General features: G+C 43.2%; 4 protein-coding genes across 9 annotated transcripts; 2 read left to right on the top strand and 2 right to left on the bottom strand.

Moving 5' to 3' along the window:
• The first annotated feature begins 16436 nt into the window (after positions 1 to 16436).
• EIF1 (eukaryotic translation initiation factor 1) lies at positions 16437 to 19107 on the top strand. 2 transcript variants are annotated; one of them, XM_001364382.5, is made up of 4 exons: positions 16437 to 16668; positions 17320 to 17483; positions 17604 to 17705; positions 18214 to 19107. In XM_001364382.5, exons 1-4 carry the CDS (start codon positions 16638 to 16640, stop codon positions 18256 to 18258), a joined length of 342 nt encoding a protein of 113 aa, XP_001364419.3. In that variant the 5' UTR covers positions 16437 to 16637; the 3' UTR covers positions 18259 to 19107. The 2 variants fall into 2 exon arrangements, with proteins under 2 accessions (XP_001364419.3, XP_056672738.1); XM_056816760.1 differs by having other exon boundaries at positions 16481 to 16668; positions 17604 to 19107.
• A 26130-nt stretch (positions 19108 to 45237) lies between these two features.
• GAST (gastrin) lies at positions 45238 to 47423 on the top strand. Its single transcript, XM_007482211.2, has 3 exons — positions 45238 to 45311; positions 46295 to 46510; positions 47242 to 47423. Exons 2-3 carry the CDS (start codon positions 46300 to 46302, stop codon positions 47331 to 47333), a joined length of 303 nt encoding a protein of 100 aa, XP_007482273.2. The 5' UTR covers positions 45238 to 45311; positions 46295 to 46299; the 3' UTR covers positions 47334 to 47423.
• Positions 47424 to 48370: 947 nt separating this feature from the next.
• LOC100013008 (trafficking kinesin-binding protein 1) lies at positions 48371 to 74787 on the bottom strand (the record flags this gene model as incomplete). The annotated part of the gene is made up of 16 exons (XM_016429547.2): positions 48371 to 49508; positions 49677 to 49779; positions 50868 to 51095; positions 51691 to 51977; positions 52323 to 52493; positions 55726 to 55796; positions 56031 to 56168; positions 59108 to 59182; positions 59429 to 59559; positions 62682 to 62760; positions 62911 to 63019; positions 64980 to 65080; positions 65321 to 65437; positions 67307 to 67383; positions 73099 to 73287; positions 74655 to 74787. Coding segments are annotated over 16 exons (2388 nt in total), but the record flags the coding sequence as incomplete, so codon positions are not given.
• Positions 74788 to 109569: 34782 nt separating this feature from the next.
• On the bottom strand, positions 109570 to 143302 carry JUP (junction plakoglobin). Of its 5 annotated transcripts, none has more exons than XM_007482206.2 (15): positions 143136 to 143302; positions 126184 to 126402; positions 123456 to 123709; positions 123058 to 123296; positions 122378 to 122579; positions 121195 to 121339; positions 120961 to 121064; positions 119845 to 120183; positions 113452 to 113607; positions 113121 to 113240; positions 112553 to 112703; positions 112295 to 112416; positions 111694 to 111733; positions 111270 to 111439; positions 109570 to 110475 (listed from the first exon to the last, which is right to left on the bottom strand). In XM_007482206.2, the coding sequence occupies exons 2-14, from the start codon at positions 126389 to 126391 to the stop codon at positions 111288 to 111290; spliced, it is 2232 nt and encodes a 743-aa protein (XP_007482268.1). In that variant the 5' UTR covers positions 126392 to 126402; positions 143136 to 143302; the 3' UTR covers positions 109570 to 110475; positions 111270 to 111287. The 5 variants fall into 5 exon arrangements, with proteins under 5 accessions (XP_007482268.1, XP_007482269.1, XP_001367358.3 ...); XM_007482207.2 differs by having other exon boundaries at positions 126184 to 126399; XM_001367321.5 differs by lacking the exon at positions 143136 to 143302 and adding an exon at positions 126725 to 126851 and having other exon boundaries at positions 126184 to 126399.
• Between the last annotated feature and the right edge of the window lie 440 nt (positions 143303 to 143742).

The following is a 143742-nucleotide window of genomic DNA, read 5'->3' as shown; positions in this document are numbered from 1 at the left end:
CAGGGCCTATCTGTCTGAAGAATTGTCTGGCAAGGATGGCCACAGCAACTCATACGTGAAAATAACCTACCAAGACACAGAGGGATTGTGTGATGCTGTAGGAAAGCAAAATCAGTCAGGGCAGTAAACTCCCGATGGGGTGGGCCAGACTAGTTTTTCCCTTAAAAGGCAATGAAATCATCCTTGAAATGTAATTGGTCCAGGGGACTAAGGCTCCAACCACTGATATAACTTCCTGATCACCTGAGGAATAAAAAAATCCGGTGGCCAAGCAGTCAGCAGATATTGAGGCTGATGAGTGGGCAAGGGCCCCCATAGCAAATCTGGGGGCAAAGGGAACTGTACCAGCTCCCGAACCCCAAGTCACAAGCTTGCAGAAGATCCCTCCTATGCTATTGCTAAGTAAACTTCATTTCATAAAATATTTTCTGGTGTATTTTGTCTCATTCTGTTCCAGTCTAGATTTTAAACCACAGACTGGCCTACCCTATCTGCATTGATAGAGAAAACCACAGCAAAGCAGTAAATTTCAAAGAATGCTGGATTTGGACTCGAGAACTGGGTTCAAATCTTCCTGAAAACACTTACTAGCTTGCAATCTTGAGCAAAGTCATTAACTAAGTTCATTTCTCAGGCCCCCAAGTTTCTTCATCTATTAAATGGAGATAATAGCATTTACAATACTTACAATTCAGCAAAGTATCTATTGATTCTTGTCTCTTTGCTGGGTGCTGGGGCTACAAAGACAGAAATGATAACAGTCCCTGGCCTCAAAGGGCTTACCCTTATTACTATGGAAACATATACACCTATAAATAAATTTAAAATTTAAGCAGGGCAATGCAAAATAAGCTCAAAGTCTTTTCAGATTTTGCTTTCAGGATGTATATATAAGACAGCTGGAAATGTGGCTTCAAAGGTAGGAAAGGCAATGTCTCTTGGATCCCCCACCTCCACCTTGTCCCCATGTCTACTCATCCACAGAACAGAAATTGGAAAAACAAACAAACTGGGAAATCCCTAGGTTTTAGGATTGTTTGGCAAAAGAATCCTTGCATGATTAATGATTAATGCAATCCAGCCCTTCAGAGACTGCTTAGCAATCTATCAAGTAATTGACATGCATTTATTTATTAAGCACCTACTGTGTGCTAGATTAACAAATGCTTAGTTGATTGATTCTGGATATCACATCATAAAGTAGCTGACCGTAAAGTAGAACCCATTTTACCATAGAAAAATTGCATTCTTTTTTTTTTTTAAACCTTTACCTTCCATCTTGGAATTAATGCTGTGTAGTGGTTACAAGGCAGAAAAGCAGTAAAGGCTAGACAATGGGGGTCAAGTGACTTACCCAGAGTCACACAGCTGAGAAGAGTCTGAGGCCAGATCTAAACCCAGGATCTCCCATCTCTAGACCTGGCTCTCTATCCACTGAGCCACCTGAAAATTTGCATTCCTGACTAAGAACTTATGTGAAACTTCAAGCCAATCATAGCTATAAACAATTTATTATTAAAGCATAAATACTTTTCTTTTTTTAAAACTGTAAAAAATTCTGTGGGCTGCTAGAAGGTACAGCAAATAGAGTGACAGGCCTGGAATCAGGAAGACTCCTTTTCCTCAGTTCAAATCCAGCCTCAGACTCTTACTAGCTGTGTGATCCTGGGCAAATCACTCAACTCTGCTTGCCTCGGTTTCCTCATATGTAAAATGAGATGGAAAAAGAAATGATAAACCACCCCTGATACCAAGAAAACCCCAAATGAGAACAGAAACAGGCTCAACTGAGATGGACCAAACAATGGGTCAGGCAAGAAGATTAACTTCTCTCCCTCCTCTCTTTGCAGAAGTGGAAGGAATACATTAAAGTTACTCCATGGAGATCTCAAGCCCAGGCACCAAGTAGTTGAGTCCAAAGAAAGACCCACTTGAGCTTGGAATCTACTTAGCTAGAAATATGTGCCTGCCCTCTAAAACTTGCTTCTGCTGGAGAGAGAAGGCCAGGCAGGCAGACTGGTCACTCTCAGAGGGGGAAATAAAGCTTGGAAGGATTTTCCTAGGACACAGAGTAGTTGCTTATCCCCTTGTTGAGTCAAACTAAAGGTCCAGACCTTTCCAATTCATAAAGAGCTGAGAGAGAGAGGAAAGGAAGCCAGATACCAAAAGATTTGCTCTGTCTCCCTCCCATTAGCCCACCTTCTCGCCTCCCTCCCTGAGAGTTGGCTGCTGAGATTCAGGTTTCTGGCTCCTCTTTCCCAAAAATCTCCAACAATACAGTCCCAGAATTCCAAGTCCCAAACCATCAGCCACTGGTTGAACTCGAGGATGGCTTCTGTTTAGGAGCCTCCCAGCCATTGCTGGCCACTCAGAAGTTATCTTAACTCATTAAGATTGACTCTGCTAGGTGGCTTCCCAGAGGTTACACAAACAAAAAGGAAAGGAAAATCCCTGTCCTCAAGGAGTTCACATTCTGCTCAGTGGACAGTCACTAGTCAGTCAGCAAATATTTATGAAGCATTTTAAGATGTCCATCATTGTACTTCTATGTTGGGGACACATAGAAAGTCAAATGTATGGCCCCCTGACCAGGGATGTGTTGGTAAATATTTAACAACCAGCTCTCCGGAAAAAATGGGCACACTTTTACATTTACTCTGTATTAGCAATATTTTCTCCATTGTTAAAGTCTAGACAATCAATAAAATAAATCAAGCCCTGACGTATAGGTTTATAAATGTTCACAATGAGAAAAAAATTTTAAACTCACCTTCTGTCTTAGAATCAATACTGTGTATTGGTTCCAAGGCAGAAGAGTGGTAAGGGCTAGGCAATGGGGGTTAAGGGACTTGCCCAGGGTCACACAGCTAGGAAGTATCTGAGGCTAGATTTAAACCTAGGACCTCCAGACCTAGCTCTCCATACACTGAGCTACCCAGATGAACCCCCACAATGAAAATTTGGCAATCAGCAGCTCGACTGGCTGTAATACGACTCCCTGCCCTCAAGGAGCTCACATTCTGATGGATGAGACTATGTGCAAAAAAATTATATTCCAAAAATAGATACCATAGAGAGAGAGAGAGGGTAATGGGGGTAAGGAAGCACTCATAGTTAGAAGGAGTTGGGGAGAGAGGACTGGGAAAGACTTGTTGAAGGGGGAAGCTAGAGAGCACAGTGGATAGAGAGTCAGACCTGGAGAACAGAAATCCTGGGTTCAAATATGAACCTAGTTATGTATGTGACCCTGGACAAGTCACTTAACCCAAATTCCCCAGCCCTTGCTGCTCTTCTGTCTTAGAACTGATACTAAGACCAAAGGAAAGAGTTTAAAAACATGAAAGACTTCTTGAAGACAAAACATTGCATACATTATAGAAATGCCAAGTAATTTCAAGGTCTGAAAATAATAACTACTGGAGGGATAGTAAGAAAAAAGGTAAGAAAAGACCTGGAATCAAGGAGTTTTGAAGGAAGTAAAGGATCTCCAGTGTCCTCAGAGATAAGGAGGAAATGCATTTTAGACTGGGAGCCAGTCTGTGGGAAAGTTACAAGAAGCAGGAGGCCAGTTTGATTATAACAGAGGGCAGGTGAAGTAGAATAATGGGAAAAATCAATTTAGAAAGGTATCTCCTATTGTGGAGGGCTTGAAATACTGCTTGGCCAATGTAGGATTCCAGATATAAACGAATCATGAAAGTATTAAAGATGTATTCAAAAGCTGACTCTAATGAGCAAAGTGCTCAAGGGACCAGCTTATGGATATATTTCTAATATTTCATATGATTGATTTCTGGATCCTTGAATTGAATTGGGGCTCAAATTTTGTGGAACTCAAACCTCTCCCAAAACCTGCAGTCTGGAAGACTGGCATACAATTTCTATAGCTTCTTTGTAATGGCAAAGTGTGAAATTTGGATTATTCCACCCTACTTAGATCTTACTTTATGGTGAAGATAAAATTGTAATCTCCTGATTGAACAATGAAGGTACTTAGTTCTTACTTTATAGTAAAGCTAGAACTTTAAACTAAGTCTGTTTTTAGATCTTAATACCAAAAAGGTGTTAAGTAACTATAAAGGGTAAATTAATCACAAAAAGGTTAAGTAACTACCAAAAGGTGAACTTAACAAAGAAGTATTAAGTAACTCAAAAGATATAATCTAATCAAAGAAGATGAGAACTAAAGAATGGGCAGTCCTGGAGAAAAGCCTTTGATGTGATTGGTAGACATGAAAATTTAGAGAAGGGGACACAAGAATAAAAGGGCTATATATTTCACCTTACTTCCTCTCTCCGGTATCCTTTGGCAGCGGAGAGGTGGCTGATGGCAGCGTGCTGGGCCTTTCTGCATCTTGGCGTGGCTACAGCTATTGTCCAGTTCGGTGGTGAGTTTCTGGCTGAGTTTTCCTTCTTCACTTTCCAAACTTTATCCTCCTAGAAGCCTCTAATCTTCTTCAGAGACCTAGTGGTGGAGATCTTGAACTCCCTCTGGCACAGGCCAGGCAGGAGAAATCCTATACCCTCTTCCCTCTTTCTCCTTGAAATCTTTCCCTCTATATTAATTAAAATTACCATAAATTTCCAGACTGACTGGGGTATTTTATTTGGGATTTTTTCCCTGGAGACCAATTAATTTTAGATTTTAAGTCACAACCCTAAAATTATCTTTACAAAAGGCACACACTCAGCATTTGTTTGAGAGGGTGCCAGGGCTAAAGAGGAAGTAGGACTTCCAAATGAGCTTCTGGTCTGTGCCATTGTGTTGGGTCCCTTTCTTTCCTCTTTCGCCAATATGATCCTAATGTTTCTATCACACCACTGTTTGACTGACAATCCCACATCCTCCATTCCTTGAAACTTCAATAAAACTCAATTCACCTATCTGACTCCAGATTCTCTCACCATCAGAGAAGGAGCTGGCAGGCTGGACATGATGCTGATGAAATCCATGTGTCTTGGTCTGTTTTCTCTACCCAGGTCCTTTCTCCCTCTTAATCTTCAACCCTTCCACATGGATTCCCTCAGTCCCGGCTTCCTGTCCTCAATGCACGCAAGAAGATCTTGTAGCAACAGGCTGCTATAGCTAAAGATTTTATATTGTTGATAACATAAAATTAATATGTAAATATGTAATAAATAATATATAAAGTAAAATATAGTTAATTATATTTTAAAATCTAAAAGTAATTCAGTGTTTAATTCTTCTTTGGTAAGGGGAGCCTTGCTCCTTATATAAAAATATATGTGTGTATGTGTATACTGTAAACCTCAACATTTTTCAGACTTATGAATGTTAGGGGTTTCCCCCATTGGGGAATTTTCTACTTAAAAAAATTCCCTAGCAGATGGTGAGAACTCTACTTGAGTGTGGGGGCTCCTAGCTATCGGAGTGTCCCTGCTCCACCCTACTTAAGACTGCTTTAGGACAGAAAACTGCTTGCTAAACAATGAAAGTACTTTGATCCATGCTTATGGAAGGGACAGGAAGTTCTTTGAGTCATGACTGTTTTAGAATTGATATAATGGGATACTAAGTACCTATAAAGGTGGGGAAACTTGTAAACTACTTAAACCTAAAAGGGTGATAACTTATTCAGAGGTTTTTTCTTAATGAAATTTGTCGACACAGCAGCATTTTTTCCTGACTTACTAAAGAGATTAAAACTACTCAGCTGTGAATTCAAAATGGTCGGTCCTTTAGAAACATCTACAGTGATTGGTAGATGTAAGGACTTAGGGGAGGTGACAGAAGAGATTTTGCCCTTAAAAATAAGAGCTTAGAGAAGAGCAAAAGGATCTCGATTTCTGACTCTCATTCTGGAGGATCTCATTCTGAGAGACTCATTTCCTTGAGGACTGATGCTTGAGGGCTCTTTCCTTGGAGATAGATCTCTTTGAGGAGAAGTGCTCTTAGAGAAAATCTCATTCTGAAGGAGAGCTCCTTGAGGAGCTCCTCTGAGGGGCTCTGGCCCTCTGGGGTAGGAGCTCTGGAGGCTCTTGAGAGAGGCCCTTTGAAACAATCTCTGGCTGGAAGACTCTTTGAGGAAGGACACTGGCCTGGTGTCACTAGTATCCTTGTTTAGTCAGACCTTGTGGTGAGTGTTAAAAAAACTGACTGATTTCTCTTTTAAGACTCAGGTCTAGGCCATATTGGCTTGAGGCCCTTCATACTTATTCCTGTCTTACTCTCTCTCTCTTTCTTTGATTACTCATTGTATTGTTAATTAAAATCTCTATAAAACCCAATTGACTTGGGTATTTGAATAATTGGGAATATTTCCCTGGTGACCACCTTATATTTGATTTTAAAACCCAAGACACTGTAGTGAAACATATTTCTGCAGTCAAATTTACTCACCCTCTCTTATATCTATCACAATTTATATCTTTCACTATTTTAATCACTACAGTTTAAGACCTCAACCATTTTAAATCTCACAATACATATATATAAAATATGTATATATATACATATATATCTATATATTAATACACACACATTGACCAGCGAAGGATAAAGGGCTAGGCCTGAAATCATGAAGATCTCAGTTTAAATCTCACTTCAGATACTTACTAGCTGTATGACCCTGGGCAAATCATTTAACCCTACTTGTCTTAGTTTCCTCATCTGTAAAATGAGATGGACAAGGAAAATGAGAACCACTTCAGTATCTCTGCCAAGAAAATCCCAAAATGGGATCTTAAAGAGTGAGAGATAACCGAACAATAACAAATTATTTTTTAATAATTTTTTCTTTGTTTTATCCCAGTAATAAATTTACACATAAGTTTTCCAAGGTTAAATGATTCATGAATAACAAATTATTCTTAAGAATCATCTCAAGTGCCAAGAAAATTCTAAATGGGGTTGAAAGTCAGACATAATTGAAACAACTAAACAACAACAATATGATCATAGCTCCAAAAGTATTTTGAAAAATTAAAAAGCCTCACAACCCAGAGATCTCACTACTAAGTAATGACAACCAAAAGAGGGTTAAAAACAGGAGAGAAGGTTCCATTTATGCTAAAATGCCCATTGCAAGCCACTTTGTACAATAGAAGATACAATAACCACTGGGTTATACATATATCAACAAACATACTTTTAACACTGTTGATAAAGCTGCCCTTTGGTTTTGTGGATTGGCCTTGGGTTTGCTTTGTAGTAACAGTATTAAAGTAGAAGTTGTCACATGGAATCTAGAAACCCCCAAAGTTGTCTTACTAGGCTAAAAGTTTAAGGGTTTCTAGATTCCACATCAACAAAGCCATCACCCAGATAGATTTTTTCATTATAAGCTTCTCTCTGCCATCCTGGACAGTAGTATTAAAATGGATGCAATTGTCTTCATTTTTTTTGTTGTGTTCAATAATTCAATTCAATAAATATTTGTTAACCAGTGAAATTGCTTGTCAGCTTCGGGAGGGAGGACAAAAGGAGGGAGGAATCATGAATCATTTAACTATGGAAAAATATCCTAAATTTAAAAAAAAAATTTTTTTTAATTTGTTAATGTCCTATTATGTGCCAAGCACTGTACTAAGTGAAGGTGCAAAAAGAGGCAAAAGACTCTCTGCCCTCGGGGAATTTACATTCTAATAAGGGAAAACAAGTCTATACAAAGCAAGCTATTTACAGGATAAACAGGAAATAATTCACAAGGGGAAGGCAATAGAATTGGGTTAGGGAAGGCTTTCTGGAGGAAGTGAGATTTTAGTTGAAACTAAAAGGAAGCCAGGGAAGTCCTTTGTCCTAGTGAAGGAGGAGAGCCTTCAAGGCCTGACTTGGATAGCTAGAGGAAATGCCCAAGTTTCAGGACTAGTTTGTAGATTGGAGCCCCGAAAGTTTGTACTTGTTCCCTGTTCCCAGGGGAATCTATCTTGAAGGGAATCCCAGGATAGCAATTTCAGACTGAGTGAGGGACCCTCAGGGAAATGAGAATCCCAGCAGAGTGGGACTAAACATAAGCTAAGGACTCTCTTTGTTTTAGGTAGTCTCCCCTATTGTAGCTGACCCTTTCCCAAGAAGATCCACACCTGGGTAGGAACCATCCTTTAGTATCCATTATGAGCAGCCCCTTCTCTTACAGCTAGCCTCTACCTATGATCCCTGCAAGCTTGATTGCATCCTGTCAGTGTAGTTTGAACACTCCCATTCTTTGTAGCTACAGTGATGTCAATCATCTATTCCTGCCCCTTAAATGGTATATAGGTTCCCCAAATTCTTTTGTTCCCTGGAGTCATCGTCTAGCACGGTGGCACTCCCAGGGGTCAGTGACCAGAGTGGTCAGAGTTCAATCCTCGGACTCTGTGTAGTCATGTGTGTCACGCAGCTCTGTGTCCAGGTCTACTAGCGCTGAACCCCTTTTGCCCTTGATTAAAGAGTAATTTTGACTATTTAATAGTTCTGTGTTTTTTCCCAGTCAACAGGGACCAGTCAGGAGGTTAGTGTCACTAGGCTGGAAAGCATAACGTGTGAGAAGCCTGGCCAGAAAGACAGGCATAAAGATCTTCGAATGCCAAGCAAAGGATTTTTGTTAGCTCCAAGCCCCCAGTCAGAGAGACCAAATTTCTGGCAGGGAATATCTCAGTGTTAGATCGATCCTCTATCTTTGCTCTGGAAATCTTTCCCCACTCAGTTGTTTCCTCCCAACTGTATTTACCCCCAAAAGCACAACTCCAACTAGCAATTTGCTGGTGATTTCCTCTTCTAAAGACCAGAGAGTTAAATTGAGAAATCGACTTATGTAAAATCAAAAGGCATCAATAATAAAGGAGGGGCTGCTGGGTGGCTCAGTGGATAGAGAGGGGAGGTCCTGAGTTCAAATGTGACCTCAGACACTTCCAGCAAGTCACTTAACCCCCATTGCCTAGCCCTTACCGCTCTTCTGCCTTGGAGCCAATGTATAGCGTTCTATATAGTGTATAGTGTTCTATATAGTGTATAGTATTGATTCTAAGATGGAAAATAAGGGTTTAAAAAAGAAGGAAATGTGTGACCCTGAGCAAGTCACTTAACCCCACTGTCCAGCCCTTACCGCTCTTCTGCCTCAGAACTAATTTATAGTATTGATTCTAAGATGGAAAATAAGGGTTTAAAAATAATAATAATAATAATAATAATAATAATAATAATAATAATAACGGAGGTGGGAATGTCTACACAAAGGTACTATATTACTTAATTATTGTATAGAAATGCGTTGCCTCTTCGACCCCAATTTAATTCTCTTCCACTCCGGGAGGTAAGAAGCCCAGTTCGGTCGGGCTTATTGAGTAAATGCCTCCTGCTTGACCTCTGCCCCGCTTCCAGCAGCTTTCGGTCCCTCCCCGAGGGCGTTTGCAGCCATAACTATTTCCTGCGGATGAGCTCAACGCCGCGCACCTGTCCGGAGCTCATCGGTAGGGAAGCTGAGGAATGTGAGGGAGCTGCGCTCTCCCTTCCCGGGCTTCCTCTGCTGGGAGCCGGAAGCATCCAAAGCGATCCAGAGCGCCGCGAGGCTTCCTGCGGGGAAGCGTCCGGCCAGCCCGCGGGAGAAGAGCGCTGGGGGGCTTCCTGGGGAGACGCCGGTCGGTCGCCCATGTCCAATCAAGTCCATAACCCCGTGCTGCAGGGGGCTGCGGATATTCATTCTGGTCCCCAAAAGAGGTCCAGAATAGGAAGAAGAAAAAAAGGACACGCGCAGGCAAGCTTACTGTAGAAAAGAGGCAGTTACCCCCCCCAAAAAAACTGGGGACAGGGGGCAGCTGGGTGGCTCAGTGGATGGAGAGCCAGGCCCAGAGACGGGAGGTCCTGGGTTCAAATCTGACCTCAGACACTTCCCAGCTGGGTGACCCTGGGCAAGTCACTTCACCCCATTGCCTAGCCCTTACCACTCTTCTGCCTTAAAACCAATACACAGTATTGATTCTAAGACAGAAGGTGAGGGTTTAAAAGAAAAAAATTGGGACACCCATCACTATATATGGGTGTATAGATATGTGTCTATATACACACATACATGAATTTTTAATATTTTTATATTTTGTTACACATGTATTTAAATATTTATACACACATTTTAATATTATATACACTACATATTACATATATAGAATACATATAAACACAACATAAAATATATAAATAGATGTAATATATACATATGTATTATTGACTTAGAAAAACACACAACTATTAAATAGTCAGAAAAACCACTCTTTAATCAAGGGAAAGAGGTTCAATGTGATAGACACAGCTCGACACAGCTGTGGGCCACCCGACTATGCAGAGTCCAAGGATTGAGCTCTGGTCACTGGACACTGGGACCCCTGGGAAAGCCAACCGTGATAGATTGGACAATTCGGAGGAGCCATTAAAGTTGGGGAGCTTAAATACCTTTCTAGGTGAAACACGGGACTGTGGATGAGAGGGATAGTTGATTGACTTTACAATGGTAAAAAGGAAAAAGAGAAGTTCTAGACAGGAATTACAGTGAGGGGTGGATGCTTCACAATGGACACCTAAGGGAAGGATCCAGCCAAGGGCTGAGCCATCTTGGTAATGGTCTTTGGTCTAAGAAAGGGGAGAAACCATTGGGACAAAAGATATACTTAACATCTGATTGGATTAGCTATTCCCACTCAAACTACTTTAAAGTCTATTGTTAGTCTGAGACTGGTGAAGTAGGACTTTCCCTCAGGGAGGAACTCTCAGGCGACCAGGTGAAAGCCTCAGGTTTAAATCTTTCTAGGCCACAAGTTTGGGGATTTCTAGATTCCATGTTGACAGCATAAATATATGTGTATAAAATATATTTTTATATGTGTGTATCTATCTATCTATCTATCTATCTATATATATATATATATATATATATATATTCCTTTTGTAAACTCTCTTTAGGTTTGATTTCCTGAAAATCTCAATCTATAGAGTTTCTAAGAAAGAACTGTGGGGGTCGAAACAGAAGAAAAACAAATGACTTGTCATTTGTTTATATGGATATATTATTGGGGAGTTTGGGTTTTAAAAGATTGCTGTATTGCAAAAATAAATAATATGAAATAGGTATAAGTGATAACATTTGGGGTTTTTTGGTGTTTTTTTTAAAGCCTTACCTTCTGTCTTGGAGTCAATAGTCTGTATTGGCTCCAAGGCAGAAGAGTGGTAAGGGCTGGGCAATGGAGGTTAAGTGACTTGCCCAGGGTCACACAGCTAGGAAGTGTCTGAGGCTAAATTTGAACCCAGGACCTCCTGTCTCCAGACATGGCTCTCAATCCACTGAACTACCCAGCTACCCCCTAAGTGATAACATTTGTATAACCCAATGGAAGTGCTTATTGGATCCAGGAGGAGGAGGGAAGGAGGGGAGGGAAAGAAAATGAAATATGTAAACATAGAAAAATATTTTTTAAATAAAAAAAATTTTAATGAAAAAGTTTCCATACCTATGAAATAATAGGATAATGAGCAGGAAGTAGCAGCAGTCCCAAATTTAGGTGACTTCAGTCCTGCAGGAAGATGACCCGCCTTGTGATTAACCTCCCCTAAGGTTACTTCATGAAATCCAAACTCCAACCAAACCAGTGTACTAGCTGGCTGGTCCATAGAGGCTGGCCCTCCAGGGCATTGGCTCTGGAGTCAGAACTTCAATTGTGGTTACCTCAGATATCATACAGCCTGTGTGCCCTTGGGCAAATAAATCCCTCACCCTCCAAGGTTCCTCATCAATAAAAATGAAGGGTCATTTCACTGGGTCCCTTCAAGTTACAGGATCCTAATAATACTAGCACCCAGATGGTGCTGTGGATAGAGCACTGGGCATGGAGTCAGAAACACCTCAGTTTTAATCTAGCTTCTGACATTTAGTAGTTGTGTGACCCTGGGCAAGTCACTTCATCCTGTTGGCCCGTTTCTTCATTGATAAAAAGAACTGGTCAAGGAAATGGCAAAGTACTCCAGTATCTCTGCCAAGAAAACCCCAGATGGGGTCACAGAGTCAAACACAACTGAACAACCACAAATTATTTTTAAGAATCAGTTCAAGTGCCACCTCCTACAGGAAGCCTTCCTCCGGGTTCCAGTGTCCTCTACTCCACCAAATTACTTAATATTTAATATATATACACATACTTTAAATAAATGGATGCATTTCACCTTCCTTCCAAGAGTCTATAAATTCCCCTAAGGCAGGGAACTTTAATTTTTATTTTTTTAATCTTCTGCAACTTTATTTTCAATCCCTTATCTGCTATCTTAGAATCAACACTGTATATTGGTTCCAAGGTAGAAGAATAGCAAGGACTAGGCAAATGGGGGTAGGTGACTTACAGCTCGGGCCAGATTTGAACCAGGACCTCCCATCTCCAGGCCTGGCTCTCTATCCACTGAGCAACCCTTGGCTGCCTCCTCCCTACTACCTTTAACACTTATTTATGGTTAAGTGGGAGATATTGATGTTTGTTGAAAGCATTTGGGAGATGGCTGGCCAAGTGGAGGCACTGAGAATGATTGAGAAACTGCAATGCCTTTGGACCTGGCTCTTTGATCTCATCATTTCTCAAATTCTAATTGTTGTTCAGTCATTTCATCTATGTCTGGCTCTTGAGGACCCCATTTGGGGTTTTCTTGGCAAAAATACTGGCGTGTTTGCCCCTTCCTTCTCTAACTTATTTTACAAATGAGGAAACTGAGGCCAAAAGGGTGAAATGATTTGCCCAGGATCACAACTTGTGTCTGAAGTCATATTTGAACTCAGGTCTTCCTGACTCTAGCCGTCACTGTATCCACTCAGCCACCTAACTGCCCCGTTTCATATCAGCGACTGGGACTAAACCTGTGACTTCACAGATATCTGAACTCCTGAGCAGGGAAATTCCCTCTAGCGATGTAGATTAAGGCTTTCTGAGTGTAAAGAAAGTAAGATTCCATTATCTTTATTCATTAAAGAGCAGGGGCAGAGGTGTGACTGTAAGTCCTCACTATCTATACACTCCCTTCTTCCTAATTCTCCTGGTATCCTCCTTCCCTCAACTTGTTATCTGTAGCTGCCTGCAGCCACAAGTTAATATATTCGTGGATGGACACCAGAGAAGGAGATTGGAAACAGAGGGAAAATGGGTAAAGGGGAGTGAGAGAGAGAAAGGGGGTGGGAAGAGAGAGGGGGGGGAGAGGGGGAGGGAGAGAAGAGAGAGAGAGAGGGAGAGGGAAAGGGAGAGGGAGAGGGAGGGAGAGAGAGAGAGAGAGAGAGAGAGAGAGAGAGAGAGAGAGAGAGAGAGAGAGAGAGAGAGAGAGAGAGAGAGAGAGAGAGAGAGAGAGAGAGAGAGAGAAAGGGGTGGGAGAGAAGAGAGAGGGAGAGGGAAAGGGAGAGAGAGAGAGAGAGAGAGAGAGAGAGAGAGAGAGAGAGAGAGAGAGAGAGAGAGAGAGAGAGAGAAAGGGGGTGGGAGAGAAGAGAGAGGGAGAGGGAAAGGGAGAGAGAGAGAGAGAGAGAGAGAGAGAGAGAGAGAGAGAGAGAGAGAGAGAGAGAGAGAGAGAGAGAGAGACTCAGACAAGGAGTTAAAAAATAAAAAATGTGGGCTCCATCATGTGTGGCTCCTCTGATGTTATTGAGAGAGAGGGTGTTGTACATGTTCCCAAACTTTTATTGAAGAATAGTGGATAGTGGGAGGTAGCTAATGGACATGTGACATTAACGTTGGCTCAATTGACAATCATGTAATCATAGAAGAGGAGGTTAATCAAACATGTGACTTGGTAAGGAATGTGGTCTGACAATGAGGTAGCTAGTACCCAGTGGCAGCTAATGCCAGGTCTAGGAATTCTTTTGACCTTTGGACTGAAGATTTGGAAATACAACGATCAATAAGTAACATGACCATGTTTCTGGTATATGAGTACTTGGGTTACAATAGCAATACATCAATAAAACTTTCAACATGAGAATATACCAGGGATGCTACATTATCACCTAGTTTTCTCCCCTTGGTCAACACAGTTTCTCCTAACAGCCCATTTGCCTCAGTTTACTCATCTATAAAATGGGGATAATGATAGCACCTACCTCTCAGGGTTGTTGTTGAGGATCAAATGAAATAATAGTAGTAAAGTCCATAGTGCAGTATAATCACTAGGGAAATGTTAGCTATTATTATTAAAATTTAACTTACCACCTCCAATTAGGTGCCTAAGCATAGCCCTTCAAGGCAACTAGGTGTTGCCCTGAGTCCCTGTCTCTGTCATCAGAGGAGGAGAAGGAGGAGGAGGAGGATGTTGTTTGAATGCCCAGGTCCATGGGAGCTTGTTAGATACAGTCTATCTATAAATTGTTTTTGATCAGTCCCAACATTCTGTGAACATGTTAAATATTTGTTGACTTGATTAATTGGTGTGAATCTCTGGCCTATTATCTGTGGTGATTGACATTCCAATGAAGCTGGAGATGGGTCTTTAACAGATACAATAGAAGCTAAACTCCAGGAAGAAATTATAGCTAGGCTGAAGTTTGCATGGAAACTGTCCTCTTTTACAATTAGAACAACCCTAAAAGTTAAAAAGACTCATCTCTGTATTGAGAGATCTCTTTACCCCTGAAAATATCAAGAATGAGGTTGTAAAAGTGTCTTCAATGACACCATTTAAAAAAAACCAAACCTTTCTTTCCACCTTAGAATCAATACCATGTGTTTGGTTCCAATGCAGAAGAGTGGTAAAGATTAGGCAAGGGGGGATGGGGGGGAGTTAAGTGACTGACTTGCCCAGAGTTACACAACTAGGAAGTGTCTGAGGCAGAATTTGAACCTAGGACCTCCCCTCTCTAGGCCTGGCTCTCAATCCACTGAACTACCCAGCTGCCACCCAATGACATCATTATTAAGGAACATCATTCAGCAATTGTTTTGTTTTATTTTTTCTTTGTATTCCTATAACACATATACTTAATAAAAGCTTTTTGAATGAACTGGATGTATTCTTAGGGCAAATGCTACAGAAGCATGTAGCAGGGAGTCTTTAGCATTGATGTATTGAGAGCTCCACAAAATCTCAGAGATTACTTAATCTAATTCCCTTTATTGTATGTACATAGGAGGAAACTTGAATCCCAAGGGTAGAAACTATTTGTGTACAGTCACATAAATTCCAAGTGGTAAAGCTGTAATTCACATCCAGGATGGTTAGAAAAGTAGGGGAAGTAGATGATCCTAAAACTAATTCCCTAACCCATGTAAGACCCTATATTCCATTTTTTAAACTATAACAGAGTGGGATGAGATTTCATTTATCTATTTTAATAAAATTGCAAAAGCAGGAAACTATGAACTTAAAAAAATATTTTACTAACTATTTCGAGTTGGCTTCCTTAGTAACCTTACATATTTTATTTGATAAGTTTACAAATATATTCTGAGAAGGGGTTCATAGGCTTCCCCAGACAGCCAAAGGAGTCCATGACACCAGAAAGGTTAAAGAATCTTGATCTAACCTGCTTGAAGACCTCTTATAAAAGGGAACTACTCACTACTTCCCAAGGCAGACCAGTCGACTTTGAACTCTAACTTGGGAAATTTTTCATTTAGGATAGGCCTAAATTTGGCTTCTTTACAATTTTAACTTCTTTGGGTCCAGATTTTGACGTGTCCCCCCCCCCCCCTCCAAAAAAAAAAACAGTTCTAACCTCTCTTCTGGGATCCCTATGAATACTGGGACATAAGACATAATAATTATCACATATCCCCCTCCCACCCTACCCTCATTCCCCTAAATCTTCTCTTCTCCAGGCTCAAGCCTCCAACTAATCTTCAAAAGGTTTGAACTGAGAATCTTCACTAGACATGGGGCTTTTCTGGGGACACTCCAGTTTATCAATATCCAATCAGTAAGCTAAACTGGAACTCAGAACTGAATACAACCTCTAATGTGATTTGTAGAATCTTTTCAGGATTCAGAGAGCCTTTTTAAGGGAATAAAGTATATGCAGGCTGAGGGAGATTTTGAAAAATGTATCTTAAGATCCAGAGACCTCTTTTCTTTAGTTATGAGGGAGTACCCCTTGGGCACACTACAGGAGAATGCACTCAGCCTGGGCAGCAAAAAGATGGACTGCTTGAACTCGACGTTTGGCTGGTAATGCCTGGGCCGCCTTCCTAAGGTTCGGAGTTTCTCTAACCATGAAGGAGGCGTTTAGAAAGGAGAAAAAGAGCGGGCAAGATGACCTATACGCATGCGTCATGGATATCTCCACCCTTGTCGCTCCACACGGCGCAAGCGCCTAGGAGGTTGCTGCGGAAGGGGGGTTGGGGAGGAACCTCTCAAGCCAAGAGAACGCCCTCCCCCGCAGTGGCCTGTGACTGCGCAGCCTCATTCCCACCTTCCCCTCTTCCCGACCAATCAGAAGTGGCGCAGCCCCGGGAGCTCGGGGCAGGGCTCCGTGGGCGGGGCGGAGACGTGAGGGCAGCGTGCTGGCGTCACAGGGGCGGCTATATAAGTGAGTGCCGGCACCGCCCCCCCCGCCCCAGTCACTGAGCCGCCGCCGAGGACTCAGCAGCCTCCCCCTCGAGCCCCCTCGCTTCCCGACGCTCCGTCCCCCCCGCCCGCCTTCTCCCGCCACCGCCTTCCGCAGGCCGTTTCCACCGAGGAAAAGGAATCGTATCGTATGTCCGCTATCCAGAACCTCCACTCTTTCGGTGAGCGCTGGGCGGGGCCGTGGGTTGGGGCGGGCGAAGAGGGGGAAGGAAGGGTTTTGGGGCCTACTGGAGGCCCAAGTGTACCAATACTTAAGAGGTGGGGAAACGGGTGGTACAAAAAGGCTAATCATGCTGAATTTGAGTCCTGAACTGGCGCATTAGGCCTTGTTTTTTAGCGCGGTTTCGAAGCTGTGGGTATGAGGCCAATCCTTGGGCGGACCCCTCCGGAATCGAAGGTGGCGCATTTACTAATGGCTTCTCTCCTGCCTTGGCCACACCCGCCGTCGTGCGTCACGTCTGCTCACGTCACTGGCCGTTGCCGTGGAGGGTGTGGCCTGAGAAGAGGCGGGGTCTCTTTGAAAGACAGGGTGCAAGCCAGTGAGCTGCCCGATTGCATCAGAAGGGCGGAGCCGCTCTTAACTCAGGTTCCTCTTGCTCTCCTGATAAGTCTAAAGGGCGCTGGTTAGGGCCTTCAGGCCTGAACTGGGCTTCTCTTTGGCCCTGCCGCCTAATTTTTGTGTAAATTCTGGCTTCTGGAATTTAATCGAGTAAAAAAAAATTCTCAGTTCTACTACAAAGGCTTTTTTATGCCAGAAATAATAAAGCCACAGCTACAAAGCCACTGAGTGAGAATTTTGTTTTTTCTCCCAGACCCCTTTGCTGATGCAAGTAAGGGTGATGACCTGCTTCCTGCTGGGACTGAGGATTATATCCATATAAGAATTCAACAGAGAAACGGGAGGAAGACCCTCACTACTGTCCAGGGGATCGCTGATGATTACGATAAAAAGAAACTAGTGAAGGCATTCAAGAAGGTTGGTGGTGTCAAATTTGTCGCCTGCAGTTGTCAGATAAGATTGTAGGCAGTGTCTGTCTCCATCATACCCCCCTCCCCCCATTAATCCACCTAATTGGACTTGAACTTAATTTTGCAGAAATTTGCCTGCAATGGTACTGTAATTGAGCATCCAGAATATGGAGAAGTAATTCAGCTACAGGGTGACCAGCGCAAGAACATATGCCAGTTCCTCGTCGAGGTAAAAATTGTTTTTGTCCTAGTTGTGGGTATATGTGGAAAAACATACTTGTCAGTATTGAACCCCATGTTTTCATTAAAGCATTGTCAGTAAGAATTTAGAATTGAAAAACATTTGTATATTTCATTCATGGTCCAAAGAGCCTGTGGCTTTACCAGGATTCAAAGGAAAGGTTCCTCAAGTTTATTCTTTAGCCAAGAGTTTATTCTTTAGTTCCTTGCTTCAAATATGGAAATTAATGAGATTTTGATCCCAATTTTTCTTCCATTATCTCCTAGTACCTGCCAGTGTTGATGTAACGGATTAGAACCGCAAAGCCACTTCAATTGAATTAGGAGGAAATCCTGTTTTAATTTCAAAACTTAGAGATTAAATTTTGACCTAGGCAATGTATCCATTCTGTTGAGTTGTAGTTCTTCATGTGCTTTGTGAGTTCTGTATAATGGCAAACATAAAGACCTTGTGATCAGAATGTTTTGGTCCTAAAAATATACTTCTCTTTTTGCAGATTGGACTGGCTAAGGACGACCAGCTGAAGGTTCATGGGTTTTAAGTGCTTGTGGCTCACTGAAGCTTAAGTGAGGATTTCCTTGCAATGAGTAGAAAAATTCCCTTCTGTCCCTTGTCACAAGTTTAAAAACCTCACAGCTTGTATAATGTAACCATTTGGGGTCCGCTGTTTAACTTGGACTAGTGTAACTCATTCATGTAATAAACTGAAAAGAGCCATGCCGTCTAGTCTTGCAGTCCCTCATTTAAAAAGAGGTAAATTAGCCTGTCAGTGCTCAGCCTGAAACTCAAATAATCTGATGTTTCAGCCAAGTCCAAAACCCTAGTAGCATCTGAGACCATGTCTGTCCAGAGGTTCCTTGGGTGCTCCCTCTGCAGAGCTCCCTGTCTTCCATTTAAGAAAACTGATCCTCTGAGCTACTTTTAGTGATGCTCAGAAGAGTAAGGCCACCAATACCCAGTTGTACCATCAAGATAAAGATAGCCTTTGGTAGCAGAACAGGGATTCCCCTGGTGATTTGCACCACCTGATCCAGGGAAGGGTTTCATTTGGGGGCAATGGCAGGACATTTTCTTTCTTACATCACACCAAGGTCTAGTGTTTGACCAGACTTTTAGTAGTAGTGCCCTGCCTCTGGGGGATGCACAAGTGGAGAGAACACCATACTGTGAGGCCAACTTTACCTGAATTAAACTTTTGACAAGGGAACAAATTTTGAACTAATGTATCGAAACAGTCAGTGTAGTAACTGCGGAGCTTGCCTCTTAATAGCAACAGCTGCCCAATGCCATGTGAAGTTAACAGACTGGTTTGGTTTTGGTTTTTTTTTATTAGTTTAAATGTTATGTAATGTATTTAAGCTCTTATTTAAATAAAACTGGTTTTCAGAAATGTGACTTTGTATACTCCCTTTTTTGTAATGGGTTTCACAAACTAAGAATAGAAATAATCCGTGAAATGAGCCACAATTCACAATTGTCTGAGCTACATTTAGAATCCTTTTTTAATAGGATTCTTCATTCCTCCCAAACTGGTTTTAGTCCCCAGTGGACTTGGCTTGTAATCTTATCCAGTTGGTCAGGTTTCTGAATTGAGCAAGCAGTTGGATAAGGTTGTTATGGTGGATGTCATCGCCATTTTTAATAGGAGCAAAAAGGCAACTCAGGCAGCTGACTCATTTGAATTAGGGTTTGACCATTCCTAAATTACTCTGTACTTATTTCCCAAAGGAGCCCTTCTATAATAGTGTAAATGTTAAGTACAGTATTTTCTAATGTGGAAAATCTTAGCCTCCGGAATATGAGGTTACTGAGGTAAAAAAAGTTTGGATTCTGAAGAAGAATAAAGTAAAACTGTAGATACAAGATTGGTTGTATTAGATTTTTGCAAAGGTTCCAAAGGGATATTGTGGTTTGGGGAAGACACTGATTACTTTTGCCAGAAGCATCCCAATACTATAAAATCTTAAATGGCCCACCTCAATGTCCTGATAGGATTATTTAATTCCTTAGTGTGTATATATTTTATATATATGGTAGCAAAAGGTTTTAAGTAACAAAAAATGGAGAAAGATATATAAGAAGAAATGAAAGGTCTTTAGTTAAGTAATTTTCCCCCCAACAGACATATAAGAGAAAAGGAGGAATATAATAGCTTTAATAAATGGGAAATAGCTCAAACAAGGCATTTGAATCTTTTTAGTTTTTATCCTAGTCTTCCAAGTTGAATCCTCATTAGGAGGCATTGATAGTTATCACTTGTACAACTAGTTAAAACTGATGAGCAAAATACTTTTAACGTCTTTCAGAACCACTTTGAGACAAGTCATCCAATTTTAGAACTGAATCTTGTGTTTGATTTTCTACAAGGTCTGCCAGTAATTGCATTCTCAGTCCAAGATCAGGAAGCTAGTATTAGTCACAGTTACATTTTTACACAATTAGTATTTACTAAATTGAAAGTAAAATAATTCACACTTGCAGTTCATGTTATTTTCAACTTTGTTATGAAAATTTCTTTAGTGAGAATTTCTGTAGTTGGCTTGCACAACTAGTAGCCCTTATAAAAAGTTGTGCTAATGTGTTACCTGAGGTGCTAATTATCATGGTTAAATTTTTTTAAACCTTTACCTTCCATCTTCCAACTGTTAAAGTTAAATTTTATATTTGAGACAAATATAAATATTATTGGTTGCCAAGGATTTAATTCCTTAAATCCTAAAATGAAACACTCAAGTCAGAATGGAGTTTTATGGCAATTTAATTACAATAGGAGACCAAGCAAGATGGAGAAAATCTAAAAATCACAATCCCCCCATGATGATTGGGGGACTAGCCTCCCCAATTGATCACTGAACATAAGCATCCTGTACCCAAAAAATTTCTAACTGCAGATGTATACAAAATTTTACCCTCTAAGAGGAAAACTACAATAGTTAAGAGATAAAGGGGAAATAGAAGGAGAGACAGCAAAACCAATGTTTTTCCTGGGCACATTGACAAAAACCAATTAGGGGGCAGTCCCCTTTTGGCATAAGAGTGTACATTCAAAGTAAATGTTCAATCAACCTTAGTTCAACCAACCACATCCCAAAGTTTAGGTATCTCTGCAAACAGTTCATTCTCTGGAATTAGGAGTCAGCAAGCTTCTCTGAAGATCTTTCTCAAACAAAATTTTTAAATCTTGGATTTTATGAAAATACAATCCCCCCTGAAGAAGGTGTTGAAAAACACCCAGGTTTAGTTATGGGGGCGTATGAATAAATGAAAAAAAAAATAATGAAAGCAAAATTAAACCCTTTTATTATATATATATATATATTTTTTTTTTTTAAAAGAAGAATTCAAAATCAGTATCAAAAATCTATGTATACAAAATTTTGAGTAAGCGAGAATGCATTTCTAACAGGCCCTTGTATTAGGGTCCAATTAAGTAATTTCTAATCCCACAAGTCTGTAGGATAGAATGCAGTAATATTTCACTTACCCATTTGCAGCCAAGGCTACAGGAAGTTGCCATACTATAGGAGAGAAAAAAGGACTAGATTTTTATTTTGATATGGAAGTGTCATTCCCTGGTCTGATTTTACCTTCATTCTCAGGGATAGAGGGAGCTAGGATGATAGCCAAACTTTGGTACTTATCTGTAAGTATTTTCACAGAGTGTGGATACAAGGAAGGCCTATGTCTTAACGTATGTCAAGCGTCGAAACCTCGAGTCTTACACTAGGTTCAAGTCCTTTGTATTGGCTTAGAAGTACATCAATTCTACCTGGATTGGTTTTTTCTTTGTTGACCTGTGTGATCTTTTGGCACTATTCAGGTTATCTCTGTGCTCCTTTTTGATCCCATTTCCTAGAATCAGACACAATCACAGTCCCATAACAATTATCAATAAATGGCAGGTTCCCACAGTCTAAAGCTATTTGGGTATGTATTAATATTATAGCAAGTTTATATATATTTAAATGTATAGTGGAATAAAATTAATATTGATTATACGTACCTGAAGTACAAGAAATGAGAAAAAGAAAAATCAAATATTTTAATAAAAATAAAGGGAAAAAGTAATAAAATAAAGAAAAAAGAGAAGAAAAAAAAGGTTTTGTTCTCTTTTCCTCTTATCCTCAAATTATTGTAATTTCAAAGTTGGTATGTTTATAAGACCCATCGGAGAAACTAGTCTTCCTCAGGCCTCAGCGGGAGAATGTAAAATGGAGATTTGAACCCTAGACTTCAATCCCCAGAAGTCCTTGGTATTTCCCAGAATTCCCTATAATCTCTCCTGAGTCTCCACCTGGGCGAGATCACAATGAGTATTTAATTGGCTCTCTGCCTCACACTCTCCTCTCTCTACTCAACCATTGCAATGGTGTAGTAAGTAAGCTAAGTGCGGTCATTCTGAATTGGCTAATCAACCATGGGCATGTGGTGTATTTTCTTTATTCCTTGATTTTCTAGTAATCCTTAATAAACCTCACAAACTATATTTCTATTACTAGAGACTACATTTAATTTTTACACAATCAAAAACTGTTTTGATTCTAAGGCAGAAGAGCTGTAAGGGCTAGGCAATGTTAAGTGACTTGCCCAGGGTCATACAACTATGAAGTATAAATTTGAACTTGGGACATCCAATCTCCAGGCCTAACCCTCAATTCACTAAGCCACTTAGCTGACCCACCATTGTTAATTTTTTACAGAGATCCAATAAGCCCTGCTCTGCCCAAGCTAACCTCAAGAAGGAACTTAAAAAGTGGGCTTCTGAGGAAAGCTTGTAAAATGTGTCCAGTGCTTGGCAATGCACTTTTTATCATTTTTTTAAACAGTATTTTTTATTGTGAAAAAGGCATGAAAATTGTTCAGCTATAGTCCAAAGCAGGGAGAAAGGAGCATAGGAAGTAGCAAAGAAGCAAATTTTGGTTTTATCATTGGAAAAAAACATAGCAATTAGAATTATCTAAAAATAGATGGCTTCTAAATAGTGGGTTGCTGAATCTGGAAGTCATCAAGCCTAATAGTGAGTGAGCACTTTGGTGGGTGTGTTCTAAAATGCATTCAGGTATGGATTGGAATACTTCTGCACAATTGTTGCAGAAGTGATTGCATGTATTTGAATTTGCACTATTTGGAGTTAAATATGTAAAATGTAGTAATTTCCAGTCCAAGGGAAATATTCACTGTAAATTAGAATAATGTGGTCAGTTCATAAACTTTTAAAACTCTTACCTTCCAAGAGCAGCGGGGATTAAGTGACTAGCTCAGGATCATACTCGAGGAAGTTTCCCCACAGCTACCTCTCAGTAAGCATTTTTAAGTGCCTATTTACTGTGTGTCAGGTACTGTGCTAAGCCCAAGGCTGAAACAAGAGTCCCTGTCCTCAAGGAGCTTCCAGTGATCCAATGGGGAAGACAGAGAAAAAGAAGCTTAAAAGGGGGAGAGGGAGAGGTTAAAGGGATGAGGAGGAAACTGCCCCTTTAAGATAGAGACCCTGTCTTCCAGGCCTAACATCCCATCAGATGGGCAGTGGGTACTGATGAATGGACTAGGCAGATGCAGAGTCCATCTTAGAACATCAATGGGATTTCCCAGTGTTTCCTGGGGAAGGAAGATATTCTGGAGTTCCAGAGAAGTCCAAAAGCAGTTTAGCTGGCAGTATTATCCACACTAATTAGGACATAGTGTAGATGGGTTTCTGAGGTCCCTGCCAACTCTGAAATTCTGTGACTAAGGCAAGGTTTGGAAGATTTCAAAGGGACATATAAGAAAAAGAGTTGAACCCTGACAAAAAGATAATGAATTCAATGTGTGGATTATATACATTTTTGAACAGGGCCAATTTGGGGGTGCATATTTGATACAAGGGATTTGGGGGGAGGGTTGAGTGGTAGGGAGAGAAAAATATGCTTAACTGGAAAAACATTTTTTTTTTAAACCCTTACCTTCCATCTTGGAGTCAATACTGTGTATTGGCTCCAAGGCAGAAGAGTGGTAAGGGCTAGGCAATGGGGGTCAAGTGACTTGCTGGAAGTGTCTGAGGTCACATTTGAACTCATATCTCTACTAGACAGAAGGAAGAGGATGGTATATTTATTTATTTATTTTTAAACCCTTACCTTCCATCTTGGAGTCAATACTGTGTATTGTTTCCAAAGCAGAAGAGGAGTAAGGGCTAGGCAATAGGGTCGAGTGACTTGCCCAGGGTCACGCAGCTGGGAAGTGTTTGAGAGCAGATTTGAACCCAGGGCCTCCCATCTCTAGGCCTGGCTCTCAATCCACTGAGCTACCCAGCTGCCCCCAAAACAAATATTTTTTAAGGGTTGAATAAATGGATAGAAGAAGCTGGGGGAAATCTACCACATTACCAAGTCTGAAACCTAAGCCAGGTGGCAAAGTAAATAGAACACTAGGCCTAGAGTCAGGAAGATCTGAATTCAAATCAGCTGAGCAGGCCCAGGCAAGTCACTTAACCACTTTCAGCCTCAGTTTCCTCAACTGTACAATGGTGATGAATAATACACCTACCTCTCGAGATTATTATGAAGATGATGTGAGAGAGTAAATTTGTGAAATGCTCAGCACAGTGCCTGGCACATAGGAAGCCCTTCTATGCTTTTCTTCCCCCTAATTTCCAATAGGTAGAACTTTGGGGGGTTACATTAAGGTTCCCAAGTCTCTCCCTCCCTCCCTTCCCTCTCTGCACTAGAGAAGGCATCGTCTGACCAAAAAAGAGAGACAGAGACAGAGACAGAGAGACAAAGAGAGAGAGGGAGGGAGGGAGGGGGAGAGAGAGAGAGAGAGAGAGAGAGAGAGAGAGAGAGAGAGAGAGAGAGAGAGCGAGGGAGAGAGAGAGAGCGAGGGGGAGAGAGAGAGCGAGGGGGAGAGAGAGAGCGAGGGGGAGAGACAGAGAGACAGAGAGAGAGACACACAGAGAAAGAGAGAGAGACAGAGAGAGAGGGGAGAGAGGGAGAGAGACAGAGACAGAGAAACAGAGAGAGACAGAGAGAGAGGGGAGAGGGAGAGAGACAGACAGAGAGAAAGAGAGAGAGACAGAAAGGGAAGAAAGGAGGGAGGGAGGGAGAGTGGGAGAGGAAGGAAAGGGAGGGAGAGGGAGAGAGAGAGGGGGGAGAGACAGAGAGAGACAGACAGACAGAAAGAGAGAGAGAGACAGAAAGACAGAGAGAAAGAGGGAGAAACGGAGAAAAAGACAGAGAGAGAGGGGAGAGAGGGAGAGAGACAGAGAGAAAGAGAGAGAGACAGAAGGAGAGAGACAGAGAGAGAGAGAGACAGAGAGAGAGATGTATGTATATGTGCATAAAACTGTCTTGCTTGTTTCTATGCATCAGTTTCCCCCCTGGGGGTCATTCTTTCTTCAATATTTCTGTGGCTGTATATACGAATGGACTCGGTGCCCCACTGACTTCCACCCATACCCAGAACGTGTGAATCAGCTTCCTGTCTCGGAGCAGTTGGTCATAGTGTTGACAGGACGCATCCAATAGCGCAAACAGCTACCTCATACAGTCCCCCAAGCTGAGGTTGCCAAGGGCTGGATGATTGGCCAAGCAACAGGCATTCATAATTTTGTTCTCAATAACTGATTAGGAAGTTGCAGGACTGGTCGGGGCTGACAGGCATCACGTCCTGGGTGACAGTGGTTGCCGCTCAGTGATGGCAGCCCGTTTCTAGGAATGCCCTACTCTGTGGTCTCAGGGCCTGGAAGGATGCCCCATGGCTTCTGCCAGGAGTCTCACGAGGAGAGAAACGGGGCCAGACCTAGATTCAAATCCCACTGCTAGTCCTTCCCAACCTGCCTGGACGTCACAAGGTTTGCTCACCTGTAAAGCATAGGGATGAAAGGAGGCCTCTCTCCCAAGCGGGGAACTCAAATGGGGTAAAATGTATGGAAGGCACTTTCTAACCCTGTCACTGATATTCTACAGAATTACATTGTGTAAATAGAAATTTTATAGCCCTGAACTACATTACCCAGCATCCCTTTCCTTTACGGCCTGACTTTGCAGCCTTAATTTTGGGAAATAAGTTTGCTGCTGTTGGGGCTTCCCTGAGGGAAGCTTTCTCTTTACTGAAGTTATTCTTCCCTTTGCTTCAAGTTATTATTGTTAAATATTATAAAAATAATAATTGGAGTATTTGGAGTATTAATTGGAGTATTAATCTTACAACATCTTTCATGGATCTGCCTTACTTATAGCCTTACATAAAGGATTAACAGATACATCCACAATAAAATCTTGTACTGAAAACCCAAAACCATACAAGGAAAAACAGAACCTATTTCTAAGTCAGGTCTATAACAAAAAAAGAAAAGAACAAACCTGGCAGCGAAGTGACTTTCTCCAGTTATCATCCATGCTCTGTGAGGATTCAATTGGAAAGAACTGTCAGGGATATTTTAGTGTGGAGAAAAGAAGACTCAGAGTTGTGGCATGTTATAGATTGGCATATATACATGAAGTACTATTATTTTATTATTTTAAACCCTTACTGTGTGTGTATTGGCTCACACACAGCTGTGAAGTGTCTGAGGCTAAGATTTGAACCTAGGTCCTCCCGTCTCTAGGCCTAATTCTCAATCCACTGAGCCACCCAGCTGCCCCCTATGGAGTACTATTATTACATGAAAGGGGCAGGTAGGTGGAACAATAGATACAGCTTGGGGCCTGTTCATTTTCCTGAGTTCAAATCCTTCCTCAGACACTTCCTAGCTGTGTGACCCTGAGCAAATGACTTAACCTTGTTTGCCTCAATTTCCTCATCTGTAAATAAGCTGGAGAAGATTTTCCTGAGTTCAAATCCTTCCTCAGACACTTCCTAGTGTGAGATTTAAAATGGTTGAGGTCTTAAACTGTAGTGATTAAAATAGTGGAAGATATAAATTGTGATAGATATGAGAGAGGGTGAGTAAATTTGACCGCAGAAATATGTTTCACTACAGTGTCTTGGGTTTTAAAATCAAATATAAGGTGGTCACCAGGGAAATATTCCCAATTATTCAAATACCCAAGTCAATTGGGTTTTATAGAGATTTTAATTAACAATACAATGAGTAATCAAAGAAAGAGAGAGAGAGTAAGAAAGGAATAAGTATGAAGGGCCTCAAGCCAATATGGCCTAGACCTGAGTCTTAAAAGAGAAATAAGTCAGTTTTTTAACACTCACCACAAGGTCTGACTAAACAAGGATTCTAGTAACACCAGGCCAGTTCCATCTCAGCTGGCTTCACCAGACAGCCTTCCAGCCAGAGACTGTTCCAAAGGGCCTCTCTCCAGAGCCTCCAGAGGGACAGAGTCCCCTTAGAGGAGCTCCAGGGAGACTCCCTTAGAGATTGTCCTCCAAGAGTTTCCCTTCTCCAGGGCCTCTCTCAAGAGATTCTTTCCAAGTGGTCCTCATCAGAGATCCTCCAAAAGGAATTCTCCAAAAGGAATATATATCTATCAAGAGATCCTGCTTTTTCTTATATAGGGATTTTTCTCCCATGTCACCTCCCCTAAGTCCCTATATCTACCAATCACTGTAGATGTTTTCCAAAAGACAGCCCATTTTGAATTCACAGCTGAGTAGATTAATCTCTTTAGTAAGTCAGAAAAAAAATGCTGCTGTGTCGACTAATTTCATCAGTAAGTCTGAACCAGTGAAAACACAGCTGAGTCAACTAATCTCATTAAGACAAAACTTGCCCGACCCTTTTAGGTATCTAGCATCTCATTGTATCAATTCTAAAAACAGGCCTGGCTCAAAGAACTCCTTGCCCCACCATAAGCATGGATCCAAGTATTTTCTTTGTTTAGCAATGAGTTTTCTCCCCTAAAGCAGTCTTTAAGTACGGGTGGAGTAGAGGCCCTCCCATTTCTGATCCTGGCGAGTTCTCACATCAAAATGGGAAATGTTTCTCAGTAGGGAATTTGTTCTAATTAAGAATTCCCTGATGGGGAAATTTTTAACATTCACAAGTCTAAGAGATTTCAAGATTTACACTAGCTGTGTGACCCTGAGCAAATGACTTAACCTTATTTGCCTCAGTTTCCTCATCTGTAAATAAGCTGGAGAAGGACATGGCAAACCACTCCAGGATCTTTGCCAAGAAAGGCCCAAGTGCCATCACGAAGAGTCAGATACAACTCTACACCTGAAATAACTCAACCACAACCAAAATTATTACACAAAAGAGAAATGAGGCTAATAATGTTGCCTCCGCTGGCAGGACCTGTGTAAGTGCTAATTGCAGGGGGAGACCATTTGTCCAAAAAAGTAGTATAAAAGTCCAAAAAATGTTTCCAGAAAGGTTGGGAAGTTCAAAAGGATTCATGCTTCCAAAAAGGTTTGGAATAGATTCCTTCTGATGCTGAGATTCCATACATGTATAAGAAAGTCGATTTCACATGGCCAAGATGCTACAACTCAATGGGAAAGACTGGAATGGGATTTCCTTAAGAAAATAGCAGAATCACTGCCAGGTATCCTTTAACCATCCATTTGAGTGAATGCTCCCATTTTTTAAAAAATTGAACTTTTTATTTAATTAATTAACTTAGAATATTTTTTCATGGTTACAAGATTCATGTTCTTTCCCTTCCCTCCCCCCACCTGATGCACTGGGTTTTACATGTGTCATTGATCAAGACCTATTTCCATATTATTGATATTTTGAATGCCCCTATTTGGCAAAGATGCTCCTTTGCTGCCTACAGCAACTTCTCCAATGCAACGTGGCTCCCTGCACTCCCTTCTCACACAGATGGGTCTATGGAATACAGCTCATAGCCCAAGAATTCACCCAGGGCCATTTCATGAAACATTCCCTCCAGCAGAAGAAGGCAGCCCTAGAGAGGCCCCAAGTCCCCATGAACTGGCATCTGGCGGTGGCCACTCTTTGAAAAAGATCTCTCGAGTCCTTTCTCTTCCTGCCTCCACTGGCTCAAATTCAGCAAGTTCCCTCATCATCTCCCATTATTGACCGACATGATAGAAATCGAAACAAAAGACAAAAGTGAAAACAGTTCCCCCAGAAGCTCACATTCTACTGGGAGAAGCACATATACAAATAACGTTCAAAATAAATGCTGAGGGAGGAGGGAGGGGGCTTTGGTTTGCCCTTTGGATTTTTTGTTTGTTTTTGGTAGGGAGCAGGAAGAGTTGAGTGAGATCAGGAAAAGCTGGTACTATGAACTAGTTAAAAGAATAACTATTTATACTTGATTCCAACCTACCTTTTTATTTTAAAAAATGTTTTGTTTTGTTTTTTAATCTTTACTTTCTGTCTTAGAATCAATACTGAGTATCAGTTCTATGTCAGAAGAGCAGTAAGGGCTGAGCAAAGAGAATTAAGTGACTTGCTCAGGGTTGCACAAGAAGTGCCTGATGCCATACCTGAACCCAGGATCTCCCAATCTCCAGGCCTGCCAGCCTTCCTTTTTAGATTTATTTTACATTCCTTTTCTGGACTGTATAGTCCAACCATACAGTCCATTTTGCTTCTTCTTCTTCTTCTTTTTTTATATAACATTCCAGCTTCTACAGGATGTCCTCACTACTTGAAAAGCACACTGGGGGGGGCAACTGGGTAGCTCAGTGGATTGAAAGTCAGGCCCAGAGATGGGAGGTCCTAGGTTCAAATCTGGCCTCAGACACTTCCCAGCTGTGAGACCCTGGGCAAGTCACTTGACCCCCATTGCCTAGCCCTTACCACTCTTCTGCCTTGGAGCCAATACACAGTATTGACTCCAAGATGGAAGGTAAGGGTTTAATTAAAAAAAAAAAGCACACTCCCTATTCACCACCATATCTTAAAATTCTAAGTTTCCCTTAAATCTCAGAGCAATCTTCCCAATTCCCTGGCCCTTGGTGTTTAGTGCGTCTCCCCTAAAATTACTTGCATATTGTCTATATTTTCTTTTTGCTTATCTTTGTACAGGTCTTATCACTCTAGTAGAATGGAAGCTCATTAAGGGAGGGACTTTTGTATATATATATATATATATATATATATATATATATATATATATATATAAAGCATTCAATAAATGCCAATTTTTCATAGTATGGTTTTATACTCAGAATCCTGCATGAGCTAAGGAAAGGATTATAAGTACCATTTTAACATGGTTAAAAGAGAACAAGGAATCATATTATGCCTAAAGGCACCGTAGGGAATCAAATAGTACTAATACACATGTGCCCATGATGAAAAAATTCATCAAATTACCCAGAGGAAGAGATAGAAAAATGAAAACAGTTAAGGATCTTAGTGTTCTTCTTGCCAAGCTGAAGAAATCTAATGAAAAAAAAGTTAAGGATCTAAAATAGAATTTTAAAAAGAAACACATTCTTCAACTGCACATGGCATATTTGCAAAAAATTGACCATGTCCTATCCTAGGGTATAAAAGCATCATAAACAAATACAAAAGAGCATAAATATTTTTTTTAAATCCATTACTGGCCTCATCACAATAAAAATTATAATCAATATAGTGCCTTTGAAGAAAAGATTCCAGCTTAAATGAAGATGACAATGTAATCTTTTTTTAATAATATTTTATTTGATCATTTCCAAGCATTATTCATTAAAGACAAAGATCATTTTCTTCCCTACCCCCTACCCCCCATAGCCGACGCGTGATTCCACTGGGTGTCACATGTGTTCTTGATTCGAACCCATTTCCATGTTGTTAATATTTGCATTAGAGTGTTTGTTTAGAGTCTCTCCTCTGTCATGTCCCCTCAACCGCTGTAGTCAGGCAGTTGCTTTTCCTTGGAGTTTCTATTCCCACAGTTTATCCTTTGCTTATGAATAGTGTTTTTTCTCCTAGATCCCTGCAGATTGTTCAGGGACATTACACCGCCACTAATGGAGAAGTCCATTACATTCGATTATACCACAGTGTATCAGTCTCTGTGTACAATGTTCTCCTTGTTCTGCTCCTTTTGCTCTGCATCACTTCCTGGAGGTTGTTCCAGTCCCCATGGAATTCATCCACTTTCTTATTCCTTTGAGCACAATAGTACTCCATCACCAACATATACCACAATGTGTTCAGCCATTCCCCAATTGATGGGCATCCCCTCGTTTTCCAGTTTTTGGCCACCACAAAGAGCGCAGCTATGAATATTCTTGTACAACTTTTTTTTCCTTATTATCTCTTTGGGGGTACAAACCCAGCAGTGCTATGGCTGGATCAAAGGGCAGACATTCTTTTGTCGCCCTTTGGGCATAGTTCCAAATTGCCCTCCAGAATGGCTGGATCAGTTCACAACTCCACCAGCAATGAATTAATGTCCCTACTTTTCCACATCCCCTCCAGCATTCAGACAATGTAATCTTGAAGAACTATTGGATTAAAAATATAAACATGTATAAATAAAATAAAAATATAAACATAGATCATTTCACCAAAGGAAACTACAATAGTAAGATAATATAACAAGCCCTTAGGAGAAAATTCATTTCTCTAAACACTTTCATCAACAAAAGAAAAAAATTAACAAGTTAGAATGTACCCCCCAAGCCCAAAACAAAAATAGAAATTATGAAAATAAAAGTTAAGACAAAAGGAACTGTTTTTTTTTAAACATATGGTCCACTAACAAATTGTGAGAGAGAAAAATGGTAAACTAAATCACCAATATGAAAAGTGAAAAAGGAGAATTCACAACAAATAAAGAGAAAATAAATTACTATACATTATTATGCCTAATTATATGTCAATAAAACTGATAACTTAGTTGAAATGAGCAAATAGTTACAAAACCATGAAATAGACAGATTAGCAGAAAAAGAAAATAAAGATTTTAAATAACCATCTCAGAAGAGGAAATTGTGCATGTCATAAAGGAATTCCCAAAGAAAGGAGGAAAAAACAAATGGATTTTCAAGTGACTTTCATGAAACATTCAATATATTTATAAACTTGCTTCCAAAGAGAAAAAGGAAAAAAAAAGGAAGGGATCCTATATAATGACTACAACATTGTGAAGGTAAATTGCTGGGAAAGAATTTAAAAATTCTACTAAATGCAGAGGCCAATCAATTCTCCTGAAAACTAATGATGAATCTTGGGCTTCCACTTCTTTTTTTAAACCCTCAACATCCATCTTAAAATCAATACTGTTTCCAAGGCAGAAGAGTGGTAAGGGCTAGGCAATGGGGGTTAAGTGACTTGCCCAGGGTCACACAGCTAGGAAGTCTCTCCCATCTCTGGGCCTGGCTCCCAATCCACTCAGCCACCTAGCTGCCCCCAGGATTTCTACTTCTTGACAAAGATGAAATCTACATTTTTTTTTTGGTTGTGCAAAACTATTATATTTACAAAAATGGCACAAAAGTGAATTCAACAGTCTATGCACATGCACACTTCATTCACATCTTCAAAAGAAAAGCTATTCTTACACTACAGAGCTGAAGGGGGAAAAAACAGTTCCAATGGGCAACTGTTAATAAGCACTAAATTCACAAAAGGTCACATCAGTGTGGGCTGTTAAAGCTGAAACAGAAACCTACATTTTCATACACAACCAGTGTGTGGATTTGTACTCTATAACTATTTTTAATCACTTACAAGGGAGGTCTTTTGGGGGAGGAGGGAGAGAATACTGAAACATACTAAATTAAAAGATGAAAAGAATGTCAGTAAATCATTTAAAGGGTACACAGAAAAGAGCAGGAGGAAACTTAAAAGGGAATGCCAAGAAGAAGGGCAGTGTTGGAGCTACCATATTAAAACTGAAATATAGTTTAAAAACAGATATGATGAAGATTCATGGTTTCATGGATGTGTTTGTCAAGTTAATAATAAAAAGAAGGAAAGAGGGCAGAAAGATGGCACTGTGGATAGAGCACCAAGTCTGGGATCAGGAGGACCTGGGTTCAAATCTCAGACACTTCTTGGTTGTGTGATCCTGGACAAGTCACTCAATCCCATTTGTCTAGCCCTTGCCCTTGTGTCTTAGAGATATTACTAAGACAGAAAGTAATGTGGGATTTTTTTTTGTCTTGGAAAATACATTTATTTCCCCCCCTTTTTCATTTTTAATTAATTAATTTAGAATATTTTTCCACAGTTATATGATTCATGTTTTTTCCCTCCCCCTCCCTGGAGCCAACAAGCAATTCCACTGGGTTTTACATGTATCATTGTTCAAAACCCATTTCCATATTATTACTATTTGCAATAGAGTGATCTTTTAAAGTCAACCCCAATCATAAACTGTTTTTTTTTTAAAGGAAAAGAAGATAAGCATGTATCTGTCTGCCACTATAGAATTCATTTTCCTTTTGTCTTTGTATTTTCATGCCCCTGAATATAGGAAATGCTTAATAAAAGTTTGATGATTGATTCCTCGATGATCCTTCCCTCAACTCCAGGGATTCTGTTCTCTCTTCAGCCTTATGCAGCATAGACTGCAGGCCTCTCACTCTCCTTGTTGCTCTGCTGCCCAGAACTGAGCCTCATCCCCGGGCTGCAGCCTGAGCAGGGCAGGAGTACAAAAAGGCTTCACCTTCCCCCAGGCTGGACACCCCAGGTCAAGGGCCCATCGCTGGCCAAGCCAGGGACACCAATCTAGGCTTTCCATTTTCAAATCACTTTTCTTTCCACAAACTCCACTGAAGTCACCACTGATCATCTAAAATCCAGGTTAGGAATGAAAAAGGTATCAGAGACAGAGACAGAACTTGGGAGAGGAAAAGACACAACAGTGGGGGAAATGCAACTCGTGGCCCAAGAGCATGCCAAGCTGACCTGATGATAAAGCAAAAGTCACAGGTGCCCACATGCCAGGGCAGGAGCAGGGATCAGAAAGGATCAAAGCAAATAAACAAAGCAAAGAAAAGTCAAAAGCAAAGCTAAACTGAAGAACTGGCAATGATTTGGTGATAAAGGGGAAATGAAGGCCATGAGAGAATAGAAGAGTGTCTTACACATTGTTTACATTTGATAATTGCTATTGGGGGTTTACCTGATCACCCCGACTACATATGTATTTTGTAATTTTTTTAATTTAAAGCATAGTATAGAGGAAAGTGTACTCCACTTGGAGTCCGAAGATCTGGATTCAAATCTAGTCTCTGATAGTTAAACTGTGTGACCTTGACCAACTTACTTCCCTTTCTAGGCCTTCATTTCAAATGAAGAGGGCTCTCTAAGATACCTTTCAGCTCTAAATGTTATACTAACAGTAGTCAATGTTTATTTATGTAGCACTATAATAGGTGTGGTTCTGATACATGGATCCTGAAAATGAGTTTTATACTGGAAGTTAAATGATAGAATCTCAGCTTTGAAAGGATAACCTCAGAAGCCATCTAGTCCAACTCCAACATCTAGTCCAATTTTTCAGACATCATCTCATTTGATTTTCACAATAACCATACAAAGTAGATGGCATTAATAATTGATATCCACATTTTTTTTTTGGATTAAGAAACTGAGGCTCAGAGACTAAATGACTTGTCCAGGATCACCCAGCTGTGAACTAGTAGAGTTGGGATTCCAAGCCAGGCCATCTGATTCTAAATTCATTGGTTTCCTCTCTATTCCAGGTTAAAGTTTAATGATGGATAGATGATGAATGGATGAATGAACAGATGGATGGATGGATGAATAAATGGATGAGTTGGATGAATTATGAATGAATAAAATTAAATAAATTATGGTATTATAAATTATGAATGAAATACTGTCAAGGCATAGAATCATAAGACATCATGGTTAAAAGAGATCTTAGAAGTTCTTTAGTTCAACCCCCTCAATTTACAAATGAGGAAATTAAAATTCAAGGAGACTGGTAAAGAAATATCTTGACTAAGGTTGCACACCAAGATAGTGGGAGACCTGAACCTTGTTAATTTGGAATACCACATGGCAAGGAATCGAGGTAGTCTGGATTAACATGTAATAAAACTAAGGAACTGCCCAGCTATTGGGAAATGGCTAAACAAATAAATGAATATATGTATATGAATGTAATGGAATGTTACGATGAATCAAATAAATGGCAAAATAGGCAATTTGGGAGAAACCTGGGAGGACCTCTGTGAACTCATGATCTGCAGAGTGAAGGGAAAAGAACTAGGAGGGTAATTTATACAATATAAATACTACTATAAAGAAAACAACTTTGGAAGACTTTAGATCTTTGATCAATGCAATAACTACAAATCTAAATAACTAAAGATGAAGGGTGCTACCTATCTCTGACTAGAGAAGAAATGGCCTTAAATGTAGGAAGTAACAGACATTTTTGGATATAGAAATGTGGAATTTATCTTGTTGAACTATGCATATTTGTTATGAGGATTTTGGTTTTCATTTTTCTTCAATTCATGGGGTGCAGCAAGAGATATAACAAATGATTGTAAAAATAGATAAATATTAAAGAGTCACCTTCCTAAGATCTTGTAGAGGGAATTCATACTTTGGGTGGAGTTGGACTAGATGACTTCTGAGGTCATCCTTTCAAAGCTGAGATTCTATCATTTAACTTCCATTATAAAACTCATTTTCAGGACTCAATGAATCAGAACCACACCTATGAGCCTTAGTTCTTCAATGGGTAGTATTTCCTCTCCCTATTCTGACTGATAATCAACTCATTTTTCTCCTTTTCCTCTTAATTCTCTTCTTACCTTCTCTCTTCCATACCCCTACCCCGCCACACACACCCAAGTTCCCACTTGGTGACACATTTTGCAAAGTAGCTGATAGCCTGAAGTCATGTGAGGGTGGGAGTGGCATTACATTCAACATTCATTCAGCAAAAGAGCCTACCATGGGTTGCATGGCACAGTGGATAGAAAGCTGGTCTTAGAGCCAGGAAGTCCTAGATTTTAGCCCAATTTCTGACTTATAATTGCTGTGTCACCTGAGGGAAGTCACCTAATCTCTCAATGTATTAGACAACTTTCTAAAACGATGTCGTAGAACTACATTGGTACAAGTAATAAAATCAATTTTTATTAAAAAAAAAAAAGATATGTGGGCTACCATGTGCTAGAGATATAAAGACAAAAATAGAGTCTGTCCTCCAGGAGCCAAAGGTTAGATTTGGAGTACCATTCTGGTACTTTCCCTTTTAAAAAGTGAAGCATTCATGGAAAAATGTTAATTCCAAATAGAAGTCCTTTCCATAGTAATTTCTCAGTCATATGGCTTCTCCTCACCCCTGAATTCTCCTCACACCTTCATTCTTAGTGTGAATTCTAAGACAGAAGAGCAGCAAAGTCTAAGCCATCAGGGTGAAATGACTTTCTCAGGGCCACACAGCTAGGAAGTATCTGAGGTCAAATTTGAACCCAGGTCCTTCCAACTCCAGGTCTGGGACTCTATCTACTGTGCTACCCAGATGTCCCTCACCTCTCATTTTTCACAGACAAGATTTTATTGTTCAATTTGATCTAAGAAACATCTATGAAGTTTCTGAGGCTCTGAGAAATACACAAAGTCTAGGTTAAATATGAATCCTGCCCTCAGGGAGCTTATAGTCTGACAGGGAGCTAAGATACAAACACAGGTATCTAGATATCTAATACCAATCACACATGGTAAGTACATTCAAGCAGATCCAAATGTTATTTGAAATCTGAGGGAGTTTGAAAGATCCTTATAAAAACAAGGACAAGAAAGTCTTCCTGAAAAGGGTGGTATTTGAAATGGGCTTTAAAAAGAGAAGAGACTCATCAGGCAAAGAACAGTGAATCAGCAACAACATAAACATAAGAGGCAGTAGTAGTAAGGTGGCACAGTGGATAGAGAGTCAATTCTGAAGACAGGAGGACCTGGATTTAAATATGGCCTGAGACACTGCCTAGCTGTGTGACCCTGAGTTTAACCCCAATTGCCTAGCTCTTACTGAACCAATGCTTAAGGCAGAAGATAAGGTTGTTGGTGTTTGTTTGTTTTAATAAACATAAAGGGTAGAAAACCAAATGTCAGGTAATTTGACAAGGGGGAGGAGAAAAGATTAGATGGGTAGTAAAATGCCAAATTGCAAAAAGACTTTCTTGTCAGGCTAAGGTAGGGAGTTTAAATTTTTTTAGAAGGAAATAGGAGGTCAATGAAGATATTTGATCAGAGAAGTGACATTGATCAGATGAAGGATGAATTCATCACTATCAAGAATGGTAGTGAGGACTTCCGGGTAATCATGGCTACAATCTAGAAGCCACACGCTTCCTCTCCCTAGCACTGAAAGAAATAGACTACAACAAAGGAGCATAAAAATCACCTTTGGAGGAACAGAAGGACTCCCCAGTACTCCCCAGTACACCACAGAGGCAAAGGTACGTGGGGTTTGAACATTTCCACACTATAATAAGAAGGAGGAAAAGCTTGCATAGAAACGTGAACTGAGCCACCCTTCCCTCCCCCCCACCTCCCCCACTAAACCAGAGTGAGCTACCGGAGCGCTCACTGGGACAGTGAGTGAGTGGGGAACGTCTCTGTCTGGGGGGGCACTCCAGGGTCCTTGGGATCTGGGGACTGCCAGGAAAAAACGTCTCAGGGAGGTTTCATGGGAGAATCCTGTGTACTCGGGGCGGTTGCGCTGAGCATCTGGGTGGAGCTTAACACCTGGGCAGTTCGGCTGTGATCAGGGGCCCAGCACTCTAAGAAACCTCGGAGGCTGGGAAGAACTAGTCTGAGGCAACCTAAATTCACAGAAAACCCACCCATATCACCCAGACCCCAGACCAAAAAGGAAAGGGGAATAAAACCACCAAAAGGATGGCTCACATGGCCCAAAATCAAGCCTCCAGGAAGAAAGGGGAAAAGGTGACTATTGAAAACTTTTATGGTGGAAATACCCAAGGAAAAGAAGAGAATGAGGAGGAAATCCAAAAAAAATCAGAACATGCCTCCCAGAATGGAAACTATCAACAAGCTCTGGAAGATCTCAAACTGGAACTTATCCAAAAGATGGAAACCTGGAAAGAAAAATGGGAGAAAGAGATCAGCAGTCTGACAGATAAGACTGCTCAATTGGAAAAAGAGCTCAAAGCATCCAATAGAAGGGCAGACAAAGCTGAAAAGCAAAACCAGTCCCTAATGACCAGAATTAAGCAACTCGAAGAAAGCGAGATCATAAAACAGCAAGAATCAATAAAGCAAACCCCAAAAATTAATGAATTAGAAGAAAACATAAAAGATCTCACTGAAAAGGTCACAGATTTGGAAAACAGAGGAAGAAGAGACAACCTCTGAATTATTGGTCTCCCAGGAAAACCAGAGATAAACAATAAACTCGATATTATTCTATAGGAGATTATAAAAGAAAATTGCCCCCACGTTCTGGAGCAAGGGGGCAAAATAGAAATAGAAAGGGTTCATAGAACACCCTCTATACTAAATCCCAAAAGACAACCCCTAGGAATGTAATTGCCAAATTCAAGAGCTTCCAAGAAAAGGAGAAAATCCTACAAGAAGCCAAGAAGAGGAGCTTCAGATATAGGGGGGCTCCCATAAGGATCACACATGACTTAGCGGCTAACACACTAAGAGACCGCAAAGCAGGGAACACGATATTTAGGTAGGCAAGAGAGCTGGGTCTCCAACCAAGAATCAACTACCCAGCAAAACTGACTATATACTTCCAGGGGAAAGTATGGGCATTGAACAAAATAGAAGATTTCCAAGCATTTGCTAAGAAAAGGCCATAACTTAGTGGAAAATTTGCTATCCAAGCACAGAAAGCAAGAGAAACATGAAAAGGTAAATATGAAAGAAAGGGAAAAGGAGATAAATCTTATCTTCTTCTTTAAGTCAAACTCTCTTCTATAAGGACTACATTTACATCAAATTATATATATATATATATATATATATATATATATATATATATATATATATATATATGTGGGGAATATGTTTTGTGTAACTCTCATAAATTGTAGCATCATAAGAGTAGTTAGAAGAAACATGCATAGGGAAAGATTGGGGCATTAAGAAGATTTGGGGAAATTGGGGGCAAAGAAAGGAAAAGGGAGGGGGGAACCGTCGATAATACTAAGATTAACTTCAAGAAATAGGGGGGGACTCAATAGAATAATCTTTCCCATATAAAGATACACATGGGAAGGAGAGGGGAAGAACTCTCATATGAGAAGGAGAGGAAGAGGGTGTGAAGTGGAATTACTTAAACCTTACTCTCAGTGAAATCAAATCTGAGAGGGAAGAACATTTAGATCCACTGGGATCCTGAATTCTATCTTATCCATTAGGGCAAGAAAGAAAGGAAAATTAAGGAGGGGGAGGGGGGAGTATAAAAAGGGAGGTAAGGAGAGGGGGAAGGGGAAGGGAGCATAAAAAGGGAGGGGCTAGAAAGGGAAGCATCTCAAGGGAGGGGACTAGAGGGACTGACCTAAAGTAAATCACTGGTTCAAAAGGAGATAGCTAAAGAAGAAAGGTCAGAACTAGGGGAAGATATCAAAATGCCAGCGAATCCACAAATGACAATCATAACTTTGAACGTGAATGGGATGAACTCACCTGTAAAATGTAGACAGATAGCAGATTGGATTAGAACCCAAAACCCTACCATTTGTTGTCTTCAAGAAACACATATGAGGCGGGTTGACACTCACAAGGTTAGAATTAAAGGTTGGAGTAAGACCTTTTGGGCCTCAACTGATAGAAAGAAGGCAGGAGTTGCAATCATGATATCAGACAAAGCCAAAGCAAAAATAGACCTGATCAAAAGGGATAGGGAAGGTAAATATATTCTGTTAAAAGGGATTATAGACAATGAGGAAATGTCACTAATCAACATGTGTGCACCAAATGGTATAGCATCCAAATTTTTAATAGAGAAACTAGGAGAATTGAAGGATGAAATAGACAATAAAACCATATTAGTGGGAGACTTGAACCAACCACTATCAAATTTAGATAAATCAAACCAAAAAATAAACAAGAAAGAGGTAAAAGAGGTGAATAAAATCTTAGAAAAATTAGAGTTAATAGACATATGGAGAAAAATAAATAGGGACAAAAAGGAATACACCTTCTTTTCAGCACCACATGGCACATTCACAAAAATAGATCATACACTAGGTCACAGAAACATGGCACTCAAATGCAGAAAAGCAGAAATAATAAATGCAGCCTTTTCAGATCACAAAGCAATAAAAATATTGATCGGTAAGGGTACATGGAGAGCCAAATCAAAAATTAATTGGAAATTAAATAATATGATACTCCAAAATCAGATAGTTAGAGAAGAAATCATAGAAACAATTAATTTCATTGAGGAAAATGACAATGGCGAGACATCCTTTCTAACCTTATGGGATGCAGCCAAGGCAGTACTTAGAGGAAAATTCATATCCCTGAGTGCATATATTAACAAATTAGAGAGGACAGAGATCAAGGAATTGGAAATGCAAATCAAAAAACTTGAGAACTAACGAATTAAAAACCCCCAGAAGAAAACCAAACTAGAGATCCTAAAAATTAAGGGAGAAATTAATAAAATCGAAAGTGACAGAACTATTGAGCTAATAAACAAGACTAGAAGCTGGTACTTTGAAAAAACAAACAAAATAGACAAAGTACTGGTCAATCTAATTAAAAAAAGGAAAGAAGAAAGGCAAATTAACAGCATCAAGGATGAAAAGGGGATCTCACCTCCAATGAAGAGGAAATTAAGGCAATCATTAAAAACTACTTTGCCCAACTATATGGCAATAAATATACCAACCTAGGTGATATGGATGAATATTTACAAAAATATAAATTGCCTAGACTAACAGAAGAAGAAATAGATTTCTTAAATAATCCCATATCAGAAAAAGGAATCCAACAGGCCATCAAAGAACTTCCTAAGAAAAAATCCCCAGGGCCTGACGGATTCACCAGTGAATTCTATCAAACATTCAAAGAACAGCTAACTCCAATACTATACAAACTATTTGACATAATAAGCAAAGAGGGAGTTCTACCAAATTCCTTTTATGACACAAACATGGTACTAATTCCAAAGCCAGGCAGGCCAAAAACAGAGAAAGAAAATTATAGACCAATCTCCCTAATGAATATAGATGCAAAAATCTTAAATAGGATACTAGCAAAAAGACTCCAGCAAGTGATCAGAAGGGTCATCCACCATGATCAAGTAGGATTTATACCAGGGATGCAGGGCTGGTTCAATATTAGGAAAACTATCCACATAATTGACCACATCAACAAGCAAACCAACAAGAACCACATGATTATCTCAATAGATGCAGAAAAAGCCTTTGATAAAATACAACATCCATTCCTACTAAAAACACTAGAAAGCATAGGAATAGAAGGGTCGTTCCTAAAAATAATAAATAGTATATATCTAAAATCATCAACTAATATCATCTGCAATGGGGATAAACTAAATCCATTCCCATTAAGATCAGGAGTGAAACAAGGATGCCCATTATCACCTCTATTATTTGACATTGTACTAGAAACACTAGCAGTAGCAATTAGAGAAGAAAAAGAAATTGAAGGCATTAAAATAGGCAAGGAGGAGACCAAATTATTGCTCTTTGCAGATGACATGATGGTCTACTTTAAGAATCCTAGAGATTCAACCAAAAAGCTAATCGAAATAATCAACAACTTTAGCAAAGTTGCAGGATACAAAATAAACCCACACAAGTCATCAGCATTTCTATATAATTCCAACACAGCTCAGCAGCAAGAACTAGAAAGAGAAATCCCATTCAAAATTACCTTAGACAAAATAAAATACTTAGGAATCTATCTCCCGAGACAAACACAGGAACTATATGAACACAACTACAAAACACTTTCCACACAACTAAAATTAGACTTGAACAATTGGAAGAACATTAACTGCTCATGGGTAGGAGGAGCCAATATAATAAAAATGACCATCCTACCCAAACTCATCTATCTATTCAGTGCCATACCCATGGAACTTCCAAAATTTTTTTTTTACTGATTTAGAAAAAACCATAACAAAGTTCATTTGGAAGAACAAAAGATCAAGGATTTCCAGGGAAATAATGAAAAAAAAATACAAAGGAGGGGGGCCTTGCAGTCCCAGATCTCAGACTATATTATAAAGCAGCAGTCATCATAACAATTTGGTACTGGCTAAGAGACAGAAAGGAGGATCAGTGGAATAGACTGGGGGCAAGCGACCTCAGCAAGACAGTATATGACAAACCCAAAGATCCCAGCTTTTGGGACAAAAATCCACTATTTCATAAAAACTGCTGGGAAATTGGAGGACAGTGTGGGAAAGATTAGGTTTAGATCAACACCTCACACCCTACACCAAGATAAATTCTAAATGGGTGAATGACTTGAACATAAAGAAGGAAACTATAAGAAAATTAGGCAAACACAGAATAGCATACATGTCAGATCTTTGGGAAGGGAAAAACTTCAAAACCAAGCAAGACTTAGAAAGAGTTACAAAATGCAAAATAAATAATCTGGAATACATCAAATTAAAAAGTTTTTGTACAAACAAAACCAATGTAACCAAAATCAGAAGGGCAGCAACAAATTGGGAAACAATCTTCATAAAAACCTCTGACAAAGGTTTAATTGCTCAAATTTACAAAGAACTAAATCAATTGTACAAAAAACCAAGCCATTCTCCAATTGATAAATGGGCAAGGGACATGAATAGGAAGTTTTCAGATAAAGAAATCAAAACTATTAATAGGCACATGAGAAAGTGCTCTACATCTCTTATAATCAGAGAGATACAAACCAAAACAACTCTGAGGTATCACCTCACACCTAGCAGATTGGCTAACATGACAGCTATGGAAAGTAATGAATGCTGGAGGGAATGTGGCAAAGTAGGGACACTAATTCATTGCTGGTAGAGTTGTGAATTGATCCAACCATTCTGGAGGGCAATTTGGAACTACACCCAAAGGGTAATAAAAGACTGCCTACCTTATGACCCAGCCATAGCACTGCTGGGTTTGTACCCCAAAGAGACAATAAGTAAAAAGACTTGTACAAGAATATTCATAGCTGCACTCTTTATGGTGGCAAAAATTTGAAAAATGAGGGGATGCCCTTCAATTGGGGAATGGCTGAACAAATTGTGGTATATGTTGGTGATCGAATATTATTGTGCTCAAAGGAATAATAAAGTAGAGGAATTCCATGGGGACTGGAACAACCTCCAGGAAGTGATGCAGAGCGAAAGCAGCAGAACCAGGAGAACATTGTACACAGAGACTGATACATTGTGGTACAATCGAAGGTGATGGACTTCTCCATTAGTGGCAATGCAATGTCCCTGAACAATCTGCAGGGATCTAAAAAATACTATCCACAAGCAGAGGATAAACTGTGGGAGTAAAAACAACAAGGAAAAGCAACTGCTTGACTACAGGGGTGGAGGGGATATGACTGAGGAGAGACTCTAAATGAACACTCTAATGCAAATACCAACAACAGGGAAATGGGTTCGAGTCAAGAACACATGTGATAACCAGTGGAATCGTGCGTCGGCTATGGGAGAGGGAAAGGTGGTGGGAGGGGCGGTGGGGAGGAAAAGAAAATGATCTTTGTTTCCAGTGAATAATATTTGGAAATGACCAAATAAAATAATGTTTAAAATTTAAAAAAAAAATTCTAACCAGAAGGGAATAATAATAGTACTATTAATAATATAATTAAATAAGAACAAATAAAAAAAAAAAGAATGGTAGTGAGAAAAGAATTTAGATAGGAAGACCTAATTGAAAGATATTGCAGGACCAAATAGGTGGCTTAGTGGATAGAATACCAGGCCTGAAATTGGGAAGACTTAAGTTCAAATCTGGCCTCAGATACTTCCTAGCTGTGTGACCCTGGGCAAGTCACTGAACCTCAATTGCCTAACCCATACCACTCTTCTGCCTTGGACCTGATCAATTCTAAGACAGAAGAGTTTAAAAAAATAAAAAAAAAAGTAATGAGGGTCTAACCCACTCAGGTTGATAATGTGACTAAAAATGGGGTGGATGGTTGAGAAAAATATTTCAAAGATAGACTCATACTCTAAGTTAAAGGGGCATTGAAGGAATCCCTAACTCCTTGAGTCTTTGCTTAGAATAATTTACTAATCAGATTCAAGAAGACTAAGAAGGAAAAGTCTGACAGGTAAGAGGAAAACTAGGAGAGATTAGCACAAAAGGCAAAGGAGAAAAGAGCATCCAAAAGAATAACATGGTTGTATGAAAGGACACGGCTAACAGTGCAGAAAGGTTAAGAAGTACAAAGACCAAGGAAAACCCCCTGGATTTGCACTGCTTTGTGAAAAATTCTCTTCCCAAGCACCAGAAGAAAAAGTCAGAAAGAATTATGCTAAACCAATGGCTAAACCAATCATCAAGAATCAAAGCAGACCAAGTCATCACAAATTCCTAAATTGCCAGGAATTATCGAGGCCTTACTGTTAAGATAGACTTAAGAAAATGACAATCAAGAACACTATCGAAGACAATAATTAAGAAGATTATAGGACCGCCTGACAGGCACCCAGTACAGCTCCCTTAAAGATGAATAGGGGAGACCACATGGGCACATCACATCCATACTTATGGGCTAGGGATAAGAAGGAACAGTCCAAAGACGAAAGATGGTGGTAGGTTTTGCCAACAGAATCAGATCTAATTCAAAAGAGCAAGAAGGAAAGAAGCTTCAAATGGGAATGACAAGAGTTTAAGGGCCCTGTGCAGAGGAACAGCTGGCAGAGAAATGTACTGCCTTGGGGTTGGGGCTTGGACAGAGATGCTGAGCAACTGTCCAGCAGGCACCTTTCAGTTAGTAAACAGGACAAGCAAGGAAGTACGTTATCAATGCATGGCCCATTGCCCCCTGATAATAATGCACGTTCTATTTGCCAAACCTGAGAACAGGGAAAGAAAGATCAATACATATCTGCTCTCTCCATCACGACCAGCCCCACAATGTGGGCTTTGGAAAATTTCTTCCTCTGGCCATCTGATCCATCCCTCTGCCTTCAGGGGTTGGGGGTGGTCTGGTCTAAAGAAGAGGAAGCCCAGAGCTCTAACCATCTCATTCTAAGGCAAGGGGAGAAGGGGAGAAGACCTCCTCTCATCCCTAAGGAATCTCCTTTCCTTCATCCTTAGGCCCCCACCCCAGACCCTTCACTCTCTGTTTTGGGGTACTGAGAAATAGACTGTCTATGTTGCGGTCAGATAAAATGTAAGTTCCTTGAGAACAGGGATTCTCATTTCTGTCTTTGCATCTCCAGTGCCTAACCTGATGCTGCCTGGCCCACAATGGGAGTTTAATAAATGCTGGTTGAGTATGGTCTGTTCCTGCGGTCCACAGCAGTTCCTGATTATAAACTGTAACCAGTCATCAAAGGAGGGTGTTGGTGAGCTTTCCAGCTGTGCCTCCACCGCCCCCCTCCTTCTCCACCTCCCCCATACCCATCTCTTCTCCATCTTTCCTTCCTCTGACCTCATGGAAGAGGGGAGGTAGAGGGAGGGGCCTCAGGACTATAAAGGGAGCTTGTTCTCCCCAAGAGCAGATCACAACCAAGAACACACTGAAGAATTCCCACCACGATCGATCCAAGACCCTCCTCAGGAGCCCTACAGGTGAGAAACCCAGGGAAGGGGGAAAGTTACGGGTAAGGGAGGGGCATCCACCCTATAGGTAGCCTGGCACACACCCAGGAGGTGGCAAACACTAAGTTGGAGGGCCGAGGCTCTTCAGGGTAGCTCAGGACACCTCTCTGAACGGGGATAAACAGGAAGGATCCCACCACCAGCATCCTACACCATTTTACATCAGAATAGTGACTCTGGGCCACATCCTCAAAGATGGGCTGGACTGGATCCTGTCGTTGCTCTAAGACTTCTTTTTTAAAAAACTCTTACCATCCTTCTTAAGGCAATGTTAGGTTCCAAGGCAGAAGAGCAGCCAGGGCTAGGGCATGGGGATGAAATTATTTGTCCAGGGTCACATAGTTAGAAAGTCTGAGGTCAGATTTGAACCCAACACCTCCCATCTCTAGGCCTGGCTCTCAATCCACTGAGCCACATAGTTGCCCCCTTAAGGTGGCCGAGAGATATGACTGAAGTCCTAATAGTGGTAGGGCTGGGAGGAAGTACTATAGATTCCACAATTCCCAAGGCAAAAAGCCCAAGAGGTTCCCTCTTCTAGGGCATTCTGCTAGCTATTTAGTTGTCAGTTGCTCTGAGAAAAGTAAGAGCTGGGAGCCTCCTTGGTTCAACAAGGGCAGTATATTGGCAGGTACTAGAGGAAGAGGACTATGAGAATGTCTCTAGGGAAAACTGGTAGTTTCCATTCATTTAGTGTAATGGACAAAGTCCTGGATTGGGGCAATTCCTGGCTTTCAAATGAGAGTGCTGCTGCTGCCTACTATTTATCCACTCCCTCTGTAGTCCTCTATGAAATGTGATGGGTGTGGGATGATGTCTAAGGTCCTTCCTAGTGCTAAACTCTATGATCCTCTGACTGTGAGAAGCAGGAGAAAAGGAGCCCTCTTGGTGGAGGGCAAAGGAGCTCTCCAATGGGCAGGTCTTTCCTCTTGCATCAGTTTATATACCCTTTGCAGACAGGATGCTGAAGCTGTTGGGATGCGTGCTGATCTCTACTCTGGTTCTGGCTGTCTTCTCTGAAGCCTCCCCAAAGCCCAAAGCCCTGTTCCAGGACACTCCTCCAGGCTCTGAGGCCAGTAGGAGCCAGGGCCTGAGATGGCCGGCTTTTCTGGGTTCTCCTTCCCACCACCGAAGACAACTCGGCCCTCAGGACCTTCCTTACCTCACAGCAGGTAGGAATTGCCAAAGCCTCCCCACTAGCTGATTAAGGATGAGGAAACAAACACCAGAGCTCAAAATCATGAATTTAGACCGGAAGAGGGGGGCAGCTCGGTGGCTCAGTGGATTGAGAGCCAGGCTTAGAGATGGGAGGTCCTAGGTTCAAATTTGACCTCAGACACTTCCTAGCTGTGTGACCCTGGATAAGTCATTTAACCTCCATTCCTTAGTTCTTACTCTACTTCTTTTTTTTTTTTAAAACCCTTACCTTCCATCTTGGAGTCAATACTGTGTATTGGCTCCAAGGCAGAAGAGTGGTAAGGGCTAGGCAATGGGGATCAAGTGACTTGCCCAGGGTCACACAGCTGGGAAGTGTTTGAGGCCAGATTTGAACCTAGAACCTCCCATCTCTAGGCCTGGCTCTCAATCCACTGAGCCACCTAGCTGCCCCCCTTAATCTACTTCTGCCTTGGAACCAATACAAAGCATTGATTCTAAGACAAAGGTAGGGGTTTAAAAAAAAACAACTAGAAAGGCCACATACCACCCCCTCTTTCTACACATTAGGAAACTGAGGTCTAGAGGGATTGACTTGTCTCAGATCTTTCTGACTTCAAGTCCAGTATGTTAATCTGGGAATTCAGGCCTGAGGCTTAAGAACATAGGCTGCCTCCTCTACTCCAATTCATCCCCTCTGCCCTTAGTTCTCTTATTTCTCCAAATATCCCTTCTCTCCTACCACCAGATCTGACCAAGAAGCAAGGGCCATGGCTGGAAGAGGATGAGGCATATGGCTGGATGGATTTTGGACGCCGCAGTGCTGAGGAAAGGGTCTAGCTCTCCTAGTATTCACCACTCCTGTCCTACCCCTACCTGCCTTCCACCCTACCATCTATCCCATGGCCAACTCAAAATAAACATTCTCTCACGCTATGGCATCGTCAGTCTCTTGGCTTATGGGATGGTTGAAGTATAGAGTGGTGCAGTGGGGGAGTGAAAGAATGGAGAGAAGAGATCATGGAAGGAAGTCTGGAGGGAGCTGTCCTCTCCCACTCAGACCAATTAAATGGATTTTTGCTCCACTATAGATATCATAATGGAGATTGAGGGGAAACAACTTGACATTTCTGTCCTATTCTTCACCTAGAGTCAGGGAGGTTTTATAGTCTTGTAGGATCACAGGTGCTATCCCCATTTTACCAATGAGAAAATAGATGTTTCAGAAAGTTGGAGCAACCCCCAAAAAGGTCATGCACATAAAATCAGGATTTGGTATGAGGTGTTCTGATTCCAAAGCTAGCATTCATTACACTATACCATGCTGAGTAAAAGACAATCACCAAAGGGCAACTAGGAGGCTCAGTGGATAGAGAACCCGGCTTAAGGACAGGAGGTCCTGGGTTCAAATCTGACTTCAGATACTTCCTAGGTCTGTGACCCTGGGCAAGTCACATAATCCCAATTGCCTAGTCCTTACCATTCTTCTGCCTTGTAACCAATACTCAGTATTGATTCTAAGATAGAAGGAATGAGTGAATATTCCAACTCTCTTTCCTCTTTTCCCATTCCACATCCTCCACCAAAAATACAAACCATATTTCCCTCTCTAAAGGAACCAAAATCTATGGAGAGAGCAGATAGCCAAAACACACTAGATTAGGAGCCCTGGAGTTCTGATTCTAACTCTATGACCAACTCACTCAGTGTGTGACCTAGCCTGAATCTCCTCCTCTATCCCATGTTGGAAGGGATGATCTCTTCTATCAGGGGTCCCTCCTAGTTTCAAGGTTCTATAGTCCTAGAAAGGGATAAGACCCCAACCCTTCTCCACTTCCCCAAACCATTCACTCTCCAAAGAAAGAGAATTCAAGCAGTCACCATGATAACATCATTTATTGCATGGCCCTGAGCCTCCTCCACAGAGAAGGGGGTCCTCAGATGAGTTTAATAATGAGTATCCATATGGTGTACGAGGGATGGAGGTCTTAGCTTCCCCTCCCAAGCAGTGCACATGTAAAAAGTTGTGGATCTGAGAGCAGAAAGCTTAAAAAAAAATAATAGGGTGGTAGATAGGGAATCCAAGGGGTAAGGGCTTGGACTTTTCCTATCTTCCATAATTCACACAGAATTCCTCAATACAGCAATATATTAACCCCTATTTACAACCAGGACTAAGCGGGGCAAGGGGAAAAAGGATATAGGAAACTAAGTGCCAGGTCCTAGAAAGTGCATGTAGCAAGTGAAGTGAAGCTGTGAGATGGAGCTCAGGATGTGTGTGTGTGTGTGTGTGTGTGTGTGTGTGTGTGTGTGTGTGTGTGTGTGTGTGTGTGTAGCAAGTGAAGTGAAGCTGTGAGATGGAGCTCAGGATGTGTGTGTGTGTGTGTGTGTGTGTGTGTGTGTGTGTGTGTGTGTAGCAAGTGAAGTGAAGCTGTGAGATGGAGCTCAGGATGTGTGTGTGTGTGTGTGTGTGTGTGTGTGTGTGTGTGTGTGTGTGTGTAGCTGGGGGGAGGGAGGAAGGGTGTCCAAACAACTTCAGCTGCCTCTCAGCAACAGGATGAAGGTAGTAAGGGAAGATACACCTTGCCTCACCAATAAAAACACAATCAAAGATTCCTTTCTGGCCCCAGTACCAGTCAACCTGTCCCCTGTCTGGGGGCTGCTGGGCCAGGGTCAGGGGGCTCTTGAGCCCCTACTTGCCATGCCTTCGAAGCTCCTCTGGCCACCACACGGTCTAGCCCCAGCTGCCGTAGCTTCTGTACCAAATTGATGCTGAAGCCACTGGTCTTCCCTCCACCTGCCCCTGGCACATCCCGATGCAGTTCCCTGGCTAGGCCAAAGCTTCCCAGAGGCCAGCCTCTCCAGCCTGGGGCTAGGGGCAGAAACAATGTAGGCTTGGAGACAGCAGAGATTCCCTGTTCCTTCAGAAGAGACATCAGGGCCTGGGGAGGGCGTGGATGGATGGGGCTTATGCCCTCTGCGGGACTGCAGCAGGGGGCGGTGGAATGGCAAAGGCTGAAGACAAAAGAGAAAGAAGGGAAGAACTAATGAGCTGAAACAACAAAGAGGCCCTACTGAGGTGGGGGTGGAGGGAGGACACAGGAGGGCCCCCATTGGTAATGTCTGGAAGGGGCTGGTCGCTGGGATGGAGAAATGAGGTTTTGGAGGCACCAGTTGCCTTACCTGGGGGTGACGGAGGTGACATCAGAAGAGGGGCAGACCAGGCGGCAGGTAGTGATTGTGTAGGTGGCTGGGGTCTGGGGGAGATTGTTAACAGAATGCAACACTGGAAGGGGACAGGAAATGTGGGATTAACACACACTGGGAGGGCAGGGTTGAAGGGAGGAGGAAGGACACACCAGGTGGGGAGGGGAGACATTCACACTTCTTTCCCCAGGAGCAAAGATGTCCCTATTCCTCCAGATTCTCACTGAGCCAGCCCACTGATGATCAGAGGATGAGAGGAAATGAAGGGGAAAGAGAATAGCCACAGCTAAAGGTCAGACAGGACAGAATCCAAATGTGGCTTCTTTCGTCAAGACTTGGCTTAACTTAAACTCACCCCTGACTAACCCATCTCCTTGGCACCACTTTGGCATCAGTATACTCAGTCTATGCCATTTCTTCTTGTGCTTTCAGTTGTTAACTGATTCCCTTATTCATTTTGTCCCATGCCCTGCCTCCCCAGTTAGGCTCTATAAGTCTCACAACTTTGAACAGGCCTTTCCACCAGCTCCTCATCCCCCCTACTCCCAGCATCAAGCACAGGAAGGAGATGTTCAGCAGATGCTTAGAGAATGAATGAACAAGCCATGTTAGGATTTCAGGAGAGAGATGGTACACGGAACAGAATTATACAGACACAGGACTAGGCAGACAATAAGACAAACAGGACAGTGCATGTCAGAAAGAAGAGGCATTGTAGGGTATTGGGGCAAAAAGGGGGGGGGGGAAGCTCCGAACCAGGCATCAGGGGATGCTGCATTGTCAGATGTTGACCCTTAGTAATTGGGTGACTTCAAGCACCCAACCTTCTAACCCTTAGTTTCCTCCACAGAAAGTTGGGTATAACATTTAAGGCGCCTGTTTCACAGGAGTGTTGCCAGGCTCAAACAAGGTCAAGGAGGCAAAAAGTCTTTTAGGCATAAATGTCAGCTGTTATCTCACGATAAAGTATTATAGGAGAGAGCTCTAAAACCCCTGACCAGATGTAGAAAAGTAGCTCTATTCATGAGAATAGCGGGAGATGGTGGTTTTACCTTTCTTCCCTCCAACACTCTCCTTTCACCTCCCCCAATCCTTCCAGCTGTTTCCTTTTTGTTCCAATTGTTTATTAGGGAAAGAGATGGAAGACAGAAAGGGGGTGTGACTCACATAGAGGATAGGCCTTATCCTTGGCCAGAGGAGCCCTGGATGCTGCTGTCATCGTCACCATCTCCTTCTCCTCCTCCTCATCTTCTTCAGGGTCCTGTAAGCTGTACACCTTCTCTATATCCACCTCTAACTGACGGAAGTCCTTGGTCAGCACACCAGGCCGAGGATCCAGGATCCCTGCCAGGTGGGGCTGGGCCAGCTGCTGCCAGTGGTGAAGAGTCACTGAACCTTGGGAGGAGACAGGAGGGTAAGGATATATAGACAGATTCCCCGATTCTGATTTTTCCACCCTATTCCTGCCCTTGTCCCAACCCTCCTCCCCCATAGGACAAAAGGGGGAGGGTGGCCCAAATGATATATGTCTTATACAGGTTAGTGCTTTGGAACAATAAGGCACAAGGCAACAAACAGCATGCAAACTCATACACCAATAAGCATGAAGGGAGGGGGCAGCTGGGCAGCTCAGTAGATTGAGAGCCAGGTCCCGAGATGGGAGGTCTTGGGTTCAAATTTGGCCTCAGACACTTCCTAGCTGTGTGACCCTGGGCAAGTCACTTAACCCAATGGCTTAGCCCTTCTGGTTCTTCTGCCTTGGAACTGAATCTTACTATCAATTATAGGACAGAAGGGAAGAGGTTTTTTGTTGTTTTGTTTTGTTTTAAAGCATGAAGGTGGAGAGTACCCACTGGTGCTGCTGTGAAGATACGAAGACAGTGATAACATGAGGTTTCATTGTCCAGAACGGAATGGTTGGGGTTAGGTTCCTCTCTCCTCCCACCATCTCCAGCCTCCCCAACCCCCTATTCTCTTCACCTGCTTTTACCTTCCAGTGGCTTGACAATCTGTAGTTTGTCCGGCAGGTAGGAGAGGGAGCCCATGGAGAAAATAGAGCCCCCAAGGGGATCGGAGCTGCCTGACAGAAGGCTCTCACTGGGAGTCAGGACTCCACTAGAACTCTCAGCATCCCGACCCAGCTTCTCCAGGGTTGGCTCTGCCTCCTGAGCCTCCTTCCAGGCTGTGAGCCGCTGCAGGGCCAGTTCCAGGTCCTGGCGCCCGGGGGTACCTGGGCGACCCACCTTCTTCTCTTCCTCTCCAGGGGCCTCCTCCAACCTAAAAGAACCCGCAGCCAGGTGAGCTCCCCTGCTCCTCTCCCCGTCCTCCCAACATAGGACCTGAGCGAAAACCCACCCCAAGAGGCAGGAGTGCTGCCCAGGAAAGATGGCAGACGGCAGTCGGTGAGCTCCCATCATTTCTCTAAGGCCCCTTCTAGGTACCCCTTCTCCAGCCACTGCTCCACCATCAGGAAGGGGTTTTCTTCCTACCCGCTCCTCAGGCCATTCCCATGGTCACAGCTCTCCTCCCTGCCCTGGTTCCACACTCCTCTAGCCCGGTTTGGTCCAGACCGCCTGAATGCCCCCCACTCCCCCTCGGGCACCTCCCACTTGAGGTACTTACGGCAGAACACCACAGGGAGCGTCCGAGCAGTGGTGTTTTGGACGGGGGGTGCCAGAGGGGCTGCCAGCCACAGAGGATGGGGGAGACCCGGGGAGGGGATGGAGAGAGCCACTGCCTGACCTGCTGCCCTGATTCACAGCCTTCACCATCTCAAACACTCGGCGCACGTTCCTGCAGGCAAAGGATGCAGAGAAACGAGATCCCCTTGGGAAGCTGGCCCAGAGCTCGGCTAGGCCAGGCAGGGCCAGGCAGGCAGCGTTGGGTAGGATAAAGGAAAGTGATGGTCAAACGGACTCTCTTCTGCCAATCAGGAAGAGAAAGGGCTGAAACCACCTTTGTACTGGCTGTTTACTCCCATGGCTGGAGAGCTCAGCCCCTCACCTCTGATTCTTTTTCTTTTTAAAAACCCTCACCTTTGGCCTTAGAATCAGCACCGTGTGTTAGTTAGCAGTAAGGGCTAGGCAAGGGGGCAGGAGGGGATAAGTGACTTGCCCAGGGTCACTCAGGTTGGAAGTGTCTGAGCCCACATTTGAACCTAGGACCTCCCATCTCTAGGCCTGGCTCTCCATCCACTGAGCCACCCAGCTGGCTCCCTTTGACGTAATTTTTTGTGTATTGCTTTGCCTCCCCCATTAGACTGTGAGTTCCTTTAAAGCAGGACCTGTGGTTTGTGTGTGTGTGTCTTTGTTGCTCATTGTTTTTTAAACCCTTACTTTCTATTTTCTATACTTTCTATATTTCTATTCTATTTTAGAATACAAGTATTTGTTCCAAGGCAGAAGAGTAGTAAGGCTAGACAACTGGAATTAAATGACTTGCTCAAGGTCATATACCTAAGAAGTATCTGAGTCCAGATTTGAATCCAGGACTTCCTGTCTCTAGGCCTGACTCTATCCACTGAGCCATCTAGCTGCCCTTATTGTTGCTTATTAAATTGATGTTCTTTTTGTCTCCAGTCCTTAGCCCAGAGCCTGGCATATATTAAGTATTTAATAAATGCTGGTTGATAGGGGGAGATATAAATAAATTCTGGTTGGCTGCCTGTGATCTAAGAGAAAGAGTGCTGAACATAAGAGTCAGGAGAACTGAGTTCAAATCCACCGTCAGTCAATTACTAGCTATGTGACCCAGGGCAAGTCACTTAAATTCTTCCAGCCTGTTTCCTTAACTATAAAATGGGAATAATAATAGCACTTACTTCTTTTTTTTTTTTTAAACCCTTACCTTCCATCTTGGAGTCAATACTGTGTATTGGCTCCAAGGCAGAAGAGTGGTAAGGGCTAGGCAATGGGGGTCAAGCGACTTGCCCAGGGTCACACAGCTGGGAAGTATCTGAGTCCAAGTTTGAACCTAGGACCTCCCGTCTCTAGGCCTAGCTCTCAATCCACTGAGCTACCCAGCTGCCCCCAATAGCACTTACTTCTGAAGGTTGTTGTGAAGATTGCCATGGAATCATTCTGTTTTTCTTCTAGCAGGTGCTCTATAAATGCTTATTCTCTTCTCTATTAACTGCGTGACCATGGGCCAGTCATGACCTCCCTGATTCTCAGTTTTAAGGATATTTTTACTTGTACCGAGGCAGCTAGATGGTCCAGTGGGGAGAGAGAGAGCCAGGCTAGGAGTCAGGAAGACCTAAATGCAGATCTAGCCTCAGATACTTCCTAGCTGGGTGAACCTGGGCAAGTCACTTAACCTGTTTGCCTTAATCCACTGGGAGAAGGAAATGGCAAACCATCCCAGCATCTTTGCTGAGAACCCACGGACAGTATGGTCCACAGGCCCCCAAGAACTATCCAACATGGAACGACTCACCACCACCAACGATTCCTTGAACTTCCCATTTTATACTTATGGAAACCAGCACTTTCAAAAGGGAAAGCCAGAAAATGACAGCAGAGGAAAGTAGTGAATGTTGGAGGGGATGTGGCAAAGTAGGGACATTAATTCATTGCTGGTGGAGTTGTGAACTGATCCAGCCATTCTGGAGGGCAATTTGGAACTATGCCCAAAGGGCAATAAAAGACTGTTTGCCCTATGATCCAGCTATAGCACTGCTGGGTTTGTACCCCAAAGAGATAATGGACAAAAAGACTTGTACAAGAATATTCATAGCTGCGCTCTTTGTGGTGGCCAAAAATTGGAAAATGAGGGGATGCCCCTCAATTGGGGAATGGCTGAACAAACTGTGGTATATGTTGGTGATGGAATACTATTGTGCTAAAAGGAATAATAAAGTGGAGGAATTCCATGGAGACTGGAACAACCTCCAGGAAGTGATGCAGAGCGAGAGGAGCAGAACCAGGAGAACATTGTACACAGAGACTGATACACTGTGGTACAATCGAATGCAATGGACTTCTCTACTAGCAGCAATGCAGTGATCCAGGACAATTCTGAGGGACATATGAGAAAGAAGACTATCCACATCCAGAGGAAGAACTGTGGGAGCAGAAACACTGAAGAAAAACAACTGCTTGATCACATGGGTCAAGGGGGATATGACTGGGGATGTAGACTCTAAGCAACCACCCTGGTGCAATTATCAATAATATGGAAATAGGTCTTGATACATGTAAAACCCAGTGAAATTGCTTGTCTGCTACAGTGTGTGGGGGGGGTGGGGGGGTGGAGAGAAAGAACAGGAATCATGTAACCATGGGAAAATATTCTAAATTAATTAAATAAAAATTTTTTATTAAAAAAGGGAAAGCCAGTTAATTGTCAGCAAGCATTTATTTATATTCAAACCCTTCTTTTCTTTAATTAAAAAAAAATTTTTTACCATGGTTACATGATTCTTGTTGCCTCCCTCCCCCCTTCTGGAGTTGACAAGCAATTCCACTGAAAACTCTTATTTTTCTATCTTAGAATAGATGCTAATTATTTATTCCAAGGCAGAAGAGCAGTAAAGGTTAGGCTTGTGCCCAGTCTGGATTCAGAAAGACTCCTCTTCCTGAGTTCAAATCTGACTTCAGACACTTCCTAGCTGGGTGACCCTGGGAAAGTCACTTCACCCTGTTTGCCTCCATTTCCTTATCCATCAAATGAACTGGGAAAGGGAATGGCAAACCACTCCAGTATCTTTGCCAAGAAAACCCCAAATGGGGTCACGAAGAGTGCAACACAACTGAAACAACTGAACAAGTGTACCAAGAACTACGCAAAGCATTAGCCGAAGACCAGAACTTTGAAATGATGTTTCTTCAAATGCAATGAAGGATCTCAGATCATTTCCCAGGTGTTGAGGGAAAGGGAGAAAGAAGAGTGTGTCCCCAAGGGGTAGGAAAGGAGGGAGGGAAGGGAAGGGGTGCCTGGCATTGCACTGGGGGCAGGGGGAGGCATCATGCTGGAGACAAACCAGATCGGTCACAGGACAAGAAACCACCCCACTCTCTCGGCTCACCTGTAATCCGAGGATGAAGGAGTCTCGGTTCCCTTTCTCATTGTCCCTTTAATCTCTGCAGCCAGGGAATCCTGAAGACGTGAGAAAGAGATGAGAGGAAAAGCACAGACGTGGAAATTTCTCTTATTTAACTATGTTTATTTCAAGGGTTTTGTTTCTGTTTTCTGTGGGGGTAGGGGAAGAAAAAAAGAAATGTTTGATCACTGGAGAAAATTTAATTTAAAAAATTTTGGTTTGGGTTTTTTTTTTTTTGTGGGGGCGGGGAGGAGAGGAAGAGGAAGAGAAGGTATGTGCTATGTGCTCACCAGTGGCAGGCTATAGACACTGTTGTAGTGGCTGATCGTGCCACTAGGCAGGCTTTGGAGACGGAGTTTTTTAAGTTCTTCCTGGGCTTCGTTCAGCAACCCATCACACTCGGCATATTTCTCTTGTAGGTCTTGCACCTGTGAACACCACAGGCACCGTCAGGACCCTGAGAGGGGCCCCTAGTGAGCCCCATCTTCCCACTCTCCTCCTAGACATGTGAGTGCCAAAGCTCCACTGTTGAAGAGGCTGCTAAGTGGCTTAGTGGATAGAATGCCAGAATCAGGAAGACCCGAGTTCAAATCTGGTCTCAGATACTTCCCACCTGAACGGCTCTGGGCAAGTCACTTAACCTCTGACAGATAAAAGGATCCACTGGAGAGGAAAATGGCAAACCACTCCAGGATCCTTGCCAAGAACACCCCATGGATAGCGATGGTCCATGAGGTCGTGGGGAGTCGGACATGACTGAACAACAATTGTTGAAGGCCTCCTCACTCTCAGGAGCTTGGCTTTCCAGGCTGGGGAAGAGACTATAGAAGGCAGAGAAAAGGGACAGAAGATATCAAAAGCTGGACTGAGAGCCACCAGCCCTCCTTCGTCCACACTGGGCCTCAAGCTTCATCTGCACGATGAGGCAACTGATACACACAGCTAAGTTTGGGGTGGGTTTTTTTTTTTTAACTCTTACTGTCTCTCTTGGAATTAATACCAGTTTGGGTTCCATGGCAGAAGAACGGTAAGGGGTAGACAATGGGGGTTGTCACTTGTCCAGAGGCACATTTCTAGGAAATGTCTGAGGTCAAATTTGATCTCAGGTGCTCCCAACTCCAGGCCGGGTGCTCTTTTCTCAGGACCTCCTTGATATCCCCATTACTTAGTTCTTATTTTATTTTAAACCCTCACCTTCCAGTTTAGAATCAATTCTGTGTATTGGCTCCAAGGCAGAAGAGTGGTCAGGGTTAGGCAATGGGAGTCAAGAGACATGTCCAGGGTCACCCAGCTGGGAATTGTCTGAGGCCAGATTTGAACCCAGAACCTCTTGTCTCTAGGCCTGATTCTCAATTCACTGAGCCACCCAGTTTCCCCCACAACTTAGTTTTTAAAAGCCAGGGTTAGAACCTAAAGACCAACAGATATGAAAAATTTAGAAAAACATATTCATTCAACGAGTATTTGGTATACAAAGTGCTAAGGACCTACTTTGTGCCAGGGTGAAGAAAATAGAATGAGTTACCATGACAAAAAATGAGGAAAACACTTAAAGGCAACATGACTCAGGGACTGTGTAATTAGAATGTTACCCTAAAAACTACAATTCCTAGCACCTCACTCTCCTCACCTTAAGTGCTGATGTGGGAGGTTATAAATTTTGTGTAGCCCCGTCTCTCACTCTCTCTCTCTTTTTAAATTTTATTTAATTAATTTAGAAAATTTTTCCATGATTACAAGATTCATGTTCTTTCCCTTCCCTCCCCCAATCCCCCTCCTGTAGCTGACATGCAATTCCACTGGGCTGTTACATGTGTCATTGATCAAGTCCGATTTCCATATTACTCTCACACTTTTTTTTAAACCTTTACCTTCCATCTTGGAGTCAATACTGTGTATTGGCTCCAAGGCAGAAGAGTGATAAGGGCTAGGCAATGGGAGTCAAGTGACTTGTCCAGGGTCACACAGCTGGGAAGTGTCTGAGGCCAGATTTAAACCCAGGACCTCCCATCTCTAGGTCTGACTCTCAATCCACTGAGCCATCCAGCTGCCCCCTCTCATACTCTCTTGATCTGATCGGTTTGGTGGAGGTGGCATGAGGTAAGTGGCAGGAGAATCTATTCACATGGCCTCATATTTTGTTAGATAATTATCTTTTTATTATTTTATTTCAAGTGATTAGTAAACTTTATAAAATATAATGCTTAGAGTGTTGGACATTCATTTAAATCCTACAGGACAAATTAAATCAACCCAACCATTGTGAATTTTAAAACTACTCCACCCTACTGTACTTTAGAAGATTTGATTTAGCTATTTCCTGATTTGTAACAATGGAGATACTTGGTCTAACAGAATCAGGTCTTAGGAACTCTACATTGCCTACTTAGTTTAACAAGGTCAGGAATGTCTGCACCATACTCAAGGATTAAGTATCTGAGAAGATGGCCTTCAACAGACATGTGCAGAAACAGCTGACAGACCCCTGGGCTGTCCTAAGTCAAGCTAAGCTAACATTGGTACAGATGAGAGGCAGGAAAGTGACGTAAAACCGTCTATATAGGCCATGTCACTTCCTCTCTTCGGCCTCTTTTCCCAGAGAGGCGTCTCTGGCTGGCAGCATGCTAAGTGTTCTGACATCTTGGTGTGGTGGCAGCTATTTGTCTGGGTTTTGGTGGTGAGTTTGCCCTTGAGATAATTCAGGTTCAGGCATCTTGGCTGAGCCCTCTTGGAGTTCAGGCTGATTCCTTCCTCCTTTGCTCTCCAAACCCTTCCCTTCCTAGAGTCTCTAATCTTCCCCCTGGCTCAAGCCAGGCGGGAGAAATCCTACTCCCTTTCCTTCTCACTTCTTCTTAATTTCTTTCCACTATATCAATTAAATCACCATAAATTTCCAGCTGAATTGGGTATTTTTTTTATTTGGGAAATCCATCATGACCAAATAATTAATATAGTTTAGGTCACATAGCTAAAATTATCTATTACACCATATAACTTATGGTGGTTTGGTGGCATCGTGAATGGAGGCCCACCATCAGGAAGACCCAAGTTCAAATCCAGCCTGGGACATTTCCTAGTTGTGTGACACTAAGCAAGTCACTTAACCCCTCTATGCCTCAGTTTCCTCATCTGTAAAACAAGCCGGAGAAGGAAATGATAAACCACTCCAGTATCTTTGCCAAGCAAACCCCAAATGGGGTCACAAAGAGTTGGACACAACTGAACAGTACCAAGAAAGTTTAGAGAAAAATATTACTAAAATGAAGAGTTCTTGATTAGATGCTCTGACCTCTTCCAGTTTAATTACTCATTGCATCCAAGGGAACGGGTCAAAAGTAATAGGCAGAGGAGGTGACAGGGGCCTCACCTCTGTCCGAAGTTTCCTCTGGACCTCTCTGGCTGATGCCAGGTGCTGCTGAAGCTCTTCCATCTCTGTCCCATACTGGAAGGCAACTATGAGTTGTCACCACCCAGAGCCAACAGATGCCACCTCCTCCACTCCCAGCCCCAGGACCACCATAATCCCTGTGCTGGAGGACCATCACCCCATCCCCAAGGTCCCCGAGCCTCTGGGCCCTGAAATCCCTGGAAAGAGCCTGCAGAGCCGCCTTCCCAGAATGCAATCTCCCCCCACCCAGAGGCTCTTTGAAGCAAAGAAGGGCCCAAGGAGAGATGGGAAATGGCTCACCGCCCGGCACCGCTGCTGGAGCCCCACAATCTGGGCCAGGAGCGCACTGATCTCCTCCTGCTGACGCGCCTGGTCCTCGGTCTTTCGGGCCAGTTCCTCTGACAACAGAGCTACCTGCTGGCTCACCTCCGCTGGGAGTGGGGGAGAAAGGGGAAGGAGATGTCTCTCCCCTCTTCCAGTCCCAAGCCTGCACCGCCATCATCCTAAATGGTACTCGTATAGTTAAGGTTTCTAGAGCATTTTAGCCTCCCTATCTTGTGAGATCAATAGCATAAGTATCTGCCCTAATTTACAGATGGATAAACTAAGGCTCAAAAGTGAAGTAACTAGTCAATGTCAGATGCAAGATCAGGATAGGAATTTCTAGAGCTCTCTCTTCACCTCCATCAAATTTTCCTCAAGCAGTTTTTCAATTTCTCCTTTGTCCCCCATTGGTCCCAATCTTCTATTTTTTTAAAAAAAATTTAATTCTTACCTTCTGTCTTAGAATCATTTCTAAGATAGAAGAGCAATAAAGGCTGGGCAATCAGGGTTAAGTGACTTGTCCAGGGTCACACAGCTAGGAAGTGTCTGAGGCCAGATTTGAACCCAGGACCTCCTGACTCTAGGCCTGGTGCTCTCTCCACTGTTCTACTTAACTGCCACCCACTCCTCAGCCCCCTAAATCTGTTTATCTCTTGTCCATGCCATATTTATCTGTGTTCATGCTACAATCTGCTCAGTAGAAAGATCCTTGAGGACAGATTTAAATATTTTTTTTGGTCTTTGTATCATCAGTACTAACTTTGTAACATCAGTACTAATAACTAACTAACTTGAACATTTTTTTTAAACCTTTACCTTCCATCTTAGAACTGATACAAGTATTGGTTGCAAGACAGAAGAGTGGTTAACAGCTAGGCAATTAGGGGACTTGCCCAGGGTCACAAATGTGAGAGAGAAAGACTTTGTAAAAGAAATAGCAATACAAGAGTTTGCAAAGAGCTCTTCCATACATATTCCCCACCTATTTCACACAGCTGGCAAGATTTGAACCCAGGTCTTTCCACTTCCAGATCTGGCTTTCTATCCACCAAGCCACCTTTTTAAAAAAATTTGCCTTAAAAATTTTTTTAAATAAAAGGTTGGACATTTATGAGAGAAGGAGCAGGGGGTTGCCTTTACCTCTTTTATCTCCTTAAAACCAATACACAGTATTAATTCTAAGGCAGAAGAGAGATAAGGACTCAGTTAAAAGGGTTTAAGTGACTTTGGCCAAGGTCACACAGCTAGGAAGTGTCTGGGACCAGATTTGAACTCAGGACCTCCCCTCTGTGGGCCTGGCTCTCTATTTGCTATGCCATCTAACTGTCTCTGTAATTTTTTTTTTATGGCATCATAGCATTCTTTACATTCATATATCTCAATTTATACAGTCATTCCCTCAACTAATGGGTACCTCTTTCATATCCACTTTCGTACCCACAAAAAGAGTTGCTATGAATAATTTTGTTCACATGAGCCCCTTTCCCTCTCTGACCTCTGGTGTAACTTCTCCCTGCTATCTCCAGTTCCTCTGATTGAGGAGGCTTGGAGATGGGAGATTCTCTGTTCAAATTGGATCTCAGACACTTTTTAGCTGTGTGACCCTGGCCAAGTCACTTAACCCCCATTGCCTAGCCCTTGCTCTTCTGCCATATTTAGTGCCAATTTTAGGACAGAAGGAAAGGGTTTTTTAATTAAATAAATAAGAGAGGTGATGGATTGAATGGGTCAAATGGAACATATTTGTTTTGGACGTGGCCAATGCAGGATTTGCTTTTGCTTGACTATACACATTTGTTACAAAGTTTTTTGTTCTCCTCCCCAAATTTGGGGACAAGGAGAGAGATGAAAGAGGTGGGAAGTAAAGAATAGAGGTTTTTATTAATAGAAAAAAATTTAACTTAAAAACTTTTAAAGAGAAGGCAGGCATGGGGTCTAGGGAAAAGATCCTTCCTTGACTTTTGGGAGAAAATAGGAGAGTACAACATGAAAGTCAGAGGAGTGACTGAGTTCTGACATTGACCCTTACCCACAAGGCTTTAAACTCTGAGCCTCAATGTCCTCATCTGTAAATAGGGGATAATAATACTTTCACAACCTACCTTGAAGGGTAGTTGCAAAGATCAAATGAAAAGAGTCTGTGAAAGTCTTTAAAAGGGAGCTACCATCAATGATGATGATGATAATGACTATGAGAGCTATAATATACTCATACATATATTATATAACATAATAATACAAGGCAGCCACAAGACACAGTGGATGGAGAGGAAAGCCTGGAATCAGGGAAACCTGAGTCCAAATCCAGCCTCAGACTCTTGCTAGCTGTGGGACCTTGAGCAAGTCTCTTCACCCTCTCTGCCTCAGTTTCCTCATCTGCAAAATGAGCTTGAGAAAGAAATTGTAAACCTCTCCAGTATCTTTTCCAAGAAAACCCCAAATGGAGTCAGATATGACTGAAAATAACTAAACAACAAATAAAAGTTACATAGTGCTTGTTCAATTTGCAAAGTGCTTCTCACATGCTATCTCATTCGAGCTTCACAACTACCCTGTGAGGCGGGCAATATTATTATCCTTATTTTACAGATGGGGAAAACTGAGGCCAAGGGAAGTAAAGTGATTTGCTCAGAGTCACACAGTAAGTAAGTGCCTGAAGCAGGATTGTAGCTCAGATTTTCCAGAGTCCAAGTCAAGCATTCTACCTAGCTGCCAAATAATGGTCAAGGGGATGGTAATAAAGGGGGCAGCTGGGTGACTCAGTGGATAAGAAGCAGGCCTAGAGGCAGGAGGTCCTGGGTTTAAATCTAGCCTCAGACACTTCCCAGCTGTGTGATTCTGGGCAAGTCACTTAACCCCCATTGCCTAGCCCTTACTGCTTGCGCTTCTGGAATATATACCAATATACAATAAGATGGAAGATAAGGGTCTAAAAAAAAAAGATGAGAATGGAAGCAGCTAGGTGGCACAGTGGAGAGAGTACTAGGTCAGGAGTTGGGAGAACCTGGATTCAAAACTGGCTCTAGGTACTTCCTAGTTGTGTCACCCTGGGCAAGTCACTTAACCCCATTTGCTTAGCCCTTGCTCTTGTCTGTCTTGTGTTTGTTACTAAGACAGAAAGTATGAGTTTTTTTGTTTTTAAAAAAGGATGATAATATAGCTCAGGGGCAACTTGGTTGCCTCCCAGGTTGGGCCATCCAGCCCTCATGCCCAGCTTCATCCCACATACAGAACTGCTCCACACAATCCAGCATCAGCTGCTGCTCCTGGTCCTCATATTGACATGTCTCCGTGACGATGCTGGTAGCCTAGAAGAAAGAGGGGGTAGAAGAAGAGTATGAACACACCATCGCTACCACCACCACCACCAGTAGACATCTCCTCTCCATCATCCACCCAGCCCCAGCAGAAGCAAAGCGATCTTTTCTTCCTGGCTAACACCAAGCCCCATTTCCCACCTCCAGCCTGAGCTGCTGGTTCTCTTCCTCCAGGCCCCTCAGCTTTTGCTGCAGGGTGTCCAACTGGATACAGTGCTGCAGAGAAACTGAGGAATCACAATGGCGAAGTCTGGTTGGCAGTGGGGAAGTAGAGAGGAAGGAAGAGAGGGAAAGATCAGAGGGGATGTGAAGGGGGCCCCCTCTTAGCTACACACACTCTCTCTCTCTCCCCCTCCCCTCCCTGTCTCTTTCTCCTGTCTGCCCCTCTCCTCTCCCTCTTTTTCCTCTCTCTCCCTCCCTCTCTTTCTCCTCTGTATTTCTGTCCTTCTGTCTATCTGTCTCTTTCTCTTCTCTCCCTTCCTCTCTCCTTTTCCTCTGTCTGTCTGCCTATCTGTGACTCTCCTCTCCCTCCCTCCCTCTCTCTCTTTTTCCTGTCTCTCTGTCTTTCTCTTCTCTCTCCCTCTTTCTTCCTCCTCTCTCTCTCTCTCTTTCTCCTCTCTCCCTCCCTCTCTTTCTCCTCTGTATTTCTGTCCTTCTCCTGTCTCTCTGTCTCTTTCTCTTCTCTCTCCCTCTCTTTCTTTCTCCTCTCCCTCCCTCCTTTTCCTGTCTGCCTCTCTCTGTGACTGTTTCTTCTCTCCCTCCCTCCCTCTCTCTTTCTCCTGTCTCTCTGTCCTCCTGTCTGTCTTTCTCTTCACTCTCCCTCTTTCTTCCTCCTCTCTCTCCCTCTCTTTCTCCTCTCTCCCTCCCTCTTTTTCCTGTTTGTCTGCCTCTCTCTGTGACTCTTTCTTTTCTCTCTCCCTCCCTTTCTTTCTCCTGTCTGTCTCTCTGTCCTCCTGTCTGTCTCTTTCTCCTCTCTCTCCCTCCCTCTTTCTTTCTCCTCTGTCTCTGTCCTTCTCCTGTCTGTCTGTCTCTCTGTCTCTTTCTCCTCAATTTGTCTGTCTGCCTCTCCCTCTCTGTCTCTCTCTACCTCTCAAAAGACAAGACAAAGTCTTTTGATGGTGGGAAACCCTGAGTTTAGAGACACACTAGCTAATTTATGACTACCCCAATATAGTGGCCAGGGTTCACTTCAAAGCCAAAAAAGGCCTGGCTAGCCCCAACTCCGATACATACTAGCTGTGTGACCATAAGAAATCATCTAACCATTTCAATGATCTGACAACTGTCTAAGATGAGTTGCAGAGAAAGTAGGATCTACATTGATGGGAGTTTCCTCATTGGTTGGTATTGTTGCTGATGCTTTTTGGTTGTTTGACTCTTCATGACCACCATTTGGAGTTTTGTTGGCAAAGCCACTAGAGTGATTTGCAATTTCTTCTCCATCTCATTTGACAGATGAGGAAACTGAGGCAAACAGGGTTAAGTGACTTGCCTAAGGTCACACTGCTAGTAAGTATTGGAGGTCACATTTGCACTCAGGCCCTCTTGACTCCAGAGCCAGCACCCTATCCATTGCATCACCGAGCTACCCACTTATGACATGTATGGTTAGGGAAGTCTGAGTAGCCACAAGGGGAGGGAATGCAACTAGCTAGTCCAGCCTCCTTGTTTCACAGACAAGGGAATGGAAAGCCCCAAACGCTAGAGGACCTGTCCAAGATTACATAGGTAGTAAGCCTCAGAGGCATGACTTGAACCAGCATCTTCTGACCCAAGCCCTAGTACTAATTCTGCCAGCAACATGTAATGTGGCCTTGAACAAGTCACTTTCCTCTATAGGCCTTCATTTCCTCTTCGGTAAAATGAGAATTACTTCCTGACTCTGTCACCCTGAGCAAGTCACTTAACCTCTATTTGCTCAGTTTTTTTCATCGTAAAATGGGGACACATTGGAGAAGGAAATGGCAAACCACTCCGAAAAAACCCGCAGACTTGTCCACGGGTCAGGGAAGAGTCAGCCATGACTGAACAACTAAACAACAAAGTACAGATTAGTCGAGGGATCTCTAAGCTCCCTGGCAGATCTCCTATTTTCTGGGGAAGGGCCGAGAGCAGGGATGCCAATGAGTTCAACTCCTAGCCATCCCAGAAGCCCCTCCGGGTGAGGGCGGCACGGAGAGAGAGAGCAGGGAGCAGGCCAAGGCACTCACGGCGTGGGCGCCGCACTGGACGGCTCGCTTTCTTCAACAGTGTCTGTATAGAGGTGGAGGAGATTGTCACGCATAGCAACCTCGTGCCGAAGCTGGGCAATCTGGAGTGGGTGGAAGAAGAAACTATGAGGCTAAGATGAGGGGTACCCTACAACCGGAGTGGGGGGCAAAGGCGGAGCAGGACAAAAAGCCCCAACCATCTGGGGACGGATTCCAAGCCGGGGAAATAAAGTCAGGGAGACGGGTGGGTGTGCGGCCCCAAGGGCTGGGGGTGGGAGGTGCCCTTAGGGGAAGGGGGCACAGAAAGGCTGCCGGAAGGACACAGGCCCTGGGCATTTTACCTCCTCCCTGGCTAACTCCAGCTGGTCCTCCAGTAACTCGTTCTGCTTGGACAAGGAGCAATTCTGTTTCAGCAAAGACTGGCCAATCCGGGCTGCCAGTTCCAAGTCCCGTTCTTTCTGCAGGCCGAGAGGGAGGAAAGGTTTTAGGGGCCCAACTGGCCATTAGGGCGGTCTGGCAGAGCTGGAAGGGTTGGGAAAGCGGCCTGCCATGCCAAGGATCAATGACGAAGGGGCCTGTGGAGGCCCTTCCAAAGGGACGGGGGAAGCCGTATGGGGCAGCGTAGAGGTTCGCAGACTGCAAAGCCCCGACTATAAAAGTCCCCCCAAGACCCTTTCATAAATCCAAGGTCAAAACTATTTTTGCAATAATATTATTATATTATCCATTAAAGTACTCCTTCCTTTTGCAGCTACCTCTCTGTGTGAAGTCAAATTTTCTTCATAGACTTGAATCAAAACAACATTTGGGCAGGGGGTGCAGCTGGGTGCCTCAGTGGATGGAGAGCCAGGCCTAGAGATGGGAGGTCCTGGGTTCAAATCTGCCTTCAGACACTTCCTAGCTGTGGGACTTTGGGCAACTCACTTAACTCCCATCGTCTAGCCTTATCTCTCTCTTGCCTCAAAACCAATACATAGGGGGCAGCTGGGTGATTCAGTGCATTGAGATCCAGGCCTAAAGACAGGAGGTGCTAGGTTCAAATCTGGCCTCAGACACTTCCTAGCTATGTGACCCTGGACAAGTCACTTAACCCCCATTGTCTAGCCTTTACCACTCTTCTGCCTTGGAGCCAATCCACAGTATTGATTCTAAGAGGGAAGGGAAGGGTTTAAAAAACAAACAAACAAAAAACCCAATACATAATATGGATTCTAAGATGGAAGGTAAGGGTTTTAAAGCAGCAACAACTTTTGGCAGTAAACTTAATTCAGCAATAAATCTGAGAATCCATTTGTCTTTTATGAAGCCAGACATTCAATTTGAAAAATATATAAAACAATCCCACTCTTCTCAATAATTGTTTTTGTTGGGGAAAATCAGTTATTTTCATTAAAATGTTATGTCAACATATAATTTTTTTATTATTTTAATGAAATGTTTCATAGAGTAAATACTGATGGATAGAGCCCTTGTAAACAAAAGCTCTTTGGGGTCCTCAGTAATTTTTTTTTAAACTCTTCCCTTCCCTTTTAAAATCAATATTGTATATTGGTTCCAAGACAGAAGAATGGTAAGGGCTAGGCAATGGGGGTTAAGGGACTTGCCCAGGGTCACCCAGCTAGGAAGTGTCTGAGGCCAGATTTGAACCTAGGACCACCCATTTCTAGGCCTGGATCTCAATTCACTGAGCCACCTAGCTGCCCCACCCTCAATAATTTTTTTTAAAGTATAAAGGAGTAGATTGAGAGACAGGCCTAGAGACAGGAGGTCCTGGGTTCAAATCTGGCCTCAGACATTTTCTAGCTGGTGACTCTGGGCAAGTCACAACCCCTACTGCCTAGCCTTTACCCCTCTTCTGCCTTAGAACCAATACATAGTATTAATTCTAAGAGGGAAAGTAAGTGTTAAAAAAAAAAGTATAAAGGCAGTCCAGAGGCCAAAAAGTTTGAGAACCACAGATGAAGCCAATTGACCTAGGGGCTAGCTCTGTCCCAAACCTGTTGTGTCCATAGGGCAAATTTCTCTCTAGTGCTGTTTCCTTCTCTGGTAAATGAGGTTGGATTTAAGGATTGCTAAAGTTCTTTCCAGCTCTAACATTCTCTAGTGCTATACCACTCCCTTTGCTTGACCCCACCACCTGGTCCAACAGGTAGCCAGGGAACCAGAAGGGTAACACAGCAGAGGGCAGACAGTAGGAATAAGACCTTTCTTTCCCCAGCAAGCTTTTCAACTTGAGAAAGCCATCTGATCCCTGCCTGATGGCCTGAGACATGGGGAGGGCCAGGGAAAAGAAGCCACTAAAGGGGCAGAATCGAGTGGATATTTACCTCTTCCAGAAGGCTGGTCACAGCCTCTATGTCATGATAGGTCTTGGTGACTTGGCTGACTCTCTCGGAGCAGAGCACTGTAAGGGTTAAGAAGAGAAGACATGGAGAGGGACAAAGGGCCACCTAGCCAGCCTCACCTTCACCTGCCCCATTCCTACCTCCCCCTAAAGGAGGAAGAGTTAAAGGGAAGAAAGCTACCAGATATGCACCCATAACATCCTCCAGTCCTTAGTTATAAACAAGCTTTCTCCATCTGTGCAGCAGAGATGCCGGCCCCTCCCCACCTCCAAGGGAGATTCGATTTGACCCAGTTTTTCATGTGGGAGGTGGGGGAGAAGAAAGTATGGATCTCCACGAAGAATGAGTCAATTGCTGACCCTTCCCCCTCAGAGTACAAGTGGGTAGCCCTCTCCCTCATTCCCTTTATTGCTTTTCTGGGTTTAAACATTTTTTTTTTGGAAGAGGAGGATTATGTCAAGATGTTTCAGGATGCTGGGGTCTCCAGTTGCTTAAAAGAACAGATGAGTTGGGCAATTAAACTGGGGCTGGGGGATGTGTAGACCAGCACGTCCCTTTGAATGAGACAATCTTCCTTCCCAGCCTCCAAGTATTAGAGCCTTCCAGGTCCCCTGTCAAGCTCATCAACCCCTAATTGGTACTAATTGCCATGTAAGCCTCATTATAGAGGAGCCCCTTGACCTGAGCACAGCCTTTCCTCTCATTCCTCCTCCTAAAATTGGGGAGCGGGGAAGTCTGTGGGAGTAGTGAGGAAAAGAAGGTTCTATGGCATCTCTAAAGCCAAAGGCTTCTGCTGGGTTCTGGCTATGCTTTCCCCCTCCCAACCAGAGAAGGAAAAAAGAGTCTCAGTCCCAACCAGGGTCCAGCCCAAGGCAAAGGCCCCCCTCCCAATCTATGCCATGGAGGGGGAGGAAGGGCAGTGAGAAGCTAAGCCAGTCTGACCTAGATAGAAGACCCCTCTGCTCTCCTCCCTCCTTCCCTCTCCAGTAATTATAAAGAAAATAACATAGAGGGGGAAATGGCTAAGCATCACATTTGGGCTTTCTAAGTGTCCAGCTCAGAAGGACGTACCCGGAACGCACGTTCCCAGCCTAGATAGATACTGCGGCGGCTTTACTCAGGGACATGGGGAGGAGGGAAGGAGATTAGGGAAAGGAAGCCAGGGGAGTACACACAGATCTGGGGCTTGCTGCGGGGCAGGGAGAGCCCAAGGGTCCTAACGAGACAATAAGGGGCAGGCGCGCCCAGGAAGAGGGTGACTGCAACTAGGAGAACGCCTAGAGGTTACAGAGAAGAGGCGGATGCTAGAGGAAAGGGAATAAGCGCCTACTATGTGCCAGGCGCCTTACAAATATCGCATTCCATCCTCACAACGCCTACCCTTAAAGGACTCAGATGCCCGAGCCTGCGGACCTCGAATGGGAAGGGACGATGCCAGTGAAGGATGCCCATGCCTTGGGCTCCTAACCCCACCCCACCCCGATTTCCCTGCTGGAGACTCCTGGGCCCCCATTACCTTCCTCCAGCTCTCGGATGAGCAACTCCGAGGCTCTCTCGGGGCCGGTTCCCCCGGCGCAGTACGCAGCTGGGCTGCTCCAAATTTCTACTGTCACCGGACCGTCCATGTCCGCGGCCGCTAGAGCCAAGGGGAACCGGACTCACGTTCGGGAGAAGGATCTGGGGTGAGGCGGGCGGGCGGGTGAGCGAGCCCCCGCGGCCGAGGGATGGACGAGGGCTGCACCGGCAGTCAGAAGCGCTGCCCCGAAGCCCTCCGGCTCCCCGCATTCATTCCCTCCAGTCTCCCAGCCCAGACTGCAGCCCGCAGCCTAGCGCACTCTATTTATAACCTGCGTCTTGTTTATAGCACCTGGCGGAGCCCTACCACGTGACGGAGAGGGGAGTGGGGAGAGGAGGAAACGCAAAGGCAGGCTGACCAGGCTTCTGCAGGGAATGATCATCTGCTCCGAACAGGGACCAAAGCAGAATTTGGCCTCAGACACTCTAGCTTTGCGACCCTGGGCAAGTCACTTGACCCCCATTGCCTAGCCCTAAGCAGAAAGGACAGGACGGAGAGGCTGAAGCAGATTTCTTCGAGATTTAAAGCAGATACTGCCTTTCTCCTCCCTCCAAAGTGATGTCCCTCCAACTCTCTCGACAGAATGGTTGAGCCCCAAACAGCATAGTCTGGGACTGCCGGGGCAAAGGATGCCTGGGTCCTTTCCTTACACGTCTCCCCTCCGAACACATTCTCAAGGTGGGGTCACTCATCGGATCACAGATTTTGAGCTGGAAAAGGACCTCGAAGGTCATCTAATCCGAAGCCCCCATTTTACAGAGGGCCCCCAAGGAGGCTGTGACCTGCCCAAGGTCACCTATGTAGGCAGCTTCAGAGGAAGGGCTCGCACCCGGACTCTGATTTCAGAGCCAGCACTCTCTCCATTGTACCATGCTGCCTCCCCAGTGCCTTGGCTTCCTTAGATAAGGTGGTGGGGACCCCCCCCCCACTAGAATCAGAATGAGGGAAACAGTTTGCAGCTAGGTGGTGTAGGAAATGGAGCTACACCTGGAATCAGAAAGATCTGAATTCAAGTCTGACCTCAAACAGGGTGACCTTGGGCAAGTCACAACTTCTGACTTCATTTTTTTCATCTGCAAAATGAGGATAATAATAGCCCCTAGCTCCCAGGGTTGTTTTTTGATCAAATGAAGTCATTGCAAAGCACTCAACACAGTGCCTGGCACATAGTAAGCAATATATAAATTCTGGTAATTATTATTACTCCAATCTCTTTGGGCATTACTTTCTCTATAAAATGAGAAAGCTTCTTTCATCTATGATCATGCAATTGGGCTGGGGAGGTAAAACAGGAATTTAGAGGCATTTTGATGTTAAATGATCAAAGATATACAGCTAACATCACTTCTTTTTGGAAGGGGACAGGAGGGGCGTTGAGGGGGTAAGGGGTGACAGGGAAGAGGAACAAAAGGCATGGCCAGGATATAGCAAATCATAGCCTGAGACACTCAGTTTGTGCTTTAAAAAATACCTGGTCTTATATACCCATTTTCAGTCTACAAACTCCTGTCATCAAGGGAACTAGGGATTGCTCCTCCTACAATATGTCATCTTTTCCCCTTCCAGACTGCTCTTGCTCTTTATTTACTGTATGTAACTTGATCTGGACTATATTAAATAATTGGGGAGGGGATAGTGTTGACAGTATTTTTCCTTGGCCCCAGGCCCTGCCAGAGTGAGGAGGACACTAAGGCCAAGGACAAGCAGGCCACTCTCTAGCTCTTAATTCTCCTAAATGGGATTTGTGGCTCCATTTGACTTCTTCCAATCAGCTTAAGGGACTGAAAACTTTTCAGTTGACGTAGGGTAATTGGAACAACGGAAGAGCATCTCCCAGACTTCCCTGAGTCCCTGTGTCCCACCCCAAAAGATTGTAGGGCCAATACCTAGGGCTCTGAATTGGGGTAAGGAGATCTTGGGCTTCAGTGGCCTGAGTATCTGGCCTCTAGTCAGTCAGTCAAGCACTACAGATAGAGAGTAAAGCAAAATCGTGATTCCCAACCCTGGAGGAGTTTACATTCTCAGGGGAAAAGACATGTAAACATCTAAGCAGTCATAAGGCACTTACAGAGTAAATGGGAGAGACTCTGAGAGGGGAAGGCATTAGCAACTGGAAGAACCAGAAAAGATCACCTGGAGCAGGTGAGATTTAATCCATTTTTTTAACCCTTACCTTCCATCTTAGAATCAATACTGTGCATTGGTTCCAAGCCAGGTGGAAAGGGCTAGGCAAGGGGCAGGGGGAGTGTAAGTGACTTGCTCTAGGGTCACACAGTTAGGAAGTATCTGAGCCAGACTTGAACCTAGAATCTCCCATCTCTAGGTCTGGCTCTGAATCCAATGAGGTACCTACATACCTCTTTGATCAGTCTTAAAGGAAGCTTTTGTGGTTCATTCATTTCAGTTGTGTTTGACTCTCTTTGTGACCCCATTTGGGTTTTTGTTGGCAAAGATACTGGAGTGGTTTGTCATTTCCTTCTCCAGCTCATTTTACAAATGAGGAAACTGAGGCAAACAGGATTAAGTGACTTGCCCAGGGTTATACAGCTGGAAAGTGTCTGAGGCCAGATTTGAACTCAGGAAGATGAGTCTTCCTGACTCTAGGCCTGACACTCTGCCATCTGACTATCCACTAAAGGAAGCTATGGAAACTTATTTAAGTTTTAAGAACTCATTCTACAGGGGCAATCAATTGTAGGACCAATACCTAGGAGTGAGAACAAAGCTTAGAGATGGGGGTTCCTGAGAACACTTCCTGGCTGTGTAACCCTAGGCAAGTCACTTAACCCCCATTGCCTAGCCCTCACCTCTCCTAAAATGGAAAGTAAAAATTTAAAAAAAAATTTATTCTTCACCTGGATACATTACTTTGGCACTCCTCTAATTGACTTCTCTACCTTGGCTTCCATACACTTTCTTTTTATATTATTTTACCCATATTATTTCTCATTTCTATATTATTTTTCCTTATTAGATGGTAAGCTCCTTGAGGATAGGACCTATCTTTCTTTTTAGCATTTGTATTTTTAGCAACTCAGCACAGTGCCTGGCACATAGTAAGTGCTTACTTAATATTTATTGATGGACTGAAAGAAAGTCAGGGAAATGAATAGGTGTAGGCAAAGAACTAGAACAATTCCTGGCTTGGAGAACAACTGGTACAAAACTGAAGAGGTATGAGATGGAATGATGTAGGTAGAAAGATGTCATATGTGAAAGAGAACAATAGAAAGAGGCCAGATTGCCAAGATCTTTAAATACCAACTAAAAGAGTTTCTGTTTGATCCTGGAGGGGATGGAGACCACTGGAACGGGGGGGGGGGGGGGGGGGGGGGGGAGGTAGGAGGGCCCAATATAACACAACCTGCAGATCTAGAGCAATGGCAATAAAGAGGTGGGGATAGCTGCATCCATAGAATAATAATAGCCCTTAAATAGAGAAGAGTTTATTCTGCAGATAAATGAAGATTCAGGGTGCAGCTCCTCTCTCTTCTTTTTTTTCATCTCTTCCAAGTCTGAAGGGTTCTAGAGATGTTCTCTGGACTCCCTGAATAAACTAGAAAGTCCTAGGCTTAGTGTATGTGGCAGAAGTTCTGGTGGTCCCCAATGGGAAGGGGTGGGGCTCTGACAGCCAGCCCCCAAGCTACTACTAAGAGCCTTAAGCTTTTCAGGACATAGGAGGGGGAGGAGGGAAATACAGGAGATCCAGTTATGTCTGTTCCCCTGACCTGGAAGAAGCCTCAGCAAAAGAGATTAACTACCCTCTCCTTCTGTTCAGCCTGATCCATCAGGCCAAGCCCTCTCCTTCCTCCCTTGATGATGGTCCCCTTTGCAAACTCTCGCTAACTCTCTATTTTGTATTCCCTAGAATCCCCAGCCTGATTCTTTTCCTAAGGAACTCATAAAATCAGACATAAAACTTGTAAAGTAGACTTACTTCTCAGGCTCTATTAACCCAGAAGCAAGTTTCACCAACCCAGGGACTGAAAAGAACAAACAGATTTTCACAATAATAAATCCCTAAAGAATGGAAAATCCTCCAGGGCAGGGACTGTTTCATTTTTATTTTTTGTATCCCCAGCATTTAATACAGTGCCTGGCATATAAGTAGGTGCTTAATAAATGTGTATCAATTGCTTAATTGTTTATTTGAGCCAATTTAAGTCTCTGGGCCCAGGTCTAGACAATGGTTACTCACAGAAATATTGCAGTGTTTCCTGGATCTGGGTGGGTGTCAGGTGTCCAGGGACATCAGAGGGTACCATTGGAGTCTGAATCCAATCATGATGTTCATAGCCGAAGACGGAATCAGCCCGGAGCTTGTAATGGGGCAGCTGCTCCTCAAGGAGGGTGATGATCTCCACCTCTGGCACATCATTACAAAGCTCTGCCAGGAAGGGAAAAGTGACTCGGGATGGTTTGCAAGGAGAGTTGCACTTACAGAGCCCTGGATTTTCATCTACCTAGTTGCTTCTATCTCTCTTCTTTCACTTGATTCTTTTCCTACCTCCTTCTAGTAATTACTAATTACAAATGTAAAATTTTTTCAAGTTTCCAAAGTACTTTTATATTCTCTGTTATTTCATTTAATCTTCATAACAAACCCTAAGAGGTACGTAATAAATTTGTCAGGTATAATTTTGAAAATGAGGAAACTGAGGCACAGAGACAATTAAACAATTTTCTTAAGGCAATACAATAAATTAATGGCAGGATTGGAACTAGAACCCATATGTCCTTACTCTGGCTCTGATCTGGGGTAAATTTCAGTTTTTAGCTGACAATATCCATTGTCTTTAATACTGGTAGCCTCCTCCTAGACACATTGTTCCCTTGGCTTCTATGATCCAATTTTCTCCTGGTTCTCCTCCTACCTGTCTACAAATTTTCTCTCAGTTTCCTTTCTTAAATTCTCATCCATCTCCTACTGTTAAACATAAATGTCCCACAAGGCTCTGTCCTGGGCCCTCTTCTCTCACTATACTTTCTCATCTGCTGTCATTAGCCCAATTATCACCTCTACATAGAACTCCCAAATCTGCATCTCCCAGCCTCATCTGTTTCCATAGCTTTATCCCCTTTTCATCAAAGCTTCTACTGAAGATATTCCACTGGATGTCTCATCAGTATTTCAAATTCAAGATACACCAAATGGAACTCATTATCTCTGCCCCTTTCTACTTCTACCTACTTCTTTCCTAAATCTTCATATATAGAATTTTTTCCCCAAAACTGTTATTTTCTATCTTAGTAACAACTCTAAAACAGGACAAGAGCTAGGTCAATAGGGTTAAGTGACTTGCCTGAAGTCACACAGCTAGTAAGTTCCCAACTCTAGGTCTGGCATTCTAACCACTAAGCAACCTAGATGTTCCCCTATCTATATCTATTAAAGGTGTTTATTTATTTTTTTGTCTCTCTGAGCCTCAGGTTGTTCATCTATAAAACAGTGATAATATTTACACTATATTTCTCATAAAGTTGTTCTGAGGAAAGTACTTTATAAATTTATAAATCTTGAAATATTACAGAAATTTATTACTAGTATTTTACAATATACCCAGGAAGCGGTTTTCCCCTTAGTGTACCCCATTAGGGTCCCTCAAGAATATTTCCCAAGGATACTCACTATTCCCCCATCATGGTACCTCCTAATGGGGGAATAACAGACTCCAGAATCCACTGTTGATCTCCTCCCACCCTTGAAATCTCTCCAAGAAACCACCTCCAGCAATACATATAACCCCCAATCACCAGTGATAGTGGTGGCATCACAGAAGGCAGCTGCCTCAGGCACATTCAGGTGTCCCTTTGGGAGGCCCTGGTCATCCAGTTTGGCCAGAGTCAGAGGGAAAGGCCTGTGTCCATGGGTAGAAGGCAATGGCACTCAGAGGCAATCGAGGGGCACAAGAAGGCTGCCAGGGTAAAAGTGAGAGAGAAAGGATGATTGGCATCAGAGTCGGTATGGGCTCCTTTCCCATTGTCCCTGTCTTTGCTCCACAGCTGGGTCCCAGCTTTTGTACTCTCACACTATGGCAAGGTTCTAAATCCAGCATCTTTCCTTGGGGCTGGAGATTAGAAAAGGGGAGTTTACTTTCCCACTGCCTCTAAAGAAAAAGAAACAGCTCTGGTCTCATTCCTGCTGCCAAGTAGAAAATGGCAGGGGAAAGAAAGAATAATTTGTCATAAAAAGAAAGCAATTCAATATTGTTCGGGCTGTGGGGGAATGGGCATGAAATTATATATTTGGAAGAGCTGTGAATTTTATGGGGAGGGTAATCTGGCACTATACCTCATGCCTGGACTATTGCAGTAGCCTGCTGGTTGATCTGCTTGTCTCAAGTCTCCCCAGCCTCTACTCAGATATAAAAGTAAGCTTAAAGTGCAGATTTGACCATATGACTTCTCCCTTTTCAATAAACTCCAGTGACTCTTCAGAGGCCAATATAAAAGACTGTTTGGCTTTAAAACCCTTCATTCATACCTTTACAGTTGTCTGATACCTTACACACACACCACCTTCTGATGCCTCCCCTCCCTATACTTTGTAATCCTATAATGCTGGCCTTCTCTCGGTGATGCCATTTCTCAATGATGCCATTCCATCTCTTATCTGCCTCTAGAATTCTCTACCTACAGGTTTCCCTGAATTCATTCAAGTCTCAGCTAAAATTCCACCTGCTACAAGAAGCCTTTCTTGACACGCTTTAATACTGGTACCTTCTCACTGTTGATAATATCCAATTGATCAACTGATCTTGTCTCTGTCTTGTTTGTACACGGTCATTTGCATGTAGCCCCCCAGTAGACTGTAAGCCCTGTGAAAGCAGAAAACTTTTATGCCTTTCCTTAGCTTTCTAGCACTTAGCACATTGCCCGGCATATAATAAATGCCTAATAAATGGTAATTGACAGAATGAATGAATGAATGAGTTATGAAGCTATGCTACTGTAGAAAGACCAGCCAATCTAAAGTCAGAGGAACAGGGCAGCTAGGTGGCTCAGTGGATGGAGACTCAAGTCTGGAGAGGGGAGGTCCTGGGTTCAAATCTTGCCTCAGACACTTCCTAGTTGTATGACCCTGGGCAAATCACTTAACCCCAATCACCTTGCCCTTAACTCCTCTTTTGCTTTGGAACCAATGCTTAGTATCAATTCCAAGACAGAAGGTAAGAGTTTTGTTTGTTTGTTTGTTTTTGTTTGTTTTAATAAAATAAGATAAAGTGGCAAAGTCAGGACATTAATTCATTGCTGGTGGAGTTGTGAATTGATCCAACCATTTTGGAGTGCAATTTGGAACTATGCCCAAAGGGCGCTAAAAGACTGTCTGCCCTTTGATCCAGCCATAGCACTGCTGGGTTTGTACCCCAAAGAGACGATAAGGAAAAAGACTTGTACAAGAATATTCATAGCTGTGCTCTTTGTGGTGGCCAAAAATTAGAAAATGAGGGGATGCCCTTCAATTGGGGAATGGCTGAACAAATTGTGGTATCGGTTGGTGATGGAATACTATTGTGCTCAAAGGAATAATGAATTGGAGGAATTCCATGGGAACTGGAACAACCTCCAGGAATTGATGCAGAGTGAGAGGAGCAGAACCAGGAGAACATTATATACAGAGACTGATACACTGTGGTAAAATCGAATGTAATGGACTTCTCCATTAGTGGCAATGCAGTGATCCTGAACAACCCGGAGGGATCTATGAAAAAGAACACTATCCACATTCAGAGGAAAATCTGTGGGAAAAGAAACACAGAAGAAAAACAACTGCTTGATCACATGGGTCGAGGGGATATGATTGGGGATGTAGACTCTAAAGGAACATCCTAGTGCAAACATCAACAACATGGAAATCGGTTCTGACCAAGGACACATGTAATACCCAATGAAAGTTCAAGTTGACTGCAGGAAGGGTGGGTGAAGGGGGCAGGAGGGAAATAATGTGATTATTGTAACCAAGGAATAATGTTCTAAATTGACTAAATAAATTAATCTAATATTAAAAAATACTTCATGTCAAGCACTGTACTGAACAATTTACAAATATGTCATTTGATCCTTAAAACAACTTTGTCTCCATTTTATAGCTAAGTTAATTGAGGCTGAAAAAGGTTGAGTTACCCAAGATCGTGTAGCTAAGAAGTGTCTGAGGTCACATTTGAATTAGTTCTTCTTGACTCTAGAGTTCCACCTACAGAGCTGCCTCTGTAAATCAGTGTGATAAATATTATGAAGCTCCTGAGAATAACAAACATGAAGAACAAAAAGAAATAAGGAAATACTTTAATAAGTGAAATAAAGGAAATAAAGATTTGGATGGAGATAAGGGCTAGACCTGTAGAGGAACTGACTAAGAATAATGGGAACTAGACCCTCTAAAACACTTTAATGATTAAGAGATGAAAATCAAGCTTAGCTACAAAGCAGAAATGAGAAAAATTGCCTTTGGTCCTTCTTTGCTAAGATGGCTTATGGGTACAGAATATCACATATGTTGCCAGCACAGACTTCATCAATGAATTGGATAGTTTTTCTTTTCTTTTATTTCATGTTTTTAAATCCTTATTTTCTGTCTTAGAATCAATACTATGTATTGGCTTCAGGCAGAAGAGTGGTATGAGCTAGGCATTGGGGGGTAAGTGATTTGCCTAGGGTCAAACAGCTGGGAAGTGTCTGAGGCAAAATTTGAACGCACAACTGCCTGGCTCTCTAGCCACAGAGCCATCTAACTGCCCCAAGTTGGTTAGTTTGGAAAAATTGCTGTTTTTTTCTTTTTCTTAGAAGAAATGATTCAATGGGTAAAAATAGGGGAAGTATATATTCACAAATTAGGGTGATAGAAAGACAAAAAGTATCAATAAAAATGAAAGTTAATTTTTTTAAAAGAAAGGTGGGTAGGGAAAATATAACTCTATGGTTGTTACTTTGTTAATATTTGCATGAATATTCTTTTTTAATGTAAATAGTTTAAAGTTTAAGGCTTCATTTGAGTTTGGTTTAGGGGGAGTTTTTACTCATTTTATTTATTTACTTAATTGCTTCACATGAAACAATGTATAAATATCAGCTATTTGGGAATGACTGCCTTCCTTCTCCTTTTACTGCAACCCCCTCCCTCCCCATTAAACAATTTTTTTCAAAAGTAAATAAATAGGGGGCATCTAGGTAGCTCAGTATATTGAGAGCCTGCCCCAGAGACAAGAGGTCCTAGGTTCAAATTTGCCATCAGACACTTCCTAAGTCTCTTGACCCCATTGCCTAACCCTTACCACTCTTCTTAGAACCAATATACAATATTGACTCTAAGATGGAAAATAACGGTTTTTTAAGTAAATAAACACTTAAGATAAAATTCCAAAATAAAAAAAGGATGTAAGGAAGGTTTCTAGCAAATTCTAGCCTCCTGGCAAATTACAGGAAGTCCTGGATGAGATTCATACAGGATGGACAGGCATGGATGTGATAAGATCTGTGTCTTTTAGAGGGAGTAGTACCCACATTGATAGTATCATAGTGCCATGGGGGGGGGGGGGGGAGAGTACTAGAGGATATTTGATTGTTGGTATTTATTGAGATATTAAATTTATAATAAAAATTATTTTTAAAGAGCAAAGGAAGTTGGCAGATAGAGGGTGCCAGGACTTGTGGGCAAGAGGGAGAGAGGCTGTATTGCACCCTGATGATGGAGTGGAAGTCTGGGGAGGACAGGAGCAGCATTCAAGGATTTTCAAAGCTTCTTTCTATCTCCTGAACTTTCTGTGCAGGTCTGGGGCACTTCATTTACTTCTCTTTGCCCACCAGAGGGCAGTGCCAGCCCATACCTAATATCTGATCACATGAGTGCTTTAAATGGTCTCCTGTTCTGTATAGGAGAAACCAAGATCCCTCTAGGGGGTCTTTCAAGCAGAGATCTCCCCAAATCTCTCTTATTATACAGTTAAGGCTATTTTGCTCATCTATTAAGGGGAGAAGGCTCTACTCCATGCCCACCTGCCTGCCTGTCTGTCCCCATCTTTCTTTTCATTTTGCCTCTGCCTTTCGCTATATTCTCTCTTGGTTGGGGGAGACAGGGGACAGAGAAGGAGGGAGAAATTCCAGGAGTGGACCAGGAAAGAGAATAGCTTCCTCCAGGGCAGCTTCTACATGCCTCTAGCCAGCAGACCAGGACAGAAAGCTACTGACACAGCCTGACACACCCAGAGTCAGAAGGGTTCCTAAACACTGCCTACTGTCAAGGCTGGTCAACTTGACCCTTCTCAAGAAGCAGCTGGGCACACACCCACCACAATGCAAAACCATAGTGTACTATACTGTGTCCAGTATAGTCCAGGCCATTGTTGCAAACTCCTCCCTAACTCAGGAAAAGGAAAACAGAAGCTGTTCTTACTTAGGAAAGTCTCATTGCTCTGGATGCCTGGGACTTGACAGCGTCAGCATCCGGCAGTGGATCATATAGGAGACTTGGAGGTTAGAGGGTTCTCCTCTCCCCATGCTTTGGTCCCCATGCCCCCCCTTGGTTGCCCTCGTGGGAGAACACTCCTCTACCCCAGTTTGAGTCCACCCACCTCCTCTCCCTCACTCTTACCAGCCAGAGATGCTGCTGTAGATCGGCCCCCTAGCTCGTCCACAAGGCTCCCCAAGACACACCTCCCTCAGTCCCACCCCTGGCAGATACAGGATGGCAGTAATTTTCAGAGGTCTTCTGCAGTGTTCTTCCTCCTCGACCCTGTCTCTTAAGGTAGTCTCTGGCCTCAATTCCTGGCACAATAGGTTCAAATATAAAAGGGGTCAGCTATGAGTTAGGGCATCACATAAGAAAACCACATCCATTGATGGCTCTGTCCCTTGCCTGGGGTACCTAGGGCCAGTCAGACTGTAAGCTTCCTTGGGCTGCTCAGGTGGACAGGCCTGGATCTTTCCTGCTGCTCATTCCCAGCTGTATGGAGAGGACTGTGTGAGTCAGCATTCTTCATGTGGATGGGATGGAGGGGAGGGTGTTTTGGCCAAGTTTCTAGAGAGGAATTAACTCCTTGGTTTTCTCTGGATCTGGGTGTGAGGGATGCTGAGCGATGGGGGAAGGAGTCAGGCTCCCAGAGAGAAGAGGTGAAAAAGGGGCATGGTAAATTGGGAATGACAAAAGTGATCCAACAGGGAATCCTAGGGAGAACAAGGAATAGAATCACAGAATTGTAGTGTCAAAATTGAAAAGGGACCTTGGAGACCATCTAGTTCAACTTCTCTTGATTTACAACAGAATAAATTGAGTCACTTTTTCAATCAGTAGTATACCTGAGGTCTCACAGAAAATTAGCAGCAGAGCTGAGATAATGATATAGCAAAGGATTCTAGAGGGAGGTAATCTGGTCCAGAATCTGCTAGCCTTACTCACCTTCCCAAACCCCTCTCTACTCTCTGAAAATTCCAAGAGGAGCAGAGGAGGATTATGGGTAGATATCAGCTATGAAATGGAAGCTACAGACCATGGAATATTCTAGTCCAGTGATAGCAAATCTTTTAGAGATGGAGTGCTGGGCCCTGCCCCCATCTCATCCCCCCAGTCCAAGTGCCATGCCCATCCCCCTAAATTGTGTGTCCCACCACCCCCTTACCCCACATAGGGGAGAAAGCACTCCCACTGGGCTGCTGGGCAGTGAGGTGAGTGAATAGAGGAATAGAGGAGTGTAGAGAGGGGGAAGGGAGTGGCCAGAACACTCTGCTCCCTTCCAGCCCTGCCACCTGTGAGCTGCCTATCTTAACCCCTGTCCCCTCCCATTGGCTGTTGGGCAGAGGGGCAGGGGATGTGAAAAAATGTTGTCAGGCTTAATGGAGAGGGGGAGGGGGGCAACTCTGCCTTTCTAGTAATGAACTCTTAGGGGGGCAGCCCCGTGCCCACAGAGAACACTCTATGTACTATCTTTGGCACCTCTACCATAGGTTCACCATCACTGATCATTTTACAGATGGCTGAGTATCTAAAGAGGAATTAACTCCTTAGGTTTCTCTGCTTTGGGTGATAACAGTACTGGAGATAAAAGGAAGGAAGGGAATGGGGAAGGAAGTAGGACATGGTAAGAGAGGTGCCCCAATCAGGTTTCCCATGGGAGAATAAGGAATAGAATCATAGAATAAGAATGTCAGAACTGGAAAAGACCAGAGATCATTTGCTCCAAGCTCATATTTTGCAGAAGAAGAAAATGAGGACAAAGAAAGCAGTCCCAAAAGAGTCAAGTGCTTTGCCAAAGGTCACACAACCAGTTGTGGAGCCAGAATTCTGACCTAAGCAGCCTAACTCAGAATACCAGTGATGGTGAACCTGTGGCACAGGTGCCAAAGATGGCACACAGAGACATCTCTGTGGGCATGTGTGCCATCACCCACCAGAGTTAGTTACTAGAAAGGCAGAGGGACTTAGGTGGAGCTACTCCCTTCCCCCTCTACACCACAACTTCCCAGCAACTCAATGGAAGCACTTATTCTTTCCCCTGAGCAGTATACTCCAGCTCCTCCCTCCCTTTCTCCCACCTCTGACTGGGGTAAGGTGGGGGGAGGGAGGGGACTTGGTCTCTGAGGGGTGTGGGGCCCAGCACCAAACATCTGAAAGGTTCACCATCTGTAGGATGTAGGATTTGCAAAGTGTTTTTTTTTTACATATGCTATCTCATTTGACACAACAACCCTGGGAGGTAGATGCTATTATTTCATTTATCCCCAGGTTACAACTGAGGAAACTGAAGCTAAGAGATGAAGGAACTTGCTGACCAGGGTCACATACAGATTCTAGGTGTCTGAGACAAGATTTGAACCTGAGTCTTTCTGACTCCAAATCTGGCTACCTATCAACTACACCACCTCTCTGCCTCAATTTCTATCATATAGGTTTCCTCATCCTCAGGGATGGGTGACCTGACTACCTCTTAACCCCTACTAGGACGAATTTACAAATTGCCTTTGTTATTCCCTACTTGTCTGAAAAAGGACAAAAAGGACAAATTGCTTCCCCATCATCCTAGACTTTCACTGCTCCCCCCTCCTCCTCCCCTTCTGTCTGCCCTCCTCAACTTCCTCTGACAAAGGACATTCAGGAAACCTCAGGCAGGAAGAGAGGGAGGGAGGAAGGGAGAAGGGCCCAGACAGGCTGAGACGAGCAGCAAAGCCCTTTGCCTGGGGGATACTGTTCTTCTATCTGAGATCAGCAGAAAACCAATATACCAGAATTGGGTGCACAGAGACAACAGGGTGAGGTGGGATGGAGAAGAGTGTGGGAAAAAAGGGAGTAGAAGTGCCTGGGGCAGACCCCCATATTATGCCCACCCTAGAGAGTTAGGAGAAAAGTGGGAAGTCAAGGAATCAGTTATGCCCAGGGTGAATGGTACCAGGGGATAGTGAACAAAGAAAGGGTTAAGTCCAAAGTTTGTAAACAACAGATGTTTCATCTGTCTTGGTATGCCCTTATGCCTTCTTGGGATCTGGGGGGGGGGGGGGGAAGGGGGGGGAAGAACTCAAAGCTTTTCCTTAATCCTTATCTGAGAGTGTATGGTTTCTTATTCCAGAAAACAGATAGAACCCTGAGTCTCTGCGGGTCAGATTTAGAGTTGAGTTTGGTAAGAAATGAGGGTGAAGGACTAAGGAGTCAAAACCTCAAAGGATGGATCACAACTTTCAGTTTGTCAAAGCACTTTCACCAAAGAGATCTCATTTGCCTTCCTACCAGTGCTCTCATGTAGCCAGCAAGGCAAGTATTATCCTCATTTTTCATAAGGAGAAGTTAAGGTTGAGAAGTTAAGTGACTGCTTAAAATAAAAACGAATTTTTTAAGCTGGCAAATGACAGAGGCAAGACTAGAATCCAAGAGTACTGGCTCCTCAGACCAGGTCCTCTACACTGGGCTACCCCACAGCCATTCATTCTCAGAGACACTTGAGATCCAGACATTCCCTCCGAGTCACTTAGACTACTTTGCAAAGGCACTTTGGGACCCTTCTGCAGAACAGGGGCTAGGACAAGGGATAAAGACATACAGATTTGACTTCCCTGAGATTTTTGAGTCCCCAGAGAGAAATGGATCCCAGCGCAGTCCATTCTTCCTCTCCCTCTCCCTCTAAATCAAAGAACGGAGCAAATTCCCTCAGCCCAAATACAAACCAGGCAGGAACCGAACCTTAAATTCACCCTGATTTCAAGACTTCTTACTCCCAAGTGATGCTGGACAGAGAGACAGCCCTGGGCCCCGAAGAGAGAAGCAACTCCTACTCTCCCCAAGATCCCTTTCTCATACTTCTCTAAACACTTCCCTTCCCTGGCTCAGAGTTCCAGCCACCTTTCCAGGAAACCCAGACGCCAGCCCTGCTCCTAAGAACTCCCTCACACCCCAAGACTGTCCTAAAGGTCAAGAGGAGAGGTAGAGGGGTCATTCCAGACACTCACTCGCTCTGGCTCCAGTCTCGCTCCCAGGTCCTGTTCTAGCCTGCAGATCCTCACTACAACCTTCCCCAAAGCCTCACCCTGTTCAGTCCAGCCTTCCTCTCCCCTCCCTTTCACTCCGTTCTGCAATGATTAACCAGCCCCAGGGCACTGAACCGACCTGATGACAGCTGGGGAAGATACTCCTGCCTCAAGGAAGCAGAGACGGGACTCCCCTCCCCCACGTGCTCTAGAGGGGGCACCCAGATCTCCCTAGGGAGGCCAGACTAAGTGGGGACCTCTTTGACACCCTTTAGTTCCAGCCCAACCCAATATCTCGACGGCGTGGTCCCTGGGACGTCTCAGTTTGGAAAGTTAAGGAAGAGGGACGCAGGTTAGGATAGTCAAGAGAGCTTCCTGCACACATAGAAGTCTCTAGGGGCTCAGACCACTGCTGGCCCCTCCAGCCAGAAGGCCAGAAGGGTGTGTAGAGGAGCCCTGTTGTCCTCTAGGGTAGTCTTGCCAGTGAGGACTGTGAAGAAGTACAAGGGAGAGAAATACCTTGGTCTCTTGCCCGGAGTGGTGTTAGTGTGTAAGGCTATATTTATATTTTAAAGATCCATGGAGAAGAAGAAAGAAGGGAAAGGAGACAGGTCATAGGATCCTAGGATTTTTTTTTTTTTGTTAACTCTTACCTTTCATCTTAGAATCATTGGTTCTAAGGCAGAAGGGCAGTAAGGGCTAGGCAAAAATGGGGGTGAAGTGACTTGCCCAGGGTCACACAGCTAGCAAGTGTCTGAGGTCAGATTTGAACCCAGGACCTCCCATTTCTGGGGCTGGCTCTCAATCCTCTGAACCACCCAACTGCGACCCCCTCCCCCCCAGATCCATGGAGAGGAAGAAAGGAAAGGAGACAAACCACAGGATCCTAGGATTTTAAGCTAGAAGCAAACCATCTCATTTTAGACATGAGGCAACTGCAGCCTTGAGAGAGGAAAGGACTTGCCCTAAGAGTTTCTAGTCCAATCCTCTTATTATACAGAGGAGAAAATGGAGGCTCAAAGAGGTTCAATGATTTGTCTGTGGTCACACTACTAAGTGTCAGAGGCAAGATTTGAACCCAGGCCTTCCTGACTCCAAGTCCAGAACAGCAACTACAATGACATAAATTAAAGCCTAGATTTTCTGTTTCCAGATCTGTGCTTTTTCTATTCTGTTTCTAAGGAACCTTTCTTAATATGCAGCTCAAATTCCTTTTCTTCCCTGAAGCCTTCCCAGAACTCTCTTGCTCCCCCTTGACCTTATCTTCTTCTGACCTCATAGCACTTGCTGTCCTTGCAGACCTTTGCACCAGACTTGTTGGTGACATCTTGTGCTCTGCATGGGTGTGTGTTTTAAGTTTGTATTTTTCCTGGTTATACAAGCTCCCAGATGGCAGGAACTGTGCCTTACTTATTTCTCTATCCCCCACAATACTTAGCATCTTGTCTTGAGTGTAGTAAGGAGCTTAATAAATAATTGTTATCCCAAGCTCACACAGAGGGATGCGGTGCTGCCGGGGAGGCACAGGGTGGCACTAGGGATACAGAGGTTCCCAGAGATCGAGGTTAGGGAGGTGGCCAAGTAGGGGACAGGGAAGGGACTGAAGGGGAAGCTCTGAAGTCTATATAACATTCTGGCTTCAGCTTCTCTGCTGAGGTCTATTTCCAATTACTCCCCTAAAACATTCTCCATCCCAGGCAAACTGGACTTCTAGGTGTTTTCTGAATATAATATTTCTTGGGGTTGTTGTGAAGATCAAATGAAATAATAACCATAAAGCAATTAGCACAGCACCTGACCCCATAGCAGACACTTTAGTTTAATTGCTGTTCAGTTCTTTCAGTCATGTCTGTCTCTGGGTGATCCCATTTGGGGTTTTCTTAGCAAAGACTCTGGAGTAGTTTGCCATTTCCTTCTCCAGCTCATTTTACAGATGAGGAAACTGAGGCAAACAGAGGTAAGTGACTTGCTCAGGGTCACATAGCTAGAAAGTATCTGAGGCAGGATTTGAACCTTTCTGACTCTAGACCTGATGTTCTTTCCACTGAGCCAGTTCACTGTCACATAGAAGATGCTATATAAATGTTGGCTATTATTATTATTATCTCTGTATCTTTCTACAAGATATTCCAGATTCCTGGGGAGGCACTTGGAGTGAATTTCTTTGTCCAGTCTGCCTCTTGAGAACCCAAATTCCCTTTGAGACTCACTTCAGATGCCAAGTCCTACACAAAGGTTTCCTGCCTACTACTCTTTCCTTGAATTATTTGCATTTTCCCCATCCTAAAACTGGCTTATATTTCTTTATCTGTGTATATATTACATTTACCCAGCAGACCATAAACCCCTTGACTATGGAGATCATTTTGTTGATGTCTTTTTTATTCCTATCACCTAGCAGAGTGCTTTAGCCCATAGTGTATATTTAACAAACATTTGTTGAACTAAATTGTCTTTTATTTTTTAAATTTTATTTAATTAGATGATTTAGAATATTTTTCCATGGTTACAAGGAATTGTCTTTTTTAATTGAAAATTTTTGTTTAATTAACAAATTTAGAATATTTCCCCCTTGTTTATATGATTCATGTTATTCCCCTCCCCTCCTCTCTCTCTCTCGCTCTCTCACATACACACACACACACACACACACACACACACACACACACACACACACCCTGTAGCAGACAAGTAATTCCACTGGGTTTTATATGTGTCATTGATCAAGACCTATTTCCATATTATTGATATTTGTACTAGGATGATTGTTTAGAGTCTACATCCCAATCATATCCCCATCAACCCATGTGATTTTTCTTCTGTGTTTCCTCTCCCACAGTTCTTGCTCTGGATGTGGATAGTGTTCTTTCTCATAAGTCCCTCAGAATTGTCCTGGATCATTGCATTGCTGCTAGTGGAGAAGTTCATTACATTGGATTGTGCCACAGTGTATCCCTCTCTGTGTACACTGTTCCCCTGGTTCTGCTCCTTTTACTCTGCATTAATTCCTGGAAGTCATTCCAGTTCACATGGAATTCCTCCAGTTTATTATTCCTTTGAGCCCAGTAGTATGAATTGTTGAAGAGGAGGAAAGAAATACTTCGCCAGAGAATTCATGTAGCATATACGGTCCTATAGAATATACTATCCTCTCCTCTATAGATATTCCTAGATAACTGATGTAAGAAAGGTTATGCTCAAGAGCAGTTAAGTGAGTCAGTGGACAGAAAGTCAGTCCTGCAGAGGGAAGATTTGGGGTTCAAATCTGACCTCAGACATTTCCTAGCTGTGTGACCCTGGGCAAATCACTTAAGCCCCATTGCCTAGTCCTTACCACTCTTCTGACTTAGAACCAATACTTAGTAGCAATTTTAAAACAGAAGGTAAGGGTTTAAAAAAAAAAAAGGAGGGGGAATATACTAGGGCCCTCGGTCTTGGACTCTTTCCATACCAGGTAGACTGTTCCAGATTCCATCCCAATTGGAAATAACCGAAAAGACTGAACAAGAAGTTTCTTTCTAGCTCTAACATGCTTTGCTTTGAAGCATATTACTTGTTCCCCACAGCCACCATCATCCTAATCATTTATAGCATCCTCTCCTCTATCCTCATCATTTCTGTTTCCTGAAACAGCATGGTATGGTGGAGAGCTTCTTAGCCTCTGGTGTGTAATGGACCTCTTCAGAAGTCAATGGACCTCTTCTAAGAACAATGTTTTTAAATGGACAAAAGCAATTACATAAGATTACAAAGGAAATCAATACTAATGAATTGCAAATATCCAAATTTTTTCAAATTCATGGACCCTTGGGCAAGAACCTCAGGTTAATAGAGTCAGAGGACCTCAGTTCAAATCCAAGCTCTTTTTTTTTAACTTTAATTTTTTCCCCAATTAAAAAGTTTCCAGCATTTTCCAAAGAATATTGAATCTTGAATTCTCTCCCTCCCTCCCTCCCCCCCTAACTACTTCCCTCATGAAATAATAAGCAATCTGAAAGAGATTTTACATGTGGAATCATGTAAAACATTTTCCCCCATAGTAATCCTTTTGTGGAAGGAAACTCAATTAGGAAAAAATTAAGAAAGTGAAAATAATTTTGGTCAGGATTCAGACTCAGTTCTTTTTCTCTGGAAGCAGATAACATTTTTTTAAAGAGTCCTTTGGGATAGGGTTTTTTTAGTTAATTTTTAAAATTCCAACTCTTTTATTTTGTTTTTTTAAGCTTTCTTATTTATTTTAAAATATTTTTCCATGTTTACATGATTCATTTTCTTTCTCTCCCCTTTTCTCTCCCCGCTCCCAGAGCTCACACGCAATTCCACTAAATTGTACAAATGTCGCTTGATATTATTATTCATTTTTGCTATAGAGCGATTTTTTAAAGCCCAAACCCCAAATCATCCACCCATATATACATGTGATAAGTGATGTTATGTTGTGCTTTTGCATTTCTACTCTCATAGTTCTTTTTCTCAATGTGGGTAGCATTCTTTCATATAAATCCTTCAGGAGTGTCTTGGCTTGTTGCATTGCTACTAGTAGCAAAGTCCATTACACTGGATTTTTCCACAATGTTTTACTTTCTGTGTACAATGTTCTTTTGCTCATTTCACTCTGCATCACTTCCTGGAGGTCGTTCCAGTCTCCATGGAATTCCTCCACCTTATTATTCCTTTGAGCACAATAGTATTCCATCACCAACATATACCACAATTTGTTCAGCCATTCCCCAATTGATGGGCATCCCCTCATTTTCCAGTTTTTGGCCACCACAAAGAGCGCAGCTATGAATAATTTTATACATGACTTTTCCCTTATTATCTCTTTGGGGTACAAACCCAGCAGTGCTATGACTGGATCAAAGGGTATGTGTTCTTTGGAAGCCCTTTATGCATAATTCCATATTGCCTTCCAGAATGGCTAGATTAATTCACAATGTCACCAGCAATGCATTAGTGTTTGAGATAGTTTTTGATTGTTATATTGCTGAGAATAGCGAAGTTATTCACAGTCGTTCATTGTAAAGTATTTCCGTCACTGTACAATGTTTTCCTGGTTCCGTTTATTTCACTCTGCTTTAGTTTGCATAAGTTTTCCCAGGTTTTTCTGAGTTCCTTCTCCTTATCATTTCTTACAGCACAATAGTCTTCAATTGCAATAATATACTATAACTACTCATCCATTCCCCAATTGATGGGTATCCCCCACTTTCCAAATCTTTGCTCCCCTAAAAAGAGCTGCTATAAACATTTTTCTACATATAGATCCTTCCCCTTTTTGTTTTGTTTTTTTCATCCCTTTTGCATACAAATCTACTAGTGGTATTGCTGGGTCAAAGAGCATGTACTGTTTTATAGCCCTTTGGGCAGAGGTCCAAATTGCTCTCCTGAATGACTGAATCAGTTCATAACTCCCACAACATTGCATTCATGTCTCAGCTTTCCCACAATCCCTCTAAATTCTGTCATTTTCCTTTTCTGTCAGAATGGCCAATCTGATAGGTGTGAGGTGGTGTCTCAGAGTTGTTTTAACTTGCATTTCTTTAATTAATTTAGATTTAGAGCATTTTTTTTGCATGATTATAGAATTGTGATTACTTTGTCCAAGAACTGCCTGATCATATCCTTTGACTATTTGTTAACTGGGGAATGACATGTATTCTGATCTATTCAACTAAATTCTCTAGGTATTTGAGAAATGAGGCCTTTATTAGAGACATTTGTAAAACATTTTTGTACTGATTATTGTGTATTGCTTTTCATCCTATTTACCCCTGTTTAGTTTCTGACCTCCACCTCCCTCCCCTAATTTCCCCTGTTTTCTATCAGTCCTGCTCACTTCTCTTATCCCCTTCCCCTCCTGCTTTCCTGTAGGGTAAGATAGCTTTCTATACCCAATTGATGGTGTATGTTCTTCCCTCATTGAGCTAATTCTGATAAGAGTAAGGTTCATGTGTTCCCTTCCTACCTCCCCCATCTTCTCCTCCACTGTGAATGTTTTTTATGTGCAATAAATTTACTCCATTCTATTTTTCCATTCCTCTTTCTTCCAATGCATTCCCTCTTTTTCATGCCTTAATTTAATTTAATTTTTTATAGCTTTCCAACATATTCAACTCATACCCTTGCCCTTTGTCTATGTAAACTCTTTTTTTTTTAAACCCTTACCTTACTTCTTGGAGTCAATATTGACTCCAAGGCAGAAGAGTGATAAGGGCTAGGAAATGGGGGTCAAGTGACTTGCCCAGGGTCACACAGCTGGGAAGTGTCTGAGGCCAGATTTGAACCTAGGACCTCCTGTTTCTAGGCCTGGATTTCAATCCACTTAGCTACCCAGTTGCCCCTATGTACACTCTTTCTAACTGCCCTAATAATGGCAAAGTTCTTTGGCATTACAAGATTCATCTCTCCATATAGGGATGTATACCTTTTAACCTTACTGAATGTTGTTTTATTTTCCTTTCTTGTTTACCATTTTATGATTTTCTTGAGTCTTTTTGAGAGTTGAATTTCCATTCAGCCCTGTTTTTTTTTAATCAGGAATTTTGTTCAAAAGCCCTATATTTTATTGAATACTCATTTTTTTATCTAAAGAATTATGCTCAGTTTTGCTGGATATGTGATTCTTGCTTGAAGGCCTAGCTCCTTTGCCCTCTGAAATATATTCCAGGCTCTCTTATCCTTTAATGTAGAAGTTGGTAAGTCTTGTGTTATCCTGACTGACTCCATAATATTTGAATTGTTTCTTTTTGGCTGCTTGTAATACTTTCTTCTGGACCTGGGAATTTGGCTATAATATTTCTGGAATTTATCCTTTTGGGATCTCTCTCAGGAGGTGATCAGTAGATTCTTACAATCTCTATTTTGTCCACTGGTTCCAGAATATCAGGGCAGTTTTCCTTGATGATTTTTAGAAAGATGATATCTAAACTCTTCTTTTGATCATGGTTTTCAGGTAGTCCAATAATTCTTAAACTCTCTCTCCTGGATTTATTTTCCTGAGATATTTCATATTTTCTTCTATTTTTCATTCTTTTGGTTTTGTTTGATTGTTTCTTAATGTCTCATGGAATCATTAGTTACTAGTCGCCCAATTCTAATTTTTAAGGCATGATCTTCTTGAGTGAGCTTTTGTACCTCATTTTCTATTTAGCCAATTTTACTTTGTTAAAGAGTTCTTTTCCTCAGTGTATTTTTGATCAATAATATGGAAGTAAGTCTCTATTTATTTACTTTTCCTTCCATCTTGGAGTCAATACTGTGTATTGGCTCCACGGCAGAAGAGTGACAAGGGCTAGGCAATGGGGGTTAAGTGACTTGCCCAGGGTCACACAGCTGGGAAGTGTCTGAGGTCAGATTTGAACCTAGGACCTCCCATCTCTAGACCTGACTCTCAATTCCCTGAACCACCCAGCTACTTCCTGGAAATAAGTCTTGATCATGTAAAACCCACTGGAATTGTGTGCCAGCTATGGGAGGGGGTGGAAGGAGGGGAAGGAAAGAACATGAATCTTGTAAACATAGAAAAATATTTAAAATTAATTAATTAAATAAAAAAATTCAGGGTATTTTTGTACCTCTTTTTTTCAAAGGGTCAACTCTGTCTTTCAAGAAGCTTTCTCTTCAGTATATATATATATAATATCCTTTTAAATTTGGCTAATTCTGCTTTTTTTAAAGTTCTTCTCTTTTTGTGGATTTTTGTGCCTCTTTTACCATTTGGCCTATTTTGGTTTTTTAAAACATTAATTTTTGCAGTATTACTTTGTGCCTCCTTTACCAAGCTATTGATTCGTTTTTTCATGATTTTCCTATATTACTCTCATTTCTTTTCCCAATTTTTCTTCCACCCCACTTATTTTATTTTTAAAAATACTTTTTCCAGCTCTTCCATTAATTCTTTGGGCGATTTAGAGCAATTAATATTTTTCTTGGAGGCTTTGGATACAGCAGTATTAACTTTGTTATCTTCTTCTGAGTTTGTGTTTTGGTCTTCCCTGTCACCAAAATATCTTTCTATGTTGAGTTTCTTTTTTTTTGTTGTTGTTGTCATTGGCTCATTTTCCTGCCTTTTTCTTTTCTTTTGGGTTAAAAAACTGTTAAAGTTGGGCTCTGTAACTGTGGTGAAGGGAGCACTATTCCACGTTTCAGCTTCTTTGTGCAGCGACCTTCAGAACTGGCTCGAGATCTGTCTGCTTTCAGTTCTTGCAAGGTACTATGCTGTAAGGGGAGGTGTGTTTAATACTCTCTCCCATTTCCGTGAGAAACCACAAGCACTCTTTTACCCCTTGGAACTCTGCCCAGGATCCCCTGCTCCCCTGTAGAGTTGGTGCTCTTCTTCCCCTGAGACTGCACCCCAGCACTGCAACCTCATTCTGTGGATGGACAATACAATAGTCTTACCTCCAGAGCCAGCAAAGAGACTTCTGTCATCTCCTTCCCTGCAGCTGTCCGACCCCCACACACGCACATCTTACCATCTATGGGTGAGAGTTCCTGAAGCCTTTGCTGCTGATTCAGCTGTGCCCAAGGCCTGTTGCCTTAGTGGGGCTTGCCCTGGCATGCTGCACGTCATCTTCACCCCAACTCATTAGATTCTTTATACCAGCCTTCCAAGGTTTTGGGGCTGAAAAATTACAACACTTTGTCTTTTTGTGGGTTATGCTGCTCCAGAATTTGTTTTAAGGCCTTATATCATTGCATTTTGGAGGGTAATTTGGTGGAAATCAGATGGGTCCCTGTACCTTCTCTGTAGTTGCCTACCTTGGAATGGGATACTTAGTATATTTTTTTAAGCCTTTACCTTCCATCTTGGAATCAATACTGTGTTTTGGTTCCAAGGCAGAAGAGCAGTAAGGGCTAGACAATGGGGGTTACGTGACTTGCCCAGGGTCACACAGCTGGGAAGTGTCTAAGGTTAGATTGGACCTCACATCTCTAGACCTGGCTCTGGGTCCACTGAGCCCCCCAGCTGCCCCCACTTAGTATCAATTCTAAGGCAGAAGATAAGAGTTTTGTTTTTTTTTAAAGGAAGGAGCACTCCATCATCTGTGATTAGAGTCTTTGAGTACATCCACTAAGGAGGAGAGATCCCTTCCTGTATATGTGATGGAGAGGGCTGGCCAATGAGAGCCCCATTCTTTGATGCTCTCTTGGACTTGTCCTTCCTGATGGCACCTACAGAATACATGCAGCATTAATACATGAAGGCTTAGTAAACCCCCTTCTGGCCATGAGGGACTGAAGGTTTGGTTGGTATGGTGCCATGACTGACAACTTAGAAGGCACTGAGCCAGACTGAGATGCACTTTTGGGGGGGCATTCAGAAATATGAGAGGAGGCATCTGGGTAGTTCAGTGGATTGAGAGCCAGGCCTAGAGAAGGGAGGTCCTAGGTTCAAATCTGGTCTCAGACACTTCCCAGCTGTGTGACCTTAGGCAAGTCACTTGACCCCCATTGCCTAGCCCTTACCACTCTTCTGCCTTCTGTGTATTGGCTCCAAGACAGAAGGTAAGGATTTAAAAAAAAAAAGAAATATGAGAAATAAAGTTAGTAGGAGATAAGGCAGACCCATTGCCCACTAGTTTGTCCATGAATACATTGAGACTATTTCTTTGGTATCATTTATTCTTATTCCAAGAGAGGAGTAACTAGGCAACTGTCGAGACCATCCAAAGCCATGAGGCATGACCAGCAACCTGAATGTGGAGCAGGAACAGCTGAGTCCAATGAGTCAGAGTAACAGCCAAGCAACTTGCTTGACCCAACCCAGCAGTGGATTAATCCACAAGCCAAGATACTAAGCCCTAAAAAGAGCTATCTCACTGAGCAAGGGAATGACTTGTCTGCTGTCCCAAAGCACTTCTGGTCAGGATGTCACAAAAAGAAAAAAGAATTCCCAGAGCCAAGAATCATGAAGTTCCCTTTGCTTGCCTGCCGTGCTCCCTATATACGTGCCTTTGTGCTTTAAGTTGGAGCCCACTGTCCCCAAGAAACATGTGTTGAAAAGAGAGAGGACCCTCAGTTGGAGGAATGTTTCATAATTTTTGTCTTTGCTTTATCTTTCCAGTAAACATCTCTTTTGTAGGCACTAATATATGTCAAATGATTGATATCAGATAACACACTGGTGTAAACCTCAAAATTCCTTAGACTTATAAATGTTGGAAATTTCACCATTGGGATATTTCATACTTGGAAAATTTCTTACTGATAGTCTATTGGAATGGGAACCCCATTGGCATGGGAGGTTCTTTCTCTTCCCTTCTTAAGATTACTTTAGGACAGAAACCCTTTGCTGAACAATGGAAAGGACTTTGACCTATGCTTAAGCATAGAACAGGAATTTCTTTGAGTCTTGATTGATTTTAGAATTGATACAATGGAGATACTTGGAATAAATCTCCACCCTATTCAGTCCTAATAGGATTGAGTAAGGGCTGCAGCCTAGATCAAAATTTAATTATTCCAATCTCTACCATACTCAAGTTAACAGGATTTAGAAAGGGCTGTAACAAAGGAGTAAAGATTTAATCATTTGAAAAATATGACCTTCAACAGACATGTGCAAAAGCCAGAAACCTCTGGGCGGTCCTGGGTTAAGTGAGAGCCTCCATTGACAGGGAAATTGATGAAGAGTGATTGGTAGATGTGAGGACTGAGGGGAGGCAACTTGGATGGTTTCCTTAAAGATAGGAGGGTCTGGAGACTCGGGGAGGGGGTTGAGTTTTTGGTCGGTGTGGTTCCTGGGCTCTGAGGAAGCTTGCTCGGAAGGAAGCTGAAGGTGGGGGCCTCTGAGACTGTTTCTCCATTTTGGACACGTGAGTAATAGGGACTGATCTCTTTTCTTTGCCCCAGCTATCTAAGGGCTTGGGCCTTTTGGCCCAGCCTAAACAGAAGGGGTATTTACGCCCTATTCCCTTCTCTCCCCTTTCTCTCTCTCTCTATATCTCTAATTCCTTTCTTGCTCCTATTGTAATTAAACTCCAAAAAAGGCTGACGGCTGACTTGAGTTTTTCATTTAGGAATTACATAGCTGATTCCTTGGCGACCTTAAATTAATATATATCAGTCTTTTAAAGTGATTCCCTTGTAACACTGGGTGGGGCTCATATGTGACAATAAGAGGAACCCCCAAACCCTTAGAGTTACTCCTTACAACCCTGAAAAGAAAAGCAGTATTCTCCCTTCTGGGAGCCTAACCAGCTAGTTCCATGTACACGCTGACACATATAAAATGAGGGAGTTGGATTAGATCATCTTTAAGGTGTCTCCCAGCTCGAAATATGGCAATATGGCCGATGAACTGGAGAACAGGCTCCCACTTTCCTTAGTGGCTTTAGCATCCAACTCATAATTTTCTTCTTCCCTTTTCGAAGCTAACATATGTTTGATGGCCAATAAAGAGAAAATGGTGATATGTGGTAGTGACCAAGAAATCTTAGAGTTCATAACAAATAAGGAGGACAGCATCCAACACAATGTGACAAGTACACTAGACCTTGGGGAATGTTTTTTAAAAATTCAGGGGGAAATAGTTAGAACCCATGGCCTGAAATTTTCAAAATTAAATTTGTTAATGAGGGATTAGAGGCTTCCAAGAATGAAATAAGAACAGCTAATGTTTATATAGCTCTTTAAGGTTTATAAAATGCTTTAGAAACATCAGCTCATTTGAGTCTCACAAAAATCTTGAAATTGTTGTTTATTGAAGTAGATGCTATTGTTATCCTCATTTTACAGAAAAGGAAACTGAGGCACAGCACAAAAATGCTACTTGGATTACCTAGGGTCACATAAGCTAGTAACTGTGTAAAGCAGGATTTTAACTCGTGATCTTCCTAACTCCAAGCAGAGTTATCCACTAAGCTACCTAGCTGCCAGAAAGGGTTGTCTAAAGAGATCCATCTAGTTGCACAAAGAACTCAGATTTTAAAAATAAATGCGCTTTAGATTTGGGTAGGGGGCTAGTAGAGTGAAAGCCAGGTCTTGGGTTCAAATTTGACCTCAGACATTTCCTAGCTGGGTGACCCTAGGTAAGTCACTTAATCCCAACTGCCTAGCCCTTACTGCTCTTCTGCCTTGAAACAGGCACTTAGTATGGATTATAAAACAGAAGGCTAGAGGTTTCTTTTTTAAGTATATTTTTTGTTATTGCTTTGTCATTTCAGTCATATCTAACTCTTCATGACTCTATTTGGTATTTTCTTGGCAAAGACACTTGGAGTGGTTTGCCATCTCCTTTTCTAGTTCATTTTACAGATAAGGAGAGTTAGGCAAACAGAGTTAAGTGACTTATCCAGGATCATACAGCTAGAAGTTTCTGAGGTCAGATTCGAACTCAAGAAAGTGATTCTGATTCCAGGCCTGGCACTCTATTCGCTGTACCACCTAGCTACTCCAAATAAGTATATAGAGCACAGGAAAAAAAGTAATAACTACAAGAACATATAAATATGGTACAGAACTATCAGAATTGTGTCAGAACTAGCTGAGGTTTGTATGACTGGGAGAAACTATGTTGGAAACAAGAAAAAAGGAGGGAAGATAAAAAAGAAAAAGAAAAGAAGGGAGGAATTTAGCCACTGGATTTAGAGAGGATCAGAGAATGACAATAAAGAGGTCAAATCTAAATGATTTTCATATTGAAAAGGAAGAACACAAATGATTAACAAGAAATTGAAGTTCAAGCTAAACAAAGAGATAAAGAATGACTCTTTGGATATGGACATGTCTGGATTTCTCTTTGGAGACAGGTATAGTTGCTCTAGAAGAGTTCAAGTCCCTAGACCTAGATGAATGATATCTGGAAGAGCTGGGGGGGGGGGGGACTTAAAAAGCTGCTAGATATGATTGCTAAACTGTTGTTGATCATCATTGTGGAACTATAAAGAATGGGAGTTTTGGAGGACTAGAGATGACCAATTGTCATAATTTTTGAAACATGCTAAAGGGTGAATTCTTCACATGATGAGCCAAATGAACCTGACCTGGATATTTGGCAAGATCTTAAAAGAGATCATTCAGGGGTGGTTCTTAGGAAAAGAAAAAGGTGATCACTAGGAGCCAGAATGGGTTGATACCAGAAGGCATATCAAACTAACCCTATTTCCTTTTTTTAGGGGATTTCTAAATTGGAAGAATGCCATAAGCCAGCAATTCTCAAAATCTAGTCCTAGAACCCCTGAGCTCTTTAACACCAGAGGTGTGCTGGTAGACCAGCTCCACCCCACAATAATGAATGCATGATACACTTTTAATTTTAATCTACATTGTTAACATGTTCTCCATCACTTTCTTAGGTGGATATTCAACAGAGCAACAAATTGAGTTCTGATTTGTAGCATTTGCCAGTTCCCAAGATGTAAATGCTTGCCATGAAAATTTAATGATCAACCTGGTTCTAGAATGCCTCTGTCCAAGATGCTTATTTCTCCGGTTCTTGCAAAACTACTCTCATTATAATAATTAGATATCTTAGTTTCTAGTATGACAAATATCAATTGTTATTACCCAGAGAAAAAAATAGAGAGGTCCTCAAAAATTTTCAGGACTGTCAAGATTGGGGCAGAGAAGTAGTCCAGTGAGCATACCATACCTGGGGTGAGGAGGAACCATTTTCAAATCTAGCCTCAGACATTTCCTAGCTGTGTGACCCTGAGCAAGCCACTTAACCCCAATTGCCTGCCCCTTGCTGTTCTTCTGCCTTAGAATCCATTCTTGAATCGATTTTAAGAAAGAAGATGAGAGTTAAAAAAAAAAAAAAGAGGTCTCAAGACCAGAAGGTTTGAGAACTTTTGCAATAGATGCATTTAGTGGAATTGGTTTCTAGCCAGCTATTCAGCTGAAGATGTAAAAATAGAAAGTAAGGGACAGTAAAGAGGTGTTAAACTAAATGTAAAGAGTTGTCTATATTCTGTAAGCCTTAATTCAAATATGAAACCAATTTCTTTGAGAGAGTTAGAAAGGGAGCTTAGCCATGAGTCTGATGGTCTTTATTTATTTATTTATTTAAATCCTTACCTTCTGACTTGTGTATTGGTTCCAAGGCAGAAGAGGGGTAAGGGCTAGGCAATGGGGGTCAAGTGACTTGCCCAGGGTCACACAGCTGAGAAGTGTCTGAGGTCAGATTTGAACCCAGGACCTCCTGTTTCTAAGCCTGGCTCTCAATCCACTGAGCTAGCCAGCTGCCCCAGTCTGGTGGTCTTTAGAAAAGCTCAACTCTTTACTTCTTGGGGCGTCCAAACAGGAAAATGGTTTACTAAGAACCTAATACCTTGTAATAGTAACATTTATGTAAAATTTTAAAATTTGCAAAGTACATTACAAATACTATCTTGTTTTATCCTCACAACAACCCTGGGAGGTAAATGCTATTATTATTATCCTCACTTTATAAATGAAGAAACTGAGGCAAAGAGAGGTGAAGTGACTTGCCCAGCATCACATAATTAGTGTCTGAGGTTGGATTCAAAAGTCAGGTTTTACTACTTCAAATCACTCTCTTCAAAAACAGGGAAGAAGAAATCACTTTTCATCTCTGGAGGAAGGAGGAGGAAAGAGCAAGAATGTATGGTAACAGCCAGAGTGAGAATGTGATCTGTGACTTCACCTAAAATGTAAAGTACTGTAAGTAAATATAAACAAAAAAAGGGGGGGGGGAAGACCTATATGTACAAAAATACCTAAAGCAACTTTTTTCATGGGGGCAAAGAATTGGAAAGTAATGGAATACTCATCAATTGGGGAATGACTGAGTAATTTATAGTATATGGTTGTAATGGAATACCATTGTGCTGAAAGAAACACTGAGCAGGAAGAGCTCAGAAAAACTTGGAAAGACTTACATGAACTGAAGTGGAGTGAAGTAAGAATAACCAGAATGTTGTACACAGTGACAACAAAACCGTATGATGAATAGTTATCAATAACTTAGCTGTTCTCATTAGTACAATGATCCAAGGAAGTCAGAATGGGAGAGATTAGGTTTGGATCAACATCTCACACCCTACACCAAGATAAACTCAGAATGGGTGAATGACTTGAATATAAAGAAGGAAAATATAAGCAAATTAGGTGAACACAGAATAGTACACATATCAGATCTTTGGGAAAGGAAAGATTTTTAAACTAAGCAAGAGTTGGAAAAAAATCACAAAATGTAAAATCAATAATTTTGATTACATCAAATTAAAAAGGTTTTGTACAAACAAAACCAATGCAACCAAAATTAGAAGGGAAGCAACAAATTGGGAAACAATCTTCATAACAAAACCTCTGACAAAGGTCTAATTACTCAAATTTATAAAGAGCTAAATCAATTGTACAAAAAATCAAGCTATTCTCCAATTGATAAATGGGCAAGGGACATGAATAGGCAATTTTCAGTTAAAGAAATCAAAACCATTAATAAGCAAATGAAAAAGTGTTCTAAATCTCTTATAATCAGAGAGATGCAAATCAAAACTGTGACGTATCACCTCACACCTAGCAGATTGGCTAACATGTCAGCAATGGAAAGTAATGAATGCTGGAGGGGATGTGGCAAAGTTGAGACATTAATGCATTGCTGGTAGAGCTGTGAATTGATCCAACCATTCTAGAGGGCAATCTGGAACTATGTCCAAAGAGTGCTAAAAGACTGTCTGCCCTTTGACCCAGCCATAGCACTGCTGGGTTTGTACCCCAAAGAGATAATAAGGAAAAAGACCTGTACAAGAATATTCATAGCTGGGCTCTTTGTGGTGGCCAAAAATTGTAAAATGAGGGGATGCCCTTTAATTGGGGAATGGCTGAACAAATTGTGGTATATGTTGGTGATGGAATACTATTGTGCTCAAAGGAATAATAAAGTGGAGGAATTCCATGGGAACTGGAACAACCTCCAGGAAGTGATGCAGAGTGAGAGGAACAGAACCAGAAGAACATTGTACCCAGAGATGCATACACTGTGGTACAATCGAATGTAATGGACTTCTCCATTAGTGGCAATGCAGTGATCCTGAACAACCCGGAGGGATCTATGAGAAAGAACACTATCCACATTCAGAGGAAAATCTGTGGGAGTAGAAACACAGAAGAAAAACAACTGCTTGGTTACATGGGTCGAGGGGATATGGCTGGGGATGTTAGACTCTAAATGAACATCCTAGTGCAAACATCAACATGGAAATGGGTTCTGATCAAGGACACAAGTAATACCCAGTGAAATTGCACATCAGCTATGGGAAGGGTGGGGTGAGGGGAGGGAGGAAAATAATGTGATTCTTGTAACCAAGGAATAATGTTCTAAATTGACTAAATAAAATTTAAAAAAAATACAATGATCCAAAACAATCCCAAAGGACTCATGACAAAAAATGCCATCTGCTTCCAGAGAAAGAATCAATAGTCTAAATCTAGGCCAAAGCAAACTTTTTTACTTTCTTTATTTTTATTTTTTCTGTTTCCTTCCACAAAAGGATTAATATGGAAAAATTATTTACATAATTGCACATATAAAATCTATATCAGATTGTTTTTCCATCTCAGTAGGAGGCGGGGGGAAGAAGGGAGAGAATTTGAGACTCAAAATTCTTTTTTAAAGTGTTAGGCTAGGCAATGGGGGGTCAAGTGACTTGTCCTGTGTCAGCCAGCTAGGACTTGTCAGAGGCCACATTTGAACCTAAGACCTCCCGCCTCCAGGTCTCCAGGCTTGGCTCTCAATCCACTGAGCAACCCAGCTTCCCCCAAGGAAGCTCCAATTATTTAATGGAAAAACTCAAAGTGATCTTGGGCTGTCTCTGACACTAGGAGGATTCTTTGTTCTGTTTCCATATATCTGACCCAGCCTGGGACTGATGCTGGATCCACCATGTTACTCCTGCTGCCTAGTATTGGCCTCTTGTGTAAACTCTTCCAATTAACCTAATTACCCTTAATAAAACCTAGTAATAACCAAGCCAGCATGGGCCCCTCTTACTTTGGTATCTCAGTACTCTATGGAGGATATACCACCCTGCAATGGACGTAATCAGAGCAGAACATCTGGCATAATTGGTAGCATAGCCCCAAATCTTGTGTCTTTACAAAGGGGAAGGGGTTTTCTATTTCTTTTTTTGAAACCCTTACTCTATCTTAGAATCAATACTATGTATTGGTTTTAAGGCCAAATAACAGTAAGGACTAGACAATGGGAGTTAAGTGACTTGCCCAGGGTCACACAGCTAGGACGTATCAGAGGCCAGATTTGAACCCAGGATCTCCTTGGCTCCTAGGTCTCTGAGCCTGACTCTCAATCCACTGAGCCACCCATCTGCCCAAACATGGTTTTCTCTTTCTTCATCTCCATTGGCTATGGAGTTTTGAAGCAGTGCTACTTTGCCAGTAGGAGACACCAAATCTATGCAGAAGCAGAGATATACCATTTTTTTTTTTAGGCAGACCCTGACACCCTTAGGCAGGAAAGAGCTTCAAGGAATAAGATTTTTTTGGCAGCAAAGAAAAGCTGATGATGAGACTTCAGAGAACTATCTCTAGCAATTGACAGTCAAGCTAACTTCAGTACCTGAGAGTATCCAGCCCACTTTCTGAATATCTAACTCTTGTAGTATTCAGGGTGGAGGGAGGGTCCTGTCCTTGGGATCATAGGGATAATTCATTTAGAACTAAAACTATGGAAAATTGATATTGAATGGGAGTGTTTTTTTTTTTTAGAAATAGCTCACCCTCTAGCCCCTCAAAATCTTTTTATTTTATTTTTTAAGACAATGGGAGTTAAGTGACTTGCCTAAGGTCACACAGATAGGAATTATATAAGGCCAACTTTGAACTCAGGATCTCCATCCAGAAGCCACCTACTGGCTCCCAAACCTTTGGATTTTAAAGTTTAGTCTCTCCCCCAGGCTATGAAACTGGATCTAGTCCTCCCATCTTTTGTCTAAATTTTTTTGTCTTTGTTAAGGATAACAGGGTAACTTTTGTTCCAGCTGGGGTAGAGACCTGCTCCTTACTTATCCATAAATAAAAACTCACTTAGGTAAAGAAGTCAGTCAGCTCTAGCTGCCATGGTGGTCCAGCCATAGTGAGGAGGAGGAAAGGATGTGACCCTCCCAAGGATCTCCTCATCCTGTGATGAGGGAGGGATTGAGGTCTCTGAGGCCACTTCTTGTGTGCCTGTTTTCCAAGCAGAGACATCCTGGGGAGGGACTGGATGATGACATCAGAAGGGATATATATTGGCTTCCATGACAGGAAGTGACTAATCTCTCTTGCCCAGCCTAGTTGCTTGGTGGAGATTGCTCTCTCTCTGCCCCCACCCCCCACTCCATCTTCTACCCCTCTGAGTTTGGTGGCATCTGTTGGGGTCAGAGGGAGTCCACTAGCTGGCTAGATTTTCTTGAGAGGCCAATTAATAAATTAACTTGAACTTAATATATGCAACCTCCAGAGAATTCCATTCATTACAAAAGGAATCTTTGAGATCATCATTCAGCAGGGCATTTGACAAAGCCTCTCCTAATAGCACTGTGGATAAGATGAAGAAATGTGGAAGAAGTGCTATGCACAACCAGGTAGCTTAGAATTGGTTAAACGACAAGAGCCAGAGTATTGATTAATGTATTGTGTCAACTGTCAGGGATGTCTCTAGGGAAGTGTCTCGGGGCTTTGTCCTTGGATGGATGGACGGATGGACGGATGCCATTCAACACGTTTCTCAATGACTTGGGTAGACTCAGAAATGACCATGCTTAGCACTTTTTCAGATGGTGCAAAGCTTGGAGAGATAGCTAAAAATGTCATATGGAAGGAGCAGAACCCAAGCTTTGAGAATGAAGGATTTCAATGAGTATGACCACACTGATGAAGTAGCTCCTTTCAACAGTGCAGATTACAACCCATCCATGTCTTCTTATCTTGTTTGACTCGTGTATATTTTGTTCAGGTATGTCCAACTCTTCATGACCCCATTTTGGGTTTTCTAGGCAGAGTTACTAAGATGGTTTACCATTTATTTCTTCAGCTCATTTGATAGATGGGGAAACTGAGGCAAAAAGGGGTTAAGTGACTTGCTCAGGGTCACACAGCTAGTGTCTGAGGCCAGATTTGAATTTGGGAAGATAAAGTCTTCTGATTCTAAGCCCAGTGCTCTATCTACTGTCGCTTACCTGCCCTGACTTATGTGTATTCTCCCACAAATCTGCCAAGAAGACATCTATCCAATAGGCTGAAGGCCTTCCTCTAAGTTTTTTAACATTATAAGGGAACCAGTGAAGCACTAAGGATACCATTCTTACTACATGGCTGGCCCTTCTTCTCCACTCATACATTTCCCAGAAGCTTAGATGGTGCAATGGATAGAAAGAACATTGGACCTGGAGTTAAAATGACCTGAGTTCAAATCTCTCTTAGACCCTACTGGCTGTGTGATTCTGTGTAAGTCACTTTACCATCCTCTGCTTCAGTCTTGTCATCTTTAAAATGGGGATAACTGTACCTACCTCCCAAAATTGTGAGGCCCAAGTGAGATGTGTAATAAAGTATTTTGCAAACCTCAAAGGGATAAATGTTAGTTATGAAGAGGATGATGGTGGTGTCTTGATCCCAGAAAATTATATCATATGTTGTTTTCCATCATAAAGTTTACATTTCCTTATTTTATGAATCACAAAGTAAAAGTAAGGCAGGTTGGCATACAGAGGTCGGTGTTCTGGAGCTCACACCTACAGACTGAGTTGGCTGAGGTCTGCTGTGCCTTCCTTCCTGGGTGGTCGGGTTCCAACTCCCACCTGTGTTCTGACAGGTCAGGATCAGAATCTGGCTTCAGGTGCCAGTTTATTATTGTTCTTGGCACTGGTTCATAACACCCCTGCTCATTTGCCTTCAGGTTCATTGGCAAGAATTCCCCTCCCTTTGCTACATTTGCTCTCACTGGCTTTCCAAGCTCATCTTAGCCACTTTGGCTTTTAGTGTTTACCTGTACTCAGGCTGGCATCTCTAAACACCTACATCTATTGGCTTCCCCAAGGACCCTGGCCCATCTTTTTGTGCATTTCTTTTCCTTTTTTTTCACTCATATTTCCTTACCATTGGTTTTTCTATGACCCTTTTCAAGTATTTGCTGGAACCAAAACTTCAGCTTAACCAGAAATCTCTCCTCCTCTCTTTTTATTCATTCCCCCTTAATGATCTTATACACCTGAATGGCTTCAGTTATCATTTCTGTGCAGATAATTCTCAAACTTTATATCAGTGATGGTGAACCTTTGGCAAGGCTGCCAAAGATGGCACAAAGAGTGCTCTCTGTGGGCACGCAGCTGCCCCCCCCCCAGTTCCTTACCAGAAAGGCAGAGCTGTTCCCTTCCTCTCTCCACCACCTGATGACAATTTTTCACATCACTAGCCCCTCTGCCCAACAGCTCAATGGGAGTGCTTTCTTCCTCTCCTGTGTAGAGTAAGTAGCACATGGTCTCTGGTGGAGGGCCAGCATGGCACTCCATTTCTAAAAGGTTCACCATCACTGCCTTATATCTTCATTCCCAATTTCTTGGCAGAAGTCCTCTAACTTTTACTCTTTCAGACATTTCCAACTGTCTATTGGTCTCCACTTGCAAGATCCAATTATTCTTAGGTTTAACATGTTTAAAATTAAATTAGCCCTTCCCCCAAAAAAACCTGCACCTTCTCTTTCATAGTCCTTGTCACCCAACGGTATGATCCCAGAATCATTGCTGACTGTTTCCTTTTCCTTACCACCACCACCCCACATTCAATCCACACTGACAAGTCTCATTGAGTAGTTGTGTTGTAATGAAAAGAGTATTAATGTTGATTCCCAGCTTTGCCATCACTTGCATGAACTTGGACAAATTATTTCAATTTGTTTATCTTTAAAATAATGTAGGACTAAATTATCACTAAGATTTCTTCAAATTCTAATCTTCTGGTGAATGATTCTCCTTCTCTTATCCCTTTCCATTCTCATCAAAACCACCTTGGGGCAACTAGGTGGCCTAGTGGATAGAATGCCAGTCCTGCAGTTGGAAGGACCTGGGTTCAAATTTGACCTCAGCTACACTTGGTTGTAATCCAGGGCAAGTCACTCAACCCCAATTGCCTCGCCTTTGCTCAACTGTCTTAGAGTTGTTACTCAAATAGAAAATAAAGGTTAAAAAAAGAAAGAAACCACTTTAGTTTAGGGCCTCATCTCTCCCTACCATAGTCTATTTTAATTTTTTTCTTTTTTAATCTTTACCTTCTGTCTTTGTATCAATTCTAAGGCAAAAGAGCAGTAAGGGCTAAGCACTGAAGTTAAGCAACTTGTTCAGGGTCACACAGCTAGGAAGTGTCTAACACCAGCTTTGAACCCAGGTCCACCTGTCTCTAGCCCTGGCTCTCAAATCACTGAGCCACCTAACTGCCCCCTTTCTCAACTTTCAACCACTCTGAAGCATAGCTACATACTAGACCTCGGCATTACTTAAGAACAGCTTTACTTTCTGAAATCCCATTCTGACTGAAAACCTTTGTAACTACCACCTCACTCACCTCATTCTCACTCTTACTGAATCTGTTCTTCACCTTCATTGTGATCTCCATATTCCTTCCAGCTTCAGTTGGCTCTGTGCCCAAACTGCCCCATGCAATCAACCATTCCCTCATACTTGAGCGACAATTCCTTCCCATCTTCTCCTTCCATATTTTAACTTTGTGAATCTCCAAGCCTGAGTAATTCCCCACAATCTTCCTCTCCACTCCTACTCTTTGGATATCAAACATTGCTAAAGCAGAGAATCTATGCTTATTTTGTCTACCACAAATCCATGCTGTCAAGCTAGTTTGACCCTCTTGGCAAGTAATCTTTTAAAAAACAAATTTCTTGATTTCTTTTTGGCCCTCAAATTTCTCAGTCTCTTCATTTATTTTCTCCTTCCCTCCCATCTAAGAGGAAGAGCTGCCCTTCCTTTTCTTCAAAGAAAACCCTTCTGTCTGCACAGTGGATTCTAGCCTTTCCTGAGACCTTCAGGATCTAGTCCCATCAATGATTCCTTGTCTTCACTGAGCCTTTTATCCCTCCCTTCCTACTGGCCCCTTCCCCTCTGCCTAAGTGTCCCCTATGTTAGGGACAGACATGTAGACTAAACTTGTGATTTCTTTGGTATAGAACTTGCATCCAGGTCATGAGCAAATTTCCTCAGCCAATGTAGGTTGGCACATTGATGTACCCTGTATGTGTCCGAGGCAGATCTTGAACCTGGGTGTTCCTGATTTTGAGACACTTTCTATCCATTACTCCAGAAAACAAAAACCTCCCCTATCCTGCCAATACTACCTTGTCTCTCCTTTCTTTCACCTTCTTAAAAGAGGGCTTTTATACTCAATGGCTCTGATTCATCACCCACTTACAATCTGATTTCCTGATTATCTGACTTTCTTTCCCATGACTCATTCATTGAACAATAAACACATTCTCTATTGAAATTACTCTTTCAAAGGTCACCAATGACCTCCTAGTTACCAAATTCAATTCTCAAAGTTACTCAGGCACAAAACCTTTTGCTCCTTCTCTTTTACCCTCCATGCTTTGTCACTTACCTACTTTTTTTCTCCTTTCATCAGCTTTGATATTCAAGGCTGTCCTTGACCTAATCACAATCTACCATTCTGGCCATATTTCCAATCTATACACTGTGGTCTTCCTAACCAGAATTATTTACAGTTTACCCAGCACACATTGTACTTTCCTAAATCCGTATCTTTGCTCAGGTTTCACCCACCTTGAATGCCCTTCCCATCTTCTTTGCCTGTTGGAATACTCTTTATTCTTCAAGGCCAAGTTAAAATTCCTCTCGATGTAGTTTTCCTGATTCCCCCAGACAGGACTCCCAAATCATGTTGTACTTTTCTTATGGGACTCAACCTTTAAGACACTAAGTATTTGTGTCCTCCTATTGTCCTGTCTACCAGATTGGAAGTTTCTTGAGAATAGAAACTAGGTCTTCATTAAGTACCACAGCCAAGATTTAAAATTTCAAAATTCCCCTTTTCATCCACAATTGTTTATCTCTCCAATTCTACGTTATATTAAAATCTCATTGCCTCCATCACCAGCCCCTTGAGCCATCGTTATTTTTCCTCACTTCCTTTATTGGTACACGCAGCCTTCCTGGACTACAAACAGAATTTAGAACTAGAAAAGACTTTAAAGATCATCTATTCCATTGCCTTCATTTTATAGATGATGCAGCACCATAACATTTTACTAGCTATTACCCAAAAATGTCCCCTCCCATTGACATTATACAATTCCCAACAATGAATCCTCAGCCCAGGGCCATCCTTACACCAAATTCTTTCACTTTTGGGGCTCAGAGCAGTTTGCAGAATCAACAATTCACTCATTACAGATCCAGTACAAATTTCAGCCCAGCTCTTCCAGAAGTTATTCAACAATCCTGCTGTCTATGTTTATTTACTTTCTATTTCATTCCTCCTAAAGATTATTCCAAACTTTCTATTAGCCCCAATTACATTTTGGCTATCACTCTTAGAACAAGATAATCTAACCTACTTCATTGAGAAAATAGAGACCATTCAACTTTAAAACTCCTTAGCATCATCATCTGTTCTTGCCTTCCATCTGGCTAGAGAAAAGGTATCCCTATACTTCACTTAAGAAATAGTTCCCAGAGGGAGTTGGGTAGCCCAGTGGATTGAGAGCCAGGCCTAGAGATAGGAAGTCCTAGGTTCAAATCTGGCCTCAGACACTTCCCAGCTGGGTGACCCTGGACAAGTCACTTAACCCCCATTGCCTAGCCCTTACCACTCTTCTGCCTTGGAACCAATACACAGTATTGATTCTAAGGCAGAAAGTAAGCGTTAAAAAAAAGACCATATAGATCCCATTCACTCCTACCTTCTCCTAAGGTAACTAAGGCAACAATCATACCTTCCCTTTCATCTCTCTTCAGTCTCTAACATTATTCAGTGACTTTTCCCCATCTACATACAAACATTCCCATAGGCAGCTGGTAGTACCATGGCTTCAGTCTGGGTCTGGAAGTCAGAAAGAGCTGAGTTCAAATCTGACCTCAGATTTTATGTGCCTAGGCAAGTCATTTAATTCTGTTTGCCTCAGTTTCTTCATCTGTAAAATGAACTGGAGAAGGAAATGGCAAATCATTCCAGTATCTTTGTCAAGAAAACCCCAAATACGCTGGTCTAGCATTTATTTACACAATAGTGGAAAGATGACTAAAATTTCCATAGAATGCTTATTGGCTCTGGGAGGGGGGGAGAGGAGAGGGAAAGAAAATGAATAATGTAAATATGGAAAAATATTTTTAAAATAAAATTTAAAAAAATAAATTTAAGAAAAACCAAATAGGGTCATCAACAGTCAGAAATGATAGAAAAACATTCCCAAAATTCCTGAATTTTCAAAAAACTAATATTTCCCCCCCCAAAATGAGGTTTTTCACATATTTCATTTGCTTTCATGGCTTCAATTAACACCTCTATATGGTCTCCTACATCTGTGGTCCTGATTTATCTTTGGAATTCCAAGTCTTCATGTCCAAATGCTTGAAGGGCAGCTTTAAGTGGATGTCCTAAAGCCATCTCAAACTTATCATGTCCTCATCTTTCTCCCTTAAACGTATTGCTTCTGATCTCACTATTTCTCTCTGTAATATCCCCATATTCACACCTTGAAAAGTTTTGACTCTTTCCTTTCTCTCACAAGCAATTACCAAATCCTGTTGGCTCCATCTCTAATTCTCAAGACCAAACTCTCTGCTTTAATTGCACTGCTGGCACCATAATACAGGCCCTTGCCACCAACCCACACCACTATAATACCTTCCCCTAACTTAAGTTTTCCTCTTTATTTCTTCCACTTCCAATGTACTGTTATAGCTAATAAATAGCTGTTTTGGCTAATAACTATTTATAGCTGTGCTGTAATGGGCCAATAATATTATATAGGAGATTGATAAAGTTGTCTGGGGTTATTAGATATCGATAAGAAGTTGATAAATGTGTCGGAGATCTTTCTGGTAAACCAGAGGCTCTATTTATTACAGAGGATAATTTTGAATAGGAGTAGGAGGCAGGAAAATAGGAAAGTATATCTTAGAATTCTTATATTATGTCTAAACTCCTAATCCTATACTAAAAATATATATAAATAAGACCTCCCCAAATCTAACTGCTTTCTTTTCAGTTTCTTCTTGTCTGACAGAGCAGACCTCCTTAAACTTACTCTCACTAATCTAAAAATAATATTCTCTAACTAAACTATGCTAATTAATAAATTCTTCTTCAACCTCCTTAACCAAGTATCAGAAATTCAAACTGTCAATGATGGAAACACAGACAGTCCTCCAGTTCTGAGGAGAAGAGGCCTTCAGGTCAGGTCCTTCTCCCTCAGGGTGCTGAGAAGAAAACCCCTCAGAGAGAGACCTCTTTCTTAAAAAAAAAAAAATAGGACTAATGCTCTTATGAAATAGTGTGTTGTTATTAGCCCACACTGAAGCCCTACTCCAATCCCCATTATAGTATTTTGGAGATTCTGAATTCTTAAAGGCTCTGTCAATGGAATGGGCATAAGCTCTGGTAGGAGCCCCAGGTACAGTAATGACTGTCTTCTCATCTGAGAACCAGCCTGGCTAAGTTTGAAGAGGCAATCTGGCAGCAAGATGGGAGGGTGGTCGTGGGGTTAGCCACAGTCTGCAAAGACCAGTTACCAAGGGCTTCAGACCAGTTTCAATGGGGAAAATATTCCCCAAATTACTAGAATATGCAGGAATTGTGTCTGATCTAAACACAATAGGTTCTTAATAAATAAATAAAACAAATAGTCCCCATAAATAAATTAAATATCTACTAATTATCCCTTCTCCATATTTTCGCATCATTGTGTATGTCCTGTCTCTTCCATTAAACTAAAGGCAACAGTTAATCAAACTCACTTTCCCAAGGGAAAGAACCTTCAGAGGACAAACACTTTTTCCTCCATCCTCTGGAACATCTTCCCAGAGCCCCAAGTATTCTATACCAGGAATTCATTAATTGAAGGATAAAATAAACATCCTAGAATTGTTTTTCTTTTCATCTGTGATCTCCTCCCATCCTATATCCCACATAAGCTGGTTTTTTGGAGGAAAATAAGGTAGTTATGGAACCCTGATCCTCCCTTGTTCCTTCCCCACCCCAGCTCTCCAAAGCAATTGCAGACCGACCCTTATAATGTTTGTTATTTTTATTCTTTGCTTTGGTCTATACAAAAAAAACCAATAACCAAAAATTTGCAGAGATTATAATAAAGCTCTCAGTTCTTGCCCCCCTCGGCTTCCCCTACACTCCCAGGAAGGACAATGGGAAGAATGAAACAGTAAGAGGGAAGAAACCCACGCCACACACCAGAGAGGGTCAGTCAAGGGTATGAGTTGCTTCTCCAGGGTCAGAGTGGTTTCATGGTGGGGTTAGAAGGGGAGAGAAGGGGATGTGCACTGAATTCTCCTCATTAGGTAAAAAGCCAATTCAGCATTCTGGAAAGAGAAGCCAGAGTGAGAGGACTCGTGTTCCCTCTCTGGGTCCATTTCATGTGGTTTTCCCCTTTAGTTTTCCCAGTTCTTTGGACTAGAGAAACTGAGTTTTTCTGAAGTTTGAGGCAGAAACTCTGGGCTGGGGGATCAGGAGGGGACTAGAAAAGCAAGTTCAGAAATCAGCACAAACCAAAGCTTCCCCAGGCTCCAGACTACCTGCACTGAGTTTAGAAAAGAGAAAAGGTGCCTGAGTGAGCGAACCAGGGGCAGGTCATTGAGGTGGAGTAATGGACATGTGGCATATATATATATATATATTAAAGCTTCAGGAGCCAGGGGAGGGAGATGAGGCCCCGTGGCACAGGGTTGGGGGGAGGGAAGTGTCAGGCCCTAAACCCCACAGCATACACACACACACACTCACTCTCACACACACACACACACACACACACACACATACATGGAAAGAGAACTCAAAATTAATAAAAACCCCAAAGAGGAGAACCTCTTATGGGTGTGGGCGAGTGAAGTCCCAGCCACCCAGCTTGGTCCTCCGCTCAGGCACTTTCTGTCTCAGTCCCTTTACCTGGGATCAAGAATGATACCTGGGGAAAAAGAAAACATGAAACGGTCACTGAACAGACTACTTCTTTTCCTCTGTATCACCTTCCCGCAACCCTCTTCCAAAGTCCTGGGCAGGTTCTCTTTGTACCAGCTCCAGGAAGTCAAGATCAATGAGATTAGATCTCAGGAGGAACATTCCAACACTGGGAACTAGAAAGCTCTTGGTAGCTCCCAGAGTGACTGTGGTAATATGGCATATCATAGCACAAACTTTCACCTTCCATTTTAGGATCAATACTAAGTATTGGTTCTAAAGCAGTAAGGCAAAGGGAATGTGGGTTAAGTGACTTGCCCAGGGTCACACAGCAAGAAGTATCTGAGGCCAGGTTTGAATCCAGATCCTGGCTCACTATCTCCTGAACCACCTAGATACTCCTCAATGCATTCTTTTTTTTTTAGTTGAAAATTTTTATTTGATTAATTAATTTAGAATATTTTTCCATGGTTACATGATTCATGTTCTTTCCCTCCCCTCCCCTCCCCTCCCTGTAGCTGACCCACAATTCCACTGGGTTTTACATCTCAATGTATTCTTTTAAAGTGTTTTTTTTTTAAATCATAGGAATAAGGGGACCCCAGAACATTATTTTCTTTTGAGATTTCTACATAGAAGAGATTCTTTTCTACCAAATCCAAGCTACTATAGCAATAAGAAAAAGGAATAATCTCTGGGGAGAAGAGGAAGGGAACCTCAGAAGACAGTCAAAGGCACTGGGCTAGGCTGGAACAGCATGCAGAGACAGAATGAAAAGACTTGGGGGGTGAGGGGCCATACCATGAGTGAGGGGCTGGGCTAAGCCAGCATGTGATCAGCAGTAGGGTAAGTGGGTCGGAGACCATCACTGTAGGTGTCGATGGGGTACTCCCCTTCCATGTCCATGTGCATATCCATAGGGTCTAGGGGTCCATCAGTGGGGTACATGGAACGGTATGTGGCGTCCAGATCTGAGGAAAGAAGGGTTCAGTTAAGGAGTCTCCAAGGTTACCCAAAAAGGGCCCAGGCAGCTTCTGCCCTTCTCCTCCAGCCCTTGCTCCCCATCCACTTCAGTGCCCCAGGGTTGCTACTTGAGATATCAGAGGCCCCAGAGAACCGTGACTTCACTGGCTGGGGATTTTTATAGTTAATTATCAGCTAGCTCTGGAGATAAGACACACACACATGGAAACATTCTCTTATTTGCTGTCTGCCATATACTCACCCTCTTGGTAAGGTTCACTAATAGGGATCATGCTCTGGGCCTAGAGAAAGAGAAGAAAGGAAACATGAGGGACGGGGTGGGAGTGGGAATGAGAAAACAGCCCAATGGCAGAAGGTGGGTAACTGTGGCAATGACAAGCTCATTAAACCTCTTGCCACTACCAATTCACACCTTAGGGTTAAACAGTAACTCTAAGTATACTCTGATGGCACCACTAAAAAGCCAAGGGAGGGAGAGAACGAATGGAATGAAAGTGGCTGGGTGATGTAAAAACTAAAATTAATATAAAATAATTTAAAATATTATATTTTAAGAGATTTATTAATAATCACTAAAAATAAAGGAATAAAAAGGTAATAAGATAAAAACCACATGCCCAGGGCTAATCTATCTGTTCAAAAACCCCATTCCACCACAGTCATGACAGGAAGCAAAAAAAGAGACTGAGACCAGGAACCCCACCCAATATATCCCCCTGTCTACAGGAAGTCAGTGGGCTCCTGGGAAACATAGTTCAAAGACACAAGGTTTCCAATTACACAGTGAGACTTGAGAAAGGAGGGAAGAAGAGGCTGAGCTACATGTAGCCCTTGATACTCACAGCCTCCCAGGCAGCCGGATCATGTTTGAAGAGAGAATTTGTGAGCTCCACAGAAACACGTTTGCGATATTCTGGGTTCTTGTCCTCAGAGATACGGAATAAAACAGCAGCCGCGTAGGTTGCTGGTGGTAGAGAGGTGGGAATGTGGAGTTAGCAGAGAAAGGGTCAAGTTGGGCCAGAACGTCTCCTTGCCCTCTTGGCCATGGGAGATAGACAGGTTTTCAGGCCTCCTCCCACCTCACTCAGCCCCTCTCTCACCAGTGCCCTCATTGCGGCAATGCAAGAGCTCCATCAGGGGAGCTGAGGCCCCCTCAGCATCGATGCAGTCAGCTGCTTCTTTGTCCTGGGCCAGCTCACACAGCACTCCAGCCGCCACTCGTTGAATATTCTCCACTGATGAGTACAGGAGCTGGGGAACGCAGGGGCAAGGTGAGATAGGCAGAGGGAGGCTGGCTCCACTCTGCTCCTGCCCCTTGCCTTCCTGCTTTCCAACGGGCGCGTCTACCTCCCCCGCCCCAGTAGTATCGGCTCTCTATTTTTACCGCTTATGCCACACTGGGAGTGATGGAGGGAACCTTTCTGAAGGAGTGCGAATCCCCAGCACAGACATCTCTGGCTGAGGACGGAGAAGCTTCAGCTCTCCAGATGGGGAGGTAGTTAAGAAAGGTGCCTTGACAGGGGGCTTTTGAGGTCAGAAAGGAAAGAACCTGGACTTCTCCCTTTCTCTGGATTTCCCATCAGCTCAATGTAAGACTTTCCCCTCAGATGGGTAGAGTAGAAAAAGAAAGCTTGTATGTGTGCTTCCTGCTGCCCGCCCTGAGCTCACCTGGACAAACAGAGGGATGGTGTTCAACCGGAAAATCTCCATACGGTTCATGGGATCCCGGGCCAGAATGTGCAGGGCACCAGTACAGCCTTCCACAATTTCCTCCATCTTTACACCATCCTGAAAATATGAACTGGCATTAGGAAGGAGAGACGACACAGCAATCCTCAGTGGAGAGCAGGCACCATATGTGTATTCCCTTGGACCATAGAGCCGGCACGCCTCCCTAACAGTGGGGTGGCACCAAATCCTAGGTGTTTACAGGCCTCTCCCCTCCAAGTAGCAGAGCTACAGGAAGGAAGCGTGGTGGGCATCATCCAAGTCCACATACCGTGTAGGGCTGCTGTGTGCCTGCAGCCACATGGCGCTGGGCATCCTGATGGGCCTTTACCAACAATTGGACAAGACGGGGAATGACCGATGCCTCCTGGAGGGGAGCATGGTTGGCAGGACACAAGGCCAGGTTCCTGATTAATCCAATAGTTGCCTGATAAAAAAGAGGGAAAGGGGAAGGACCATGAATATGAGCCCTTCCTGAACACCTAGAGAGTTGGGCAGCTTCCCAGCACCAGAGCATCAAAGCTCTTAACTTCAACACAAGAACATGATAAAAGACTTGCATCAAATCAGATACCCTCTGCTCTAGATTTCTTTCTCCCCTCTTCTGCCTGTCAGCCACAAAGAGTCAATTCATTTCAACAAAATTGAAATATAGATTACATGCCCTTGTATGGTGCTAGGAATTAAAGAAATCAAACAAATATAAAACAGTCCTTGCCCTAAATTAAGATAAACACATATAAAGTAAATTGAAGAAAGAGAGAATAGCAAAAACTGTGGGGCTAGGGGAGAAGGGAGATATAAGGAGGCCTTGCGTAGGAGGTGGCACCCCAGCTGTGCTTTAAAAGATGTTAACAATTCTAAGAGAAGGAAGTATGTTCTGAACAAGAAGGACCAAATGTGCAGAGATGAACATTGGGTATCAAGAATGGTGAACCAGCTAATTTGAAAAGAACAGAGAATATGAGAGGAGGAGTGATAAGAATCGCCCTGGAGAGGTAGGTGGGAATCTGGGCCCTAAATGCTAGGCTGAACAGTTTGCATTTGATTCTAAGATTTTTGAGCGAGGGGTAGGGGGTCAGAGCTGTACTTTAGGAACATTACTTTAGCAGATGTGTGAAAGAGGAGAGAATGAAGGCAGGGAGACCAATTAGAAGGCTACTGTATTAGTCCAGAGGAGACCTGATAAGGGCCTGAACTAGGGTTACAGATTGTATGAATAGAGATGAGGACAAATGACCAACCACAAGAGATGTTGTCAGGGCAGGATCAATAGGACTTGGCAACTGACTGATGTGAGGGTGGGGGGACAGGATGAGGAAGATAAAGAAGAGACAGAGTCAAGGATAATCTCAAGTTGTAAATCTGAATGACTAAAAGAAGGATAGTAACTTCAACAAAAATATGGGGCACAGGAAGATTTGGGGAAAATATAATGGAGTTTTGTTTTGGACATGTTGAATCGAAGATCCCTATATCTATGGGTCATCTGAGCAGAAATGTCCAGCAGGAAAAAGAAAAGCAGAATTAGAGTTCAGGAGAAATTATGGCTACACACATACAAATTCATGTGCGTATGTATGTATGAGTCATCTGATAATTAAACCAATGGGAGGAGATGAGATCAACAAGGGGAGGAGTGCAGAAAGTGAAGAACAGGGCCCAGAACAGAGCCTTGGAGGATTTCCACATTCTGTGGACAGGAATAAGAGAATGATTGATGTGGCAAAGGAAACAGAAAAGGACTAGTTAGAACAGGAGAAGGGCAACCAAAACAGGAGCTTTACAGAAGCCAATGAAGAAGAACATGTCTTGGAACAGGGGCAGGTTAGGAGGGAAGAGTTGATAGTGTCAAAAACCACAGAGAGATCAAGTCATATATGGACAGAGAAGATTCCAGAGTATTTAGCAGTAAAGAGATCACTGGTAATTTTGGAGAAAGTGGTTTCAATCAAGTCTTGGGGGATTGAAAGGCCAACTGGAAAGGATAGAGAAGTGTATCAGAGGTAAAGCAACAGAGATAAGCAGTAGAGTCTGACTGTGAAAGGGAGAAAATATACAGGATGAGGGTTGGAAGGGATAGAAGTATCAACTGATGGTTTTTCAAGAGTGGAGAAAACCCAGGTATTCTCGTAATTCAATCCAATCAACAAGAATGTATCTACATACACTTAGTACATGCCAGACGCTGGGGATACCGAGACAAGAATGAAATATTCCTTGCCCTTAAGGAACTCATATTCTATTGGTGGGCAACAGGTACATAGAGCCATAAATACAAAGTATACACAAAATGAAAATCAAGAATGTATAAGAGAGAGGTGGGGAAACTGAGACTATTAAACAGAATTAACTTGCTCAGGTTCACACAAATAGTAAGTGCCAGATAGGATTTGAACTCATGAAGATGAGTCTTCTGAACTCCAAGTCTGACATTCTAAGCACTGTGCTAACTAGCTGTCCTGGTAATAATAATAATAATAATAATAATAATCAGCATTTATATCTCTTTAAAGTTTACAAAGAACTTTATAAATATGATCTCATTTGATACAATAATCCTGGGAAATAAGCATTATTATGATCCCCATTGAACAGCTGAAGAAACTAAGATTAAGTGAATTGCTCAAGGTTATACAGCTAATAAATGTTTGAGAGTAGAGCTGAACTGGGGACTTCTTGACTCTGGGCCCAGAGCTATTTACATCACACCACTTAGTTGTCTCTACATGTAAGCTAGTTGATGGTAAGAACAGATTTATTTTTATCTTTGTACCCCCAACATCTAACACATAATAACTGTTTAACAAATGCTTATTTAATTGATGAGGGTTGTTGAAAATCACTAAAAACAAGCATGTAGAAAGAGAAAGAAAGAGGGCTCAGGACAAAGAGCTAGGGTATATCTACCCATAGGAAGACCTTGAAAAAGGTACCAAAAAATCTTGGTCAGACAAGACATGAGGAAAACCAAAATAGAGCAGTATTCAAAAAAATCTAGGGAGGCAAAGGCCACAGACACTTCCTAGTTGTGTGACCTAGGGCAAGTCACTTGATCCCAATTGCCTTGCCCTTAGAATTCTTCTGTTTGAAACCATTATTTAATATCAATTCTTCTTCTTTTTTTTTTTTAAATAAAACCCTTACCTTCTGTCTTGGAATCAGTACTGTGTATTGGTTCCAAGGCAGAAGAGTGGTAAGGGGTACTCAATGGGGTATAAGTGACTTGCCCAGGGTCACACAGCTGGGAAGTGTCTGAGGCCAGATTTGAACTAGGACCTCCGGTCTCTAGGCCTGACTCTCAATCTACTGAGCCACCCAGCTGCCCCCATTTAGTATCAATACTAAGGCATAAGGTAAGAGTTTTAAAAAAAAAGAAACCTAGGGAGGAAAAGTATGCAGAAGAAGGAGATGGTTCAGCAGTGAATCTGTGGATAAGGAGAGACTGAAGATGAGAGAAAGATCAGGAATGAGCAAGGGGACAATCTTCCGGAGGAAACAGAAGGGTTGGGATCAACAACATAAGTGAAAAGGCTATCCTGGCCAAGGATAAACACCTCTCCTCTAGAAGGTGGGCTCTAAAAATAGGTACCAGGTTTTTGCCTTTGTAATCTTGGTGCACAATGCCTGGTACACAGCAAGAGTTTAATAAGGTTTTTTGGGGGATTCTACAGTGGACATAGCTAGCACTGTTATGTGAATATTTAGTAGCATGAATTAGAACAGAGAAGACAGATAAATGATGGAGGCAATAACAAGGTCAGGAATGACCAGCAACAGAGCCAGGAGGCAAGGGACCAGGGTTGCTGAGTGTATCTAGTTGAATGGAGCAAGTCTGTGATGGGAGGAGGGAAGGGAGCAGGGTGACAGTCTGAGAAAAAGAGATAAAAGATCTGTGTAGGAGGGATGAGGCAGGAGAAATAATTGAAGGTCAGGAAACTCTGGCCAAAGAGAGGAATTTCAGAATTCTGGATCAGAGAAGTAGAACATATACAAGAATACCCCTATAGATTATCCTTGGTTTCCCCAGGTTCTGTATGTTCCTAACTTGTGAGAGGGTCTTTTTTTTCAGGTTTTTCTTTAAAAAAACAAAAAACAAAACCCTCCTCTAACTTTCCAACTTAGAACCAATAATCTATATTGGTTCTAAGATGGAAAAGCAGTAAAGTCTAGTCCATAGGGGTTAGGTGACTTGTCCAGGGTCACACAACCAGGAAGTGTCTAAGGCCACATTTGAATCCAGGTCCTCCCAACTCCAAGCCTGCTTTTCACGTTTATCTTAAATAGCAACTGTTATGAAGAAGCCAAACTTGGGAACTCTACCACTGTCACCACTACTATCACCAAAGAATTCTACTCTAAGTCTCATAGGCAGAATTATGCCTCTCTTTCTCCTCAGAAGTGCCCAAACCCCAACCATCAGGAAGCTTTTTCCTTCGGTGATCCTCATATTGTCATGAGCTAAAAACTGGGCTGCTCTATGAGGCTGTCCATCTTCCCTCATCCTCCATTCATGTTTTAGTCTCTCCCTTCTCCGGACCATCACAGAAATGGATCTCTTCTCTAATGAAGCATCCTATCAGCGGTACAACCTCGTCTCCCTAACTTGCTATTCCACTCCTTTACTCAACATTTGATGAGGCTCCACCTATGAGCAAGTGCCAAATGCCAGGCAGTTCTCTCGTTCTTCTTATTTAAAGAACCATCTACCTGTAAAACAACTCCCTATAAATGCCCATCACCACGGCCTTTCCCAGCATTTTTTACTTTCCCAAACACTCTCATATGCCTTCCTTAATTGAGCCTTCACCAGGATTCTGATACAGAAGAAAGTTTAAAATAATTCCTACTTTTGACAGACGAGGGAGTTGAAGCTCAGGTCACCAATCTAGTTTGTGGCAAAGCTCAGAAGACAAGTTAGTCAGGTTTCCTGACTCCTGGCTCAGTGTTCTGCTCTTATGCTATGCTGCCAATTGAACTTCTTTGAAAGGTCCTGCAAACATCAGCCCCTACCCTGCCCTGACCCCCAGCATCATGGTCCCTGGGTCCTTTCTCATTCTGGCATCTGTTGCCCGATGTCAACTCAAGACACCCTTCCCGTGCCAAGGTGTGCACCTTGTAGCACTCTGGGCCTCTCTTGTGCACCTCACTATATTGTGCTGGGGTTATATATCTGCTATTTAATTCAGTTAATATTTTCTGAATGTCCTCTTCCCCCATGCCAGGTACTGTGCGAGGCACAGGAGATATGAGAACAAAAATGAAACAGCCCCTGCCCTCAAGGATCTGACTGGCCAGTAAGGAGAAACACAGAATGCATGAAGAATAGTGATGAGCAAAGCCTAGAAGGCAGGCTGGAGTCAGATTGGGAAGATACTCATTTTTATGCTAGAGGCAAAAGGTGCTGCTAGAGTTTCTAGAGTAGAGGAGTAATGTGGTCAGACCGACTTCAGCAACTGTGTGAGCAATGGACTAGAGAGGGGAGGGATTGGAGACAGGAAGACCAGTCAAGAAACCAGACAAAAAGTACTAAGGAAGGGCAGCTAGCTGACCCAATGGATGGAGAGTCAGGCCTAAACACAGGAGGGACCAGGTTCAAATCTAGTCTCAGATACTTCTTGGCTATGTGATCCTGGTCAAGTCATCTAGCCTCAATTGCCTAGCCTTTACTGCTTTTCTGTCTTGGAACTGATATTTAGTATTAATTCTAAGATAGAAGGTAAGAGTTTAAAAAATAAAATAAAAGTGATAAGGGCCTGAACCTTGTGAGTGGACAGAAGGGGAAGGATGCATGACACATTATGGAGGCAGAATGAACAAGACTTTGTAACAAGGGAATCACTTTAAAAGACTGATATATATTAATTTAAGGTCGCCAAGGAATCAGCTATGAAATTCCTGTTCTATGCTTAAGCATAGGTCAAAGTCCTTTCCATTGTTCAGCAAAGGGTTTCTGTCCTAAAGTAATCTTAAGAAGGGAAGAGAAGGAACCTCCCATGCCAATGGGGTTCCCATTCCAATAGACTATCAGTAAGAAATTTTCCAAGTATGAAATATTCCAATGGTGAAATTTCCAACATTTATAAGTCTAAGGAAATTTGAGGTTTACAATTTGGAAACTGATTGGATGAGAGTGGTCTGGGAGAACAAAGAATGGAAGATGACTTTGGGGTTAGAAAACTGGACACCAAAAGGATGGTGACATCCTCAATGGAAATAGTTAGGAACAGAGGATTATGGAATATTGGAAACAGATGTTAGGAAAAGGAGAATGTGTTGGGAGAAAGGTGATGAGTTCCATTTAGAACATATTTGTGGGATATCCAGTTGGAAATGTTCAATAGATAGTTGGTGATGTGAGAATGGAAAGTCTTCAATTTTACATGTCCACATTGCTTAAAGCAGTGCCTTACATCTAGTAGATGCTCAATAAATGCCTGCTGCATGGAGGTCTTCAGGAAAGGGGTAATTCTTTGTCATCCTCTCTCTTAACCAAGGCCATGGAGAAGTCACACTTACTCTAGTCTAACTGGGGTATTTTTAGCTTTATTCTTGGCCAAATTGCACCCAGAAAAAAACTGCCCCTTGGGCTGCTCTGCTGGGTCCCCTTGTGTAGTGCCCTCGTCTTCCCCAAACATCCCTCAGCTCCTCTAGTAGGCAATACCTTAACCAAAGGCCATTGGTTGGGCTGGTTGAGCAGCTTGACAATGGCAGGAATTCCATAGTTGAGGCGCACGGAATTCTGCGCCATCTCGGCCTCTGGGTGGCGGCTAGTGAGATGTCGCAGTGCGCAGACAGCAGGCTCAGTAATGTCGTCTTTGTCGCCCGCACGCAGAATGGCATGGATCAGGGCCTCCACGCCGCTGTTCTGGGTCACGAGGGTCTTGTTCTTACTATTGTTGCAGGTCAGGTTGGAAAGGGTGCCCGTGGCACAGGTCAGCACATTCACATCATCCACACTCAATTGGTTCACTAGGATCTTCAACACGCTATCCAGGCCCTCCTGGAGAAGGGAAAGAGAAAACAAGTTCCTTGAGAATATGGACTCTCTGCCTTTTCTGTACAGCTCCAGTATTTAGTATGGCGTCTAGCCCATAGTAAATGTGTATTGACTGGTTAAACAAGGTTTCTGAAATCCTTCTTCCTTCCAACCTTCCAGTATTCTTGACCTTATGCCATGCCATGAGCTGAACTGATTTGCTTGGACCTTCCACCTCCCCTTTCACCTCACTCCAACACAGACCAGTGGAAGGGGGTCAGTGTCTGGCATACTTCTTTCCATTCCAATTCCGTCCCCATCACCGGAATAGTGTGATAGGGTAGAAGTACCGCCCTTAAGGCTAGGTAAGACATTGGCATTATGGGGGAGATGGAGATGCCTGCACTAGGCAAAATTTTGAAGTAAGCTGTCCTTCCCTCCCTTCCTCATTTCCCAGCACCCTCCGTGAATCTCAGTGCCTACAGAGTCTTCATTCCACATATTTCTCTTAACAAAACCTAATCTTGGATCCTTCCTTCATATTAATATGTAAATGATCCCTTCAGAGGATTAAAGGGATTAAAGAGATGAAGCTCTGAAGATGGAATTTCAGCCACTGACTCCCAGGTAGGAGAGATTTCAGAATATCTGGCATTCCTGACTGCTGCCATCATACCACATAAAGAAAGGGATATTAGATCCCTAGGCAGAAAGCTGGGAATGGATGTTGAGGGGGATGGGGTTAAGGAGGCCACCTTAGGAGAGGAAAGGGAGGCTATGAGGGGCTAAAGGGGCCCTTACCTGCTTAGTGGCTACATCTGAGAGGTTGCGCAGGGTCCACAGACAATTCTGCACAAGGCGAGGGCTATTGCTTGTCAAGTGTTTGCCCAGGGCCTGCATACCACCTACATGTGGAGAGGGAATAGCATTATGAGAGATGCACATAACCCCATGATACATGAAGAGCCCCAACTCCCCGATCATTCCCATCTTCCCCCTCTATCATCCAAAGATCTCTAGAAATGAGTGTCTCACCAGCTTCCACAATGGCAGGCTTGTTGCTGGGGCACACAGACAGCACCTTGAGCACTCGGCTTGTGGTCCAGAGCAGCTTCTCGTAACTATAGTTACGCATGATCTGCACCAGAGCCTGGGGGCCCCCATTGGCCAGGATGATGAGCTACAGAGAGAGCAAAGGGAGAGGGAGGCTGAGCACAGATTTGGTAGGGAGACGTTAGCAGGGATTTGGGGTCGAAATGGTTTCTATAAAAAGATGGAGGCTTCAGCAGGACAGGTCAGCCAGCAGAAGTGACTTCTTGACAGTCAGTCAGTCAGTTAAAAGTTCGCAAACATTTATTATGTGTTTACTATGCGCCAGGTATTGTACTAAATGCTGGGGATATAGGGAAAGCCCAAAAAACACAATCTCTGTCCTCAAAGAGCTCACAATTTAGTTGGGGAGACAACAACCAACCAACCATGTACATACAAAGATATATACAGAATAGATGGAAAGTAATCTCAGATTGCAAAGGAATAGCAAGGGATGAAGAATGGACCAAGAGATAGTGATGTGGAGGGAGAGCTTTCCACACACGGGGAGGACCAGTGAAAAAAAGCTACCATGTTGGAGGTGGAAGGTTGGGCTCAAGCAGGAGGAGACTGGAAAGCCCAGATACCTCCTATCTGTGTGACCCTGAGCAAGTCATTTAACCCCACTTGCCTAGCCTTTGCCACTCTCTTCTGGCTTGGAATTCATACATATTAAAACAAAAGGTAAGGATTTTTTTTTTTAAGAAGAGATTGGAAAGGTATAAAGAAGGCAATTTGTAAAGGCTTTAAATATGAAGCAGAAGATTTTATATTTGATCCCAGGGACAAAAGGGAGCCATTGGAATTTGTTGAGCTGGGGAGTGACAAAGTCAAGATATATGCTTTAGGGGGCAGCTAATAGCTCAGTAGATGGAGAGCCAAGCTTGGTCACAGGAATCCTGGATTCAAATCTGGCCTTAGACACTTCCTAGTTGGGTAACCTCGAGCAAGGCACTTCACCCCCATTGCCTAGCCCTTACCACTCTTCTGCCTTGAAACTGATATTTTGTATCAGTTCTAAGACAGAAGTTAGGGTTTAAAAAAAAAAAAGATGAATGCTTTAGGAAAATCATTTCAGTAGCCAAGTAGGAGATGGCCTGGCATAGGAAGAGACTCGAGGCCTCACCTTGCTCTCCTGGTTGCCGTAGGCAAGAAGCTGCAGGCAATCGGTGGTAATGGCCAAGAATTTGGGATTGTTCTTGTTGAGGAGGGGCACCATTTTCTGCAGCCCATCAGCCAGGCGGACAGCCATCTTGGCACCCTCTTGATAAAGCAGCAGGTTATGCAATGTTGTGATGGCATAGAACAGGACTGATTCCACTGGAGAACTGTGAAAAGAAGAGAGAGCCAAGAGGGTGGACGAGGTGTCAGAGATGCACCCCACGCAATACACCAGAGCCTCCTACCCCATGTCACTAGGAAATGAGATTCAAAGGAACTGCAAGCTGGGAAAGGAAAGGAGGAAGCTAGGGATAACACAGCAAGGGGAAACAAGGGTAAGGATCAGCTGAAGCTGCCACAGAGGAGGGGAAGCAGGGGATTCCCGGCACTAGGATGTCTGGCCGTTCATTGTCAGGGCTCGTCTCCTCTAGGAAGCCTTCTCAGACTACTCCGGTCCTTCACAGTTCTCTCTTTTTGAACTATTAGACTTAACATTCTATGCTGTACCCCCTTTACTATCATTTCTTGCTTCCTCCTTGTTCCCGGGATTCTAAGATCATTTTGAGTTGACCATGAGCTTCCTGGGGACACGGATCCTGCCTTGGGCTTCTCTCTAGGCACGGATATTGGCCAGTCTACCGATACCTGAGCATGCGGACCAGCGCAGGGATGCCCCCTGACTTGAAGATGGCAAGCAACCCCTCACGGTGGTGAGAGAGATTGTGCAGGATGCTGGTGGTACAGCGGGCGGTATCCAGGTCACTGGTGTTCTGCATCGTGCGCACAACGGCAGCCACAAGCTGGGGCGAGCCCATCAGTGCCCGCCGGGATGCCTCCTTCTTCGATAGCTGGTTCACGATCATGGCCGCCTTGCTTACCACCACCTGCAGGAAAGAGAGGTTAGCAGAGATGCTGGATCCTCCCATAATAATCCTACAACCAGTGACCCCCGATGTTGATTTCTTAGCACTTATTAATTAAAAAATGAATATAAATCCCTTATATTCAGGTTTTCCTGTTTCCCCTCAACCCCTGCCACTCACCGGGTCCTCATCATTAAGCAGTTTGGTGAGTTCAGGCAGGGCTCTCGTTGCCAATTCAGCATCGTCCTGGTAGTTGATGAGGTGAACGATGGCTGACTTTAACAGCTGGGAGGGCTCGGCTAGCCGCTGCACATTGGTGGCCTGCCCTTCAATCTGGGTGGTCAATAGGAGAGAACGGTCCTCAGTCGTCTCGGGGTACATGGCTGCCCTCACCCGCTGGGCCCGCGTCATTGTCATTTGGCATTCCAGGTCACCTGAAAACAAAGAAAAGTCCTATCTGAAAGAGATGGAGGGGAGGAGGGGGAGGGAAGAATAGTGGAATGTGAAGGGAATGGGCCTAACTCATAGCCTTGCTCCCTCTCTAGATTCCTCCAGGACTTCCTCAGCCCCCTTCCTTGACTTCCTGACTGTCTTGACGTGACAATGTGTTCTAATGAAAAGAGCTGGAGAATAATTTGTCAGGAGATATGAATTCTAGTCTCGATTCTAAGAGTAAATTGCCAAAAGATCATAAGGAAGTGGTTTAACTTTCTCAGGCATTTCTCCCTATGTAAAACCAACCTACTTATCACCCAAGTGCTTTAATTATAAGATTATAATTTCCCCATGAAATTCCAAAGATTTCTCAAGTAGGCATACGTAAGGCATTGTGGCACTGAGAGGCACAAAACATGAGTCCCTGCCCTTAAAATGCTGACAATCTAGTAAGGGAAATAAGATCCCTACAAAGATAAATTCATTTCAACGTGAAACTTGATAAATGCTTAATAGGGATTTAGGCAAAGGTTCAGGGGAAGGAAAAACCATTTCTGACTAGGGCCAGAGAAGGATTTATAGAGTTTAGTATTTGAGCAGGGTCTTGGAGCATGGGTGGAATTTTTAAAAATAAAAATGGAAGCGCATAGAAAACTTGAAGAGGAGTAAGGAGATAGGCTAAAGCCATATTGTAGAAGGCATGAATATCAGGCTAAGGATCTAGGACTATCCTGTAGTAAAAAGGGTCCAAAAAAGTTTTGAACAGAGTATAACATAAGCAGTTATGTGGCATAGTGAATAGAATTCTGAGCCTGAAACCTGGAAGTCTCATCATTCAAAATCAGCCTCAGACACTTACTTACTTAGCTGTGTGACCCTGGGCAAGTCACTTAACTTTGCTTATCTCCATTTTCACATCTGTCAAATGAACTGGAGAAGGGAATTGCAAATCCCTCTAGTATATTTGCCAGGAAAATGCCAAATGGGCTCACAAAGAGTTGGACACAACCAAAACACCTGAACAACAACACTCTACGTGTAAATTAGATGGATCTGGCAGCACAGTAGAGGAGATAGTAGAGGCAGGAAGACCAGTTAGGAGGCTATTGTAATCATCCAGGTGAGAGGTAATAATGGTCTTCACTAGGGTGGTGGCAGTGGGAGTGTAAAGGAGGGAACAGATCTAAGAGATAAGACCAGAGGTGATGACTGATTAGACATAGGAGAGAGAACCATAAACACCCAAGTGCATGATGGCTGGACTTAACAGAGAAACCAAAAACAGAGCAAGGTCCCCAACACCATTCTGCAGGGAAAAGAGCTGAGACTGCAAATCAAGACTCTGGCCTTTCTGTCCAGTCATTCATCAGATAGACAGTCATGAGAACTCCATCACCTTACCTTGGTAATGAAGTTGGCACTTTCTACCCATTCTGGAAACTGAGAAGAATATGCCCTGTTTCCTGTCTAAAGCAGTCCCCCAGGGGACAGAGTAGGACTCAGACCCAGAGGTCTATCCCCCAGCCCCTCAACAAGCGCCTCCCCCAGTCTGGGAGTGGTAGATCCAGAGGCTTCCCAGAGCAGCTCCACCCTGGCAACTACCCAAATGCCCCTTGGCGGAGGGAGCTGGAACAGCCCCACCCTCTAATTAGACAGGAAGGAGGAGACAGTCTCTGTTCCCTCCCTGCCTGCCTGCAGTGATTCCAGGCTTTCAGCTATCCAAGCAATACCTGACAATGCTAAACACAAAGGCTGCCTGGCTGTGTGACCCTGGGCAAGTCACTTCACCCCCATTGCCTAGTCCTTAGCAGTCTTCTGCTTTGGAACCAATATACAATATTAATTCTAAGATCGAAGGTAAGGATTTTAAATTAACACATAAAATAAAAGACAAGGGCTGCCTGCCTACAGATGGACGACCTGAATGCTGAGGTTCTCAGTACCCCCACAGCCCTTTTGCCCACCTCACCTTTACTATGACCAGCTCAGACAAACACCTGCAGTCTTATCCATCCAAGAACAACGGGAGTTGTTACCAGCTTATAACAGTCAAAAGACACATAAAATCCACAATCCAGAGAAAAGAAATAAAGGAATCATTTCTTAAAAGCATTCTATGTATAGAGCACAGTGTTGGGGGATGAGAGGGATAAGAATTTAACCAAGGCCTGGTCCAGGTCTCCAAGGAAGGTCAAAGAACTCAAGGAACTTACAAATGGTTAGTTGCAAAATAATCAATGGATTGGTAATGATCCTGGGATAAACCCAGACCTGTACATATACACCTGGGCTCGCCTTTGCACGATGCTCCTTCTCCTCTTCCACTAAGTCTTCCCACCACCCCACTCTTAGAACCCCATGACCCCTTAGCCTTTGGCCCTGGGCATTTGTATGGGCATTGGTCTTCTCTCTTCCATCACACTAGCTCCTTCTCTGGGACTCACAAAAGAGCTTCCTCTGTGACTAGACTAACCTTGGCTCTGGGGAGCCCCCTGGGAGTAGGTGGTGGTTTTCTTGAGGGTGTACTGGCGGCCACAGGGCTCTTCCTCCTCGACAATACCTTTGCCGCTGACCGATGGCACACAGGTGTTGGCCCCAGAGTGGATGCCCGAGTCGTAGGTGTACGTCTGCTGCCACTCCGTCACCTTGATGGGCTGCTCAACCAGGTTGATCACCTCCATGGCAGTTGCTGCTGATACACGGAAGGGACAAGAGGGTCAGCCAGGTCCAGGACAAGTATGCCCACACCACTCCTCTCACCATGGACCTTCTTCCAAACCCTTTCCCCATTTGGCCCCGTCTGCCAGTCTCTTACAGGGCCTTTATTCTTTTCCACTTCTCTTCAATTTTTTCCTCCATCCCTCCTAACCCAAACCTGGATTTCCTGCGCCTGTGAAAACTAAGACAAACTTTTTTACTGGACCTTCCCTAGGCAGGCCGCCCCCACCTCCTCCACCTCCTCCTTCCCACCAGGCTCAGCCCTAGGAATTGAGTGGAAGATCCAGGGAGCTTACCCATAAGGGGCAGGGAGCTCTCTGTTCAGTGTCCCAGGGTTGTCTGAACAGGTAGGGAGAGGAATGAGCACACAGAGGGAGCGGCGGAGAAATGACGCACAGTCTCAAGGGGAAGGTGGAGTTAGGAGCCACTGGGAGTTGGGTGGGTGGACACCAGGGTGTAGAGACACTCCACTTAGCAGCACTGAACTGTCCACTCCAGTGAAAGGAGTTGGCGGGGAGGGGCGCATGACATCATGGGTATGTGACTAGGTAGAGGCAGCAGAGCAACCTGGGCAAGACTAGACTCACTCAACCCCTTCCTTGTCTCCCCCCGAATCAGAAGGAAAGTCTCTGGGGTGCAGCCATCCCATCCCATCCCATTCCACCCCACCACAGTGACTCTGATAGCTCCCCCCCCCCCCCAGGATCCCTTGGAAAACATGGAGAGCAGCAGGGAGGGATGGGCAGGGCCTAGGGAACAGGCCAAACTGGTTTCTCCTGGGACCAGCTCCCCAGAAAACAGGGAAAATGTGATGAACACTTTGTCACAGTCATATTTTAGGACAGTCATACCGTCACTCTCCCTTGCTAGGTGAGGCAAGAGCTAACATGGAGCCATTCCCAGGGGACCAGATCCCAAACCCTGGTTTCCTAATAGAAATAGCCGCTTTGTCACCTCCTTCCCCTAATCCCACCAGAAGCTCCCTAGGTCTCTGGTGCGTTAAGACCCTGGGGATGGCCAAAACAATTGCTTTTTTTTTCCTTTTCCTTTTCCTTAAACCTTAAGGACTAAAAGCTTGACTCCATGCCCTAATAGAGGAGGCTTCCTTTTTCCCCGCCTCCAGAAATGGTGAGTTCAGTTATCTTAGAGTTAATGAAGCAGCTTCGCAGGTTCAATCCCCCTTAGGACCAGTTTGCACCACACACAAAGGAAAAACTCTTTTTTCCCCCAGCAGACTGCAGGCTCCACTCCAGCCAGAACACATGCTATTTGTTACAAAGGAGAGACAGTGAGTGACAGAGAGGGTGCAGAGTAGCTCATTCCCACCAGAACAAACAATTCCGAAGACCCATCCCACAGATAGTGGGTCAATTACCAGGTCATCCCCATCCAGGAAGCTCCTATTTCTTTCTATTCTTGGGGCCTTTCATGGCCAGATAAGGCCGGCTCCGCCCAGCTCCCAGCCCAGCACTCCACCTGAGACAGGAGGGGCCAGGAGAGAGATCAGCCTCCTCCCTCCTTCCCTGAATGACTCACAGTTTCAGGGCTGATAAATGGAATGTGCTGGAGAGGCCCAGAAAGACAGAGACGCCAGGCCCAGGCTCCAGCCAGATGCGCCCAGCTGCTTTCCTGGCATTTGCCACAGGAAAGACAGGGCTGTCTCTGGCTATTTCAGGAGCTCCCCCCTCCCACCCTTGTCCCCAGGCTCTTCCCCAGAGCCGCTGGGAGGCAAAAAGAGAAATGGGGGGAGGCAACAGGAGGCCCAGCTCCCTGAAGACTCTCCCTCCATCCCCAGCCCAGAGAGAGCCTTTAAGGTTAGAGATGGAGAGGTAAAGGGAATACCAGATGCCAGCCTACCCGGTGCAAGCCTGTCATGCCTGAGTTCTGGTTTTCACTCCCTCCCACAGGGTGGAAGAAAACTTGCGTAGGAAGAGGCAGGAACAGCAAACATGTGTCAGTAAATAAGGTCACCTTCACCTAGTCAATGGCACTCAGCTAGGTGGAGGCAGGGAGCAGCCTCCTGAAGTTAATCCTCCAGGTAAACAAAGACAGGGAAGCTCTTTCTCTTCCATCAAGCCAGGCCATTTAGGCCACAGAGCGGATGCTAAGCCTCTCCAGTCCCCTACTTCTTCCAAAGCAATTTGCTCTTCTTCCATTATCAAAAAAGACAAGAGGGTCAAGGTCAGCAACAGGAGCAGAGGGCTAGGTGGTAGCTCCCCATCCCCAAGGCTCTGAGTCAAGGGAGGCCTGAAGTCTGCTGAAGCGGCAACAGAAAGGGTCCTAATTCTCTATTCTATTACTAGCTGCGGACCAATTAATCTCCGGGTCAGAGTTCTTGGTTAAGGATATTCCCACTGGATGTTCTCCTCTGATCTCCAGCAGGACCTCCCCAGCCTGGATGTCCCAGAGGGGTGAGTATGGTGATATTGGTGGTTTTTATCACTGGTTAGCAGGTAGGCAAGCTTAGGAGGAGAAGACAGAGGATGATGGCAGTGAGACTGGAGCTGTGTTGGCAAACCTATGGCACTAGTGCTAGAGGGGGCTGCTCTCTTTCCCCTCTCCATGCAGGACTGAGGATATTTCTCTATCACCCAGCAGCCCGATCAGAACTCTTCCTCCCTCCCCAGTCTGGAGTAAGGGAGGAGGGAGGGCTTACATGTGATATGAGGGTGCAGCATGGGCACTCGGGGTCTAAAAGGTTTGCCATCACTGGGCTAGAGGGAGGTGAGCATTGGCCCTACTTTCCCATCCATCCAGCTTAGGTTGCTGGGATGAGGGCAACAACCCCAGAAGGAGAGGATCTAGTCCCTGAGGGCCACTCCAAGTTTAGATCTTGTCCCACCTAGTAAGAAAAGAGTAATTCTATGACTCTCTCCTAGTGTGCCTGGACAGCCAAAACATTCACTGAGTGAGCTCCATGTCAGAGGCATTGCCAGCTTCTAGATTCAGTAACAGTGAGAAGGTGTGGGTAGGAGAAAGATTTGAAGGGTAGCAAAATAAGTGCCTTAAAATTATTTGGTGGAAGGAGAACCAATGCTTCTCAGCTCTGAGGATAGGTTCAAAGGATAACTAAGTCTATGGCAAGGAGGTTTTATGGAGGAGAGAAGCAGAATACACTATGAAAAGAGCACAGGATGACTGAATCAGGTGTGAGTCTCAATCCCCGTTCTGCCACTGATTGTGTGATCCTGAGCAAAACACTGTTTCCTTCTCTGTGAAACAAGAATAATGATAACTTCTCTATTTCACAGACTTGTTGCTACAGAACTTTGCACAGTAACCAACCTTTAGATAGCGCTTTACAGGGGTATCTAGGTGGCCCAGTAGATAGAGTGCTGGACCTAGAGTCAGGAAGACCTGAATTCAAATCTAATCTCAAACACTTCCTAGCAGTGTGAGTCTAGGCAAATCATTTAATCCTAGCTGCCTCAGTTTCCTCATCTGTACAATGAGCTGGAGAAGGAAATGGCAAACCACTACAGTATCTTTGCCAAGAAAACCTAGAGTCATGAAGAGTGGAGTAAGATTAAACAATAAAAATAGTGCCTTAAAGTTTTTTAATTAAATCAAAATACAATGTAATACTTGACTTCAATCCAAAGGTAGGCTCAAAGGAAAATGGAAAATGTATTGAAAAACATGATATAGGTATAAGATGAGAAAAAAGTCTCCAACATATATAATAAGAAGAGAATTGAAAGATTCTGTACATGGCAAGCACCAAATAGTGCTTTAAAGTTTGCAAAGTCCTTTATACATATTACTTTGTTTAACTCTTTAAGGTAGGTCCTGATAAGGAAACTGAGGCTAAAGGAAGCTAATAGATTTGTGTATGGCCAAATTGCTAGTATCATAAGTAGGATTAGATCTCAACTTTTTTTTTTTTAATAACCCATACCTACTTCTTCTAACAACCAGAAAAAGAAGTGTTGGTATCAGATGCAGATCAAAGCATACTATATTCCATATTAATCTATTTATGGTTTTATCTGGGAATTTGGGTCCTATGAGTATTCTCTTACAGCAATGACCAATATGGAAGTATGTTTTGCATGATAATACATGTATAACCCAGATCAAATTGCTTACAATCTCCCAGAGGTGGGGGAAGGAGGAGAGGGAGGAAGACAGTTTGGATCTTATAATTTCAGAAAATGTATGTTAAAATTATTACATGTAATTGGGAAAATAAAATATCTTTGAATTAAAAATAAATAAATAACCTTTCATTTGTCTCAGAATGGATACTTAGAATTGATTCTAAAGCAGAAGAGCAGTAAGGGCCAGGCAGTTGGGTTTAAGTGGGTCACATAGCGAAGAAGTATCTGAGGCCACATTTGAACCCAGGATCTCCTGTCTCCAGGGTTGGCTCTCTATCCACTGAGCCACCTAGCTTGCTCCCTCAACTTTTCTTGATGCCAAATCCAACACCTACTCCAGGTTGTATGTTTTGTATAAATGTTAGCTGTTAATATTATTATTATTATCATCATCATCACTATCACCTGATGGGATTTCCAGACAGTTCATTTCAAGGGGTAATCGCCTTGCTACTGAAATGCCCGGCCTAGGAGAGCTTCAGGCTCCACAGGAAGAGGGGGGAGCATTCTTAGGGGCCACTGGGTTTGGACTTATCCCCATGGCAGCCCTTCCTCACTTCCTGTAAAGAAACTGAGCCCTACCTATAACTCTAACCCCGGAAAGGAAGAGACAGAAAAAGGCTTTTAAAAACTGAATAGGGAAGTCTTTGTTTAGTCCAAGTTCTATTGTTGGCACTAAGAGCAGAAGGAGCCTCCCCTCCTGGGGTATCTTCTGGCTCACTGTACAGAGGTATGTGCACCAGAGATATGTGTGAGTGGATCTGCGTGCTCCCATGATCACGTGGGCCATCCAATCCCCCAGAGCGACTCTTCCCCTCGCTCCCTCCTGCCACAGCTTCAGATCCCTCTCTGCAGCAACAGCAGTAATTCCAGCCGGATATTACCCATGCATCCTAAAGCTGGGAGCAGCCAGACAGAAGAGGGAGGGCCCCTCGCTGCCCAGCAAAGAGGGTGACCCAAGGTGGGAGGAGAGGAGGGCAGGGGAGGGGAATTAAAAATAGCCTGGGGCAGAGCAATACAAGCCAGGCTCCCAGCTGGGACTGTTAGCCATGTCCTTACACTCAATGATAAAGAGCTAGGGTGAGGGGAAAGGGGTTGGTCACTTCAGTGTGCTTACTTTGGTAGTGTTGCCTTTATTTCTGAGTTGCGATTGTCTCCAGATTTTGTCGACCCAACAGTCTATATTGAATAAAAACTTTATGAGCAGGCTCCAATGTTTATTTTTTGTTGTTTTAGTCATTTCAGTCATGTCTGACTCTTGGTGACCCCATATTGGGGTTTTCTAGGCCAAGATCCTAGAGTGGTTTGCCATTTCCTTCTCCTGGTCATTTTACAGGTGAATAAACTGAGGCAAACAGGGTTAAGTGACTTATCCAGAGCATTGTGTGTATGTGTATGTCTGAAGCTAGATTTGAATTCAGGTCTTCCTAATTCCAGGCCAGGCATTCACTATCCACTTGCCATCTAGTTGCCCAAAGTTTATTTTACTTATTTACTTTATTTATTTATTTACTATATACTAATAATTGTATATCTTATAAAACTTACACAAGAACCCAAATTTAGAAAGAATAAGATAGGGAGCCCCTGGAGTCCGAGTAGGGGAATGATAGGGTCAGGCTCAAGTTTTAGCAAGATCACTATAGCAGGGGGCAGTTAGATAGCTCAGTGGATTGAGAGCCAGGCCTAGAAAAGGGCAGTTCTGGGTTCAAATGTGACCTCAGACACTTCCTAACTATGTGACCCATACAGCATTTCTGCCTTGGAATGAATATGCACAGTATTGATTCAAAGATGGAAGGTAAAGATTTTATTTTTTGTTTAAAGAGATGCATATAGGCAGGTTTGTAAGCAAGGAAGGGCAAATATAATGTAGGTCTCCATAAGGATTCCATATTTGCCAGTTCAATGCCAGCAACTCACTCCATTGCATTGAAAAAGAAGGGGGGCAGATGTGTCTCTTATTTAGAGGATCACTGTCCCTGAACTGAGTCATGGGGGCTCCCCCTCAGGTCCCAGCTCCAGCCACTAATTAATCTAGAAGACAAGGAGTGAGTAGGCTTTGAGGAAAGAAGGTGATGGAAAGTTTCCTAAAAACCCTAGAATTTGGGTTATAATTACTCAGGTTAGACCATTGCCTCTGAGATAGGAGGAAATAGGGATCTTGTATAGCAAAAGGTATGGGGGAATGGGAATGTAAAGGTACTCCAGTAAGTGGGTTGTGTTAGAGACAGTCAGGAAATAGACCTGGAGGGAAATTCACCAGGGCAGCTGAGTGGCTCAGAGGATGAAGAGCCAGACCTAGAGACAGGAGTTCCTGGGTTCAAATCTGGCCTCAGATACTTCCTAACTGTATGACCCTGGACAAGACACTTGACCCCCACTGCCTAGCCCTTATTGCTCTTCTTTCTTGGAACCAATACACAATATTGATTCTAAAATGAAATGTAAGGGTTTAAAAAAAAAAAAGACATATCCCCCACATCGGAGGTTTTGTTGTTCAGTCGTGTCTGACTCTTTGTGATTCCATTTGGAGTTTTCTTGACAAAGAAACTGGAGTGGTTTGCCATTTCCTTCTCTATATCATGCTACAAAAGAGGAAACTGAGGCAGACAGTTAAGTGACTTGTTCAGGGTTGCACAGCCAGTGAGTGTCTGAGGCCAGATTTGAACTCAGGAAGATGAGGGTTCCTGATTCCAGGTCTGGTACTCTTATCCATTGTACTTTGCAGACTACTCTTAAAAAATCATATTACCCTCTCTTTCTCTTGGCTAGAGGAAGTTAAGAAGCCAATTTTAACGGCTTGACTGTGGATTGTCATTTGAACTAAAATCTCACTGAAAAGAACAATAAAATTATTGGTAGAATGATTAATAAATAGCAGTTCATTTTTTTATACAGAATTTGCTTTACTCACAACAACCCAGGGAGATGGACCATACTTCACAAATAAGGTAACTGAGGTTGAGAAAAGTTAAAAACAACTTGTCCAGAAGCTGGACCTTGAACCTCAATCTCAAAAAAATACTCCAGGTTCTCAAATTCCAAGATCCATTCTTTTTCTACTATTTCAGGAAAGCTTTTAACTCTCAGGGGAGCTAGGTGAGACAGTGGATAGAATGCTGAGCCTAGAGGGCAGCTGGGTATCTCAATGGATTGAGAGCCAAGCCCAGAGGCAGGAGGTCCTGGGTTCAAATCTAACCTCAAATACTTCCTAGCTGTGTGACCCTGGTCAAGTCACTTAACCCCCATTACCTAACCCTTACTAGTCTTCTGCCTTAGAATCAATACACAGTATTAATTCTAAGATGGAAGGTAAAGGTTAAAAAAATTAAAATTAAAAAAGAATACTGTGCCTAGAATCAGGAAGACAGGTGTTCAAATTTGACTTCAGACATTTCCTATCTCTGTGACCCTGGGCAAGTCACTTAACTCCGGTTAGCCTCCATTTCCTTAGCCTCCATTTCCTTATCTATAAAAGGAGCTGGAGGAGGAAATGGCAAAATCATTCCAGTGTCTTTGCCAAGAAAACCCTAAATAGAGCCACGAAACAAATGGACAACAAAAATATAGCACTTTAAAATTTGCAAAACTTTTTGTGCATATACTTTGTTTAACCCTTTAAGAGAGGTCCTGATTTAAAAAACAAAACAAAACGCCGAGACTGAGGGAAGCTAACTGATTTGCTGATGGCTAAATAGCTAGCTAGTGCAGTGGATAGAGCAGAGGCCTGGAGTCAGGAAGACTTGACTTCAAATCCAGCCTCAGACAGTTACTAGTTCTATGACCCTAGACAAGTCACTTAACCTGTTGACCTCAGTTTCCTCATCTGTAAAATGATCTAGAGAAGGAAATGGTAAACTACTGCAGGATCTTTGCCAAGGAAACTCTAAATAGGGTCAATGAAAGTCAGACATGACTGAAAAATGACTAAACAACAATATGATAACTCTCTTTGTGCTCAGACACTCAAGGGGCAGAGAATTCAAAAGAGAACTTTTCATTTATTTCTGATAATATAGGAAAATGGGTCTCATCCTGTCTGGGCTGGGCAGAAATATTTTATCTACATTTTTTACAACATCTCGGAGGTCATTTAACCCAAACTTAATGAGAAGTCCCTCTATGATATATATCTCTACTCTGTTTCCCTAGCTGAAGACTGTCAGTGATGGAGAAGAGGAGGAAGAGGAGGCAGTGCCTCTTTGGGACAGTATGGAATTGTCAGAAAGTATTTTTTCTTATATGGAGCCTGGTTCTAGATATTCTAGAGATAGTTGCCTCTAGCATTTCTATCCATTGCCTTCTGTTCACTTCCTTGTCCATATTGATCACATCTTGAAGAGCTGCCTTAGTGCCAGGAATCTCAGAGACCTGGAGAGGCAGCTGTCACTGTCAGGTTAGGTTAGTGTCCAGTATCCAGGCTAGTCCCCATCACCAGGCAGCTGGGATCTAGTCTCTTCTTCTCCCCAGGCTATCCATATGCATGTGCTATGGGGTTACCTCCTGGAACCAGGTCATTCCAGGGCCAGATAGATGACTGGACATTCCTCATAGAGCTCCCCTATCACCCAAAGGGAGATCATATTCAACAGGGTCACCAACTAACTCCTCCTCTTAAGAGTTAGCCCATAGGGGACTGCTAAGGGGGCTCAGTGGATTCAGAGCCAGGCCTTGAGACAGGCAGTCATGGGTTCAAATCTGACCTAGCTGGGTGTCTCTGGGCAAGTCACTTAACCCCCATTGCCTAACCCTTCAGCCTTAGAACCAATAGAATTGATTCTAAGAGGGAAAATAAAGGTTTAAAAAAAAAAGAATCAGAATCTAGTCTCTAATCCTTCCTGTATTTATCCAGTGACCCAAACACATATGTTTTGAGGCCAAAACATATCTACTTCCTTTGTATATCCTGTCTTTCTGTTCAGTCTGGGAGCTCCCTAAAGGGTGGAGACACTGTCTTCTCCTTCCTTGGCTTCTCCATCCTCCTGCACAATGAGAGCTCCCAGTTTTTGGATAGGAGGAAGGCCCATCTTGAATCTTCAAAGGAAAAATCCTTTTCGTGTCCAATTTCAATAGTGGAAGATGTCTGTCCAAGCTGGCGCCTAGGGACAAGCTGAGGTCCATGGGATGGTCATAGTTCCAAGCCGGACACAGCTGCCTATTTGCTTTTTTTCCCCCTCTTGGCTCTCTCCCAAAGCAAATAAATCAGAAAGGAAAAAAATGACGGGGATTCAAGAGAGACAGAAATGCCCATTGCTAAACTACCCTATCCCCCAGGGAAATCTGTCTATTCCACTGAAGACACCCCACTGATGAAATGGTATTTACTGCCAGTTTTCCATACTAACTGGAGATGATCCACATGGGTGATTCAAAACCATTTATACTTGGTATGAAGAAATCAAATCACTTTACATATCTCTTTATTAAGTGTACAAAATGTCATCTTTGTTTCTTTATGAAATGTGGTTTATTCAGGACTCGTGGTTCACTTTTAGTCAAGTGATCCCTTTGAGCTCATTCCTTGGAAGAAGGATGAAGAAATAAACAGAAAAAGTAGGACAAAATCAGCTAATCTTGCTTCTTGAAACTAGACAGGCAGATTGAAACAAGAAAGGGTTAGTTGAAAAGTCATAGTTAAAATGATATTGGTAGATTTTCCATGTTTGTTTTCAATTACCCAGACCCTGCTAACCATGAAGATTCAAGAGTTGGACTTGTGAAGGAGTAAGATATTTAATTTAAGCTACAGAAAAATCTAGGGTTACATTCCTCTCCCATCCCAAACCAAGGAACCAAAAGTTTGGGATTTTCCAAATGGACAAAACTATATTAATGGTCACTCACCCAGCTCATCAGGCCCTGCCTGGAGAACTGCCAGAAAATGGTACCATCAGCTAAATGGCTAAGACCAAGGAAAGTTCTCTTTACCATATATGGCTTGATTTCAGACCTTCCCCGAAATTCATCATTATCCTGCCACCACATCTTCCCCACTTTAGGACAAATCTTTGTATGCCCAGAACCCAGGGTCTAAATGTCCAACACATAGTAAGCAATTAATAGATATTAGTTGACTGAAGTCACCAAAAAGTTCTCAAGAGTCACTATGGTTCAAACCTCAAACATCACCTCTAGGGAAGGAGTCTTGGTGGTCTTCTCCCCCCACCCCCCAACCCTAACCAAGGAGAACCCTTCCCTCAATGACACAAATAGGGTGCCCAATATTCTGTTCAGGAGTCAGTCCTATACTTCCTTATTTACTACCACTAATGTCCTTCAACACACATACATATACTAATCCAGGGTCTCAGAGTCAATTAATAGACATGTATTAAGCACCTACTATGTGCCAAGCACTGTGCTAAACTCTAGGGTTACAAAAGGCAGAAGAGAGGTCCTGCCCTCAAGAAATTCACATTCTAGTGGGGGAGACAAAGAGCAAACAAATATGTACAAGCAAACTATGAACAGGATAAAAAGGAAATAAGAGAGGGAAGGCAGTAGAATTAAAGAGAGGTAATAAAAGACTTCCTGAAGGAAAAAAAAATGAGATTTTAGTTGGGACTTAATGGAAGCCAGAGAAGGCAATAAGCATCTGAGGAAGGAATCTGGATGCCATCTTACTAAGATCCAGGCTTCATAGTCTTTCTTACTATCCAACCTATTAGATAGAGGTTATTCCTCCTATAAGGGTTCTAGTCTATTTCCCTCTCCTTCCCTGCTCAATAGTAATAAAAGAATATAGAGTCTCTGTATGATAATCCTTCATATGCTTGGAGATCTAAATTTCAATCCCATTTTCTTCCCATCTTGTCAAGTCTCTATTCTCTAGAATTAGGTATTAGGATCATCCTAACATCACCAGTTTATCTTAGCACTGGAATGAGTCAGGAAAAAATAATAGTCTCTTTCAAAAATAAAAGGAGTGGGGGGGGGGGGGCAGCTGGGTAGCTCAGTGGATAGAGAGCCAGGCCTAGAGACAGGAGGTCCTAGGTTCAAATCTAGCCTCAGACACTTCCCAGATATGTGACTCTGGGCAAGTCACTTGACCCCCATTGCCTTAAAAATAAATAAATAAAAGGAGTGGGGACAACTGGGAGGCTCAGTGGATGGAGATGGGAGGTCCTGGATTCAAATATGACCTCAAACACTTCCTAGCTGTGTGACCCTGAGCAAGTCACTTCACCCCCATTGCCTACCACTAATTGCTCTTTGAGGGTTTAAAAATAAGATAAAATAAGTCAAGTTTAAAGGAAAGGATGACTACTGGTAGTTTCTCCCAAACCACAAAAGATCTAAACACAGTAAGAGAGAAACCTGCTTAGTCAAAGTCAAAGGTCCCTAGGTTGCATTCCCCATCCCAACACCAAGGGCCTAATTTTTTACAAGAGTCAGGGCTATTGAGGAACTAGAGGAAGGATGACAAACGGCACATTTGACCCCAACTTCCTTAGTGACCAGAAGTCTAACCGACCTTTCCCTACCTTCTTACCGACCACAGAAGATCATATTGCTAGAGCAGACTTTTGCATTCCTTTCTCCACTCCTAAACCCTTAAATCCGTTTAGGGACTAGAAAGCATCTCAGAGATCATCTAGTCCAGCCTAGTTTGCTGATGAGGTGGTTAAGTGACTTGTCGAAGGTCCAGCAGTATCATGGTTAGGGTATCAGAGCTGGGTGTCCCTCTGGTCAACCAGTAGAATGTAGACTCTGATCTCCCAGAGCACCACTATATTCTTGAATCCCTGTTCCTCTTGGCTGACTCAGTTCTTCCATCTTGGACAAAAAGGTCCAAGGAAATCTTTTCCACTAATCTGGAAGAGGGGCTATGCCTCCCAATGACAGAGAAATGAATAGGTTTAACGTCTAAACTTCTCCAATCCAAAGTTTATTGTTGTTCAATCATGACAATTTGGGGTTTTCTTTGCAAAGATACTATAGGGGTTTGTCATTTCCTTCTCCAATTCATTTTTACAGATGAGAAAATTGAAGCAAATACAGTTAAGTGACTTGCCCAGGGTCACAGAGCTAGGAAGTGTCTGAGACCAGATTTGAACTCAGGCAGATGAGTTTTTCTGATTACAATCCAGCACTCCATCCACTGGGCCCCCTAGTTACCCCAATCAAGAGTTGGACACAGCTAATTTAAGTCTCCCTTCAATTAGGTCCTTGAGGAACTCCCCCCAACCCTCTATGAAGAGCCAAAGTTTTAAGATAGGAGGAACTTTTACCAGCTTATTTTTTCCTTTGTTTTCACGTACCTCCTTCCTTCGAGTTTGGTCTTATCACTAGACAAAGAATATCCCTTTCTGTACCATCCTTAAGACTAGATCAATCCAGAAGCTCCAAGCAGCTGGAGCCAGGCATTCCTTGTACGTAGTAGCTTTGCCCACAGCCCCCCTCCTCCCAGGGGCCTCTCTATCAGGAGGCCTGACCTTCTCCCCATTATATTCCACTATCTGCAGATCCTGGAGAGACCCATTCGGCCCCACCCCCACAAACAGAATGCGGAGCCACAAGTGAGCTCCTTTTCTCCAGATAGAAGAGAATGTGAAAGTGAGTCACTCCAGACTTCAAAGAGGCCCAGCTCCCACCTGCCAGCCCCATCCCCCATAAGCACCCCCTCCCCCCTTTAACTTTCCTTTTCCTCACCCATACAGACAGAGGGATCCTGGAAGTTTTGAGAGAGGGGAAAGAAAAGGAAAAAAAAACCACACAGGGAAGATTGACGTCTCCCAGAACCCTTTTCAGATCTCTGGCCCCTGACCTCCCATCTCCCAGTCTGGAGGCAAAGAGGGGTCTCTTGCCCTTGCTGAGAGGTCCCTAACCCTGGCCTTCTCAGTCCTTGATCTCCTTGATCTTAGTCCTTGATCTTAGATTCCTTCTCGGAATCTAAGGCACGGATGCCACAGACTGAGTTTGAGGGGTAGCTTGGGGCACCCCACTCAGTGGGGTAGAGAGAAGGATGGAAGGACCAGGGTGCCCTCCCTTTCCCCTAAACTGGAACAGATCTCAGGCAGAATGAGCAGATCAAATCCACATTTTTTCCCTTCTTCTTTCTTTAATATTCCTCTTCCGGCAAAAACTAGTTTTCTCTGACAAGTACATAGCAATTCTTCCTCACTGCAATCTTTTCAACTCAGCCACAAACCAGATTAGCTAAACTAATCATTGAGTTAATGCAATTACCGTGCCTTTTCCCTTCCTCCTTGGCTCTGGTACAAACCGTACTATAAGTACTCGTCCTCCCCTGCCCCCACCTTCACAGCAGCAAAGGCAGAAGAATTAGATTCCGGGGATTTTTACTACCCTTGCAAGCTTTCCCTCTATCTCTTCATCCCCGGGACTAAGCTTGAACCCTTGATGAGGCAAGCCTTGGCAAGGCCTGGCTAATAGGAGAAAATTACATCCTAAACTCAACCCACTAGGGAGAAAGAGGGAAGGGGAATGAGGAAATGGATCTCAGGGGCAATAAGATGGACAGAGGGCTGAAATGTGTGGAGTCAGGAGACCTCAGTTCAAACCTCATCTCTCACACATGAGTATAGACTTAGTGCTGGAAAGGATCCTAGTCTTCTAGTCCAACCCCCTCTCACTTTTTTCCAGATGAGGGAACTGAGTCCAGGAGAAGTGAAGTGGTTTGTCAAAGAGTGTCCCAGTTTGTAGTAGGCACCAGAGCTGGGATTTAGACTCAGGTATACCTTTCCAAATCCTAAAATCTTCCTCCTGCTCCATACTGCCTTCTAGCTGTCACTTTGATCTTTTTCAGTTTTCTCATCTCTAAAATGGGAACAATTAGCATTAATTACCTGCCTCACAGGGTCATCTTGAGAAGAGTGCTTTGTACACCTTGAAACACTATATAAATGTAAGCTGTTATTATTTCTTGGTCAAGACCCAAGCAGTCATGAAGCTTTCTTCTACTTCCCCAGTGTGGACCAAAGACTAACAATCCTACCCAGGTCTCAATAAGAACCTAGGCAAGGGGCAGCTAGGTGGCTCAATGGATTGAGAGCCAGACCACCTAAAGACAGGAAGATCAGGGTTCAAATCTTGTTTCAGATACTTTTAGCTGTGTGACCCTGGGCATGTCACTTAACCCCAATTGCCTTGCCCTTATCCCTCTTCTACCTTGGAACTGATACTTTAATATTGATTCTTAGATGGAAGGTAAGGATTAGAAAAAAAAAGAAGCTGAGCTAAATGAAAGCCCTCCCAACTATAAATCCTATGACCCTGTCATTTGTTCAAAGAATGTCTCACAAAAGCAGGGAGTAGGAATGTTAGTGGGGACAACTAGGTGGAACTGACCTGAAGTCAGGAGGACTCATCTTCCTGAGTTCAAATCTGGCCTCAGACACTAGTTGTGTGACTTTGAGGAAATCACTTCACCCTGTTTGCCTCAGTTTCCTCATCTGTCAAATGGTCTGGAAATAGCAAACTATTCCAATATCTTTCTCAAGAAAACGCCAAATGGGGTGATAAAGAGTTGGACAACACTGAACAACAAAAGGTAGCTTGCTTTGCAACCAGGTCTGTGGTAGTCATGCTTCAACAAACTTCATAATTTGGTAATCAAATGGAAATCAAGCCCTACTGCTTGCTGTTAGCTTCTTTCTCAATTAAGAAATGGCTAATTAAACCAAGGAATGGGAAAGGGTAGAAGAGAGGGCAAGAATATAAGATAATTTTGGTCTCCTACACAGATTCTTTTCCCTGCTCTGGGCTGGGAACAGTAGCTGCAGAAAAAGGTTTCAAAGGCTTTGCCTGACTTGGGGGAAGAGAGAGAAGCAAATGATGTGGGATGCCCCTGGATGTAGAAAGCAAGTGAGCAAGGGGTAGGCTCCCTCTGTCACCAAGGGATTAGTAAACAGGATGGAGAGGAGAAAGAAGAAAATCAGAAAGGATTAACTTTGAAATATCATTCTGAGGTCTATCTAGAGTTAAGGTCTTAGAGAAAGAGGGAGCTGAACTTGATGGACCCCCTCCCCAAGGTGCTTTCAATTCTGGATCTATATCCTATGACACTCACACACACACACACAAAAGGTTTATTGCCAAGTGAATTTTCCACAATAAAAAATTAAAGGTGGGAAAGAGTATTAGGAAGGAAAGGGGGGGGGGGAGAACAGAGGGAAAGAAAGGAAGGGAAAAGCATGTATATAGTATCTACTATGTGCCAGGCATTGTTCTAATCACTTGGCAAATTTTATCTCATTTATTCCTCACAACAACCCTTTGAGGCAAGTGGTATTATTAACATTTTACAGTGGAAGAAACTGAGGCAAAGAGAGTTCCACATAAACCTTTTATAGTCAGTTAACAAAGGGTCTTTGAAATGAGGTGTTTGGACTGTGTTCCCTAAAGGGCCTTGATAGCTCTTAAGTTTTATGATCTCTTAGCTATACATGTCAAAAGAAAGCACAGGAAGAAGACACCACTAGCAAAGCCAGCTAACTTTCTGCTGTCCTGCCCCTACCCACTAGTTCTGCTGCCTCCTGACCCTCCATAAACCCCCTTCTCCCGGAAGCCCTCCCCAAGTCTCAACAATAAGTCATCCGCCCTAAAACAAAACAAGCCACCCACTTCTCCCCACCTTCTGAAATCCAAACACTCTCTAGAGAAAAGAAAACCCCGGACTTGGATATTAGAACTCTGAGGGACCTGGGATCTACTAAATGCCCAATGCCAAATTTATGGCTAACAACAAATTCACCTGCTCAGCAAACCAGGGCCTGCGGTCCCCCAATTCAAAGCAAGAGCACTGACCCCTGGACTTAGAAATCTGGACCCAGACAATAGGGCCCCACCCAGGTCTGGGGAGGTGGGGGAGGAAGAGAAGGGCAAGAAAGACCACAAGGGGGGTGTGGGTGGATGAGAGGGGACATTGAATGCTGCCCAGCAGCAAGTTTCCTTAACTGTAAATTCCCAGCTGGACAGAGAGAGAATGCTCTATGTGCTCACCACACGAAATGAGGTCAAAGTCTTCGCCTCAACCCTAGTCCACTAAGGCCACTGCCAGGGAGAGCAGAGCTCTAGCCAGACTCGATCCTCCACCGTACCCTCCCTCCAATTCCCCACTTCACTCCAGCGCTGACTTTCTCAGGACAGAGTCAAAGCTCTTCCCAAACCACCACTGCCCACCTCCTCGCCTTCAAAAGGACCAGAGACCCACACCCCCAAACTCAGCCTCCTCTCAACCTCTTGCTCCACATCTCCAGCCCCACCCAAGTTCTCTATTAACCTACTTCCCAAGGGAGTGGCCAGCTTGACCCCTCGCACTGTCCAGTGTACCCCCTCCCGAAGCAAAATCTCGCAACCCAGATGTCCAGTTTTTCTGAGCCCCCACCCACCCCAAACCTCAGCACTCTAAAAGCCTGCGTCCCTCCCCATAAGTAGGCGCTGGCTCCCACAGCCCCGCTGGGCAAAGCTGCCTCATCCACCGCCACCCCCAAACCCATTGGCGCCCCCTTTCCCTTTTCCTCTAAATGTCATCTCGATCTGCCCGCCCCTCCAAGAGCCCCCATCCCACGAACCCGAACGCACGCGGACTCACGATAGCCCTCCACCCCAACCACGCGCGCCCTAACGCTGTGCCCCTCACCTGCGCTCGTGGCTGGGATCCGGGCTGAGGCTGGGGCTCGGGGCAGCGGGCCGGGCTGGGGCTGTATTGGACTCGGATTGGAGGATCGGCTCTGTTCGGGCGGCGGCTGCTAGGGACTCTGGCCGCTGCTGCAACTCCCTAAACGAACAAAAGGCGAAGGGACCTGACAGCCAAGCCACGCCTCGGACTCCCCTTGGAGCCACGCCCTATGGGCGACGCCCACCCTCCGCCGAACTCTCATTGGCCTCGTGATCTGCCCGTCCCGCTGGAGGGAGGGGCCTAGCTCCAAGTCCATCCCCACGGCTCCTTGTGTTTACCGCCTCTCCATTGGCCTCGTGCTCTGCCAGTCGGCTCTAGGGCCCGACCCCAGCCCGAGGTCCGATCCCAATTCTGCGCCTATTGGATGCAGAAGGAATACTCACTCGTGAATGGGTGAATTGCTGTCAGTAAGCCTCGAGAAGGAACCAATGGAGTAGTTGGGTGTGTCTTGTCCCACACAGGCTCTTCCCACCAGGTAGAACCCTCTCACATCCTCCCCCCCATACCTGTCCTACAGGTGAGTCAGGCGGGGGCTCAAGGGGAGGAAAGCCGCGTGTCTATGTAGACG

The sequence above is a fragment of the Monodelphis domestica genome, chromosome 2, assembly GCF_027887165.1.
Source record: "Monodelphis domestica isolate mMonDom1 chromosome 2, mMonDom1.pri, whole genome shotgun sequence".
Lineage (NCBI taxonomy): Eukaryota > Metazoa > Chordata > Mammalia > Didelphimorphia > Didelphidae > Monodelphis > Monodelphis domestica.
The sequence above is the reverse complement of the archived record's forward strand: the minus strand, read 5'-3'. Positions and strand labels throughout refer to the sequence as shown.

Excerpts from the sequence above, each read along its gene's own strand:
- EIF1 (XM_056816760.1), top strand. The coding sequence starts at position 16,638 with ATGTCCGCTATCCAGAACCTCCACTCTTTCG. Across the intron at positions 16,669-17,319 it reads CCAGAACCTCCACTCTTTCG|ACCCCTTTGCTGATGCAAGT; the intron begins GTGAGCGCTGGG and ends TTTTTCTCCCAG. Across the intron at positions 17,484-17,603 it reads TAGTGAAGGCATTCAAGAAG|AAATTTGCCTGCAATGGTAC; the intron begins GTTGGTGGTGTC and ends TTAATTTTGCAG.
- GAST (XM_007482211.2), top strand. The coding sequence starts at position 46,300 with ATGCTGAAGCTGTTGGGATGCGTGCTGATCTCTACTCTGGTTCTGGCT. Across the intron at positions 46,511-47,241 it reads CCTTCCTTACCTCACAGCAG|ATCTGACCAAGAAGCAAGGG; the intron begins GTAGGAATTGCC and ends TCCTACCACCAG.
- JUP (XM_056816759.1), bottom strand. Across the intron at positions 113,241-113,451 it reads GCACACAGCAGCCCTACACG|GATGGTGTAAAGATGGAGGA; the intron begins GTATGTGGACTT and ends TCATATTTTCAG. Across the intron at positions 112,704-113,120 it reads CCATCCCTCTGTTTGTCCAG|CTCCTGTACTCATCAGTGGA; the intron begins GTGAGCTCAGGG and ends TGCGTTCCCCAG.